Source organism: Zootoca vivipara, chromosome 5 (genome assembly GCF_963506605.1).
Source record: "Zootoca vivipara chromosome 5, rZooViv1.1, whole genome shotgun sequence".
Lineage (NCBI taxonomy): Eukaryota > Metazoa > Chordata > Lepidosauria > Squamata > Lacertidae > Zootoca > Zootoca vivipara.
In genome coordinates this window covers 5853093-5974988 of record NC_083280.1, presented here as the reverse complement: position 1 = coordinate 5974988, position 121896 = coordinate 5853093, and the positions used below count along the sequence as shown (strand labels likewise).

At 49.7% G+C, this 121896-nt stretch overlaps 1 protein-coding gene across 2 annotated transcripts; it reads left to right on the top strand.

The window, feature by feature from the left end:
- Window positions 1-9394: 9394 nt before the first annotated feature.
- Window positions 9395-97441, top strand: LOC118093583 (solute carrier family 12 member 9). 2 transcript variants are annotated; one of them, XM_035132993.2, is made up of 13 exons: window positions 9395-9687; window positions 27455-27589; window positions 28427-28564; window positions 28691-28993; window positions 29868-29975; window positions 31819-31930; window positions 41078-41235; window positions 43700-43782; window positions 56337-56461; window positions 80347-80539; window positions 89319-89493; window positions 94841-94987; window positions 96158-97441. In XM_035132993.2, the coding sequence occupies exons 1-13, from the start codon at window positions 9489-9491 to the stop codon at window positions 96961-96963; spliced, it is 2682 nt and encodes an 893-aa protein (XP_034988884.1). In that variant the 5' UTR covers window positions 9395-9488; the 3' UTR covers window positions 96964-97441. The 2 variants fall into 2 exon arrangements, with proteins under 2 accessions (XP_034988884.1, XP_034988882.1); XM_035132991.2 differs by lacking the exon at window positions 9395-9687 and having other exon boundaries at window positions 26451-27589.
- The last annotated feature ends 24455 nt before the right edge of the window (window positions 97442-121896 follow it).

The following is a 121896-nucleotide window of genomic DNA, read 5'->3' as shown; positions in this document are numbered from 1 at the left end:
ACCAGTAAGACATCCCACCAAAAATAAGCCACCCTGTGGTTTTTTGAGAAAAAAAAGTAATAAGACGGTGTCTTAAAAAGGGGGAAACACGGTAGTAAAGTGAGGCTCCATCTGGTCTCTCTCTTGGCAGCAGGCCAAGAGGGAGAACCATCCTAACTGTAGATTCTCTGGAGATGTGTTCCCATTGAAGGAGAAATGGCTAAGAGAGAGAATGGCTGCTGGCTAGGGGCTTTTGTCTGCCAGCTAATCCATCTGATCTGCATATCTGGAGGAACAGGAACTGAACTTAGTCAGGTGTCCCTCCAGGTGAGTTCCTCTTAGTGGACCCTCTAGGAACTGTTGTGACTTGTCTGCCCCAGTGTTCCATCCCACACTGGCAACCCGCTCCGTAGCTCGCAGACGCCCCTCGCCGCTCCGCCTGAGCAGGAAGAAGCACAAAGCGAGCTACGGAGCGGGTTGCTGGTGCCGCCGCTCTACCATCAGGATCCTCGGATCTGGGCGCTGGAGCACCGCTGCTGGCAACCCGCTCCGTAGCGCGCTTTGTGCTTCTTCCTACTCAGGCAGAGCGACGAGGGGAGTCGGGAAGAAGCGAGGGGCGAGGCCAGCAACATCGGGGCCTTGCGTCACCGCCACGGTAGCAGCAGCCATCGGTGGAGGTGGTGCGGGGGTGCCCCGCTGCCCCCCACAGAGTGGAGCCTGGGGTGCCCCGCCCCTATTGTGACACCCCTGCTCTGACCTACACCTGATAATAGCAATAAAAGAGAAAGAAAAAAAGAACATACATTTATAATTAAATTAAACAAAGTTTAAATGGACAAAAATGTTCAGTATTAATGGTGCCCCTGCGGCAGCTCGATCTGATCCCTTCATCTGCCTCAGCTGCAAGAAACATGTCTCTCCTTTATCTGTCTCTATAGCCCCAGCAGGCATTGCATCCTTCTAATGGCTTGACTTCACCACCACCACCACCCCTTTACATTTTTAACAACTACAACAAAACATTTGTGCAAATAAGGAACCGGGTGCTGGTAACCCACATCAGCATTGTAGGGTGGGTGAGGATTGCAGCTGACTTCAGCAGTGAGGAACACAAGAAGAAGAAGAAAAAGCAGGAAGGACAAAGGAAAGGCGAAAGGCAGAAAAGTTGGTTTCTTATGCTGCTTGATTCCAGTTATGTGTTTTCACTTCCCTTTGGGTGGGGAAAGCACTTACAATGGGCACCACATCCAAAACATAATGAGCTGGCCTGAACCCACCCTAGGAAAATAGGCCTGGCACCTTCCTCCAACCCCTAATAGCTGGATACTTTTCACTTCCAGTGAGCGAGCGCACAAATTGCTGATCTGTTATTGAGATTCCCCACAAAAGCCAGGGTGACACCCCCCAGTTTCCCAGCCCCCGTTTTCCCTCACAACAACCCTGTGAGGTGGGTTAGGGATAGAAAGAACAACTTATCTAAGAGCCCCAGTGAACATTCTGGCTGGAGAAGGGATATTTCAGTTTATATTCTCCTAAAGTTAAAGCTGAGCATTTTAGGACTTTTCTATTGTTCTTCAGTTTGGCTTGGGATTTATCCGCATTTTATTCTGTTTTAAGTCGCTTTGAGACTTTTTTGGGGGTATGAAGCAACTGGAAATGCAGTAAACAACAATTCATTTCACTTGCCTGGATGGAGAAGGGGTGTGTGTAGAAAACTAGCTTAGAGTACTAAGTACAACCTAGCAGTTTGAAAGCACGTCAAAGTGCAAGTACTGTAGATTAATAGGTACCGCTCTGGCGGGAAGGTAAACAGCGTTTCCGTGCGTTGCTCTGGCTTCGCCAGAAGCGGCTTAGTCATGCTGGCCACATGACCCGGAAAAACTGTCTGCGGACAAACGTTGGCTCCCTCGGCCAATAAAGCGAGATGAGCACCGCAACCCCAGAGTCGTTCACGACTGGGCTTCACTGTCAGGGGTCCTTTACCTGTACAAAGGTAAAACTTACATTCATTGCCCTGCCCACTTTTGCCTATGGTTCTGGAATCTGGCCCCCAGGAAGTTGTTCAGAATGTGGTCCTCAGAATGTGGTCCTCAGCTGAAAACATCTCACCCCAATCTCACAGGACACTTGGAAGGTGTTCTTCAGGTAACCTGGTCCCAAGTCGCTCAGGGCTTTACAAAACAGAAATGAGTTTCTAGAGCATTCATCATGATTAGTTTGCAGGGAGGTTAGCATTACCTGGCACATCCCAGTGCATCTTCCCTCCATTTCCCCAATTGCCAAAAGTCTGGATATTTTGAGGAAGCGGGTTTGTTGAGCAAATCATAGAATCATAGAGTTGGAAGAGACCACAAGGGCCATCCAGTCCAACCCCCTGCCAAGCAGGAAACACCATCAAAGCATTCCTGACAGATGGCTGTCAAGCCTCTGCTTAAAGACCTCCAAAGAAGGAGACTCCACCACACTCCTTGGCAGCAAATTCCACTGCCGAACAGTTCTTACTGTCAGAAAGTTCTTCCTAATGTTTAGGTGGAATCTTCTTTCTTGTAGTTTGAAACCATTGCTCCGTGGGTTCCGGTTTCCGCCGGCAGGAATGGCGGACCTGTTTTCCATCCCTCTGACCTTCGTAAGGAATTTGGCGGTTGCTAGGGGAGTAAATGGCAAGCCCCTACCCTCTCCGGGGGTTACGGAGAGGGGCCGCTGGCCCGCGATGCCCCCAGACCCACTCCGACTGTTTATGGAGTGGGGGGAGCTTGGGCTGAAAAGCACTTACGAGGGCCAGGACTCCCGGACGCTAATCTGCATGGCGGGGATTTCCATGGTTAAAGAAGATAATTAGGCTTAAATCTATGGACATACTTCAGAAGGAGGGGAAGAAGCGCTGTTTACTGCTGAGAAATCTATGCTGCTGAGGGAGAGGAGTTAAAGGCTGTATATTATCTGGAAGAAGGATTGATGGGGACGGAGCGATAAGGGAATGGAGTTTTATTTTTCTTCATATGAGTTACTTCGTACCTTCCCAGACGCGATGTCCTGGCTTGTTTGGAGTGAAAGAGAAGCAAAAGACTGTGTGAGTTGAACTTTATAAACTGTTGTTACTGAGCATATTTTTTAAAGATGTGGAGTTGCCGATGAGAAAAGCCCCCCCCCCCTAGTCGGACGGAAGGAGTCCTGGACGCGTTCGGAGGATTTATGAGCTGTGACGCACTTTGAATTGGAGCAGCGACCTGAAGCTAAGTTCAGCTATAGGGCAAGGAGATCCATTAATTTACCAAGAGTTTATGGTTTGATGTTTGGGTCTTCTGTCTGGAAAAGCTGTAAATTTTATAAAGATCGTTAATCTTCATGGCTATGAGAGAAAACGAAAGTGATTTGAGCTTTTTAAGATGGCGCTGCTTCGACGCAACAGGGAGCTACAGACTAAGAAGATTTATGGGGAGGCTGGACTGATTGGCCCACACAGGAGAAAGAACATTTGTGAAACCTCGTTTGATATTTATCTCAGCAGCTGGGAAACAATCGGTTGAAAGTGGAAAACATCTATGTGACTGTAAGGGGAAGATCTGGATTATTATGAACTTGGAGGACGATTTGAACTTTAGAAAAAAGACGGCAGTGGACGGTTGCGAGGAATCCCCAATTTCTTGAAGCATGGGAACCCAAATAAAAAATTCTTTAGACGATTTGGCATAACATTCGGTTTGATTGATATATATATGTGTATAATTTGAAATAATGAATGTGATATAATTGGTTTTAATTGGAAAATTAATAAAATATATTTTTTTTAAAAAAAGAAACCATTGCTCCGTGTCCGCTTCTCTGGAGCAGCAGAAAACAACCTTTCTCCCTCCTCCCACCCTCCTATGACATCCTTTTATATATTTGAACATGGCTATCATATCACCCCTTAACCTTCTCTTTTCCAGGCTAAACATACCCAGCTCCCTAAGCCGTTCCTCATAAGGCATCATTTCCAGGCCTTTGACCATTTTGGTTGCCCTCTTCTGGACACGTTCCAGCTTGTCAGTATCCTTCTTGAACTGTGGTGCCCAGAACTGGACACAGTATTCCAGGTGAGGTCTGACCAGAGCAGAATACAGTGGTACTATTACTTCCCTTGATCTAGATGCTATACTCCTATTGATGCAGCCCAGAATTGCATTGGCTTTTTTAGCTGCTGCATCACACTGCTGACTCATGTCAATCTTCCCTCCATTTCCCCAATTGCCAAATGTCTGGATATTTTGAGGAAGCAGGTTTGTTGAGCAAATGCTCCCAATCAACTTGTTACACAATCTGAATTGGCCGGTATGCTATTGAATCCCACCGGAAAAATAGAGCCCCTCTGGAAACAGCCTCGATTTGGAGCACTTACGCAAAGACCCTTCTCCCCCTCACTTTGGGGCTTTTGCCATAAGGCAGGCATGTCCAACAGGTAGGTCATGATGACGTGATCTACCAGTAGATCACTGGATGTCTGTGGTAGATCACCGGTAGATCACTGGCTCGCCCCAAAGATGCTCAACAACTTTGGCTCCCCTAAAAAAGCTCAACAACTTTGCCCTGCACTCCTAAAAAATGGAGCTTTCCTTCCTAAAAAAAAAGCTCATCAACTTTGACCTGAACTCTCCAAAAGGTGGTAGATCACAGCCAGTTTTTAACTCTGTGAGATCAGAGTCTCTTGGAAGTTGGCTACCCCTGCCATAAGGAAAGTGGCAAGGGTGGCTTTTGCTTGGTGTAAGGGTCCTCTGAATTTCCCACAAATGAACCAGGCTAAATGCTCAGTGCCTCAGGAGGTGAGCCCCATCTCCCAAACTACTGTTTTCTGCAGGCAGGCAGCTAGCTGATCTCCAGCCAAGGGTGGGTGGGGGAAGACTTCTCTAAGATATCTCTGCTTTCCAGAACAGCTTCAGGCCATTTGCTATCTGTGTGGGGCATCTGCTGATAAAGATTAGCTAATCTCCTTGACAAAAGATGTATCCACCCACAACACTGAGTGAATCTGTCTCTCAAAGGAGATATCCCAAACTTATTGTTGTTTAGTCCTTTAGTCCTGCCCAATTTGACTCTTCGTGACCCCATAGACCAGAGCACGGGTGTCCAACTATCTCGCCCTCTGTCATCCCCTTCTCCTTGTGCCCTCAATCTTTCCCAACTAGGCACGGCCAATCTGATTGACTTCTAACTCAGTTTTCTTTGTTACAATCACAGAACCACAGGGCTCAACCCCCCCCCCCAGTCTAATTGATTGATTGCGGTTATCTCCCACCTTTTTCTCCAAGGACCTCAAGGAATCACAGAATTGGAAGGGACCCCCAAGGGACATCTAGTCCACCCCGCTGCAAAGCAGGAATCTCAACTAAAGCATCCCTGACAGATGGCCACCAAACCCCTGCTTAAAAACTTCCAAGGATGGAGGCTCCACAACCTCCAGAGGGAATCTGTTCCACTGTCAAACAACGACATTAGGCTGAGAGGCAGTGACATGGAAGCTTTAGCTGAGATTCCTGCATTGCAGGGGGTTGGACTAGATGGCCCTTGGGGTCCCTTTCAACTCTACTATTCTATGACTGCCTCCAGGTCAGCCAGTGAGCTTCATGGCCAAATGTGGATTTGAACCCTGGTCTCTCAAGGTCCTGGTCTGATACGCTAACCACTAGGCCACCCTGGTGCATGATACTACTGTATTAGTGAAATTCCCATCCTTAAGTGGTCCGAGTGGAGACTGAACATCCTCAGTGGTCACATAATGCTGGCTGGAGAATGGGTGACAGAAATCAGAAGCTGGAGCTTTTCCATAGCAGCTGCTTGTAGACTGTGTGTAGCAGTCTACACACCAGCTGCTTTTAAAGACACAGCTGCAGCAGTTGCTTAAAAGGTTGGCAGCCATAAATATCTTGCCATCCACACTGCCTATATAGTTTGATAAACTCCAGGAAAGCAGCTCTGTGTGATTCGCCACCTAAGTGGCACCTCCATGTTTGGAAGCAGTCTACCTTGCTGCAATGAACGAGAGAGGGTCCTACATACTCTCCTTGTGATTTTTCTGGGGCTTCTGAGCCAGCTGCTGGATCGGATGAGCTTTTCATCTGATCTTCCTATGCTCTGAATATAATCCCCCTATCCAAACCCGCCCCCCCCCCATTTTATTTCCTGAACTATGCTACCTATGCAGAACTGACACAGCTGAGTTCCTCGCAGAGACTGGACTCCTTCAACCAGCACATCCAAGCCCTGTAAAAAGCCCCTTATTCCCACCGACCCTGTAACGATGGCCACCAATCCTCCAGGGAGAATTCATGGGGATACTTCTGAATAGCCAGGGAGCTGCTCCTCTTCTGCCTTTTGCAGACACAGAGTTTAATTTCCAGTTTCATTCTCTGCTTTTATTGCTGCTTTAATTGCTTTTCTATTTTATGTCTCGGGTTTCTCCAGTGGCTGGGGAGGTGCGCATGGCTGCAAGGGCTTCTTAAATCAACTGGGGTTGGGGACTTCCTGGGAAAGCAAAACAGAATGGGAGGAAAATAAAGATAGGTGAGTCAGTGCAGGAAAGAATAATAGGTAAAGGGGGTGGAGAGGGAGGGAGGGAGGGAGGGAGGGAGGGAGAGAAAGGCTCAAAATTATCTAGCTGCAATTTCTGCATTGCATGGGGTTGGACTAGATGACTCTGTTATGGTTCTGATTCCACGAGAAGAAAAATCCAGTTTTGCTAGAACCAACTGAAATGTCTCAAAAATAGTGAGCAAACTTCCGTTTTCTCCAGAATTCTTCATTACAGCCGCTAGACCTCACGCAAAGTGGGGAGGAAGACAAAATCTGGTCTGACATTCTAACCACAAGTGTTAAAATGGAAGCGTAGGTAGTGGGGGGCCGGTTTCAGACTGCAGCTGTGACTGCTGGGGGGAAAGAAGCACACCATGGCTGACCACCCCCTCCCTTTTTAAGAAAACAAAAACGTAGCCGGTCACCAACATCTGTCTCCGCTCTTAATGAAAATGGACAGGCTAGCAAGAGCTTAACAGGAGGAATGGCTGCTATTAAGAGCTGTTTGAAAAGTTTGCAACTGTGAGTTGCTGGGTCCTATCCAATTTAGTGAAGACTCACTGAAACCAATGGACTTTATTTCAGCAGGTCTACTTTGGTCCAACAATGGGGGTTGGACTAGATGACCCTCAGGGTCCCTTCCAACTCTATAATTATTTGATTCTGTGACTCACTCACTGCTTACCATTTTCCCCTTTCCCTTCTCTCTGTTGTTTTGATGCTGTAACTCAGGGATGGGGGTGTATTCAGTCTCCGAGACCAGATGTGACCCCGCCAGTTTCGTCCTTAGCTCCCTCATCAGGCCACACTGCTTTGCATTTCTTTGCCTGGCTGCAATGTGTCCTTGGAACTTTTCTGCCTCTTGCTTTTCAGGAGGGAGCAGAGAGAGGGATGTGTGGATGTACTTCACAAAGGGGACACTTGTGTTTGCTGCTACACTCACTTTTGTCTGGCATGCGGCCCTCAAAAGGTTACTCAAAAGGGAACTGCGGCCCTCAAGCTCAAAAAGGGCTTCCCGACACTCTTCTTACAGCTGCTGTTTTTAGTGTTCTGAAGGTGCTGCTATTATTTTGTTGCGTTGAAGTGAGCCAAACCCGCCAGGGTTTGTTTCGGCTGCATTGAACGTCTCTGTGACAGGTGGGAATTCAACAGGTGAGGCTTACAGGTGAGTAGCAGCACATCTGTTGAACTTTAAAGTGGCCCGGGCAAAGGCCAAAGCAAAAGAGGCCCATTTTTTAAAACCCAGACATAAACATGCATACTGTACTTTGACAGAAATCACATAGAATTGTACAGTTGCTAGGGACCCAAGGGTCATCTAGTCCAGGCATCCCCAAACTCGGCCCTCCAGATGTTTTGGGACTACAACTCCCATCATCCCTAGCTAACAGGACCAGTGGTCAGAGATGATGGGAGTTGTAGTCCCAAAACATCTGGAGGGCTGAATTTGGGGGTGCCTGATCTAGTCCAACCCCCGCAATGCAGGAATCCCCCCTGGATCTAATGCCACCACCTCCTTTCCAAAACGCAGGCTTTGCATTACTTTATTATTTCATTCCTATCCCACCTTTCCTTTTAAGAGTTGGCCTCTCCATTTTATCCTCCACAACAACCCTGTGAAGTAGGTGTGGCCAAAGGAGAGTTACTCGTCCAGGCTTAACCAGTAAACTTCTTTCCTGAGCGGAGATGGGAACCCTGGCCTTTCAGGTACAGTGGAACCTCGGTTTATGAATTTTCGGTTTATGAACACCGTGGACCCATCTGGAACGGATTAATTAATTTTCCATTACTTTCAATGGGAAAGTTCGCTTCAGTTTATGAACGCTTCAGTTTATGAACAGACTTCCGGAACCAATTACACCCATGCTTCAGTTTATGAACGCTTCAGTTTAAGTACTCCGCGGACCCGTCTGGAACGGATTAATCCACTTTCCATTACTTTCAATGGGAAAGTTCGCTTCAGTTTATGAACGCTTCAGTTTAAGTACTCCGTGGACCGTCTGGAACAGATTAATCCACTTTCCATTACTTTCAATGGGAAAGTTCGCTTCAGTTTATGAACGCTTCAGTTTATGAACAGACTTCCGGAACCAATTGTGTTCATAAACCGAGGTACCACTGTACCGTATATCATGCGGGTGCAGACATAGGGGTCATGGCACCCATCTCCATTTTCACCGTCGTGTGCTTCCGATTATTTAAAAGCGATTACTTCCGGAAAAGCCTTAATGAACACGTGTTCACTGGGAAAGGTTGAGCCCCTTTGCTGCAGTTCAACCCTACGCCTGCTTACTCGGAAGCAAGCCCCGGCACCGATTCCGATGCTACAGAGTTCTGGAGCCGGGCCGCCGGATCCTGTGCAGGTTTACTCGGAAGTAACACGCACGCGCACGTGCATAATTTGTGGGATTTGCTTCCCAGTAAACACGCACAAGGCTCGGGCTGCTGTTAGGACTTTGCCCTAAGCGCAGGCTGTGCACGGGGCAAAAGTCCCCATCGTGCGCTTGTGCACGGGAGTAAGTCGACCCATCCAAAACTGAGCGCAGGGGGTTGTTGAACTCAATCCGGTCCAGAGCAGAAACCCTCCGGCTCTAGCGGAACCACTTACTCCCGAGTAGACCTGCGTGCGTGCATGTGTGCGTGTGTGCGTGCACCTGGAGGTGGCTCGGGCGCCGGCTTCCCTCTGCCTCCTCCGCGCTACTCAAGCAGCTTCGCTTTCGGGAGAGACCTTTTACTTCCGAATAAGCCGCTCCCCGCTCCCCTCCCGTCTTCCCCGGCAGAAGGAGCCCAGCCCGAGCTCGCTCCGGCCCGTCAAGGCAGGAGGCGGGGATCGGGGCGGCGCCGGGGGCGGCGTTTCGGGGCGGGCCGGTTGCGCCCTAGAGGTGCCGGCGGCGGGCCTGGCCGTCGTACACCCGTCACGTCGGGTCCCGCGCGCCACAGCGCTGTCCGAGCGAGTCAAGACCATGCCCCGGCCCGCGGGAGGCTCCGTCGGGCCGTCGGAACGGAGCCCGCTGCTGAATTACCGGCTATGCAGCAGCGTCTCGGTGGAAGCGGAGCCGTCCGCGGCCAGGGCCGCCGGGGCGCGCAAGCTGCCCACCTTCCTGGGCGTCGTCGTGCCCACGCTGCTCTCCATGTTCAGCGTGGTGCTTTTCCTGCGCCTCGGTGAGTGGGGCTTTCCCTGCGTGGCTGTAGGAATCTGGCTTGTATTATGACTTTTATTATTTAGTTCGGAAATCGAGTTCAGCGCGCCTGGCGGAGACCGTACCGCGTCTTAAGAAGCCGCCTGACCCGAAAAGCTCAGTTTGGAGGCGGCGGGGAAGCGCTAGCACTTTGCCTATGCTCAGGAAACCTGGCTCTCAGAGCTGGAGAACCAGGGGAGGGAGCAGCCCTTTGGTTTTAGCCTCATCGTTGCCGCTGTAGGCGTTAGGTGATCTCCAGTCGCTCACTGGAAACTTGCCTTGGAGTGGCAAGGGAACAGTGCCGGCCTGACTGGGCAGGAGGGATCCTCCAGGGCCGATGGGAATCCAGTAATATACTAGGCCACAGGATTCCCTGCTGCTAGTGAGAAGATGCATTTGAGATGAAGGCTCTCTGTTTTAAAGCTCAGTCTGTTCAGAGGTTGCCATCTCTTCCCCTGAACTTGTTGTCCTTCCTGTTTAACCCAGGTTCTCCCTGAGGCAATAAGCCTTTGTCCAGGTGAGGGCTTCTATAGATGTTCCTCATAGTATGTTATCCAAAATACGCCCTCTGTTCATAAAAAGCTAGCATCTCAGGGAGCAATGTCGGCTAGAAGCCTTCTCCCTGTGATCCTAGGTTTCTATGGGCAGGGGTTATCATTTATGCTTTTGGTCATGTTACTTCCCTGCCAACAACTCTGCTGTCTGGAGTGGAACAGATCAGAGCCGACTCCTGCAGTGAGAATTAAATCCTAGTGACTGTCTGCTGACTTCCTCTTGGCTTCGGGGCACCCTCCCCAACAGCACATTATAATTAACCAAGTCTTCTAAGTCCTCATAAGGTCCTAACTCCTACACTAACCCGTAGCTTATCTAGCACATCAGTGCCCTACTTTGGGACCTTTTAACTAGCCTGGCAACTTCCCCCACCAACCCCACCAAATGCCAGCTTCCTTAACACCCTAAGTAAGTGGTTCTCAAACTTTTTTCTCTGGGCCACACTTTCTCGATAAAGACTTGCTTGTGCCACCCCGAATTTTTCATTGATAAGAAATACATTAGATGAATAATAATAATAATTTATTATTTATACCCCACCCATCTGACTGGGTTTCCCCAGCTACTCTGCGTGGCTCCCAACAGAATTAAAGTGAAAAAACTTCCCTAAACAGGACTGTCTTCAGATGTCTTCTAAAAGTCAGATAGTTGTTTATTTCCTTGACATCTGATGGGAGGGCATTTCACAGGGCAGGCACCACCACCGAGAAGGCCCTCTGCCTGGTTCCCTGTAACCTCACTTCTCACAGTGAGGGAACCGCCAGAAGGCCCTCGGAGCTGGAACTCAGTGAATGATGGGGGTGGAGACGCTCCTTCAGGTATATACTGGGCTGAAGCAACAACTTGTGGCAGTGTAAACATAGAACACAACTATTTATAATATGATCACAGGTAAAGTAAGGGACGCAAGTGGCACTGTGGTCTATACCACAGAGCCTCTTGGGCTTGCCGATCGGAAAGTCGGCGGTTCGCGACGGGGTGAGCTCCTGTTGGTCTGTCCCAGCTTCTGCCAACCTAGCAGTTTGAAAGCATACCAGTGCAAGTAGATAAATAGGTACCACTGTGGCGGGGAAGGTAAACTGCATTTCCATGAGCTCTGGCTCTTGTCACGATGTTTCTTTGCGCCAGATATGGTTTAGTTATGCTGGCCCCATGACCCGGAAAGCTGTCTGTGGACAAACGCCGGCTCCTTTGGCCTGAAAGTGAGATGAGCGCTGCACTCCACAGTCGCCTTTGACTGGACTTAACTGTCCAGGGGTCCTTTACCTTATTATCACAGGACATCCAGAAGGTATAAAACAATGCAGCTACGTAAGAGCAGAAATAATTTCCAAAATATAATTATAAACTCTTATGTACCTTAAGGATGTATGCAAGCTCGGTGAGAGGCATGAGCTTGCTTTTGCTGGGAACTCTCACCATCTCATCAACACAAAGAAGCCTTTCTCTTTTCTGGTCTTCCTCCGAATCACTTGATGTTCTTGCTCTCCTTTTGGAAAGATATCTACCCATATTTGGCGAATAAAAAAGATATTGTCATACTATACTATACTACACCACACTGAAATGTTTAAATGTTTATTTGATGGCCCTTGAATCTTCCATCACACTGAGAACCACTGTCTTACAAGACCCAGAGCCACTCTTTAAACCCTGCATTGCTTTGCGGGGACCTCGAGTTCAGCTGCACCCTCTAGCCTTACTCCCCAGAACTCCCCCCCCCCTATCTGGCGCCTGGAATACAGTGTCACTCTAGGGCAGGCTTCCTCAAACTCGGCCCCCCAGATGTTTTTGGCCTACAACTCCCATGATCCCTAGCTAGCAGGACCAGTGGTCAGGGATGATGGGAATTGTAGTCTCAAACATCTGGAGGGCCGAAGTTTGAGGAAGCCTGCTATAGGGTTCCTGATCACCACATTAAGCCCTCATACTATTTGCACTAGTGGCCTATGCCCCACAAAGACCCCTCTTCTGTTAATTTTGTTGTTGTTTAGTCGTTTAGTCGTGTCCGACTCTTCGTGACCCCATGGACCAGAGCACGCCAGGCACTCCTGTCTTCCACTGCCTCCCGCAGTTTGGTCAAACTCATGTTCGTTGCTTCAAGAACACTGTCCAGCCATCTCGTCCTCTGTCGTCCCCTTCTCCTAGTGCCCTCAATCTTTCCCAACATCAGGGTCTTTTCCAGGGAGTCTTCTCTTCTCATGAGGTGGCCAAAGTATTGGAGCCTCAGCTTCAGGATCTGTCCTTCCAGTGAGCACTCAGGGCTGGCTTCCTTCAGAATGGATGGGTTTGATCTTCTTGCAGTCCATGGGACTCTCAAGTGTCTCCTCCAGCACCATAATTCAAAAGCATCAATTCTTCAGCGATCAGCCTTCTTTATGGCCCAGCTCTCACTTCCATACATCACTATTGGGAAAACCATAGCTTTAACTATACAGACCTTTGTCAACAAGGTGATGTCTCTGCTTTTTAAGATGCTGTCTAGTAATACTCTCACACTTTTAGCAGTTAATTTCTACCTCCCTTTTATAAAACCCTGACAAACAACCGCAGCCCCTCTGCTTTTGGTCTCTCCTTTGGTCACCATACAATCCAAGGCTGCTGCCTCTTATGAACTTGCCCCACTCATGTTATTGCAGTAATGGCTACCTAACCCCTTTGCAAATGCCCACCTCTGTTCTGGGCTATAAATACTACTCCTTGGCCTACCCGCCTGCGGTGAATTTGAAGCGCCTGCAGGGAACCAGGCTGGGATTGATGGAGATGTTGTAGTCCGAAACATCTGGAGGGGGCACCAGGTTGGGGAGGGATGGGCTTTGGGCCTTTACCCAGCAGCTTGAATTGGACTTGGGGAGAGAATAGGCAGCTGGTGTCCGGGGGTGAGCCAGGGAGGACTGAGGCAGCCTGGCCTGTCATTGGCATCCGTCTGTCTTGAGAGACAATAGAGTGTGCCTCCGGGGGCAAAGTCAAACTGCTGTGTTAGCAGCACTGAAGTTACCTCTCCGTGGTGCAAACCTGAGCAATGTGTCTGGAGATCCTGGGCTGGCCAGACGACAAGACCCCCTTCCCTCTGCCTCCCTGATGGGGTCCAAAGGAAAGCAAAGCAAGACGTTTGGCACCAGCTTGGCTGCAGGAGTTGCCGGAGGGAGGCGTCCAAAGAGCCATCCGACCATCTTAGGGACTGCACTCCAGATTTGTGTACGGTTTTTACTCCAGAGTTTTCCAAACTTTTTATGTTGGTGTGACACACTTTTTAGACATGCGTCATTTCATGACACAGTAATTCAGTTTCACTAGCAAACGGGAGGTTAAACTCACTCTTTTCCAGCCCCGGGAGGAACTCGGGGAGCGTTCACACGACACAGCCACACACACTGCAGCTGACACAGTAACATGTCACGACATGCGGTTTGGAAAGCTGCCTTTTCTTCTTCCAAAGATAGCCCACAAGGCAGCAGAGCTTTAGGATCAGAGTTTTCCTTCTCCTAGATGGGCCACCTTCCCAGGTGGACAAGCCCCATCTGCCCCTCACTTCCCTCTACAGCATGTGCAGAAACCACCTTCTTGACCGCTGGGCTCATCCGTTCAATCCGCCAGAGCCTGTCTTTACTTGCAGGAGAAGTCCCTGACTCGCTGAAGTTTTGAGACCCATCAGCTCCCCTCACTTGGTTTAGCCAGCCAGTCGAAGCCATTTCCTGGGGTGTGGCTGCTGTCGCATGCTGACACCTTCTAGGAGCCACAGGTGAGAGCTGAGTGCAGGGTGGGGACCGAAGGTGGACAAACTCCCCCAGAAGGAGGATGACGTGTCCCCCACCAGAGGTACCACTCCTCCCCTAACATCCCATATGTCAGCCCAATTGGTTATTGTATTGCATTTACCGGTATATCCCACCTCCTTCTCATAGGAGCTCAACACAGGTCTATGGTGCTCCCTCTCCTTATTTAATCCCCACAACTGTCCTCTGAAGTAGGTTAGGCTGAGAGGAAGTTCACCTGGTGGGCTTCAGGACTGAGTGGGGATTTGAACCCTGGTCTCCCTGCAGGCCCGGCTCGTCGTAGACCCCCGGTGGCGCAGTGCACCATGGCGCGGGGCTGGTAAGCTGGGCGCCGGCCTGGGAAGGAGGGCGCCGCACGGCTACCAATTGCGCCCTGCGAGGGCGGGGCAGGCGGCGGAGCGATCTCCGCCCCTCAGCACCAGGGCGCGCGATCTGCTCAAGACGGCCCTGTCTCCCTGGGCCTACTCTAACCACTACACCACACTAGCTGTCTTCATATGGGCTGGCAGTGGCTTTTATTGGTTGCAGGCAAGGGATGTTCCTAGCCCTACCTGGAGATGCTGAGGATTGAACTTGGATGTTTTTAAGCAGAGGTTGGATTATTTAGCTATTTTTCCAGCATTGCAGGGGGTTGGACTAGATGTCCATCGGGATCCCTTCCAACTCGACAATTCTACAATTCTTTGATCCTCTCTTGCTGCGACCAGCTTCTTCAGTCTGCTTGAGCGCAAGCAAGCGTGCCTGCTTCCCCCCCCCCCACCCCAACACACACCTGATGTTCGATCGCAAAGTGCTTTCTCTCAGAAATGGTTGTGGCAGCTGGGAAAATGAAGGAAGCGAGCCTGTAAGTGCTGGCCGTAATAAGCCTTCGCTCTTCTTGGGCTTTGGGCCAGCCGGGGTCACTCCAGTCGTTATATCCCCTTGCGTCTTGATTAATATCTTTCTGCAGCTGTAATGGAGCACTCAGGCTGCAACTTGCTGTTAATTAAGTGTGCAGGGTGGCTGTGCGAGAGGTGATGTTGTTTCTAAGTTCTGGGCTGGAACCGCAACTGGATTAAGGCACCGTCTCATAGGCACAAAAAATCCGTTCAGTCCAGCATCTTGTGTCTCCCAGTGGCCAGCCAGATGTTTTGGGGAAGACCAGAGCAACAGCCCTTCCTTGCTGAGTTTCCCCATGCAGCAGCTATTGAGAGATACATTGCCTCTGTATGTGGAGGTTCCATTTAGCCAGCACGGCTAATTCCCGTTGGTGGATCTGGCCTCCATGGATCTCAAGCAGGTCCAGTGTTGGAGGTCAGTATGGCTAGCCTCCTGTTGACGGCCCCAGAACAGACCCTCCTCCCGCCAAGGCCTGCATCTGTCATTACCGGTGCATTCCTTGCATTGCATGGGGTTGGACTGGATGGCCCTTGGGGTCCCTTCCAACTCTACAATTCTATGATTCTATAAGTGCGGTAGCACCCCAAAAGTAATCCAGCTTCAAGAACCCAACTCTGGAAATCAAGCAGCAGGTGTGGTGCAGTTGTAGAGAGAGTGTCTGGCATAGAACCTGGAGAATGTGGAAGATTTCTCCCTCCAAACCCGAGCACTGAATTGCAGAAATGACTTCCAGAGTGTAGTCGTGTTAATCTGTTGGCGGTTGAAGCAAAAGTCTTGCGGCTTCTTCAAGAGACTTTCTGGTTCGATTTGGCTGAGGCTTTCCTGGCCTTGGGGAGTCCTCTAAATTGGGAGGCACAAAGTTGCCGAAATGGTGGCAGTGAGGACGTGTGTGTGTGTTTCAAAACACGTTTTTGATTACCGGTATATGTCGAGTTCTTTGCATGCTCAGAGGAACGGAAGCATTGCAGCAGGGCTAGGTCAAAACTGCTGTTGTCGGCTCTGTTAAAATGCGTGTTTGTTTTCAAGAGTTCAGAACGTTTGCACCAAAGCAGGAAGTTTGCACATCTGTGTCTAAATCTAGATGCAGTGACTGTCACCAACAGTTAGCACTTAAATCGGTTCGATGTTGTTTGCTTGTTTCAAAAGATTTCAGATTTATTTCTGTTAAGTGAGATAGCGTTGCAGGCCTCCCTCTCTCTTTTGAGGGGCAGGCAGTATTTCGGAGTCTCTTGCCGTGTGCCTATCTGGAATGGCTACAGATGGAGTATCTGCTTTACTCAGGTCACATTTATTTTTTTTATGACAAATGGCTGCCCATGAGAAAGCAATCAGGCAGGCCTGCAAGAAATGGAAGCATCTCTTACTTAGGGGGAGAAAGGAAGACGTTGGATCACGTTTTTCCCTCCTTCACTAAGTGATCACCCGTGTTCAGTCTTCAGCCTTTCTCTCCCCGGTGTGAGAAGCTACCTTATACTGAGTCAAGCTTGGTCCACCTACCTCAATATTGTCCACTCTGACTGGCAGCATCTCTCTGGGGTTTCAGGCAGGAGTCTCTCCCAGCCCTACCTGAGATACTGTGGATTGGGACCTTCTACATGCAGAGCAGATGCTCCAGCTATCCTCTGAAGAAGTGCTAGTGTAGGATTCAAAACAAGGCACATGGTTTTGAATACATTTGAAATATACGTCTATTCGTAAGCTGCTCTGTTGTTTGAAATGCAGGTTCTTTGTCCTGGAATCAGACTGCCATCATTTGGCTTGACTCGCTTGCCTTAGTAATCTGAACAGTAAAGGTAAAGGTAAAGGGGCCCCTGACCATCAGGTCCAGTCATGTCTGACTCTGGGGTTGCGGCGCTCATCTCGCTCTATAGGCCAGCATGACAAAGCTGCTTCTGGCGAACCAGAGCAGCGCACGGAAATGCCGTTTACCTTCCCGCCGGAGCGGTCCCTATTTATCTACTTGCACTTTTGATGTGCTTTCAAACTGCTAGGTAGGCAGGAGCTGGGACCGAGCAACGGGAGCTCACCCCGTTGCAGGGATTCGAACCGCCAACCTTCTGATCAGCAAGCCCTAGACTCTGTGGTTTAACCCACAGCGCCACCTGGGTCCCAATCTGAACAGTCTTCTTTGCAAATACCCACTTATGCGTAGTCAGTAGGGTAAAAGGTAAAGGGACCCCTGACCATTAGGTCCAGTCGTGACCGACTCTGGGGTTGCGCGCTCATCTCGCATTATTGGCCGAGGGAGCCGGCGTATAGCTTCCAGGTCATGTGGCCAGCATGACAAAGCCGCTTCTGGCAAACCAGAGCAGCACATGGAAACGCCGTTTACCTTCCCGCTGTAGCGGTTCCTATTTATCTACTTGCATTTTGACGTGCTTTCGAACTGCTAGGTTGGCAGGAGCTGGGACCAAGCAACGGGAGCTCACCCCATCACAGGGATTAGAACCGCCGACCTTCTGATCAGCAAGCCCTAGGCTCAGTGGTTTAACCACAGCGCCACCTATGAGACTCTTAATCTCAGGGTCATGGGTTCAAGCCCCGCGTTGGGCAAAAGATTCCTGAATTGCAGGGGGTTGGACTAGATGACCCTTGGGGTACCTTCCAACTCAACTGTTCTTTGCTTCTAAGATTTTGACTCGTGACCAACCTGTCTGATTTGCGTGGGGCAGACGGGGGATTTGAAGTTGGTGGGGCAAGGACTTTGGACTCAAAGCCTTTCAGTTCCCACAGATTCGGCTTGGTAGTTTTGTTCTTCGTTGCATTTGGTTTAGAAGCACTCTGGGAGTGAGATCCGGCTTCCTCATTTCCATCGCTCATTGAAACTCTTCAATTCTGCTTTTTCAGCACGCGATTTCTGCAGTCTCCAATATGCTCTACAGTTCTATTTGGGATTGGGCACAGAATCTGGAGCAATGGCTTTCCTAAGCAAATCAAGTTTTCTAGTCCATATGAAAAAGCTGTGGCAACCAATTATGATTCCAGTGCCTTCCACAGTTCGCCCCCGCGCCCGCCCCCCACCCTTTTGAAGTACTGTAGAAAGGTTCTCTCTTGCCAGCTTTTTGTAAGATCACAGTTCTCCAGCAAAGTTTTAAACCTTACAGCAACATTATGTTAATTATTATTCTAATTAAGCTTATTGTTTATTTTTTGTTGTTTTTTTGAAAAACAACAACTGCTGGTTGAGGGAGTCCTGTGCAGGATCCAGAAAGCAAAACAAACAGAATGCAGAGCAAAGAGCCTGAAGATAACAATTTGTGTGTGTGTGTGTGTGTGTGTTAATTGTGGTGAAGGTAGAATGGATTCTATACCAGGAAAAGCTCAATTTCCTGCACCACTTCCTATATCCCTTATACAAGTCTGCAAAAAGTTGTTCCCTTGCAGGCATTTTCAAATATTTTGATCTGAACCCCATGGGGGGAAACAGGACACAGGGTGCTTTGAGAACTGTCCTGATCTTCCTTATGACTCAGGATCTGCTCATTATCCTGGGATCCTCTCTGTTTGAGCAGAGGGCAGAGTCCGAGCCGCGAATTTCCTCTCCTCGGTCGGCAGGGTGTGTGTGTGTGTGTGTGTGTGTGTGTGTGTGTGTGTGTGTGTGGCACACCCTCTACAGATCAGGGCAGCTGGGGACAGTTTAAAGCTGTGTCTACAGCCCACGAGCTCCTCCGCAAGACTCAAATCCATTTTCTCTGCTCATCATCCTTTCTGGATCACTTTTAGCTTCCCCCAGAAACAGCCGGGGGTCAATCAGGGTCATCCCTCTTGCAAAATCTGCCTGCAGAAACCTTTCCCTCCTTTGAGTCTTGCAAGTAGCATTATCTCCAGTCTCCGTTGCGGGACAGAATAATACAGCTTGGGGGCGAGGGAAGCCTTATCTTGGAAGTGAATAAAAGATATGGGAAACAATGGGAGGTATTGATATCAGCTAGGGAGGGATACTCAGGTGGCGCTGTGGGTTAAACCACAGAGTCCAGGGCTTGCTGATCAGAAGGTCAGCGGTTCGAATCCCTGCAACGGGGTGAGCTCCTGTTGTTCGGTCCCAGCTCCTGCCCACCTAGCAGTTCGAAAGCACATCAAAGTGCAAGTAGATAAATAGGGACCACTCCGGCGGGAAGGTAAACAGCGTTTCCGTTCTGGTTCTCCAGAAGCAGCTTTGTCATGCTGGCCACATGACCCGGAAGCTGTCTGCGGACAAACGCCGGCTCCCTCGGCCGATAGAGCGAGTTGAGCGCCGCAACCCCAGAGTCGGACACGACTGGACCTGATGGTCAGGGGCCCCTTTACCTTTTAGGGAGGGATAGCTGAGCTCTGGCATTTGTTATGTTCAAAACTGGAGCAGGGAAATCCAAAGGGCCGCATTCCCACTTGTGGGGGCCGCATGCTGGTCAGGGGCGTGGCTAGAGGCAAAAGTGGGTGGAGCCACAGGAGTGAATCTTTGTACAGCATAGGCTACATTCTGGCCATGGAGAAGTCAAGAGTTTTCTGCCTGTCTCTACATTGGCCACCCAGGCACACACTAGAAATCATCACAGTTCAAGCACACAGTTGTACGGTAGGAATCTGCCTTATGCAGCTCCTTGGCCTATGTAGCTCAGAATTGTCTGCCCTGCCCTGTGGGATGTGGCACTTCAGAGTACATTACGGAAAAATCTTCTTGCCTATCTTGTTCCCTAGATTTCTACTTGCTGCCGTTTTCTTTCCCCTTCTTTTTTTGGAACACGGGAGCCTTTCCAAAAAAAACCCACCTCCCACCTGTGGGTTGAGGCTGACGTGGTCGAATCCTTTTGACTACCTCACTTGATTCCAGTCACATTGTTTGCATCAGGAGGCACAGAAGAAAGAGATTTGTTCCACTGATAAACTAATTACCGTCTGGAGACTTAAGGTGGACTGGTGGCTTTCATTTTGTGCTAGTGATTTTGTAGGACGTGACAGAGACTTATACGTGGCCCAGGATGGGGAAACGGTCCCAGGCATTTCGGTGCTTGCAGTGGAAATTCCAGTTGGTCCCCCCACCCTCCCCACTAATAACTGGGAAGTTCCCTTGCACAAGCTCCGTTGAAATGAGTGGGTCTTGCTCAGCAGAACTTCCCTGTCAGGTGAGACACAGCCATGGATGGTTCTAAGCCATAGTCCACTTTGCTGATGTTACAGGAGACCCAAATCTCTTCCCTCCCTTCTGGCAGCTTCGTCATGTTGCCTTATGACAGGGCTGCCTCTGTTCTCAAATAACTCTGTGGTCTTATGAAAGTCCTCTTTCTTCTTTTTTAAAGAACTAACAAACCAAAGAGAAATTGAAAGCGTGGAAATCCCAGGGTGGAGACACTTTGGACTTTCCTCACACAGCTCTGGAAGAAGTGGCTCGATTTCTTCACCCGGCACTGACTGCGTTCCTTTCGCTTTGCTGCTGAGGTTTTCTGGAAATCTTGGGCTGTCAGGGCAGGGTGGCTGAGTAATCCCCCCCCCCAACACACACACACCACACAACCTGTGGTTGCAAGGGGAAAGTCACCACTTCCTGGGCTGCGTGTTTACCCAATGCCAGCTGAGCTGGCAACATGTGGAGGTTCACAACTTGCTTCCCCTCTACAGGATTTCTGCACAGAATTGCTCCGGAAACCTCTCAAAGGTGATGTATGGTGCCAGAACAGGTTGGCTCTCCTGGTCAGCCCCGTGACCCTATCTTCTTCCATTGTTTAAAAACTCAGATATATATGCCAATCACTGTAAACCTAGGTTACGGTTGCCACAGCAGAATGTCTAGGAGCCATCTTTTTTACAAGGATATTTATTATTACAGCCGTACCTTGGTTCTCGAACTTAATCCATTCCGGGAGGCTGTTCGACTCCCGAAACCGTTTGAAAACCAAGGTGCGGCTTCCGATTGGCTGCAGGAGCTTCCTGCACTCAATCGGAAGCCGCGTCGGACGTTCAGCTTCTAAAAACCATTCAAAAACTAGAACACTTACTTCCTGGTTTTCAGTGTTCGGGAGCCAAAACGTCCAAGTACCAAGGTGTTCAAGAACCAAGGTACAACTGTGGATATAGCCTATCTTGATTTCAGCAAGGCCTTTGAAAAGGTGCCCCATGATATTCTTGTAAAGAAGCTGGTAAAATACGGGCTAGACAATGCTACCATTCAGTGGATTTGTAGCTGGCTGACTGACAGAACCCAAAGGGTGCTCATCAATGGCTCCTTCTCATCCTGGAGAGTAGTGACTAGTGGGGTGCCACAGGGTTCTGTCTTGGGCCCAGTCTTATTCAACATCTTTATCAATGACTTGGGTGATGGGCTTGAGGGCATCCTGAGCAAGTTTGCAGATGACACCAAATTGGGAGGGGTGGCTGATACCCCAGAGGACAGAATCACACTTCAGAATGACCTTAACAAATTAGACAACAGAGCCAAAGCAAACAAGATGAATTTTAACAGGGAGAAATGTAAAGTACTACACTTGGGCAAAAAAAATGAAAGGCACAAATACAGGATGGGAGACACCTGGCTTGAGAGCAGTACATGTGAAAAGGATCTAGGAGTCCTGGTAGACCACAAACTTGACATGAGTCAACAGTGTGATGCAGCAGCTAAAAAAGCCAATGCAATTCTGGGCTGCATCAATAAGAGTATAGCACAGATCAAGGGAAGTAATAGTACCACTGTATTCTGCTCTGGTCAGACCTCACCTGGAGTACTGTGTCCAGTTCTGGGCACCACAGTTCAAGAAGGATACTGACAAGCTGGAACATGTCCAGAAGAGGGCAACCAAAATGGTCAAAGGCCTGGAAACGATGCCTTATGAGGAACGGCTTAGGGAGCTGGGTATGTTTAGCCTGGAGAAGAGAAGGTTAAGGGGTGATATGATAGCCATGTTCCAATATATTAAAGGATAATAAAAAAATTCCTTCAGTAGCACCTTAAAGACCAACTAAGTTTATATTTTGGTATGAGCTTTCGTGTGCATGCACACTTCTTCAGATACCTTTCGTGCATGCACACGAAAGCTCATACCAAAATATAAACTTAGTTGGTCTTTAAGGTGCTACTGAAGGAATTTTTTTATTTTGCTTCGACTCAGACCAACACGGTTACCTACCTGTAACTATATTAAAGGATGTCATATAGAGGAGGGAGAGGGGTTGTTTTCTGCTGCTCCAGAGAAGCGGACACTGAGCAATGGTTTCAAACTACAAGAAAGAAGTTTCCACCTAAACATTAAGAAGAACTTCCTGACAGTAAGAGCTGTTCGGCAGTGGAATTTGCTGCCAATAAGTGTGGTGGAGTCTCCTTCTTTGGAGGTCTTTAAGCAGAGGCTTGACAGCCATATGTCAGGAATGCTTTGATGGTGTTTCCTGCTTGGCAGGGGGTTGGACTGGATGGCCCTTGTGGTCTCTTCCAACTCTATGATTCTATTATACTTTGTTGTTGTTGTTTAGTCGTTTAGTCGTGTCCGACTCTTCGTGACCCCATGGACCATAGCACGCCAGGCACTCCTGTCTTGCACTGCCTCCCGCAGTTTGGTCAAACTCATGTTGGTAGCTTCGAGAACACTGTCCAACCATCTTGTCCTCTGTCGTCCCCTTCTCCTTGTGCCCTCAATCTTTCCCAACATCAGGGTCTTTTCCAGGGAGTCTTCTCTTCTCATGATGTGGCCAAAGTATTGGAGCCTCAGCTTCACGATCTGTCCTTCCAGGGAGCACTCAGGGCTGATTTCCTTAAGAATGGATAGGTTTGATCTTCTTGCAGTCCATGGGACTCTCAAGAGTCTCCTCCAGCACCATAATTCAAAAGCATCAATTATTTGGCGATCGGCCTTCTTTATGGTCCAGCTCTCACTTCCATACATCACTACTGGGAAAACCATAGCTTTAACTATACGGACCTTTGTAGGCAAGGTGATGTCTCTGCTTTTTAAGATGCTGTCTAGGTTTGTCATTGCTTTTCTCCCAAGAAGCAGGCGTCTTTTAATTTCGTGACTGCTGTCACCATCTGCAGTGATCAAGGAGCCCAAGAAAGTAAAATCTCTCACTGCCTCCATTTCTTCCCCTTCTATTTGCCAGGAGGTGATGGGACCAGTGGCCATGATCTTGGTTTTTTTGATGTTGAGCTTCAGACCATATTTTGTGCTCTCCTCTTTCACCCTCATTAAAAGGTTCTTTAATTCCTCCTCACTTTCTGCCATCAAGGTTGTGTCATCTGCATATCTGAGGTTGCTGATATTTCTTCCGGCAATCTTAATTCCGGTTTGGGATCCATCTAGTCCAGCCTTTCGCATGATGAATTCTGCATATAAGTTAAATAAGCAGGGAGACAATATACAGCCTTGTCATACTCCTTTCCCAATTTTGAACCAATCAGTTATTCCATGTCCAGTTCTAACTGTAGCTTCTTGTCCCACATAGAGATTTCTCAGGAGACAGATGAGGTGATCAGGCACTCCCATTTCTTTAAGAACTTGCCATAGTTTGCTGTGGTCGACACAGTCAAAGGCTTTTGCATAGTCAATGAAGCAGAAGTAGACGTTTTTCTGGAACTCTCTAGCTTTCTCCATAATCCAGCGCATGTTTGCTATTTGGTCTCTGGTTCCTCTGCCCTTTCGAAATCCAGCTTGCACTTCTGGGAGTTCTCGGTCCACATACTGCCTAAGCCTGCCTTGTAGAATTTTAAGCATAACCTTCCTAGCGTGTGAAATGAGCGCAATTGTGCGGTAGTTGGAGCATTCTTTGGCACTGCCCTTCTTAACTATGGCAATTTGATAAACAATTTGTTGCTGGATAGCAGATGAGAATTCATGAGTGATTCCTATGGGGAAACCACCGCCGATAACACGGTTTAATTCAGGAGGAAAACACATTTCCATTCGTTTGCTTTTTCCTTTGTTTCTTTTTATGATGGGGTTTCCAAAATTGGCAAATTAAGTTGCATACTTGTAAAACCTGTGTTTAAAACCAAAACCAGCCAACTCCCTCGATTCTGCTTATTAAACATAACTTGTGGTTTCACTTCGAGTCTCTTGACCAATTCTCTCCCCCCCCCCCATTTTTTTTTACAGGGTTTCCACAAGGTTTCCTCACAGTGGTTCTTCTTTTGCGGTAGCAGGCACATTCCGCAAGGCTGAAAAGCAGCAATACCAGTATTTTGTAAATCTGGAAAACTGGATTGTCGCAGTGCCCAGATTGCGATGGTGTCATTGTCCTGGGTCCTCTTACAGATCTCTTACAGCACACCCCCCCCCCCCGCCGCCATTTGCTGCCAGATATATATGTACTCAATTTAAAAATCAATCAGCTTGTTTTCAGATCAATACCTTGTTTTTGCTTTACAGCTCTGAGGCCTTAAGGGAACTCGGTGGAGTTTATAAATCTAAATAAGTCAGGCCTCGGCGCTTTAGAGCTTAAACGTTTCCGTGGAGATGGCCGGGAGGCTCTGATACAGCGTGAACGGACAGCAGTTTGACGCTGCTAGGGCTTCGCTAGCTGGGATCCGCAAAGATCTGGGCTGGGTTCTGGAGCCAAGGGACAGTTTTGGCCTGGTTCTGCCAGCGGCATGGGTGTGGGTGGGCCAGGAGGGTTGTGCCAGGATCAGTGCACCCCCAAGTGGGCAGCATCCAGCTTGCTTTGGAGACCTTGGGCCAGTCGCATACTCTCAGACAAGCCTACCTTAAAGGGTTGTTGTTGTTGGGTTGATAGGGTACGTTTACCTGTCTTTGGTTATTGGGGCCAGGCAGGAGAATAGTGGTGCAAACCAGGGTTAGAAACTCAGATAGATAAGCTAATTGCCAAATTGCACCTTAAACCTGGGTTATGTTCACCACAATTGAATGTCTCTAGGTCAGGCATAGGGAAACTCGGCCCTCCAGATGTTTTGGGACGTCAACTCCCATCACCCCTAGCTATAACAGGACCAGTGGTCAGGGATGATGGGAATTGTAGTTTCAAAACATCTGGAGGGCCAAGTTTGCCTGTGCCTGGTCTTGTCATTTTTATTTTTATTTTGCATTATTTATGTATTTGTTTCATTTCTATACTGTTTTATATTTTAAAGAAAACATCTCAAAGCAGTTTACAACCTATTAAAACTTCAAACAAAGCAATCGAGAATAAAACAAATTCAGGCTTCAAGGACAATATATCAGATTCTTCTTAAAGTGACACTTGGCTTTCCCCATCTTTATTTATTTATTTACCTACCTACTTACCTACCTACTTCATTTATAGAGCTGCCCTATAGCAGAAAGAAGCCAGTGCAGTTTAGTGGTGAGAGTGTTGGACCAGGACCTGGGAGACGAGGGTTCAAATCCCCACTCAGTCAGGAATCTCACGGTGTGACCTTGGAGTCAGTCGCAGCCTCTTAACCTACTTTGCAGGGTTGTTGTAGGGGATTAACTGAGGAGGGGGGGGGGAAACCATGTACTCCTTGGAGAAGAAGGTGGGAGATTAATGCAATAAATAAGGTCTTTGGCTCACCCGCTTAAGAAAGCCGGAAGGGCCAGCCGGATGGAGATGTCACTTGCCAACCTGGCTTCCAGAGTTCTCCACGTGGTCACAATTGGACCCATGCCAGTCGCAAAATGCGCCTGGCGCCTGGCTAATTTCTAACACTGGCGCAAACATTGGGGTGCTGCCCCACCGTGGAGGGGATAGGTTAGTTGCCACTGTTGCAAGGAGAATTGGATGGAGGTCTCAAGTCTTCCTTTGTTCCCGGTTGCCGAGCTTTTGCCCTCTGGCACATTGCCAGTCACGGCACCTTCCCATTTGGCTCGCTGCCTCTGGCTTCTGGCAGGGAACGGTGCCTCCTGGGCTTGCTTGGACAGATCCCTTGATTCACAGAGCTGTAAGGCACTGCAAGGTGATAAAATTCTCCAGGGCTTGGTTTTCGACATATCCTTCTGTGTCTCATCCGTACACAACACAGACAGGCCCGCATGGAATTCAGCAGCCAGATTGCTGACTGAGGCAAGGCAATCTGAGCGCCTAAGGCCAATTCTGGTGCAACTCTGTTGGCTGTCTATTCTTTCCCCCCCTCCCCCCCCTCCTCCTTCCTGCCCTTCACCCTAAGATCCCAGGTGTATGGTTTTTTTTATATAAAAAAAGTTTTTATTAAAGATTTTCATGGTTAACAAGGCTACATACATCCTCTCTGTTTTTTGCACCCACTTTATTTTCACAGTTGCAAGTCGTTTTACATTGTTTTTACTACTGTCTTCCTCTTTGGCGATCCCTCGTAGCCGAGTAAGATTGTCTTCCATAACAATGAGTCCGTAAGTGACTGTGGAGGCCAATTCTGGACCCACACGTCCTTCCACAGTGGGGACATTGGTTCCCAGGCGGGAGTTGACCACAGTGTGGATTTGCCAAGCGTGCCTTCCTCTTAGCACGTTTCTCCCTTGCGTTCTGAGTTCGAGTGTCTTCAAAGTCCATGACACCTTTGGTAAACGCTGTTCTCCAATACTGTAACCCACCCAGAGACCTTAGGGTGAAGGGTGGCTAATGAATGAATGAATGAATGAATGAATGAATGAATGAATGAATGAATGACGATAATAAAAAATATTTAGCCCAGCCCTCGGTTTCCTGTCGCTGAAACCATTACCAGTCTGCAAGATAATCTGACACCCCCAGATTACTAAATTTATGCAGTTTATAAAGCTGCATTTGGTCACTTTTAACTCCCCCCCCCTTTCCCATGTCTCCCCCACTGCCTTCCCATTGCCTGTTTTCGATTGTCAGCTCCTAGGGAGCAGGGACCGGTTTGTTTCTGCGCATGGATCTCTGTAGGACAGCACCCACGCTTGGTGTGTTGACAATGAGGAGAATGCGGAAGAGGAATGTGAGGTTTGAACCTGCGGCTTCCCTTCCCGGCTACTGTGAAGATGACTCACGTTACTGTGTTGCAACAACTCATGCATAAATTGGTCTAGTTGGCTAATTGGGAGTCTGCAGGTTACAAAGGAGCCATGTATTTAGGAAGTCACCGGGTCACCCAAGGTGATCTGGAGTTTTAGGTAGGCGAGCGAGCGGGGCTGGCATAGATTCCTGTGTCTCTCCTTCGCCAAGCCCCTTGTTTTCCATGCATGCCCCTTCCTCTATGACCCGCATGGAAAGCAGAGGAGAGACAGATCATTCCTTTGTCAGTCCCCTTGATAGAACTTTAAAACCCCGGTTTGCTTAGGGACTAGAAACCTGCATTCTCATCATGGCAGACTCTGAGCCCCTAAGCAGGCCAGTAACTTATGTGGACTTATTCATGAGGCTCTGATGAAGTTTTTGCTTGTCGGGAGCCCATCGATACCCTCAAGGGGACTGGGATGGCTGTCCAAAACCAGAAAGGGCGAAGGGGCTTCTTCACTGAGAGGGTAAAGACTTGCTTGGAGGGTAAGGGAACATGGGAAGCCTTTAAGGCAAGCACTCAGGTCCTTGCTTGGGGGCTCTTGTTCCAGTGCAGGAGTGGCCTAAAGAAACTCTGGGGGAAGGCAAGGAAAGTTGGGGCAATGTCCACCCTCCATATTTCCTCCTCTGTTTCTCTCTCCGTGCTGACAGGATTTGTGGTGGGCCAGGCCGGGCTGTTCCAGTCACTGGCCATGTTCGTCGTGGCCTATTTCATCATCGGGCTGACGGTTCTGTCGGTGTGTGCCATCTCCACCAACGGGGCCTTGGATGCGGGTGGCGCCTACTGTATCCTTCGCACGCAGACCCAACGAGAGTCCGGTTGGCCTAGAGCATCTTCTAGCACCTCTACAGCCAATGCACTAGGGGCTAGGAACTGGATCCGACCAGTGGGGCGGTTTCTTCTCCCGCCTGCACCCCACAGCCAAGTGCCCCAAGCAGGCGGGGCTGCCCAGTGCTACAACAACACCAGGAATCAAGGCCTGTGGGCTGCGGATTCCAGCTTTGCAGCGGGTTGGGCTAGATGACCCTCGGGGGACCCTTCCAACTCATTGAAGGCTGGTCCATTTGAGCAAAGGGGGCACTGCCCTGCCAACCTCAGTCGGCCCTTAGCCAGCCCCCTCCTGCCTGTCTTCCTACTTCCAACCATTCCCAGGGTTGGTGACGTCACTGCCATCATTGGCCTTTTGCCCCACCAATTTCTACTTTACACACCCCTTTGCAACTATCTGTGCCAGTGTTTCTCGAACTTGGATCTCCAGTTCTTGTTGGACTGCGACTCCCACCGTCCCTGACCACTAGCTATGGATGATGGGAGTTGTAGTCCAACAACAGCTGCAGACCCAAGTTTAAGAAGCGCTGGTCTGTGTGGTGGATGCAGCAAACCTTAGTTTGTCCGCCTTCAGCCTGATGCCCTCCTGTACTACAGCTCCCAGCATGCTGGTTAGGAGCTGATGGGAGTTGTAGTCCAAAATGCCTGGAGGGCACCAGGGCGGCAAAGGCTGCCAATCTCCCTCCAAATGGGGTGTAGACGGTACTGCTGGCACCAGACCCTCCTCTTAGTTGCCTTTCAGGGTCGCTGGGTCCCCTTGACCTCTATGTTTCTCCTTGACGCTCCGGGCGCAGACATGATCAGCCGGGCGCTGGGGCCCGAATTCGGCGGCAGCATTGGCATCATGTTCTTCTTGGCCAACGTTTGTGCTAGTGCGCTCTACATCCTGGGGCTGGTAGAGGCGGTCGTGGATGATTTTGGAGCCCCGGCAGGTGAGTGCCATGCAAAGCTTGCTGGGAGAGGCTCACCCCTGCCCACACTGCAGGGTTTTTTTTTTATCCCTGCGTGCGAGGCAGCGAAGGTGCCCACCCTGACCTCCTCCTTGCCTGTCCCCGCAGAGGGCGGCCTTGGCAGCTCTACCCAGGTCCTTCCACGCGGCTACTGGTTTGACCTCCTCTACGGCACAGTCCTGCTCTTCCTCTGCCTGCTGGTCTGCCTGGTGGGCGCTGGCATCTACGCCAAGGCCACCTTCCTCATCTTCCTGATCGTCATGCTGGTGCTGGGCACCGTCTGCCTCAGTTTCTTCGTGGTGGCCCCCCGCAAGGTGAAACTGCCCCCAGGCATCGACGGCAACGGCACGGAGCCGGGCAACGCCTCCTTTACGGGCTTCAAGCACAGCACCCTCCAGGCCAACCTGTTTGGTGAGTTACACTTCTGCACTTGAAAAGTATTATTTTGTGGGGGGCGGGGAGCACAGGAGCTGTGACTCGGGAGGAGGGGGGAGAGACACAGGAAGAGAGGGCCTTCTCTGTGGTGGCCCCTAAGCTGTAGAACTTCCTCCCCACAGAGCTGTGCCTGAAACCTTCTACCCTGTTTTTAGGGTGTATTTTGACCTGTATTTTGACCCCTGAATGGTCTAGCACAGGGATGTCCAACAGGTCAATTGTGATCTACTGGTAGATCCCCGCAATGTTTTGGTAGATTGCAGTCGATCTCTGGCTCTGTTATTTCCTCTGCGTCAGTAAATCTGACTCTTGCCCCACCCCCTCGTCCCGCTCTCCATTGTTGTTTGAACTCAGGAAGGAGGGAAGACAGAGCTCACTCCGTGTGGCTGTTTTCATCCATAGCGATGTTTTTGTGATTTCCTTGCCTCCCCCCCCCCAAACGAAACTCCCCTCCCAAAAAAGCCTGCACCTTAACCCCCCCAAAAGGAGGGCTTTCTTCCTCCCAAAAAAAGCTCAACAACTTTGAGCTGAATCCCTAAAAAAAGGGGGTAGATCACTGCCAGATTTTAATTCTAAAAGTAGATCGCAGTCTCTTGGGAGTTGGCCACCCCTAGTTTAGCATGTTGTTGCCATAGAGCTGGAAGGGACCCCCAAGAGTCATCTAGTCCAACCCCGTGCAATGCAGGAATCTCAATCACACACGACAGGTGGCCATCCAAACCTCCAAGGAAGGAGAGCCCACCACTTCCCGAGGGAGTCCGTCCCACCATCGCTTTTTTGGTGGTTTTCCCAAAGGAAAAAGCAGAGCACCAACTGTTTCAATAAATGCATTCTTCACTGCCTCCCATAGCCGACTACAGTGTGGATTACACCACGGGCCGCCTGATGAGCTTCAGCACCGTCTTTGCCGTCATGTTCAACGGCTGCACAGGAATCATGGCAGGTTCCAACATGTCAGGTGGGTGCAGGCTTTTCACGGCCATTTGAGAACAAAAGGGTCCAGGTTTGATTCCATGGCATCTCCAGATACGGCTAGGGGAGACCTGGAGAGACACTGCCAGTCTGTGAAGGCAGCGCTGAGCTAGATGGACCCTCTGCCTAAAAAAGGGCAGAGCTGCAAAAGGCTCAGAAGATGGCAGCCAAAATCCAAGAGGATGGAGCGACTCCCCTCCGAGGAAAGGTTGCAGCATTTGGGGCTCATTGGTTTAGAGCAGGGGTAAAGGTAAAGGGCTTGCTGATCAGAAGGTCGGCAGTTCGAATCCCTGTGACGGGGTGAGCTCCTGTTGCTTGGTCCCAGCTCCTGCCAACCTAGCAGTTCGAAAGCACGTCAAAATGCAAGTAGATAAATAGGAACCGCTACAGCGGGAAGGTAAACGGCGTTTCCATGTGCTGCTCTGGTTTGCCAGAAGCAGCTTTGTCATGTGGCCACATGACCTGGATAATAATGTGAGATGAGCACGCAACCCCAGAGTCGGTCACGACTGGACCTAATGGTCAGGGGTCCGGTAAAGGGACCCCTGACCATTAGGTCCAGTCGTGACCGGTGCTCATCTCGCGTTATTGGCCGAGGGAGCCGGCGTACAGCTTCCAGGTCATGTGGCCAGCATGACAAAGCCGCTTCTGGCGAACCAGAGCAGCCTACGGAAACGCCGTTTACCTTCCCGCTGTAGCGGTTCCTATTTATCTACTTGCACTTTGACGTGCTTTCGAACTGCTAGGTTGGCAGGAGCTGGGACCAAGCAACGGGAGCTCACCCCGTCACAGGGATTTGAACCGCTGACCTTCTGATCAGCAAGCCCTAGGTTCTGTGGTTTAATCCACGGCGCCACCTGCATCCCCCAGAGCAGGGGTAGTCAACTAATGCATCTTTCTTGATGGTAAAATTTTCGTACCGCTCACAAGTGCTCAATGGAAGGAGGATTCAGCTTGTGCCATAGAACCCCCTACCGCCCACCGAGAATCCTGAAACGCCCACTAGTGAGCGGTAGGGACCAGGTTGACAACCCCTAGTTTAGAGGAAAGCAAGACAAAGGTGACAGATAGCAGGTCATAAAATCATGCATGTAACAGAGAAAGTGGAGGGAGGAAAAGTTTTTTCTCCTAAAACTAGAACTTACGAACGTTGGAAGATTCAGGAAGTTGTTCTTCATGCATACCTTAGTAAACTATTATTACTACTACTACTACTACTACTACTATACTTATTGAATTAAATTTGTATCCCACTCTTCATCCGTTGATCTCAGAGTGGTTCAGAAAAATACAAGATGAAAACACAAAAGGCATAATAATTTCCAGAACACAACAAACCAATAACTCCCTCTCCCCTCTTGTGGAACTCCCTCCCACAGGAAGCAGCGATGGCCACTAACTTGAACAGCTTTCAGAGAGGATTGGACAAATAATAATAATAATAATAATAATAATAATAATTTATCATTTATACCCCGCCCATCCGGCTGAGTCTCCCCAGCCGCTCTGGGCGGCTCCCAATTGAATATTAAAACAATACAGCATTAAATATTAAAAGCTTCCCTAAACAGGGCTGCCTTCAGATGTCTTTTAAAATTAGAATAGCTGCTTACTGTATTTCCTTGACATCTGATGGAAGGGCGTTCCACAGGGCGGGTGCTGCTACCGAGAAGCCCCTCTATCTGGTTCCCTGTAACCTCACTTCTCGCAATGAGGGAACTGCCAGAAGGCCCTCGGTGCTGGACCTCAGTGTCTGGGCTGAACGGTGGGGGTGGAGACGCTCCTTCAGGTATACAGGTCCCTGATCCTGTCCTCCTTCCTTTCCTCAGGGGATCTGAGGCGGCCGAGCTACTCCATCCCACGAGGCACCATCACAGCTGTGATCTTCACCTACATCGTGTACAACCTGTTGGCTTTTCTGCTGAGCTGCACCTGCGACAGGTAGGCGTTGTGACTGGCCGCCAGGGGGAGCCCCTAACCCATAGCTCTTTACTTTCCCCCCTTTAAAGCAACAGCAACAATGAGCAAAGACTTCTGAAACCTGCCCTGTACTGGGGTTTAATACAGGTGGTACCATCTCTGCATTTTATCCTTGCAGCTCTACCCCTTGTTAAGGCGATTTTGGAATTATTCCCATTTCAAAGGCAGAGAAACTGAGCTGACTTATTCCGGGTATGTCTAAGGGGTTCCTGAGCTGAGCAGACCTCATAGTTTCAGGTTGGCCTAGAGATGTAATTTCTCCTCCTCCCCTACTGGGCATTTAAGAGGCTTTCAGGTCTAAAGCTTGGGACCAGCTTATTCACAAAGGGGCATCATATGATACAGTCCTTCTTTGGACTTCAGTTTATGTACGTGTACATGTTTGAAAGTTCCTTCGCAGGTGGGAAGGAATTATTATTAATTAGAATAGAATGCCTCCCTGCAGCTAGAAAGGAAGAGTGTCAGGGACGAGGATCGGCAGCTTTGGTTTCTCCCTTGATATATGGGGAATGGCCTGCAGCTCAAACAAGATGAATTTTAACAAGGAGAAATGTAAAGTACTACACTTGGGCAAAAGAAATGAAAGGCACAAATACAGGATGGGAGACACCTGGCTTGAGAGCAGTACATGTGAAAAGGATCTAGGAGTCTTGGTAGACCACAAACTTGACATGAGTCAGCAGTGTGATGCAGCAGCTAAAAAAGCCAATGCAATTCTGGGCTGCATCAATAGGAGTATAGCATCTAGATGTAGGGAAGTAATAGTACCACTGTATTCTGCTCTGGTCAGACCTCACCTGGAGTACTGTGTCCAGTTCTGGGCACCACAGTTCAAGAAAGATACAGACAAGATGGAACATGTCCAGAAGAGGGCAACCAAAATGGTCAAAGGCCTGGAAACGATGCCTTATGAGGAACGGCTTAGGGAGCTGGGTATGTTTAGCCTGGAGAAGAGAAGGTTAAGGGGTGATATGATAGCCATGTTCAAATATATGAAAGGATGTCATATGGAGGAGGGTGAAAGGTTGTTTTCTGCTGCTCCAGAGAAGCAGACACGGAGCAATGGATTCAAACTTCAAGAAAGAAGATTCCACCTAAACATTAGGAAGAACTTCCTGACAGTAAGAGCTGTTCGGCAGTGGAATTTGCTACCAAAGAGTGTGGTGGCGTCTCCTCCTTTGGAGGTCTTTAAGCAGAGGCTTGACAGGCATATGTCAAGAATGCTTTGATGGTGTTTCCTACTTGGCAGGGAGTTGGACTGGATGGCCCTTGTGGTCTCTTCCAACTCTATGATTCTATGATTCAGTGGTAGAGCATCTGCATTGCTTGCAGAAGGCCTTGGGTCCAATCCCCAACGGCATCTCCACGTAGGACTGGGGAAGAGTCATACCTGAAACCTTGGAGCTCAGCTGCCGTTCATGGGAGAGAGATAGAGAGATAGAGAGAGAGAGAGAGAGAGACGACTAGGTGGTCTCACGGTCTGGCTCAATGCAAGGTTTCTCCATCAGGACATAAGAAGAACCTGTTGGATCAGGCCAGGGGGCCAACCTAGGAAAACTCGCAAGTGGGACCTGAGCAGAACAGAGCTCTTTCCACCTGTGATTCCTAGCAACAGGTGTTCACTACAGGGAGCTAGGCATTATGTCTAGGAGCCATTGATAGTCATGCCTTCCATATATTTGTCTTCCTGTGTTTGTTTGTGGCAGGAGTTTCATTTCTTTTCCCCTGTGCTCTGTGGCCTAGGTCTTGCTGACTGATCTTGGGTGACTGGCAGCTGGCAGGCTATGTTTATTTATTAAATTTGTATACCGCCCTACAACCGTACATCTCATAAAATCACAATATTTTAAAAAAGAAAATACGTAATAAGAACAAAGACAACCCAATTACCTCCCCCTTCCACCACATGTTTTAAAAGGGCATTGGATGCCAATCAGCCAAAGTGCTGGTTAAAGAGGAAGGCACCAGGCTCCACAAATGGGGAGCTACTGCAGAAAAGGCTCTGTTCTCATGTTGCCACCCTCCGGACCTCCTGTGGGGATACACAAAGAGGGACCTCAGAGGATGATTTCAGAATCCAAGTGGGTTCATATGGAGAGAGGCGGTCTTATATGGCTCAGTTTGTTGCAACAGAGAGAACGTCCTTTCCCTACCAGCTCATTGACTTTCTGCGCACTTGACGCTGCCCGTTTTGCTTCGTGCATGAAGGCTTATTACCTGCCATTCTCCTAACGCAAACTTGTTTTTCCCCTGCATCTCTTTGTGTGCCAGATTATACGCCCAGCCCCTCGGGAACGGATGTCCCTGGCTTGCTTGTCTTGCCACCTGGATTAGCCCCTCTCCTTTTGAGATTTGTGCAGCCCAGTTATACACAGGCAAAGAAACCCCGAGTAGGTGTGGGTGGCTGGCAGGTGGCTGATTGTGGAAATCCACCCCTCCGAGGGTGTGGGAAGGAACTCAAAACACAATTTCCTCTACCTGCCGGCGATTGCACCCACTCGCTCTCTTGTGGCTAACAGAAGCATAATGTTAAGTGTGGCTAAGATTGTGCTGACCTGCCCCTGCCACCAATTCGGAGAGATTTCAAGGCAGGTGATGCGGGTCAGGTGCTCGTAGAAGACTCCAAATCAGAACTGACATGGCAGAATGTCAGGCGCAGGAGTGAGTGAGAGAGCCAGAGTGAGGCCTTCCCGTGCCACTAGATCAATTCTGCCTCTCTTTGCCCACTTCCCCTCCCCCCACCCTCTCCCAAGTGGCTGTCTAACCACCCGGGAAATTTTCTGGATTTGGCAACCCATTGCAATATAAGGGCACCTTGCTCTCTGCCATGCCATACTCTGGTTGCAGGTTTAAGGCGTGGTTTTCTTTGTTACTACCATTCCTGCTACTGATAGGACTGATAAAAGAAAGCACTTCTTCACACAGCGTGTCGTTAAGCTGTGGAACTCACTGCCACATGAGGCAGCGACGGCCACCAGCTTGGATGGCTTTAAAGGAGGATTAGGCAAATCCATGGAGGGGGATAAGGCTATTTAGCTGGCTACTAGCCACAAGGTTGGAGGCAGTGGCATTTCTGAGTCCTACTTGCTGGAAAATTTCGGAGGGGGCAGGGCTCCTGTGCACGGGCCCTGCTTCTGGATTTCGCACATGCATCTGGGTAGCCACTGAGTCCAGGAGCCTGGGCTCTCACAGCCTTTGTGGTTTTACAGCACCAGCTTTTAAAAACGTTGCCCCGTATAGCATGTTGAGAGCAGAGCACTTGGGCAGAGAGGCTCAGTGGCTTGGCCAGAGCCGCCTATCGAATCTGTGGCCGAGATGAGATTTGAACTCTGGACTCCTTTTTGTTTGCTTATTTCATAAAACGTATGCACTGCTTGGTTTCTTTAAAGCAGCCGAAAAGCGGGTTTTTTTAAAAGAAAGATTAAACAATAAAATGATCAATAAGAAAAACTAACGACCATAATTTAAGACTTTCAAAAAGCTAAAATAACAATAGACGGAAAACAGATTAGAACTTGCATCGACTTTCTAAACATTTGGGTAGGCTTGTCTAAACAAGGAGGTTTTTAGCAGGTGCCAAAAAGCATACAGTGAAGGTATGGGGAGTTCCGAAGTTTAGGTGCTGCCACACTAAAAGAGTGAATCTACAAATGCAGAAGGGGTATCTTCCATTTACAAATGCGGAAATGGCACCTGTAACAGTGCCATTGCACTGATCATAGCAGCTGAGTGAACGTATATGGGGACAGGCAATCTCTCAGGTAAACTGTTCCAAAAGGAATCTGAAGAAGTGTGCATGCACACGAAAGCTCATACCAAAATATAAACTTAGTTGGTCTTTAAGGTGCTACTGAAGGAATTTTCTTATTTTGTTCCAAAAGGCTTTGTATACTAATAACTTGGCCCAGTAGCAAATGGGAAACCAATGCAGATCTCTGAGCTACAGGTGCCATAATATGCCGACAAGGCCTCACTCCTGTCAGCAATTGTGCTGCAGCAACCAATATTAACGGATGCTTCCGGATCAAGCACAAGAGAAGCCCCACCTTGAGCGTGTTGCAGTCACCAAGGGACAAATCTCAGCTCACAGCTTGGCCAATGGGCCACCTGCCTTGCCCCTATTTTTTCTGGCTCGCTTTCATGTGGGCCTGCAGTGCCCCCTAACACAATGACACCAGTGCCTGTGCGCAGGGGTAGCGAGGATCTGAGCCTGAGCTTTGGCTGGAGACATGCCCGGGGAGGTGGGGCACTGGCGGCCATGCCCCTTGGTGCTGGGGCAATTGCAAACGGGGTCAGGTTTCCAGGGAGGGGTGCATGTGTGCCTGCCTTGTTCTCGAAGAGAGAGCGCGGCTTGTTAATTTTCTGCTCTGGAAAGTGCTGCCATAAATCGTGGCTGTGCCGGGGCAGCCGGCAGGAATTGGCTAGAATTATAGCTGTCATGTTCTAATACCTTAATGCATGGCCATTGCTCATAATGACAGGGGACAGGGCAGCTTGTGAGGCCCCCGCGCATGACATGCACCTGCCCCCCTCCCTCCCCGCCACTCACCCCTCCTCCGCTCTGAGAGGTTTGATAGGCCTCACCGTCCCCTGTTCCTTCCCCACCCCCCACCCCCAACTGGCTGATCCTGATATCAAATCAACATGAGCTTATTGGAAAGGCAGGAAAATGAAATCTGGGGCCCGGTTCATCTCCTGTTGCTTTGTTAGGCCTGCCCTGCTCTGCCCCTGGGTGGGATTTATTTTGGGGAGAGGGTGGTAAGGGGGGGTTGGCTGCTACGTGTGATTAGAAAGATGGGGTGGTGGAGGCACAGCCCAAGAAAGGAGACAGCTCTCAACCAGGCCAGAGGCTCAGATGAAAAGAGTCTGTGCAGACCATTTTGGCTGCAGGGCGATTGTCGTGGGGCAGCCCTGATAGAGAAGGAAAAGCCAGAGGTTATGGTTGATATGTAGCTGTGCCTTTAAAGGCAGGTTATTCATTTCATAGAATTATGGAACTGTCGAGATAGAAGGGGCCAGAAGGATCATCTAATCCAACCCCCTCCAATGCAGGAATCTTTTGCCCAATGTGGGCCTTGAACCCATGACCCTGAGATTAAAAATCTCAGGCTCTGCCAATTGAGCTGTTTATTTATTTGCCCATGCAAATAACTACTTGGGTGGCTTTAAAAAAATGGTTGGACAAATTCATGGAGAGGGCTACTGATGGTTACTAGCAGTTCGGAAACATCCCAGGGCAAGTAGATAAATAGGTACAGCTGTGACGGGAAGGTATACGGTGTTTCCGTGCGCTCTGGTTTCCATTACGGTGTTCAGTTGCACCAGAAGCGGTTTAGTCCTGCTGGCCCCATGACCCGGAAAGCTGTCTGCGGACAAACGCCGCCTCCCTCGGCCTGAAAGCGAGATGAACGCAGCAACCCCATAGTCTCCTTTGACTGGATTTAACCGTCCTGGGGTCCTTTACCTTTTACCTTACTAGCTACGTTGGGGACACTCTGCCTCTATAGTTGAAGGCAGCAATGCTTCTGAATGCCAGTTGCTGGAAGCCACACGAAGGGAGAGGGCTCTTGTGCTCGGATCCTGCTTGCTTGGCCACTGTGGGAACAGGATGCTGGACTGGATGGGCCATTGGCCTGATCCAGCAGGCTCCTCCTATGTTCTTGTGACTGGTAGCATCTCTCCAGGGTCTCAGACGGGCAACATTCTCCTTTCTACCCGAATATGTCATTGAGGATTGGACTTAGGACGTGCGGCATGCCAAACAGGTGCTCTGCCCCTGAGCTATGCTCCTTCCCTTAAGACTCCAGAGCCTGCTCCGCCCTGTTAGCAGTGCTTCCATCCCCAGAGGAGCAGTAGGAGCATGAAGCATGCCAAACGCACCTGCCGAGCGATGGGTGTGCGCTCTGAACACCACACCCAGTCCTTAATTGTACGGCAGTAACAACTGACTGTGGAACAGGCCAGAATCATAGAATCTTAGAGTTGGAAGCGGACCTCCGTGGTCATCTAGTTCAGGAATCTCAGCGAAATCATCCCTGACAGATGGCTGCCCTGTTGGGGATTCATTCCCTGTGCTGCAGTCATGGGATTGTTGTCTATCACATGATTGTGTATGTTTTGACTCCACAGAATGGGAAGTGACAAAGACAGGATGTTTGTGTTACTGTGTTTCCTGAAGTGGGACTATTGCCCTTTGTTCTTTCTCTTTTCTGCCTGATGCTAGCGAGAGAGGGAGCCATGTTGCTGTGCTCCGTGTGTGTTTATATGTAAGTAAACGTAGATTAGCCAAATGCTGTGCTACTGAGTTCTGTTACGCAATTGCGCAAACTCTGCATATCTGTAAGTGTGCTGATGTCAGTTGGCATCAGTCGCTGTGATGTTCGGGCTGGAGAAAGCTTTTGAAGCTCCTGAACGATCGACGAGGAGGGAGGGAACATGCCAGTTGGCCATGTGTCTCTGCCAGGATCCTACTCAAGTGTAAGAGATCCTAACATGCCCACCCACCTCAGAAGACGGTGGAGTTTCCTTGGAATTTCTTTTGAAAGAGGTGGAAATTCTTTTGAAACAGGTGGGATGACCATCTTTCGGGGATTCTCCATCTGTGATGGTTGGATTAGATGACACAGCAGATCCCTTCCAACTCTACAGTTCTGTGAGCCGTGTTGGACATGGGTGCTGCTGCCTTGGCAGCCACGCAACTGGGGCGGGGAGGGTGTCAAACTGGGTCCCCGCTACACCAGGCCCACCTGCACCCCACCCCTCTCTGCTGCGCTTATTAGCAAAGCGATCAATTTGGGGGGTAATTAGGTATTAATTGCCCAAAGACACTGGCGTTGATAGCCCGTGCTAATTTATCTCCCACCTGCTCACTGCCTCTTGTTAAAATCCAATTAAGGCCTGGCCATTTGTATAGTTTAATGCGTCTAGGAAAGTTCTGCCTTCCCCCTCCTTTTATTTCTGTTACTGAATTTTGGGCACGTGGCTCCTTGAGCGCCGTCAGCCACGAGAATGCCCAAGCGCCTTCGATCGGATCAATGGCTCGTTCAGGATAGATCATCCTTTGCCAACCTCTGTCTCTTTTGGACTACAACTCCCATCAGCCGTGCTGGCTTATGCTGATGGGAGCTGTAGTCTAAAGCATCGGGGGGGGGGGCACCAGGTTGGCAAGAAACCTCATAGATGGTGTTCGTGATGAGCTACTTGTTCCGGCAAATGAAAGTGCAGCTCCCCGGTTTGAGGCACTGCCTAGAACTGGTGGGCATGTCATGTGGGAAGTTTGTTAATCTGCGGAACTCCCTCCCACAGGAGGCAGTGATGGCCACCAACCAAGACGACTTTAAAAGAAGAGGGCTATTAATGATTAGTAGCCATGATAGCTATGCTCTGCCTCCACAATTGGAGGCAACGATGCTTCTGAATGTCAGTCGATGGAAACCACAGGAGGGGAGAGTTGTTCTTGTGGTCAAATCCCGCTTGCTGGTTTCCCATTGGGTTATCTGGTTGGCCATTGTGAGAACAGGATGCTGTACTAGCTAGGCCATGGGCCTGATCCAGCAGGCTCTTCTTAAGCTCTTATGGGTCCAGACATGCTGCCAAGGAACTCAAGGTGGTGTACATGGTCCTATTCTTCCCCAGGACCCACAACAGCCTTGTGAGGTAGGCTAGGCTCAGAGGCAGCAACTGGCCAAAGGTCAGCTAGCGGGTTTCATGGCCCAGTGGGGTTTGAACCCTGGTCTCCCAGGTCGTAGCCCAACACTCAAACCACTATGCTGTGCTGCCTCTGTGTTCTTATGGGTGTGTGTGTGCCCATGCCTTGACCGTACAGAGCATGCTGGCTTACTGAATTGGCCATTCAGGTGCCAGGCCATCTCAGCGTGCTTCTCAAACCAGCTTGATTGGCAGGAATTGACCGGCCAAACGTCTTTCTGCAAGGAGGGGAACGTGGTTATCTGCTCGCATCTGCAGGACAAGCTGCTCTTTTAAGGACATGGCAGCAAACAAAATGGGGGCAGGGGGCTGCATGGTAGATTCCTTTGGGTCTGATTTTGATTTGGGCTACGTTCAAAACAGCCTGGCCCTCTGGGGCCTTCCCTGACCTTTTGCCGACTCTGCTCCAGGAGGGAATTCTGCACAAGAGCCTTGCCAAGGTGGGAATCAGCTTGTCTCCTTGGGATATAGAATCATAGAATTGTAGAACTGGAAGGGGCTACGCAGGTCGTTAGTCCAACCCAATATTTTGCCCAACATGGAGCTGGAACCCACAACCCTGATATTAAGAGTCTCGTGCTCTACTGACTGAGCTCTCCCAGTGGGTTTGGAAGCTTCTCTCTGCAGGGTCTGGACCGTCCCTGTAATGGACTGAGAGCAGAAGGCACTTTCCCCCAGCGAGTGGTCCTAAGGGGCTCATTTTGGAGCCTAATGGAGCAGGGAGGGGGCCAGGGTTCCTCACCCGAGGCGAAAGCAGAGGGGGCCGTTTTGGATGCTCAGATGGAGAGGGACTGGCTGGATGGCAGAGCCGTAGAGAGCAACCGGCCTGGTTCAGCCAAGCTGTCTCCCCAAGAAGCACACAGAAGCCTCTCCCGAACTCGTGCCCAGATTGAGGATGGGGTCATCACTCTGCAGCAAAATGTCCCTATGGCATCTTCTGTTTATTTATAAAATTGCTTATAGACTGTTTTTTCATTTAAAAAGCATCATAAAATACAATGCAGGAATCTTTTGCCCAGGGTGAGGCTCGAACCCACAACCCCGAATTTAAGAGTCTCACGCTCAGCCGACTGAGTCCTGCTGTATTCTGCCTTGGGCAGTTTGCAACAAAAATACATGAACAGACACCAATCGACCAATTGCCAAGGATTCTTTAGCTGTGATTCCTGAATTGCAGGGGTTGAGCTAGATGACCCCACGGGTCCCCTACAATTATGTGAATTAACTGTTGTCAAAAGATGTATCCTCAGTTGCCTGCTTGTTCCCAAATCCCGCTTGCGGGTTCCCCACGGGAATCTAGTTGGCTGCTGTGTGAACAGCGTGCTGGGCCAGATGGGCTGTGGGCCTGATCCATGAGGCAGCCGCTACATTCTCATGAGTCTCCACCTTCTCACCCCTCAGGCTCCTCCTGCAGCGGGACTACAGCTTCCTGAGGGACATCAACATCTGGCCTCCGTTCGTCATCATTGGCGTCTACTGCTCGACTCTGTCGGCCGCTATGAGCAACCTGATTGGGGCCTCCCGAATCCTCTACGCCTTGGCCAAGGACGACCTCTTTGGTGAGTTGACCTTCTGAGTCAGGGATGCCTTAGAAACCTCTCTCCTTGGCAGGCAGGCATGGACCAACGTAAGAACGTAAGTGGAGCCATCTTGGATCAGGCGAATGACCCACGTAGTCCAGCATCCTTTTCTCACAGTAGCCAATCAGATGTCTGTGGGAAACCAGCAAGCAGGTTCTGAGCGTGAGAGCCTTCTTGTGGTTCCCAGCAACCGGCTGCCCCAGTGTGGGGCAGCGTCCCCCAGCTTTCCTGGATCTCTTATGGACTACAATTCCCATCATCCACAGCCAGATGGAGGGCACCATGTTCGGGGAGGCTGATCTAGGGTACCAGTTTCTGATTGACTGAGTTTACTAAGCTTTTCCATTCATTGATTGATTATATTTCTGTGCCATGTTTCATTCACACGAATTTCTAAACGGCTCACAAACAGTAAATAACAACAACCGAACAGAACATCACAAATGCAACATAAATCGTTTAGATTAATTAACAAATAATCAGTGAAACAATTACAAATCACTAGCAGCTCACAGCAATCGTTCAAGACATCAAAAGACAAAAGCACTGAAAGCACAAATACACAAAATGAAGGGCATGTCAGTAGATTGAAAAAAACGACAAAAACCAGCAATTCAACAAACATAGAATAAATTTGATATTGCAAAAGAAAAAAAAACCAATCAATGTTTCAATACATAAATACAAAGCAGAACAGGAATTAACCCACCACCTTTGGTCTTTTAGTTGCCCTATGCACACATAGACACACTCCATGGCTTAATACTCTTTGGGGGCTGTTGCTGAACGCAGCTGTTTCTGCTGTCTGGAAGATCCTTAGCTCTGCAGGGCAGTCCTCTGCGCCCTCTCCTCTATCTCCTGCTTGGCTCTGTCTGCCCATAGCTGCCAAATCTCCCGTATTCCCCGGGAAATCCCTGTTTTTCCAGCTGTTCCTAGCTGAAAAAACGGATTTTTTTGTTTCCCCCCGGTTTATTCTGGTGCGGCGGCCATTTTGGAATTGGGCGGAGCATGCTCAGAAGCGACTTTTGATGCTGCTCTGCACAGTTCCAAAATGGCTGCAGTGCGACTTCTGGCGCGGTGGCCATTTTGGAACTGGGCAAAGCAGCATCAAAAGTCACTTCTGAGCATGCTCCGCCCAGTTCCAAAATGGCGGCAGCGCTACTTCCGGTTTGCTACTTCCAGCCGGTCCCTTATTTCTCCAACAGCAACTTGGCAGGTATGTGTCTGCCTCCCTGCCTGGCTCTCTCCAGTGCTTCCCTTGTTCCAGCACTTGGCCGTCCTTTCGGAGTCCTCTGCCTCCCTGGCGGGCTGCATGGGCAACTGCCAATCAGGTTGGTTTGCCTTTGCCCTCGCCTGGCAGGGCCTGTCGACGGGGCTCTGCTCCTGGGCAGAGACGTAGTCCACCCTCGAAGACAGCTGCTAGCAGGGCAGGGGACATGGGAAGTCGCCTTATACAGTGGTACCTCTGGATGCGAACGGGATCTGTTCCAGAGCCCTGTTCGCATCCAGAGCAGTACGCAACCTGCGTCAACGCTTCTGTGCATGCGTGGGTCGCGATTCGGTGCTTCTGCGCATGCGCACAATGTCATTCGACGCTTCTGCGCATGCACGAACCGCCAAACCCGGAAGTAACCCTGCACTTAAAAGCACATAGCTTGGCCCTGATTAATCCAGGTGGGGTGTGTTTTAGTTGATATTTCCCTAATCCATTAAGCCAGCCAATTAACTGATGGAACATTTCAGCCTCAACGTTTAATTAACATATAGTAAAACGGACGTCAACACTCTGCTGCGGACCTGTGCACCTCTCCATTAGGGGCGGGCAGACGCCAGCCTTGTGGGATCTACCTGTACTTTACCTTCTGCTGGAACCCCCAGAGGGAGCCAGGTGCAAATAGAAGTGGCTCAGGCAGGCAGGTGTAAGGAACAGGGTGCCTCTGAGCACATGCTCATCCCAGGGATCGGAGATCAGTGCCCGAATCAACTTCACAAGGACTTTCATGCATGCATTTCTTTAAAAGAAAACCCTCTCTTGTTCCCTGCTCCCAATTACTATTATTTATCTAATTGCGAGTGGTTATGCTATCGTTGCTAGCATTAGACAATTGGGAGTCAGAAACTCTTGTAGTGCAAATTACCGGAGATCTAGCAGCAGATTCTGATCTGCCTTCTGCGCATTGCTGCTCTAGATCAGGAATCCCCAAACTGCGGCCCTCCAGATGTTTTGGCCTACAACTCCCACGATCCCTAGCTAATAGGACCAGTGGTCAGGGATGATGGGAACTGTAGCCCAAAACATCTGGAGGGCCGAAGTTTGGGGATGTCACTTTCCCTGCTCTCTCTTGCTCTCTGTCTCTCTTTAATAAACACCAATTTTATAGAAACCCTTGTTCTAATGTATTGTGCCGCCTCTCTCTTATCCGTTCCCCTTCTGGCAATGAAGGCAAAGTGCTGGGGCCGGCGAAGCGGACTTCCCGTGACGGAAACCCCTGGATGGCTGTGATCTTCTCCTGGATCCTGGTACAGGTGAGTTGGCTCCCGTTGCCCTGTTGTTGCTCCTCCTCCTCCTCCTCCTCCTCCTCCTCCTCCCAATGCTGCTATTTTAACCATGATGATTTCTCTTTGGTTTGTGTTCATTCCATCGACCAGCCACCCAATAACAATGGCTCTCTGGGCGACATGCAGAATTAAAAACCACCGTCCCAATAAAACGGGGATCGATAGAGCAGCGGAACAAAAGCCAGCAGGAAGCACCTGCCAGGGATGCTTTAGCTGATCTTCTTGCCTTGCAGGGGGTTGGACTAGATGACCCTCGGGGTTCCCTTCCAACTTTACGATTCTATGGTTCTATGAAACAACTCCCAGCACTAGAACCAATGTTGCGAAACTGAGGTCTGGAGAATTAAAAGCCCCACAGCAACCATCAATTAATATAGAAAGACACTGTTCTCAAACAGGGAGGACGGGGTCTGCTTGCTGGCCCTTGAAGATGGGCAACTTCAAGCCCTGGGCGGCAGTTGCAGAAGAATGCAGACTGGATCTCAAAGGGAAATGTAGATTTCTCAATGGGGACTCCAAAGGGCCAAGAAGCCAGGGACACAGAGACCGGGATAGGGGCTCAGTCTCCTCTTTTCCAGGCTAAACATACCCACTCCCTCAAATGCTCCTTGTAAGGCTTGGTTCCCAGACCCTTGATCATCTTGGTCACCCTCCCCTGCAGATGTTCCAGTTTGACAACATCTTTCTGAAATTGTGGCGCCCAGAATTGGACACAGCACTCCAGGTGTGGTCTGACCAAGGCAGAATAGCTCAATACTAGTAGTTCCCTTGATCTGGACACTAGACTTCTGTTGATGCCGCCAAGAATAGCATTAGCTTTCCTTGTTGCTGCCTCACACTGTGGACTCATGTTAAGCTTGTGGTCCACTAAGACCCCGAGATCCTCTCCACATGCACTATTCAAAACAGAAACAATTCATAGGCACCCATCTGTATCGAGAGACAATGGAGCGCGCCTCTGGGAGTGAAGTCAAACCGCTGTGTCGCTCCCCTGGGTGCGAGCCTGGGCTGTGTGTATGGGGGTCCTGGGCTGCCCAGACAGCAAGACCCCCCCCCTCTCAGCCTCACTGATAGGGATCCAGAGCAAGACGTTTGGCACCAGCTTGGCTGCAGGAGTTGCTGGAGGGAGGTCTACAAGACGCCATTCAACTGCCCACACTCTGGATTTGTGTAGAGTTTACTCCTGAGCCTTTTCTTCTCCCAAAGATATCCTGCAAAGCAGCGGGTAACTTCTAAGTGGATAGAGAAAAGCTCCCCCCCCCAACACTAGAACTTGTGAAGCTGAATGTTGGAATATTCAGGACAGATTAAAAACTCTGAATACAGGAGGTGGGGAGGGCTGTTGTGCTCAGATCTTGCTTGTGTGCTTCCCACAGGTACCAGATCAGGATGCTGGACTAGATGGGCCATTGGCCTGATCCAGGCCGGGGGGGGGGGCTTGCCTTATGTTCTTACATTGAAGTTCATTGTTTCCTGCTGATCGTTTTTCGTTATGGTTCAGATGGTGATGGTGTCCTTTCCTGTAAAATAATGCTTAGGTTTCCTCCTTATCGGCATCTGTTTTATGTTGTCATTAGCTGCCTTTGGGGGGCACTTTCTTCAAAAGGCTGGTTAGGGTTCTTTTTCTAAATGTGCAGATGAACAAATGCATTAGACGGGCGAGACAGGAGATGCGGATCTGAGCAAATGTGTAGCTGAGGAAGGGCAAGGAGCGAGTCTGGTGTCCCTGGAGCCGCAGGCAAGTCTGGCCTAGGATTGGCTTACTGGGATGATGCCTTCATTGGGAACAGGCCTCGGCTCTAGGATGCAGGAAGAATAATGCCGCTGGAGAATGTGCAGAGTGCATTTCCTCCGTCGCTGCATAAAACCAGTGTGCACTCAAACGCAACCGAGGTTTAGGCAGCTGGGCTTGCTCTTAAGAGCAGTTTGAGCCCAGAACCTTTTCTCTTTTTGATCTGAACCCCAGCAAAGAAGCAAGTCTTGAAGGAGAGGCGAGGAAAATATGTTGATGAATAAGAGTGTGCTGAGGAGGCTATCTCGTGCCACCGGGTGTGACAGGAGGCACATGGAGGATTCAGCATGAGGACTAGAAACTTTGGAAGCTGTTGCAACAAATAGCAGTAGGGGCAGGGTGGGAGCCGCTAAGATAGCCCTGGGGGGTGGGAAGGAAATGAATCCCAGTCCCCTCTGAGATGGGAAAATTGCAGCTGTGGCTGGGTTGGAGAGAGGCAACACTGCATGAAATAGGCTTTCTGTGAAGGGAGAAGCGGATTTCAGGGTCAGATGTTACCAGATAGTGAATCCAAGTCTCAGCGATGTTGTGGTTTAGTTAGGCAGAGAGGGAAGCAACCTGGGAAAATAATGAGATGTGTACTGGCTGGTTCTGAGCCGTAGAACCATAGAACTGTAGAGTTGGAAGGGACCCCAGGTTTCTTTTGCCCAGCATGGGTCTCGAACCCACAATCCTGGGATTAAGTCATGTCAGACTAATCTGATCTCATGTTTTGACAGAATTACAAGCCTGGTAGATGAAGGGAACGCTGTGGATGTAGCCTATCTTGATTTCAGCAAGGCCTTTGACAAGGTGCCCCATGATATTCTTGTAAAGAAGCTGGTAAAATGTGGGCTAGACAATGCTACCATTCAGTGGATTTGTAGCTGGATTACTGACCGAACCCAAAGGGTGCTCATCAATGGCTCCTCCTCATCCTGGAGAGTAGTGACTAGTGGGGTGCCACAGGGTTCTGTCTTGGGCCCAGTCTTGTTCAACATCTTTATCAATGACTTGGATGATGGGCTTGAGGGCATCCTGAGCAAGTTTGCAGATGACACCAAATTGGGAGGGGTGGCTAACACCCCAGAGGACAGGATCACACTTCAGAATGACCTTAACAGATTAGACAACTGGGCCAAAGCAAACAAGATGAATTTTAATAAGGAGAAATGTAAAGTACTACACTTGGACAAAAAAAATGAAAGGCACAAATACAGGATGGGAGACACCTGGCTTGAGAGCAGTACATGTGAAAAGGATCTAGGAGTCTTGGTAGACCACAAACTTGACATGAGTCAGCAGTGTGATGCAGCAGCTAAAAAAGCCAATGCAATTCTGTGCTGCATCAATAGGAGTATAGCATCTAGATCAAGGGAAGTAATAGTACCACTGTATTCTGCTCTGGTCAGACCTCACCTGGAGTACTGTGCAACCAAAATGGTCAAAGGCCTGGAAACGATGCCTTATGAGGAACTGCTTAGGGAGCTGGGTATGTTTAGCCTGGAGAAGAGAAGGTTCCACCTAAACATTAGGAAGAACTTCCTGACAGTAAGAGCTGTTCGGCAGTGGAATTTGGTGCCAAGGAGTGTGGTGGAGTCTCCTTCTTTGGAGGTCTTTAAGCAGAGGCTTGACAGCCATCTGTCAGGAATGCTTTGATGGTGTTTCCTGCTTGGCAGGGGGTTGGAGTGGATGGGCCTTGTGGTCTCTTCCAACTCTATGATTCTATGACTCTATGATTCTAAAGAGTCTCATGCTCTACCGACTGAGCCATCCTTTCAGTCAGCTGAACCAGGGACCCTGAGAGGAACACAGGAAGCAGCCTCTTACCCTGAACCGGACCACCAATCCACTTAGCTCAGGACTGCCTGTGCCGACTGTCAGGACTGCCTGTGCCGACTCTTGGAGTCTCCAACCAGGGGCATTCTCAGACCCACCTGGCGACGCCACTGGGGGATTGAACTTGGGACCTTCGGCATGCAAGCCAGACATGTTACCGCTGAGCTACGCCTCTTCTCCAAGCCTTGCCTCGCAGCTCCAGATCCTGGCCATGACAGAGGGCGCCAGCTTGGGGGAGGCTGCTGTAGGCCCCATGCCACCTCTGCCCCGGAACGTGGCAAGCTTTGGGCAGCTGTTGGAGGCCTGGGGGAGAAACTGGGAGGGGTGGGAGGAAGGGGGCTTGGCCAGGGAGGGGGTGTGGAAGGAGGCAATGAAGCGAGTTGGCGCACGCCGGACATGAGATCCCTTTCAGGGCTCCGTCGGAACTGTCCCAGGTGCATTAAACAATTGGTCCGACGCCTCGTGCAAACCTATCAAAGCGAGATGCCCCCACTCCGCCTCCGAGAGAAGGATTGCAGCGAGCCTCCTCCCCCCCCCCCCGGAGACTCCCATCAGCTTAATCTGCCAGAGCTGCCGTCTCTCTCTTTCCCCCCCCCCTCCCCGGCTCCCTCGGCCGCACAGGCGTGCGCTGCTCCGCCAAATTGGACAAATACATGTAATGCAAAAAAAATTGCCCCATTAGCCGGAAAAGAACATTGCGGTGCACTCACAAAAGGGGAGGGAGCCATTAGGTGCTTCAAGCCCAATTGAAGTCACCATGGATCAGATTCAATGGCTGGCGACAGATGCGGCATCGTTTGCTGCGCAAAAGACTTTTTGTTTGGGGGGGGGGGAGGCAGCGCTTGCTACATGGTGGAGCTTGAATGGTGCCTGGCGTTCTTCGAGCTGGAGGATAGCGATGACTGTCAACTCAGGAATCTGCAAGCTTCTTAGGCCCAGGTGCCATTTTTTGAAACCAAAACAGACGTTTTGGGGCCCTGTTTCCTAATCTTTTCTCCATATATTTGGTGCTGTTCTTGCACCCTCCCTGGGATCAGTGGCACAGCACAGCAAAGGTTGATTCCAGATAGGGGACCTTCCCACAGAGGAGGCCGTTTTGGGCACCTGAGAACCAGGTTCTTATTTCCTGCAGGCCCATAATTGGGTAGGAGAGCGAGGACACTGTCTTGGCATGTTGTTGTCGTTTAGTCGTGTCCGACTCTTCGTGGCCCCATGAACCAGAGCACACCAGGCACTCCTGTCTTCCACTGCCTCCCGCAGTTTGGCCAAACTCATGTTGGTAGCTTCGAGAACACTGTCCAACCATCTCGTCCTGTCGTCCCCTTCTCCTAGTGCCCTCCATCTTTCCCAACATCAGGGTCTTTTCCAGGGAGTCTTCTCTTCTCATGAGGTGGCCAAAGTATTGGAGCCTCAGCTTCAGGGTCTGAGTCCTTCCAGTGAGCACTCAGGGCTGATTTCCTTCAGAATGGATAGGCTTGATCTTCTTGCAGTCCATGGGACTCTCAAGAGTCTCCTCCAGCACCATAATTCAAAAGCATCAACTGTCTGGGCATAGAATCATAGAATTGGAAGGGACCCAATGGTCATCTAGTCCAACCCCCTGCAATGCAGGAATCTCAATTTAAGCATCAATGGCAAGTGGCCATCCATCTCTGCTTAAAAACCTCCAAGGAATGGGGAGCTCACCACCTCCCGAGGGAGACCGTTCCTCTGCCAAACAGCTCTTATCACCAGAAAGTTATTCCTGTTGTTTAGTCGGAATCTCCTTTCTTGTCACTTGAATCTATTGGTTTGGGTCAGGAGTGGAAAGCAAGCGTGCTCCATCCTCCATATGACAACCCTTGAGATATTTGAAGATGGCTGTCACATCTCCTCTCAGTCTCCTCTTCTCCAGGCTAAACATAGCCAGCTCTCTCAACGGTTCCTCGTGAGGCTTGCTTTCCAGACCCTTGATCATCTTGGTTGCCCTCCTCTGCACACCTTCCAAGTTCATAGAATCATAGTTGGAAGAGACCACAAGGGCCATCCAGTCCAACCCCCTGCCAAGCAGGAAACACCATCAAAGCATTCTTGACATATGCCTGTCAAGCCTCTGCTTAAAGACCTCCAAAGAAGGAGACTCCACCACACTCCTTGGTAGCAGATTCCACTGCCGAACAGCTCTTACTGTCAGGAAGTTCTTCCTAATGTTTAGGTGGAATCTTCTTTCTTGAAGTTTGAATCCATTGCTCCGTGTCCACTTCTCTGGAGCAGCATAAAACAATCTTTCTCCCTCCTCCATATGACATCCTTTCATATATTGGAGCATGTATGTTCAAGGTTGCAGTGCCCAGAGCAGGACACAGGATTCCAGCTTGGGTCTGAGCAAGGCAGAAGCGAGTGGGACTCCATGAATTTGCCCAATACTTTTTTAAAGCCATCCACGTTGATTGCCATCACTGCTTCCTGCGTTGTAAGCAAGTTCCATAGTTCAACTGTGCATTTCCTCAATCCTCTTTCCCCGTATTCCATGCATAATTTTATAAACTCCTATCATTCTCACAAGTTGTTTGCCTTATCTCTAAACTAAGAAGTCCCAAAGTCTGGAACCTTTCCTCACTGGGGGTGGGGGGTGCCTCTCCGTCCCCTTGATCATTCCCGCTGCCCTTTACTGGACCTTTCCCAACACTTCAAGTTCCCCACCTCTACTTCGTTGTATAAAAGCATTTGTATGCCTTGTTTCAGTCCTAAGAAACAGTACACACTTGCATGAAAACACAAAAAGACCATGCAATTAAAAAGACAATAAAACTGAAAACAATTTGACAAAACCTACCACCAACAAAATCAGCTAGGAGAGAAGAAAAACAACTGGGTGATTTTATATATAAATTTTAAAAGGTATGAACAAAAGCTTTAAAAGGGAGCGAGCTGACAGCCAACCCTATCTTGGGAGGGAACACCACTATATTTTGGTTTATTCATCATTGCTGTTATGATTAGCAGTTTTTATGTCATGTTCGAATGAGCTGAGGGTGACAGTCATTGTCTCCCCTTTAATATTGTGAATATAACCCTGCCAGGTAGTTACAGGTAGATAGCCGTGTTGGTCTGCTGTAGTTGAAACAAAATAAAAAAAATCCTTCCAGCAGAGGTAGGAAATTACTTCCTGTGAGGTAGGCAGAGAGGGGAGAGAGCAACTGGCTCAAGATCATCCTGGGAGTCTCCAGGCATTTTGGACTACAACTCCCCTCATTCCCTGCTACCCAAGACCCTTTTCCCTAGAGAAGCCAGGGAGCTGATGTGTGATCTTTAGTGCCAGGACTGAAGAGGGGAGGTGTAAATTGTCATGGCCAATCAAGCCAAACCGCTAGGATGGCTCAGTTGGTAGAGCACAAAGCTCTTAATCTGAGGGCCATGGGTTCAAGCCCCGGGTTGGGCAAGAAGATTCCTGCCTTGCAGGGGGTTGGACTAGATGACCCTCAGGTCATCTGTTCAATTTTCGGAAAGAGAGAATCTGCTGTCTCTTAACTGTCAGAATATTCTCCCTAATGTTTACTCAGAATCTCCTTTCTTGTCATTTGAATCTTTTGGTTCAGGTCCTCCCCTCCAGAGCACCAGAAAACAAGCTTGCTCCACCTTCCATGTGATGGGTCTTCTGATATATATCCTATCACCTCTCAGACCAGCTAGTTCTTTGCCTGATCCAGCAACCAGTTTTTTCTTAAGCCTCCTCCCCCCCGCTTGAAAAAAAGACTATTTGGCCTTTCTTGGAGCTGTGATACCACAGCCTCTTCGAGGTCCCCCTAACAGGCAGAGATAGTGTCCCTGGCCTAGCCTTGTTCGGACCCCCCACTTCCCCTTTGGTCCCCCTCCCCCTGCTGTCACACAGTGTCCCCCCCCCCACTAAGGGCTGGGGCATGCTACCTTTCAGCAGTGGCTCTTTTACCTTGATGAGCAGCTAAATGAATTATAAATCAAAGGCAAATGCCAGGGGATGGGGGCGGGAGTGGGAGGCTCCATTATAGCGGCCAGGCACGATCTCCGCTCGGTGCACACTATTAACTCGCAACCAGCTGAAAATCCCCAATTGCTTAGATGGTCTGCATAATCTCAGCCTCTTCCCCCCCACCCCGCCCCACCCCTGCCAAGCAATGATGGCAGGTGGGCTGCACTCCTTGCCAGTGGGAGGGGGGCTGTAGGAGTCCAGGGCAGCAGGGAGGGGGCCACCTCTTAGTGGGGAGGGCACATGCGGAATCCTTGGCATTCCCTGTTTGAAAGCGTCTCGTCTAGCAAGGCTGGGGAGAGGCTTTTAGGGATGAGAACTGATTTGTGAGGACACGGGAGCTGCCTGATGCAGTCACACCTCTGTTCTAGCCAGCTCAGTGCTGCCTGCACTGACTGGCAGTAGCTTTCCAGGGTTTTAGGACCCAGACGCTGCCAGGAATTGACCCTAGGATGCTCCACCACTGATATTGCAGCTGTTTCCCATAGCACTGAGTGCAACTCAAAATATCCTGGCAGGAGCTCCCTGGGACCTTTCTGGGCGGTTGACGTCTGAGATCCTGTTGTGGGCTGGTAAACGGAGCACTTTCTAGCTCGGGTTGACAGAATTTTCAGTCGCAGGCCAGTCCACTGTCCCTCAGACATTGTGGCAGGCCGGAGAAGCGGCACTGCGGGAGCTGGAAGAAGAGGCGAGAGGGGCAAGTAGTCCTCCTCCCCACCCCCCAGCCCCAACCACTGCGTTTACCTTCCCAGGGGCTGCCGCCACCACCAACACTGCCGCTGCTACTTCTGCTTCTCGTGGGTAGGCAGAGTGAGCTCGTCCGCTCCGCTCTCTGGTCCACAGGAGTACCTGGGCAGCGGCAGCAGCAGGAGGAAGAGGCCGAGTGGTGGTGGCTCTACCAACCAAACGCCACACCTGGTTTACCTCAGCGCAGCATGAGGACGTCTCTGCCAATCAAATGCTGCTGAGGTAAACCAGGCGTGGCGTTTGAGTGGCAGAGCCGCTGCCGCTCGGCCTCTTCCTCCCGTCGCCATCGCCAGGAGTCTCAGCTTCGCGGCGGGTTCCGGCTTCGCGGCGTGGGCCGGATTTAGGACCCAGGTGGGCCTGATCTGGCCCCGGGGGCCGTAGTTTGCCGCCCCCTGTTCTAGCTGGTATCCTGTTGCAGGGGAATGTCTCCTTCCAGCAACTCGTGCAGCCAAGCTGGTGCCAAACACATTGCTCGGCTTTCCTTCGGACCACATCAGCGAGGGAAGGGGAAAAAAGCAAACTCAGGCACCGATTGTTAATATTAAAGAGTAGCTCACATAATCAGTGGCTGTAATGGAAGCAGTTCGGGGACATGAGGAGATGAGCCCCACTTTCCCCATATTTCCCACTGCTGCAGCTTGCTGGGATGGCTGATGCCAGTCTCTAGGGCAGGCATGTCCGAAGTCCATTTCGGGGGACTAACCCGGGAAAGCTCAACAACTTTGGAGTAATTTTTTTAAAAAAAACTCAGCAACTTCAATCCTAAAAAAGGTCAACAGCTTTGGTTGACCCTCACGCATGTTCACTTCATCAAATCTGGCCCTCTTTGAAAAAAGTTTGGCCACCCCTGCTCTAGGGGAATCTTTTGCCTTGTGGTCCTGCCTGCTTCCCTCCACTGAAGCCCTGCCTGTTTATTTGCAAAGCGATCAGATGCGTTACACAAAGACGCCTTCAACCTCAAGCGCTCGCTCATCCCATAAAAACCCCACCAATTGTTCTGTTCCTGGAACTTTTTCATGCTCACGGATGTAGTGAGCAATATCGTAGCCAGTTACCAAGACGTTCTCTCCCTCCCCCCCCCCTCTCTCTCTCTCTCTCTCTCTCTCTCTCTCTCTCTCTCTCTCTCTCTCTCTCCCTCCCTCCCTCTCCCCATGTCCCAGCATCCTGATGTTCCAGCAGCCTCCTTTGGTATGACTAAGGGTACATTTGCGCTGCCAGCTCACTGCCTCTTTCCTCCTTGAGCTCTGCTGGAAGGGCTTTTGTCCCCTCCACCCCCCACCCCCTCCATAGGGCACAATGCTCTTCACCAGCTGTAGCTCAGTGCTAAATTGCTGCTGGAAGATCCTGCGGTAGTTTCCCCTGATGTTCCCCCCAGGGCTGCTTAAAATAGGCTCTGTGAAGTACCTCCTGAGCTGAGCTGCTTTGGACCACAGCATTGGAGGGGGGGGGAGTCAAATCCACGTTCCCATATCCTGCTTAGGAGGCTGCCTGATTCCAAGCCAGGCACCTGGTCCATTTTGCTCAGTGTTGTCTACACGGACTTGCAGTGGCTCTCCAGAACTGCCAGACCATGGCCTCTGCCAGACATACATGTACAGTCATACCTTGGTTTAAGTATGCCTCGGTTTGAGTATTTTCCGTTTAAGTACTCCGTGGACCTGTCTGGAACGGATTAATCCACTTTCCATTACTTTCAATGGGAAAGTTCGCTTCAGGTTAAGTACGCTTCAGGTTAAGTATGGACTTCTGGAACCAATTACAGTGGCACCTCTACTTACGAATAACTCTACTTACGGATGTTTCTACTTACGAATGGAGCTCCGTCCGCCATCTTGGATGCGGTTTAGATAGGATTTTTTCTACTTACGAATTTTTAGATAGGGTTGCTTCGACTTACGAATTTTTTCTCCCAATGCATTCCTATGGGATTCGACTTACAATTTTTTTCGACTTACAAATGTGTGTTCGGAACGCATTGAATTCGTAAGTAGAGGTACCACTGTACACTCATACCTCGGGTTAAGTACACTTCAGGTTGAGTACTCCACGGACCCATCTGGAACAGATTAATCCACTTTCCATTACTTCCAATGGGAAAGTTCGCTTCAGGTTAAGTACGCTTCAGGTTAAGTACAGACTTCTGGAACCAATTGTGTTTGTAAACCGAGTTACCACTGTATATGTGTCACAGACTGGTTGGGTGCAGAGGAATGGTGGCAGGAGACAGCTGGGGAACCCCCCCCCAAAGGGCAGAAGACTCAGAGCCCGGGGATTGGTGGTGGGATGACACTGAGTGGTCATAGAGGATGGAGAAGATTGGGAGGAGAAGGAGGAGGAGGAGGAGGAGGAGGAGGAGGAGGAGGAAGCTGAAGAGGTCACAGGGTTTAGTGAGCAGGAAGAGGCTGTGGCTGAGAGAAGCTCAGAATCACAGGCAGAAGCTGAAGGCGAGGAGGGAGGGTGGCAACACAAGAGCGAGCCTTCTCTGCAGTGGCTCCCCGTCTGTTGAAAGCTCTCCCCAGGGAAGTTCACCTGGCGCCTTCATTATACACCTTTAGGCGCCAGGCAAAAGCGTTCCTCTTTAACCAGGCTTTTGGTTGATGCGATTTACATCCTATGCCCTTTTAAAATGTGTGTGTGTTTTTGTGGTGGTGGGGGGTATTGGGTTGCTGTTTTTATTTTTATTAGGTATTTTGTGGTTTTATAATCTTGATTTTATTCTGTGAACCGCCCTGAGACCCCCGGGTATAAGGAAATATATAAATACTACTAATACTAATACTAATAAGGTAAGGGTGAAGGGACCCCTGACCATTAAGTCCAGTCGCCGACGACCCTGGGGTTGTGGCGCTCATCTCGCTTTAAAGGTCGACGGAGCTGGCGTTTGTCCGCAGACAGTTTTTCCGTGTCATGTGGCCAGCAGGACTAAACCGCTTCCGGCGAAACCAGAGCAGCGCACAGAAACACTGTTTACCTTCCCACCAGAGTGGTACCTATTTATCTACTTGCACTTTGACATGCTTTCAAACTGGTAGGTTGGCAGGAGCTGGGACCCTGCAACAGGAGCTCACCTCGTCACGGGGATTTGAACCACCAACCTTCTGATCGGCAAGCCCTAGGCTCTGTGGTTTAGACCACAGCGCCACCCGCATCCCACTAAATAATAATAATCCAATAATAGTCTGCAGTGGAGCCAACACCTGCAGGGGTTATGAGGGTTCCTGGAACAAGCAGAGGAATGAAACAAAATGCATGTTTAAATGTGGATTTTCATGTAGATAATGGGTTTTTTAAAATAATTTTGTTTAAAAAAATTAATGCCAAAATAAGGGCAGAAAGGACCTGTTTAGAATTGGGATCCATGCGGTCACAGCTGTTCATTATTGGAAGAAAGGCAAGGGGTAAAATAAATGCTATGAAATATTTTGTGTAGCTGTCTGTAGGGCGACTTGATGGGAGGGAGGGGGGTCTGCATGCAGGTTTCGGCTGCTGAATTGTTTCCCAAGTTAGCTGCTTTTGTGTCCAATGTCTTAACTATGGAATCATAGAATTGTAGAGTTGGGAGGGACCCCCGACGGTCATCTATCCCAACCCCCTGCAAGGCAGGAATCTCAGCTAGATCATACATGACCAATGGCCATCCAACGTCCACTTAAAAACCACCAAGGAAGGAGAGGGAGTCTGTTCCACCGTCAAACAGTTTTTACCATCAGAACGTTCTTCCTAATAATAATTATTACAGAACGGTGGCTCCCAAACTTTTTTGAGCCAACTACCCCTTGGTTCCACAAACTCAGTTGCCCCCTTCCCTATAAAAATAGCAGAATAGCAGTCTGCGTGACCCACTAAGGAAGATAATAACCCAATAAAACAGTAGCAATTAAGAATTAATCCAATTAAAACTGTTTAGTTTAATTAATTCAACAAAATGGATGGACTTGATTCCGAGTCTAATAACCATTTGCAACTCCCTTACCCCCCCCCCCCCGGAAATCCCACCCCACCCAGGGGGAAATACCACCCAATTTGGGAGCCACTGCAGAAAACCATTCATGAACCTGGTGTATATAAAGATTTTAAGTAAGCAAAGTCCCCCGTCACCTGTATTTTACTTGTGCCGCTGGAGTCTGCAGTCTTCCATCGCCTGTCTCTCACCGCCTCTCTGTTCTCCATCCCTCGCAGCTGGTTCTCTTCTCTGGCAAGCTGAACACCATTGCCGCTGTGGTCACCATCTTCTTCCTGCTGGTCTACGCCACCGTGGATTTGGCCTGCCTTGCACTCGAATGGGCATCTGCTCCGAACTTCAGGTACGTGGGGCTCCTGCGTGTAGGACCAGGGAGGGATTCAACCGGCTGGGGGGTTTGTCGACGGGATCATATTACACTGGTCCTGAGAGGGCCTGCATTGGCTCCCAGTACATTTCCGAGCACAATTCAAAATGTTGATGGTGACCTTTAAAGCCCTAAACAGCCTCGGCCCAGTATTCCTGAAAGAGCGTCTCCATCCCCATCGCTCAGCCCAGACAATGAGGTCCACCTTCGAGGGCCTTCTGGTGGCTCCCTCCCTGAGAGAAGTGAGGTTACAGGGAACCAGGCAGAGGGCCTTTTTGGTGGTGGCACCTACTGTGTGGAACACCCTCCCATCAGATGTCAAACAGATAAACAACAATTTGGCTTTTAGAAGACCTCTGCAAGATAATATAAGATATCTTTATTGTCATTGTCCCCTTGCGGGAACAACGAAATTACTCAAGCAGCCTTGTATAGGGAAACTTTTAAATTTTTGTGTTTTATTATTATTTTTATATATGTTGGAAGCCTCCCAGAGTGGCAGGGTAGAAATAATAAATTATTGTTATATTGTTGCATTCACCTTGTGTGAAAACCAACCATGAGTGAGCCCCCTAGGCTGAGGGCGAGTGAGAATCTGGTGGACACAAGTCTGTGAAGTGTGAGGACTAGCTGCTTGAGTCGGGGTGGGGAGCTTCTTTCAGCCTGGGCGCCATGTTTCCTTCTGGACATTTTTTTGGGGGTGGGGTGGGGTGGAGATCACATGTCAGTGGTGGGTGGGGCCAGAGGCAAAAGAGGGCAGGACAGCAGATGTAAATTTTACCTAGTTTCTGCACAAGCATGCCTCACTGCCCTGTACCTGGCAAGCACTGTCAACATTCAATCACACATTTCAGCCTGGCAAAAACAGTCAAGGGGAGTGTGAAGCAGAGGTAAGTTAGGGGTGCGGCCAGGGGAGTGTCCTGAGGGCCAGGTAGAGACTCATCGAGGGCCACGTTCAGACCCTAAGCCTGAGATTCCCCATTCTTGCTTCGTAGAGCAACAATTTCGAGAAGGGTGTTTGGAGGAAGAGAGATCCAGCAACACTTGAGCATTCTTGCTTGGGGAGGGCAGGGAGGATGTATAAAAAATTCTGCTCCTCTTTTCTCAGCTCACGGGCTCTCACAACAGCCTACAAATCAATGCAGAGACGTACTATAGCAATCATGTGCAAACATTAAACACAGTCGTAAAACCAAACATATGCACTAGCCAATAAAATAACTGGGGTTCTAAACAGAACTACCATTGTTTGCTTGTGTAAAAAGCCTTCTTAAACCGGGAGGTTTGTCCTAGAGGGATCTGGGAAGGAAGTTCTGTCACACACGCAGTCAGTTCATATGGGAAGGGCAGCCCTTTTGGAAAACAGCACTATGGTGCAAAGGCTCTGTTGCTTCTTCTGACAGTTTCCAGCTTTCTGGGGTCAAAGAGAGCCTTGTCCCAGAATCCTTTGCAGCTCTTTTCCAGTTCCTTCAACCGTTCCTCATAAGGCGTGGTTTCCAGCCCCTCAATCATCTTTGTCCCCCTCCTCTGCACGCTTTCCAGCTTCTCAACACCCTCCTTAAATTGTGGTGCCCAGAACCCCTCTCAGCCTCCTCTTTGACTCTCCATACGCCTTCCTCCTCTGCTCCTGTAACTCTGCCTTCCCCTTGACCCTCCCTGCACCCTTCATATGGGTCTTCCGGGCAGGTAGAATACATGCTTTGAAGGACCCGTGGCATTTGCTTGTTGCATGTTGCAAGGTGAGTGCAAGGCGCTGCCTGCAATTCTGCTGGCGGGGATGGGGGGGCACAGGTAGATGGATGGGGAGGAGGTACTCCCCCCTCCCTCGACTTTCTCTCCCTCTCCTTGCTTGCAGAAAAGCCAGTCCACCCGCTGGTGAGCAGCTCAGGGAAATCACCTCTTCTCTCCCCCCCTCCTTCCCTCCCTCCAGTGGTCCCTCCTCTCTCTCTTTCTCTCGGTGGGGGGGGGGGAGAGCCTAGGGCCTGGTGATCAATTTCTCCCCCTAGCTAATCCCATCAAGCCGAGCACATCGCCCGTGTAATAAGCATTTATGATCCTGTTTAAAAAGCTTTTGCCCTTGAGCAAATACCGTTTTTAGCCAAGAAGGGGAAAAGGGAAGGATTGCCGGGAGGGGGGGGGACTGGGGGGCGAGAGAGAGAGAGAGAGAGAAAGCAGAGAACCTAGACTGCATTCTGCTCTTTGCAGTGAATTTATGGTACTTGTCCTGCTCGGCTTCTCGGGGCCGAGTGCCAGCCGTTTTTATGGAGCACAGTTTACATTAGTGATAATTAAACCGAGGGGAGCAGGAGACAGAGGGGAGTGGCATTCCTGGAACAGCGTCCCTCTTCCTTTCCTTTTCTTAGCTAGGGTTTACTCAGCTGCAGCCCTGCGTGCAGGCGAGAGCTTGCATTGTTTATTTGTGATTAATTTGCTGCATTGAAGCAGCTAGGTGACCCTCGGGGGTCCCTTCCAACTCTACTGTCCTGTTTATTGCATCTGTCTCTCACTTTTCCTCCACGACGATGCTGAGGGTGTTCTACATGGTCGTCCTCATTCAATCCCCACAACAACCAAGCGAGCTGGGTTAGGTTAAGAGGCAGGGAGCAGCCCAGGGTCACCCAGTGATGTTCATGGCTGAGTGGGGATTTGAACCCTGGTCTCCCACATCCTCGCCCAGCAATCTTAACCACTACACCACACTGGGAAAACCAAGATGAGCAATGTTTTGAAGGGTTCAAAGTGCCTTGAAAGGAATTTGATGCAAAGGTGCCTTGTTGGTTTCCGGTATGAACTTTGCAAAGTGGTTCCTGCAGGTTTTTTCAGAAAGTTCCAGTTTGAAGTGGGGGTAAACGCCAACTGTGGAAGGCACCTATTGGCCAGCACCAGTGCCGCCAGCAACCCAACTCCTTCCTTGGAGTATTATTATTATTATTATTATTATTATTATTATTATTATTATTATGCGGAGACCTGGAAGCATGAAAGAAAACATTGAGGACTGTACCTTTGTTGGAATGTTGGAAAGTTATTCCTGATGTTTAGTCAGAATCTCCTTTCTTCTCATTTGAACCCGTTGGTTTGGCTCCCTGCCTCAAGAGCAGGAGAAAACAAGCTTGCCTTGTCTTCCATGTGACAACCCTTGAGATATTTGAAGACTATAGGAAGCTAACAAGCTGTTGGTCCAGTGGTCCATCTAGCTCAGTATTGTCAACACTGACTGGCAGTGCCTGCGGGTTGGACTAGATGACCCTTGGGTTCCCTTTGACTTCTATGATTCTGTGATTCCAGGGTTTCGACCTGGGTCTCTCCTGGCCTTGCCCGGGGATGCCAAGAGTTGAAAATGAGTCCTTTTGTGTGAACTGTGGCCCTTTCCTCAAGCTACAGTCCCTGGGTTATTCTCATTGAGGGTGAAGCGTTCATTGTTCAGAGGGCCCTTGCACCCATGCGCAGACTCTCTGTCTCTCCCGCCCGCCCCCTTGCTTTTTTATGGTAGCCAATAACCGTCGGAGGGCAGTGAGGGTCATACACTGAAATTAACTGCTGTCAAGAGCATAAATTAGGCAAGACCTTTTCCTCTCCTCCTCCTCCTCCTTCTCCTGAGTTTTCTCTCTCCTCTGGGATATGGGAGACGGAAGTTTGTGGGGTAACAGAAAGGGAGTGCCCAATGGGTGCCTCATTTGGCTGAGGCCCGGCCTGGGCCAACCCAGGTCATTTTGCTCCCGGGGCAAAGGGCAGCATGGCACCCCCTGCCAAGTCCATCTCCACAAGGCTGCTAGACTGGCAATTGAATCTGATTGCATCATCGACAATGGGGCAGCCCCCACCGTGCACCCAAGGCCAGGGCGGGTGACACACACAGTTCTGCTGTCTAACCCCACACTCCTGCTCTCCACCTCCCATCATTTGCCGCCCGAGGCAGATGCCTCCCTCTCCCCAACGGTAGGGCCCTTAGACCTGACTTAGCAGGGAAGTTTTATTCTCAGGCGATGGAAACGGCGAAGGCGCCCGGCCAATATTAATAATTAATTTCCGCGTGCGCCCATAATTATTTAAACTCTGAAGGCGTGCTCGCATCCTAGACGGCGTTAACACCTCTCCGTTTCAGAAAGACGTGGGCTTTTAAGTTTAATGGAGAAGTTTTTATTATCTCTGTAAAGCGTGTGAATTGATTGCAATATCTGGATCAGATGCTAGTAAGCCTCCTGGACAATTTCACTAAAACTCGCCTGGTGTCCTTTCTTTCTTTCTTTCTTTCTTTCTTTCTTTCTTTCTTTCTTTCTTTCTTTCTTTCTTTCTTTTCTTTCTTTTCTTTCTTTCTTTCTTTCTTTTGTTTAGAGGTGGGGGAGGGTTTGAAATCTGGGTGGGTGGTGGGGGCCATTGTCTGTTTTATTTAGAAGATCACTTGCCTTTCCAGTTCTAAAAATGGAACCACCCGAGGCAGCTAAAAGCATAGCGAGTAAAACAAAAGGCAACCCACACACAATCTAAAACAAATTTGAAATGAAGCAACAGATAGATGAACAAAAAAAGAAGAATCTAAACAGGAAGCAAAGCAGGTGAAATCAGCCCAAAGGCGGGCGGAAAGAGCTTGCTGAACATTGATTTTGTGCGGCCGCCAGGTACTATCTAAGGAAGAGTCGGTGGAATCTCCCAGGGCAGGGAGTTCCAAAGTTCCAAACTGGGGTCACAGAGCAGGGGTGCTAACAGGTGAGGATACCAGAAAGACAAGAGTGAAGGCCGGTGGGGAGAAATGGAGGGGGGGGGTAGTCATCTGATAAATGAGGCACAGGGAACTGGGTGGAGAAATATGGGGCAGAGGGGGGGGGTAGAGAGGGCATGGAGAAGGAAGGGTACTTTTTCTGTGTGGCACAGAGGGGAATAAGAAGAGGTGGGGTTGCAGAGATGGGCATGCAAGAAGACCTCCAGTGGTTTGGAACTGTCTGGCATGGCTCCTCCTGAGCATGTGCAGAGCGCTGTTGCCTCCCTGTTGTGCGTTTCTATCCAGACTTTTTCTCCAAGTAGCACAAGGTGGCGCGTGTGGCTCTTCCGCTCCTCATTTAGCCCCCAATAACCCTGCGAGGTAGGCCAGGCTGAGGGAGCTTCTTCATGGCCAAGTGCGGATTCGATTCGAACTCTGTTCTCCCATGTCCTAGTCCCATCCCCGTCCCCCGTCCCCATATACAATTTCAAGTCTGTACGAGAATGAGGTCTCTGGGGCAGCAGCTTAAAAAACACACAACCCGCACCCTTTTTCCTTTGCCCCCCCCCTTCTCTTTCTCCTGCCATGGCTTCACTTCATCTCCTCCACCTTAAAATGCCACCCCCCTCCTCCCCTCCCCTCCCTCTCCGCACAGCCTCCGAGGTCTCCAGCACACATGAAATAAAAAGGGATTTTAATTACCTTTCAGCAAAAACAACAATTAGAGAAAATCACAGCTTGTGGGCTCCCCGCCCCCGGCTGGCTAATCGCGCTCCAGCGCTGAGCACTGAGTAGACAGGCGGGGGGGGGGAGCACGGAGGCCACCCCTCCATGCACACACACACACACATTTCATAAGCTGGTCTGTTACCCACAGACAGGCCCTTTTGCCTGCCTAATCGATTGCACCCGCTTGCACACACCCACGCGTGTTTTTCCAGGTTGTCAGCCTCTGAGACCAGGCCTGGAGCAAAATGAGGGTGGGTTTCCTGCAACAATCCTATCACATTATTATTATTATTATTATTATTATTATTATTATTATTATTATTATTCTGGAACAACAAAATGCAGTGTGTGTGTGTGGCAGGGAGTATAATTTGCTTTGCAAAGCAGCAAAGCCAAGCATGCCCAGAGACCCCCCCCAAACCCCCAAATGTGCAATGGTTCACGGAGATAGCAGGATGCCATGACCGATGGTTGCTAGCTAGAGACCTGTTGAGTTTTTCAGCTGGGAGGCAAAGTTCTTTATCTGAGAGCATGTTATTTATTTGGTTTACATGCCAACCTTTATCCAAAGATGCCGTATCTTCAGGTGCCAGGCAAAAACATTCATTTCTAACTAGCCCTTAGCGCCCCTTTTTCTGTGGTTAAGATTTTTTTAATGTGCTTGTTCTCTGCTTAAAATACTGCAAGCCATTCTGAGTTGCAGAAAAGCAACGAATAAATTTAAAAAACAACTGCAGCCAAGGCAGGTTTTGCTCATTTCCCTCCCTCCCTGGTGGTCAGGGTGGACAACAACCAGCTTGATAGATAGACCAAGCTCCGGCTCCGTTCACTCCATCAAAGTGAATGGGGGAGGCCACGCACTTCTATGGAAGGAAGTCAGTGGATGTGCACCCTTGTTGTGGGACGAATCCTGCTTCTCGGTGGGCTTGCCTCTTTGCAGCCCCCTCCTCTTCCCTCTGCATGGCTCCACCCTGCAGGGGTTTCTTCCTTGGCGTGTGACAGGATGCTGGGGACTCGCCGTTGCCTATCCATAGGGAGGAACTGGCACGGTGCCCAGCATGACGGCATCTTGCAGGGTTTCCTGGAGAGGCTGAATGCATCTTACCACACAGTCATCTCTGTGCTGCCCCTCCCTTCAGAGTCCCACCCAAGGAGTTCCCTTCCTTGGTGTGAACACAGGAAGCTGACTTACACTGAGTCAGACCATCAGGCTCCCTCTAGCTTGGTCTACATGGACTGGCAGCAGCTCTCCAGGGTCTTCAGAGAATCATAGAGTAGTAGAGTTGGAAGGGACCCCTGGGGTCATCTAGTCCAACCCCCTGCAATGCAAGAATTCTCAACTACAGCTGTCACCCAACCTCTGCTTAAAAGCCTCCATGGAAGGAGAGCCCACCACCTCACAGGGTTGAGCAGCTCTTACTATCAGAAAGTTATTCCTGATGTTTAGTCGGAATCTCCTGTATTGTCACAAATCCATTAGTTCAAGTTCTACCCTCCAGAGTAGAGGAAAACAAGCTTGTTCCCTCTTCCATGTGACAGCCCTTGAGATGTTTAAAGATGGCCATCATATCTCCGCTCAGTCCTCTCTTTTTCCAGGCTAAACATACCCAGCTCCTTCAACCGTTCCTCATCAGGCTTGGCTTCTTGGGCAAGGGACATTCACAGTCCTGCCTGGAGATGCCGCAATGTGAACGTAGGACCTTCTACATGCAGAGCAGCTGTTCTGCCGCTGAGCTACATCCCTTCCCCACTGGACTCCCTCACCCTACCCAGGTTGGGGAAGGAGGAAGGACGGCTTTGGACCAGTTGAGGCAGCACTGCGGAATGAACACACATTCCTTTCTTTGTCACTGGAGTGAATGGGAGGCATTGATTTTTCATAACTTCCATATTTATTGATTTAGTTTTCTTTGTTGCGTTCATATCCCAGCTTTTCCTCCAAGGAGCTCAAGGTAGCGTTCTTCCCCTCCCCATTTAATCCTCACGACAACAACCTTGTGAGGTTGATTATGCTGAGAGGCAGCAACAGGCCCAAGGTTTGCAGTAGAAACTAAACTGGTCTTTCATTCTGCGTCCAGCCAGCTCCTAAGAAAGCAGCAAGAGAGAGAAACTCAATCACACTGGGTTTTCAACTCTCTGGATTTGTGGGGGGCAATCCTGAGATTTGCTTCTGCTTCCATGGAGGGGTTTTTTCCTTGCATGTGCTCTTTGCTTACAGTTTGCAACAGCCGGGCTTTTGCAGGTGGACAGAGAGGAGCAAGGAGATGAATAAATAAATGCATTTAGGGGGTGCTGCACTTAGGGGAATTTCCCTGAATGCAAGTTTCTGCAGACCCCCCCCCCCATCCACCTCCCCCGGAATGGCTGTGGGGCCGGAGGGAGCCCAATTCATGTTGCCAAGGAAGCCTGGAACCATTATCCCAGCTGGATGCATTAGTGCTTAGAACCACAGTTTGGCAGATTGGGGAGGGGGGGCAGTGAGAGAGAGAGATTTGCTGCCTGAGATAGTAATTGTCGCCGTTCGGCCCAGCTAATGGCTGTTATGATTAAGTTCTATTATGGAGCCTGCGCTCAGGAGCGGGTGGGTGGTGGGGTGTGCTTTTTTTATATGGGGAGCACAGCGGGGAAGGGAGGGGATTGACAGCTTTTCAGATGGAGAGACAGGAGAGTGTGCTGCTCCTTGGCCGCACTGCCCCGCCCCCCCGCCCCCCACCCCAAAAGGATCTTAATAGCAGCCCACGTAATAACACAGGAGTGGCAACCAAGAGTGCACACTGCTTTGCAAGAGCTGGCGGGCGGGAGTTTGACGAGAGGCTTCGTCCTCCCCCCTTCCCCACTGCAAAGGACACTTTCTCATCTATTCCTGGGTTCGTTTTGCGGGCAGGCCTCAGCTTGGGAGGGGCAGATCCACTTAACTTCCAGTGGTGTCGCGGACCAGTTGGACGCAGAGGAATTGTGGGAGGAACCAGCTGGGGCAGCCCCGAGGGAAGAAGGCTAAGAGGCCAGGGATTGGTGGTGGGATGACGGTGGGTGGACAGAGGGAGAAGACTAGGAGGAAGTGGTGTTGGAAGCTGAAGAGGCAACAGGGTTTGGTGAGCTGGGAGAGTCTGTGCCAGAGAGAAGTCCAGAATCAGAGGCAGCAGCTGAAGCAGGAAAGGCCAAGAGGCGGAGACAAGTCTGGCTGGTGAAGAGTCCCAGGTATCTCCCCCTCCTGCTGGAACAAGCTTCCCTTCCCCCCCGGTATCCCAGAACCAGGAGAGACATGAAACGCGCAGAGGAGAGACTGGCACAGTCTCAGATTGCTTGGGTGAAACCCTGGAGGGGAGGGGGACTTAGGCTCATGGGGATGTGGGGACCTTCAGTCTCAGCAACTGTCCCTGTGTTTTCCTCCCTCATGGCTTGGATTTATGGACTACTTGAAATGAGGCTGCATTTTAAATTTTAATACTGTATTTTAATCTGTATTTTAATTAATTGTTTTATGTTTTATTATAATTTTGTTGGTGTGAGCCGCCCTGAGCCCTTTTTTGACTGGGGAGGGCGGGGTATAAATAAAATTATTATTATTATTATTATTAGTGGGGGAGACCGTCTCCCCACCACAACCTGTCTCTGAGCATGTTGCTCTGTCCCTGGGGAACACTCGGCTCTCGAGCCTTTAGAGGTTCTTGAACTGGCACACAGCTGACCTGATGAATGCGAGGCAAGGGTTTGGCTTGGGTGCTACCCATCCGCTCTGGCCAAAGGAGGGAGATAAACCAAGCCAGCAGCCAAGACCTCTTCATATCAGTTGGCTACAGCTGATTGTGCGTCCTGCCTGACCCCTGACAAGCTGGAAGGTGTGCAGAGGAGGGCGACCAAGATGATCAAGGGTTTGGAAACCAAGCCTTATGAGGAACGGTTGAAGGAGTTAGGTGTGTTTAGCCCATGGGTAGGCAACCTAAGGCCCGGGGGCCAGATCCGGCCCAATCGTCTTCTAAATCCGGCCCGCAGATGGTCCGGGAATCAGGATGTTTCTACATTAGTAGAATGTGTGCTTTTATTTAAAATGCATCTCTGGGTTATTTGTGGGGCATAGGAATTTGTTCATTTTCACCCCAAAAAATATAGTCCGGCCCCCACAAGGTCTGAGGGACAGTAGACCGGCCCCTGAAAAAGTTTGCTGACCCCTGATTTAGCCTGAAGAAGAGAAGACATAGAGATAATAGGATTGCTACCTTTGGATATCCGAAGGGCCTTCACATGGAAAGTGGAACTAGCTTGTTTGCTCCTGCTCTGGAGGGTAGGACCCAAGCTAATGGATTCAAATGACAAGGAAGGAGATTCCAACTTTACTGTTTTAGCTTTTGTAAACCACTTCGTGGTTGTGGTTGTTTTTTACAATCAAGCAGCGTATAAATTTTATGAAATAAACAAACAAGTTTTTTTACCTACTCCAGAGGCTAGGACCCGAACCAATGGATTCGAGTTATAAGAAAGGAAATTATGACTAAACATCAGGAAGAACTTTCTGATGGTAGGATCTGTTAGACAATGAGATGGACTCCCTCGGAAGGTGCACTGGAGTTTTTAAAGCAGAGGTTAGATGGCCACCTGTCAGGGAATCTTGGGCTGAGATTCCTTGGACCAGAAGACCTCAGGGTCCCTTCTAACTCCACAGTTCTATGATTCTAAGTTGACAGCCATCACTGCCTTCCATAGGAGCAAGTTTCATAGTTTAGCCAGTTCACTTGGCCTGCCCTGGGGTCCTGAGAAGGAACTACAGTACTTTGTGCTAGAGAGAGGGCACTCTGCACATGCTCCACACACACACTTTTTCACCTGCTCGCTCACAGGTGAAGTGAAGTCGAGTTCCAGGTAAAGTGAAATGTCTAGCTTCTGGAACAGATTCTGGGGCTCAGCCTGTTCGCTTGTGTGCTCAGTCATTCCTGCTGAAAAAAAAGAGCTGGCACAACCTTTGCTGCGAGTTTGCATTGTGTTCCCACTCATCAGGAGGTCCATTAAGGGACATTCTGGTCGGCGTGCCTGCATATGCCGTAAGAGGAAGAGCAGGGTCTTACAGAATTGCCAGCAGCAGCAGCATCTAAAAGGCAGGTCGCCTTCACCAAGATAACTACCTGAGCTGTCGGATGTCAATATCCTCCTTTGTGTGTTTCTGTTGTTCAAACCCCAGAAGCACAGAGAGGGAGTTGGTGGAAGCTGCATGGAATGCAGAGACCTGAAACAAAAGGGACTGGGAGAGGCAAAGCGGAAAGGTGTCTTCCTTTGCTTTGGGCTAGGCCTCACCGGACGCATTTGCAACAGCCCCGCACCCGCGGCTCACCCTCCTTGCTGATATCTCTTGGCACTTTCTGATTCACGATGGCCTCTGCCTGCCTGTATATTGGCAACCTGGTGGATAATGAATTGTTTACGACCAGTAGTTCTGTTTTTCAATGAGCTGAAACGTGTCGGATAATAAGTTGTTTATAAGCCGTAAATCTCGGCCACCATAAACCCAAAGCGCATCACTTAATGGTGAATTGCAAGCTCTGGTCCCCCTTCGGCAGTCAGCCTGGAGTCCAGCCGCCTCATTGGGTGGCGAGTCGATGGGAAGCGGGATGCTCTTCCCCCATTGGACAGCGCTGGGATGATAAAAGCTGCGAGGCTCAGTCCCGTTGGACGGGGGAATTGGGGATGAGTTGCGAGGTCCGTCCCCATTGGTTAGCAGATTGATGATGAGCTGTGAGCCGGTGTCCCGTTGGGTAATGAATTACTCAGAGACATATTTGCACAGGAGAAGTAAATCTGTTTGGTACATTGTTGCCGAGTTGTGATTATATTGTAGCCGTGCTCTGTAAATCACAAAGAAGGGCCTTGATATACGGCAACCAAGCTCAGCTACAGAAGGAGGCAGCGCTGTGCGTCTCTACAGCCACACCAGCAGGCTGGGTGTTGGAGGCATTGAAGTAAGCTATAGCAGCCAGCAGCTCCCATCTTATACTGGTCTTGCGTTGCCACCAACCCATGGGGTTGGTTGTGGCTTGACTGCATGCCAATATACAGTCAATCCAACTTGTGCTGGCAAAAACATGGCGGCAGGAATGCGCTTTACGTGGGGCTACCTTTGAAGGTGACCCAGAAACTACAACTAATCCAGAATGCGGCAGTTAGACTGGTGACGGGGAGCGGCCGCCGAGACCACATAACACCGGTCTTGAAAAATCTACATTGGCTCCCAGTACGTTTCCGAGCACAATTAAAAGTGTTGGTGCTGACCTTTAAAGCCCTAAATGGCCTCGGTCCAGTATACCTGAAGGAGCGTCTCCACCTCCATCATTCTGCCCGGACACTGAGGTCCAGTACCGAGGGCCTTCTGGCGGTTCCCTCGTTGTGAGAAGCCAAGTTGCAGGGAACTAGGCAGAGGGCCTTCTCGGTGGTGGCACCCGCCCTGTGGAACGCCCTCCCATCAGATGTCAAAGAGAAAAACAGCTACCAGATTTTTAGAAGACATCTGAAGGCAGCCCTGTTTAAGGAGGCTTTTAATGTTTAATAGATTATTTTATTTTATTTTTTCTGTTGGAAGCCACCCAGAGTGGCTGGGGAAACCCAGCCAGATGGGTGGGGTATAAATAATAATTATTATTATTATTATTATTATTATTATTATTATTATTATTATTATTATTGGTAACATAATGAATGGTGGTGTTTAGACCTGGCTCTGAAACCTCTGATATCTGCACCAAGATTATAATCTGGAAGCCAAGCCTTGAGGAGGAATGGTTGAGAGAGTTGGGTATGTTGAGCCTGGGGAAGAGGAGACCGAGAGATGGCGTTATAGCCACCTTCAAATATCAGGAGGGCTGTCACATGGAGGGTGGAGCGAGCTTGTTTTCCTCTGCTCCGGAGGGTAGGACCCAAACCAATGGATTCAAATGACAAGGAAGGAAATTCGACAGTGTTTGGCAGTGGAACAGACTCTCTCGGAAGGTGGTGGGCTCTCTCCCTCATTGGAGGTTTTTAAGCAAAGGTTGCACAGCCACCTGTCAGTGATTCTTCAGTTGTGATTTGTGTGTTGCAGGGGGTTGAAACAGATGACCCTCAGGGTCCCTTCCAACTCTGAAATTCTGTTATTCTAAGGCAAGCTTGATTCTGTGGTGAGAAAATTCAGATGTGATTTTTGCATCCCTTATTCTGCTTCTACCAGCTACGGGGAAGATTTAAGGTGTGGAATGCTGAAGAACGTATTGCAGCCTCCTCTGGCTTTTGCAATTGCCAACACTTACTTATAGTCAGAAAGTCTAGAAACTTGCCTATTGTCTTTTTGAAAAATATATATGAAAGTTTAAGATTTGCAGAATGGTCGCCATGACTCAGAATGGAGTGCGGAACCAGTTAGGCACTCATCCCTGGTGGTAGGCAATTGCATCTTGCCAATATAGAGAACCAACAAGGCGTCGTCTGCATGTTTGCTGGACCACAACTCCCATCACCCCTGACCATTGGCCTTGCTGGCCGAGGCTGATGGGAGTTGTAGTCCATTACATCTGGAGGGCACCATATCGGCCTCACTGAGCCAGCGGCAGCGTGGTTGTTCCTGATGACGGGAAAGGAAATGCAAAATTCTCTGCAGAAAAAGAGTTGAGATTATCTGTGAGCAACTCACAACTGAGAGCAAGGGAGAGTGAAAAACCAAGGGATTTCTGTAGGCAGTTTTTGTTTCGGGATGACAATCCTGAGTCAACAAACTTCAAGGAGGCTTCCCAGATCACCTAAACTAGCGCTTAATAGGGATGCAATGCCTCATCGCACCCAGGCTGGGGAAAGGTATACGGATTTCGTAACTCACACATTTTATCAATTTAGGGACTTGCACAGAGCTAGAAAACTTTCAGGAAAGAGCAGCTTAAATGATTGGCATCTAGAGCTTCTTAGTTTGGAAAACAAGTAGGGGGCATGACAGAGGTACATAAAAGGATGCTCAGTGTGGAGAAAGCGGGTAAAGAAAAGTTTTTCTTCCTCTCCCACAATAATAGATCCCAGGGCCATCCAGTGGAACTAAGAACAAACAAAAGGAACCACTTTTCCCCACAGCTGTGGGATTTGCTCACACCAGATTTTGTAATTGGCACCAATTTTGGATGGCTTTAAAAAAGACTCGGGTGAATTCTTGAAGGATAAGGCTTCCAGTCATGATGGCTTCATAGAATCATAGAATTGTAGAGTTGGAAGGGACCCCAAGGGTCATCTAGTCCAACCCCCTGCAATGCAGGAATCTCAGCTAAAGCCTCCATGACAGATGGCCATCCAGCCTCTGCTTAAAAACCTCCAAGGAAGGAGAGTCCACAACCTCTCATTTCTTGTAACTTGAAGCCACTGGTTCGAGCCCCACCCTCCAGAGCAGGATAAAACAAGCTTGTTCCATCTTCCATGTGACAACCCTTGAGATATTTGAAGATGGCTATCAGATCTCCTCTCAGTCTCCTCTTTTCCAGGCTAAACATACCCGGCTCCTTCAACCGTTCCTCATCAGGCGTAGTTTCTTGACCCTCTGCGACCTACAGTAGCAGAGGCAGGATACTTCTGAATACCAGGATACCTTTGAATGCCAGTTACTGCGAATCGCAAGCAGGAGAATGTTGTAATCGGGTCCTGCTACCCCGAGGCATCTAGCTGGCCACTGTGAGAAGAGGATGCTGAACTGGGTGGCCAGTCTCTAGAGTCTATAGTAGCTGATGCCAAGCTGTGTGTTGATTTGTGTTTAAGACGCCGTTGGCTGCTGCCCTGTTCAGGGTCAGGGCTGCTGGCCAGAGAAAGCATCAGAGCACCAGAACAAGGGAACTGTGCATGGAGGTTGTTCAGCACCTTGGAGAGTGGATTTCTAGCTTGGCTTATGAGACCTGTAGTGATGTATGGAAGTGAGAGCTGGACCATAAAGAAGGCTGATCGCCGAAGAATTGATGCTTTTGAATTATGGTGCTGGAGGAGACTCTTGAGAGTCCCATGGACTGCAAGAAGATCAAACCTATCCATTCTGAAGGAGATCAGCCCTGAGTGCTCACTGGAAGGACAAATCGTGAAGCTGAGGCTCCAATACTTTGGCCACCTCATGAGAAGAGAAGACTCCCTGGAAAAGACCCCGATGTTGGGAAAGATTGAGGTCACTAGGAGAAGGGGACGACAGAGGACGAGATGGTTGGACAGTGTTCTTGAAGCTACCAACACGAGTTTGACCAAACTGTGGGAGGCAGTGCAAGACAGGAGTGCCTGGCGTGCTATGGTCCATGGGGTCACGAAGAGTCGGACACGACTAAACGACTAAACACAACAATGAGACCTGGAGTCCTCTCGAGCCCTTAAGCTACTGATCCAAGCCTGGATAGCTGTCCTGGCTCAATCACCAGGTGCAAGTTGGAGAGCTCTTAAGGCCAGGGCGATGGGAGCTGGACTCTTAGAAATAGGAATGTTGAAAGATTTTAAAAATGACTTTTTAACACAGCCTGCCGTTAAACTGTGGAACTCGCTCCCGCAATGGTCACTAAGCTGAGTAGCTTTAAAAGAGGATTTGACAAATTCACGGCTATCAATGGCTATCAGCCCCCGTGGTGGCTCGGCCCTGCCTCTTCAGTTGGAGGCAGCAATGTTTCTGAATACCAGTGGCTGGGAACTTCAGGAGGGGAGAGGGCTCTTGTGCTCAGATCCTGCTTGCAGGCTTGCCCTGCACCTCTGGTTGGCCACGGTGAGAATTGCACATTGGACGAGGTGGGTCCCCTCTGGCCCGACGCAGCAGCCGGTCCCTCCTTGTGTTTTCATGCAAGCAGCGCTTCTCAGAAATCCTCTCTGGATAAGGCAAAGCAAGTATGGAGTTGGCTGCTAGGGCTTTGCCTCAAGGGGGAGGCACATTAATGGAATCAAATACCTCTGTGAAGACAGGGCAAGACAGCTAAAATTGGGAATTGAGCTTTTGATAAGGCATTTAAATAGAGTTCACTTCCAGGAGAATAGAGGGGTTTGGTCTGTAAATGATCCGAGAAGCTATTAACAGACTCTTTGCTCTCGGCGCGGCTCTCCTCTTCATGTTTGTGCTGCTAAGGTAGCATTGGGGACTCTCTTGCAGCAAGGTGTGTAATTTTAGGAGGGGAAACTAAATTTTTGCACAATTCTTCGGTGACGGGGTCTTAAAAAATAGGTTTTTGGGTGTGAGGAATTCAGGTCTGCTGTTACTTTTGTGATTAGACATTTAGCTAGGTAAGTCTACATTTAATGAAGAAGCCCCTAAAATGCTCTTGGAAAACCAAATAATTTTACTTTTGCCTTCAGAAAATGTTACAGTAGCTAATGTTAAATGCTACTACCACTACTAATTAATAAAAATAAAAATCAAATATAACTGCAAGTACCTGGCAATCGTTTTACACACATTTTACTTGCCAAGCAAAACTAAATTACAGTAATGTAACCAAAATATCCTTTGAATCCCCAAATCATGTTGACGTCATGTTTGAATTCCCAAGTCATCTAGTGAGCATTTTTGGGGTATATGGGGAGATGGTTGTCAAACCTAGACCTGGAAAGTGTGTACTTCTGCTTGGATCAGTTGCTTTTTGCTGGAGGAAGCTGGAAACGGCACCGGTTGCTCTGTGGAGCAGGCAGGTCATAGAATCAAAGAATTGTAGAGTTGGAAGGGACCCCAAGAGCCATCTAGTCTAGCCCCCTGCAGTGGAGGAATCACAGCTAAAGGTTCCCTGACGGAAGGCCATCCAACCTCTGCTTAGAAACTCCCAAGGAAGTCCCTCCCACTCTCGAACAGCTCTTAACCATCAGAATGTTCTTCCTAATGTTTAGTCCAAATCTCCTTTCTTATATTTTGAATTCATCGGTTTGGGTCCTACACTCCGGAGCAGCAGAAAACAAGCTTGCTCCATCTTCCATGTGACAGCCCTTCAGATAAGGCTCTAAGGCAGGCATCCCCAAACTTCGGCCCTCCAGATGTTTTGGACTACAATTCCCATCTTCCCCGACCACTGGTCCTGTTAGCTAGGGATCATGGGAGTTGTAGGCCAAAACATCTGGAGGGCCACAGTTTGGGGATGCCTGCTCTAAGGCCACTGTCTCCAGGGGTTGATTGCAGGCTTAGCCAACCTGGAGCCTTGTTCCTGTCTGTCCTACACTGCAGGGTCCGCTGCTGACACACCCTTTCTACCTCAGAGGTGAGCCTGAGGCTGCTCCATCCATGGCACCACAGACCCCCGAGGCTCCTATTTTGAGCTTCTGAATCTCTGTGGTGCCATTGCACCTGCGGAAACAATTCTCAATCTGGAGATGTTGCTTGGCGCAGGGCTAAGCTGTGGAACTCCCCAGTTTAGGCAGCTTCAAAGAGGGATTAGACAAATTCACGGGGGAATAAAGGCTATCGACAACTGCTAGCCGTGATGGCTGCATGTTATGGGCAGGATCAGAGGCACCATGCCTCTGAAGGCCAGTTACTGGGAATTGCAGCTGGGAAAGCTGGTTTTGAATTCGTGTCTCACTTCTGGAATCTGGCTGACTCCTGTGGGGAAACAGGACAATTGATTAAATGGGACCCCTTTAACCTGATCCAGCTACAGGCTCTGTTTAACTTCTGAGTAAGTGAAAGGCTTTTAAACAAGAATCATAAGTAGCATCTGCCCAGTATACTTTATTTTATTTTAGCGTTAAGGGGGAAGGGGCAAGATGCAGGGAGTCCTTTTAAGCATCTTGTGTGAAAACAGCCTCCAAAGTGGAGAAGTGGGAGCCTTGAGCGCCCTTGTCTTTGCATTCCTCCCTCGGCTGCCAAGACAGGGCTCTCCAAGTGCTGATTTCTAAGAGGATGCTAATTGATAATTACCCAGTTTGCAAGCCCTTGTGACTAGCAGGAGCTGAAGGGCTTGGAACTGGTGTTTTCACAGTGTTTGAAGAGGGCAAAGAGGAGGAAGGGGGGGGGAGAGGTCCGCTTCCGGACAAAAGGAATCCTGGCTACAAATCCAAGTGAACGGGATATATGGCCAGGCCTCTTAGGGTTCCCTGGCAGTGGGGATTAAATTCTGCACCCCGGCAATCTGGATTCTGTGTCAAGAAAAGCTGTGGTTTGGTTGTGTAACAGGTACGTTTGCATTTGTGTGCAAAGTTTTTTTAAAAAAATGGGAAGAGTTGGAAGGTACCGCAAGGGCCATCCAGTCCACCCCCTGCAATGCAGGAATCTTTTTGCCCAATGTGGGACTGGAACCCACTAAGCTGAGATTTAAAATCTTGTGCTCTGCCGACTGTAGTATTCTGGCTCAATATAAGACAGCTTCCTAGGTCCGCATTTAACAGGTGAAACCACCACCCTTGCAATCCATTCAATGTAGGGATGTGGAACCTTCTGCCCTCCCAGTTGGACTCCAACTCCCATCAGCCCTTTCCATGTCACGGATGATGGGAGTTGTAGTCCAGCAATATCTGGAGGGCCATGGGGTCTCTATCCCTGATTAAACTGGAATGCGGATCTCACATGAACACCCTAAAGATGGCAGGTTATGAGCTGTTAAAGGGGGCATTTGAGTTTTAGGGTGTTCCCCAAGAGTGGCTATGGGGCATCCAGGTTCTCCCCACCCAGCTGTGGCACATTTTATCCCACCTCTCCTACCACTTTGGCCAATAGCCGAGTTGCCTGCTTTGGCCTCCCTAATTCTCTGGCACCACATTAACCAGCCATCCGCTCCCCCCCCCCCCTTATCACGCCTGCGTGACATTCATCCTTGCAGACAGCTCTTTAGCTCTCGCTAAGTGGGGCCTCATCCTGCCCAGGGGCTGAGCCCTTCCGAAAAGGAGTAATTGAATCAAGACCTTTCTTCCTCTCCCTCCCCCAGCCCACTCCTCTCAGTAAGAGTGACGTGGACTCAGCACCAAGGCTGGGTGGAGCCCTTTCCAGCATTGGCTAGTTCTGAGAAGCCAGAGAATATGGAGAGGAACACATCTCCCCACAATTATCAGCATTGGTGAATGGCAGCTCCCTGCTGCTGAGAGTTGACAAGCCTTTGCATTCTCTGAGTTACAAGTCAAAGAGGGTGGAGGAGAGTCTTTCATTCTTGCAGCCTCCTCCAAACGCCTTTTAAACATGCTCATTTAGCGTCCCCTTCCTTAAAGTAAACAAAAACTTGCATTACTTTTTCAAAGCTCCTGAGCACGTACAGAGTTTTCCTCCAGCACCGACCAGCTATATGTCTGGTTACCATAAACAGGCAGATAAGGGGCAACCTCTCTCTCCATCTGCAAGCATTTTAACACCTCCCTTGACACAGTCCAAAATTTATTTTGAAATCCCTTGGGGAAAGTCCACAAGTGATGGCTCCTGCGCCAGCGTGGTATAACTTCAGAAATTGTTGAGGTCCAATAATTCTTGGAGAACAGGTGGGGTCCCAGCAGAACTGAAGCGTGGCCCATCACATAGAATAATAGAATTGTAGAGTTGGAAGGGACCACAAGGGTCATCTAGTCGAACCCCCTGCATGTAGGAATCTCAACTAAAGCATCCATTCCAGATTGGCCATCCAACCTCTGCTTAAAAACGTATGAGGAAGGGGAGTCCATAGTCTTCCGAGGGAGATTGTTCTGCTGTCAGGCAGGGCGCCAGAAAGTTTCCCCCTGATGTTTAGTTGGAATCTCCTTTCTTGTAACTTGAAGCCGTTGGTTTGGGTCCAAAAATGTGTACACCAGGCAGAATATATGCAGAAATGCATATATTTGAAAGAGGATTAAACAAATCCATGGAGAAGATGCTTCTGAATCCAAGTCGCTGTGAAAAAAACCGCAGGGGAGAGGGTTCTTGCGCTCGAATCCTGCTTGCTTGTTTCCTGTGCGCCTCTGGTTGGCCACTGAGAGCAGGATGCTCAGGCTAGAAGGGCCACTGGCCTCATCCAGCAGCCTCTTCCTATGTTCTTAAGTAGCTGGGGTGGTGGGTAAAGGTAAAGGGACCCCTGACCATTAGGTCCAGTCGTGACCGACTCTGGGGTTGCAGCGCTCATCTTGTGTTATTTGCTGATGGAGCCGGCATACAGCTCCCAGGTCATGTGGCCAGCATAACAAAGCCGCTTCTGGCGAACCAGAGCAGCACACGGAAATGCCGTTTACCTTCCCGCTGTAGCGGTACCTATTTATCTACTTGCACTTTGACGTGCTTTCGAACTGCTAGGTTGGCTGGAGCTGGGACCGAGCAACGGGAACTCACCCCGTCGCGGGGATTCGAACCGCCGATCTTCTGATCGGCAAGCCCTAGGCTCTGTGGTTTAACCCACAGGGGTGGTGGGAGGTGTAGTCAAAAACACCTTCGAGAGCACCAGGTTGGTGAAAAGCCTGCCGAACGTAGGCTGAGGACCCTTTTCCAAAGTCACAGGCATGTGTGGGTTGGGGAGCTGAGCATGGCTCCCTTCCCATCCATTTAACCTCTCGGGTCCTTGCCGGGACCAGAGGGGGTTAAACTCTGTGCGCTTCGCAGAGGCTCTAATGCATGCTGCGGCTCGCTGCCAGGGCCCAGGAGAGATTCGCGTTTTATACACATCGATTACACACTTAACCACAATTTGCGTTTTTATCCCTCACCTTTTCTTCCCCTCCGAGCAGCGGCAAAAGAGGCACATCTCCCTTTTCTGGTCGTCCCCCCCCCCCATATCTCTCTCTTATACACACAAGTAAATACACACGGCCTTTGCAATTCTCATGCATTTTTTTGCGGGTCTGGCTACGCAAGAGTGGCAGAGGGCGATTAGCATTCCGGGGCTCTTTTTAAATCTCCCTAAGCAATATAGATAAGACAGCGGGTTAGATGAGAACATTTTAATTAAGCCGTAGAAAGGAGGCCCTTCGCCGGCGCCCTCGCCAGCCGGTTCGTGCGCTCTGCCAAGCACACCAACCTTCCAGGGCGGGACTGGCTGTCCCCTCCCCTCTCTGTAGGATTGATAGGCCCCTTTGGCTTCTTCTTCCCTCTCCCTGCCCACCCCAAGCTGAAATTAAAAACCAAAACTGGGATTAAAAACAACCAAACACTTTTTCTTGCTGTATCTGGCCAGTGCCAGGAAAACCTACAACTCTCTTGAGGTGTGGCAGCCATCAGCTGTCCTCATTACTCAGTGAGATTTGAGGCTACGTCTCCCAGCGGGGAGATAAACAAGCAAATTTTAGGGACTAGGTGCTGCTTTTTTTTAAAAAAAAAAACCACGCACACACATATATTTTTTTTTGTTTAAAAATTGTGTTTACATCCTGTCCTTCTGCCACAGAGCAATGGCCCCCGTTTGACTGCATTATTATTATTCCAACAGGTCTGCATGGAACATTAGGCTGTGATGGGCAATGAAATATCCCACTCAGCTTCATGGCTGAGCAGGGATTTGAACCCAGGTCTCCCTGGCCCGGAATTTTTAACTACTCAAGAAGATGTAACTCTTTAATGCATGCGGATCAATAGGAATTGCTGGCGTTTTTAGTGCCTTTATAATGAATGATACGTGCTAAGATCCCGTGGGAAAGTGGGGAATCCTATCAGAGCAGCTGCGTGGTTAAAATATAAATTGCAATGATGTGTGCGGTATTTTTTGTTGTTTCAGTAATTCAGGTCAATTGGGTGTTGCTTGGCATTTGGTTTTAAAATTTATTGCAGCCCCTTTGAACAGGGCAGATTCAATATCTGGGTATGTTTATCCTGGAGAAGAGAAGGTTAAGGGGTGATATGTTAGCCATGTTCAAATATATAAAAGGATGTCATATAGAGGAGGGAGAAAGATTGTTTTCTGCTGCTCCAGAGAAGCGGACACGCAGCAATGGATTCAAACTACAAGAAAGAAGATTCCACTTAAACATTAGGAAGAACTTCCTGACAGTAAGAGCTGTTCGGCAGTGGAATTTGCTACCAAGGAGTGTGGTGGAGTCTCCTTCTTTGGAGGTCTTTAAGCAGAGGCTTGACAGGCATATGTCAAGAATGCTTTGGGAGTGTTTCCTGCTTGGCAGGGAGTTGGACTGGATGGCCCTTGTGGTATCTTCCAACTCTATGATTCTATGATTCAATATGTAGGTGCAGAAACAGTCAGCTTTTAAAAGTTTTTGCTTGGCAAATCTTGTCAACCCAAGAATCCTACATCTAAGAAAGACCAACTCTGAGGGAATCCTTTCTTCCAGGTAAAATGTTGTCCACACCCCATCATCCAACCACAGGGCATGCTGGCTTTCATGTATGTCAAGAGATATCACTTTCCTCCCCCCTTTCTGATACAGGCACTGGACCTTTTAAAAAAGCCCTTGATAGGCAGAAATTCAATAGGAGAATCTTGCAGTGTTGGGGGGAGGTTTCGCCTGTTGCATTTCTGCTGTCTTGTAGGTGCTGAGAGGAGTCTGCGTTTCAGCTGACAGAATCTCAGCTTGGCTCCTTTCCTGAAACTAACTGATTTCAGTAGTTTTCTCCTTGCAGGTGTCATTAGATAATTAAAAAGTATGTGTTTTATTCTGTAATAGCTTCTCGGCTGAATCAGACCTCTAGCCCAGCTTTCTGCTTCCAATAAGGTCAGCCAAATACTTCTGGCAGATAAGCGGGACAGCCTGCTTACAACCCACGTTTAAACTTAGATGCTGTCCCCCCCCCCCAAACTGTCTGCTCAAAAGCATTCTCACACTGGGGTTCCTGCTGCCACTTCTCCCCCCCCCCAAAAAAATCCTTATCTGTGCCTGCTACAGTTGTGCGACAGGCAGAAATTCACCAGGTGTAGTGTTTCCTGTCACTGCATCTTCATCCTGGAGTTAGCCACATCATCTGAATTTCTGCCCATATTTTCATGTTGAAAATACCGTGCATCGTGTGTGTGTGTGTGTATTTGTGTGTTTGCCCGCATGCATGTGATATTGCAGCAAATTGCACGCAGAAGCAGCTCTGTGCAAGGAATTTCATGCATGTACAATTTGCCATGCTTAAACCTTGGAATCCACGAAGCAGCCTAAGAAAAGTGATCTGAGAGCCCTTCTACCTACTCAAGCATTTTGTGGCTGGAGATGAGTGCGTTGGACTCTCTTTAATGGCTCCCTCGGGGTGAAAGCAATTGTGTTACGTATTCATTGTCTTTAAATGTTGCTAACCAGCCGTGAGCCTTCTGGGACAGGGCAGGTTACAACCCAAATAAGATGGATTTCCTGCAACTCTCCCTCCCCCTAACGGAGGGGAGAGAAACCTGTGGACCCTTGAGGCCCTGCTGTGCTCCAACTCCTGGATAGCTCAGCTGGTTAGAGCATGGTGCTGATAATGCCAAGGTTGCAGGTTCAATCCTAGTATGGGACAGCTGAATATTCCTGCATTGTAGGGGGTTGGACTCTACAATTCTATGCTTCTGGGATTCTAACTCCCAGCCTGAACCTCCGGCTGCAGGTTCCCAAGCTGTCAGGAGCGAGCCAGCAGAAAATCACACCATGCAAGTTGCAATTGACTCTTTATTAGGAAGAACATGATCTTGGCAGAGTGCCAGGCCTAATGAGCACAGCAGCTCATCCCTGGTAGGTCTTGCCCCCACGAAGCAGTTGCTGAGACTGAAGGTCCCCACATCTCCATAGCTGCCTAAGTCCCCCTCCCCTCCAGGGTTTCACCCAAGCAATCTGAGACTGTGCCAGTCTCTCCTCTGTGCATTTCATGTCTCTCCTGGTTCTGGGATACCGGGGGGAAGGGAAGCTTGTTCCAGCAGGAGGGGGAGATACCTGGGACTCTTCACCAGCCAGACTCATCTCTGCCTCTTGGCCTTTCCTGCTTCAGCTGCTGCCTCTGATTCTGGAATTCTCTCTGGCACAGACTCTCCCAGCTCACCTAACCCTGTTGCCTCTTCAGCTTCCAACACCACTTCCTCCCAGTCTTCTCCCTCTGTCCACCCACCGTCATCCCACGACCAATCCCTGGACTCTTAGCCTTATACCCTCGGGGCTGCCCCAGCTGGTTCCTCGCACAATTCCTCTGCGTCCACCCGGTCCGTGACACCACTGGAAACTAAGTGGATCTGCCCCTCCCAAGTAATAATAATAATAATAATAATAATAATAATAATAATAATAATAATATAATATTATTTATACCCCGCCCATCTGGCTGGGTTTCCCCAGCCACTCTGGGCGGCTTCCAACAGAAAAATAAAACACAGTAATCTATTAAACATTAAAAGCCTCCCTGAACAGGACTGCCTTCAGATGTCTTCTAAAAGTCTGGTAGTTGTTTTCCTCTTTGACATCTGTTGGGAGGGCATTCCACAGGGCAGGCGCCACCACCGAGAAGGCCCTCTGCCTAGTTCCCTGCAATTTGGCTTCTCGCAATGAGGGAACCGCCAGAAGGCCCTCGGTGCTGGACCTCAGCATCCGGGCAGAATGGTGGAGGTGGAGACGCTCCTTCAGGTATACTGGACCAAGCTGACTGCTGTGCTCCTTCCCGCAGGCCCACCTTTCGGTACTTCACCTGGCACACCTGTGTGCTGGGCATCGGCGGCTGCTTCGTCATGGTCTTCCTCATCAGCCCCATCTACGCCTCGGCCAGCGTGGCCTTCATGGTGGTTCTCCTCGTGGCCCTCCATTACCTCTCCCCCAGCAGCAGCTGGGGCTACATCAGCCAGGCTCTCATTTTCCACCAGGTAAGCACGGGGTGGACCCCCCAAAAAACCAGCTCTCTACCACAGGCATTGGCGGTCGGCAGCAAGCAACACTTTCTCCTTTTTGATGCAAAATGTTTTAATCAGTGTTTTCTGGTGCTTGCGTTTGTCGGCTGCTCCTCCTGCGGGAGAACTAGCGAGGCAGAAACACGGCGGGCAATCTCTTTTCCTTGCACACACAAACACCTGGAGATGTGTTGACTAGTTTAGAGACGAGTTCTCCCTCTGGCAGCATTCAGCCCTCTCATAAATCAGGCAGGGTGGGAGGAGGAGGAGGAGGAGGAAGAAGACCCTTTCCCAGGGATTTCAAGGCAGGGGCTGCGAGCCTCATTCTTTGGCCACCCTGGCCACCCAAGGAAATTGCAGACCGCTTGAAAAGCATACATTTTCTACAAAAGAGGCAAAAAACTTTTGATTCCTGAGTATGCTAAAGCTATTCAATATTAGAAGCGCCATGTGGAAGGCAGCAATGTATTATTATTATTATTATTATTATTATTATTATTATTATTATTATGGGTTTATGGGCATTTATTTTATTTATTAAATTGTAGACCACCCTTCATCGGACGATCACAGGGTGGTTTGTTAAAAGGAAAATACAAAAAGAACCCAGCAAGCAGAACCCAGGAGCCCTCTCCCCAACCCACTGCAGCTTCCAGCAATTGGTAGCTCGTTTGCAGAACACAGGACCAGGTGGGGATCCCCCTCCATACAGATTAATTTACCTGGTTGTCCTAATAATGTTTCGAACTCGCCTCCACCCCTTCCGCAAGGGAGCTGCACGCTCTTATCTCGTATCCTTTCAGACGGGCGGCTCGTCCTTCCAGCTGGCGCCATCCCCCCCCCCCCCCGTGCTCTGCCCTTCCCTGGGATTCGTTCCCAGACCCAGCGAGTTGGGCCTGTTGCCCAGCCCTTGCCTTTTAATTTTTGTGTCATAAAACCAACACTTAACAGGGGGAAAAACCCTGTTAGCACGTAATGGAATATTCTTATTACCCAGCTGCTGTCTTGCTGGCCTGCCTTAACGAAACTCAGGCCCTCAGCCAGGCCTGGTGAGTGGGGTTTGTTGTGTTTTAGCAGGTTCTGAGCACCTAAAACCCACAGCATTAGTATAGGAGGTTCAGACCTTCCAATTTGCAAAGTTGATTCATTTATTTATTGCGGGGTTTCCCAAACTTTGGGACTCCAGCTGTTTTTGGACTGCAGTTCCCATCAACCCTGATCACTGGTTCTGCTAGCTAGGGATGATGGGAGTTGTAGTCCAACAACAGCTAGAGCCCCAAGTTTCGGAAACCCTGTTTATTGCATTTGCATCCCACCTTCCCTCTCAGGGGCTCAAGGCGGCATACGTAGTTCTCCTCCTCATTTTACCCTCACAAGAACCTGTGAGGTAGGGTAGGCCAAAAGTGAGTGACTGGCCCATGGTCAACCAGGGAGCTTCATGGCCGAGTCAGGATTTGAACCCTGGTCTCCCCGGTCCTAGTCCAACACTCTAATTACAGTCATACCTCTAGTTATGTTTGCTGCGGGTTGCATACATCACAGTATACGAACTTGCCAAACTCGGAAGTGCCGGAACCGTTTACTTCCGGGTTCGGCGATTCGCACATGCGCAGACGTGCTGAATGACGTCACACGCATGCGCAGAAGCGCCAAATCACGCGGCGATCATGCACAGATTCGGCGCTTCAGGTTGAGTACTGCTCTGGATGCGAACGGGGCTCCGGAACGGATCCCATTCGCATCCAGAGGTCCTACTAAATACACTGTTTCTAGCTTCCCACCGACCCACCTCAAATGCTTGCATCTGAAGTGTTTGCTCGGATGCTAATAAAGCACATATGTGGGGCTGCAACATGTTGGAAGAGCTTCAGATACATTATTTCAGCACAACAGCTCTGTACGGCAGGCCAGTGGTGGTGTCCCCCGTGTTGCAGATGGTGGAGCTGTGGGTGAGAGTCGGTGAATTCATGGCCAGGGCGAGATCTGGAGACTTGAGCTAACTTCCTTGTAGCTTCACTCTCACAAATCGCTGGCTTGACCTGGAGTGTGCTTTGGTTACTTCCTCCCTTGCAAGGAGCAAAGCAGGTCGTGGCACGGCATTCCAGCGGGGCACACCCCCCTCTGTGTTTCCTGTTTCCTGTTTTCTGCTCAGCCCCTTCCTGCTCCCGGGGCTAAACAAAAGCTGAACAAGAACTTCTGCAGGCATCGGAGCTGCGCTACTGCCTCTTGACACGCACATTTGGCTGAAATGCAGCCACTTCTGGGGTGCAGCGCTACTAATCCATGCTGAGCACACAGAGTCCTTACCAGGAAACAAGGGCAATCTCCAGCAAGCGGTTTGGGGCAGTGTTCAAAATCCCCCAGGTGTCGGGCACATTTTGCTACTGGCACGGGCCCATTTGCCACTATGTGGAGATTTCTGGGCGCCAGGTTGGCGACTGATGTCTCCCTCAAGTTAGCCGAATCACACACAGTCCTCCATCATCACATCAAGGAAAGTTAGTGCAGGGCTGAGTACAGATACATTTGACACTGCCGAAGCCTTTCCCCAATTTAAAAACCTCTGCTGTAGTCCACAATTAACACCATTTCCATTCCTGCTATTTGTTTCTCCTTCTTGGATACTGGGACAAGTGAATTGTTGCAAGAGCAAGCTACCGTCAAGCAATGTTGCTGAGATCGTAGAATTGTAGAATTGCAGTGTTGGAAGGGGACCCAAGGGTCATCTAGTCCAACCCCCCAGTGAATAGACGTTTAAGGTGCCATTTGGCGCCTAGCTTATACACCTGAGTTTCTAACACCGGTTTGGGGACACCAGTGTGGAGGGCAGAGGAACCTGGCCACAGCCCCGCAACATTTGCAGGCGGGGAAATGTTGGCGTGTTAGCTAGGGCTGCCAACGCCTCTGCAGACATCCGTCTGGCTTTGAGATGTCTTGGCAGATCGATGGGAGTAAGGAAGGCCCATGCAGGGGGATAAAAGCAGGCGTCAAAAACGCCACCTTCCTCTTCTCCTTACTCCCCTCTCCCAACTCCCCAACCTTTTATTCCTGGCCCTGGCACGCAGAGACTTTGGCAGGGAGCCAACACCACAGATTGTGCGCAGAAGGGGGGGGGAGGAGGGAAGGAAGGAATGATGTCGTCCTCCTCTGCGGTGCGTCTGGGGTAATAACATTTACTCACCAGGGTGATGTTACCCCGTCGGACGCTGATCAAATGCACTTGTCCCCAGTAGTGAAGACAAATGGCGGCAGCTGAAGAGGTAAATTCATTAGCTTGCCCTGAGCTCTGACTTGTCTGGATGACATGTTTGCTCGCTTGCGTACACACACACACACACACACACACACACACACACACACACACACAGCAAGGAAGGAAGCTAGCGGCTGAAGCAGATGATGAAGGAAGCGAAAGCGAGGGCTGGTTTTTCTCGGCCAAGAAGACACCTTGATCAGGGGCAGCTCAAAGACCAGGGCTGGAGCAGACAGACATCCCATCAGACATAAGAAGAGCCTGCTGGATCTGGCCCGTGGCCCATCTAGACTGGCATCCTGACCTCACAACTTCACTCCTCCTCTGGTCTCCAGCAACTGGGATTCAGAAGCATCACGGCAGAAGAGCAGAGCCATTGTGGCCAGGAGCCATCGACAGCCTTCCTCTCCACTTTCCATTTCACGTTTAATTTGTATACCGCCTCTCTATACCGCTCTGCACAAGGCCCTTTACAAGCTGAAGAAACAACAAAATAGGCAGCAACAATCGCACACGTAATAATGAATCTGATCCAGTACCAAAAAAAAAAAAAAAGTCACAATAACCTTAGAATAAGCAACTTCTATCAAATGAAGCAAATGAAACAATCCAATATAATATAACGGTAGACGGGAAAATTAAATATCGGCAAATAACAGTTAAACAGTTGACACTTAACAATTGCAATGAAGAATTGCTAAACAAAGATCAATAAAAATAACGGCAAGTCACAACGCATAAAATACCACACTACGTCTAATCCATCCAAATTGATGGCCCTCACTGCCTCCTGGGGGAGGGGGGTCCCACAATTTAACTACACACCGTAGAAGTTTTCTGCTGAAATGCAGGTCATCGGCACTCTTCAGATTTGTGCATTAAACAAAGGGGGAAACTTGTTCTCTGAGCACCCAGGGAGCAAGACTGGCTCATGATAAAATAAGAAGACCCTTCTGGATCAGGCCAGCGGCCCATTTGGTCCAGCATCCTTTTCTCTCTGTGACCCCCGAGATCCCGCTGTGGGAAGCCCCACAAGCAGGACCTGATTGCAGCCCTGCGCTCCCTGCTTGCGATTCTCAACAACTGCCATTCGGAGAAAACATTGCCTCCAACTGTGGAGGCAGAACATAGCCATTTTGCCTGGTAGACACTGATAGCCTTAACATCCTCTATGCCAGGGGTCAGCAAACTTTTTCAGCAGGGGGCCGGTCCACTGTCCCTCAGACCTTGTGGGGGGCCGGACTATATTTTGAAAAAAAATAAAAATGAATGAATTCCTATGCCCCACAAATAACCCAGAGATGCATTTTAAATAAAAGCAGACATTCTACTCATGTAGAATATAAGGACATTCTACTCATGTAGAATGAACCTAGCAGTTCGAAAGCACGTCAAAATGCAAGTAGATAAATAGGAAGGTAAACGGCGTTTCCATGTGCTGCTCTGGTTCGCCAGAAGCGGCTTTGTCATGCTGGCCACATGACCTGGAAGCCGTACGCCGGCTCCCTCGGCCAATAATGCGAGATGAGCGCGCAACCCCAGAGTCGGTCACGACTGGACCTAATGGTCCCTTTACCTTTACCTTTACTCATGTAAAAACACCAGGCAGGCCCCGCAAATAACCCAGAGGTGCATTTTAAATAAAAGGAGACATTCTACTCATGTAAAAACATGCTGATTCCCGGACCGTCCGCGGGCTGGATTGAGAAGGCGATTGGGCCACATCCTCAGCTTGGGGACCCCTGCTCTATGCCTTTCTCTAATCTTCTTTTAAAGCCATCCAAGTCCGTAGCCATCTCTGCCTCCACCGGGAGCAAGTTCCATTGATCTAACTGTGCCCTGTGCAATGACATACTTTCGTTTGTCCTTCCTGAATCTTCCCACGTCTGGCTTCACTGGATGACTTAGCTGTCGCTTTGTTAACAGTGTCTTACAGATTGCAATTGCTTTACTGATAATTTGTTTATCTACATGATTTATGCTGCAGATGACTATCTGTTGTGGATGGTTTCGCTGAGATTTCTGCATTGCAGGGGGCTGGACTAGATGACCCTGGGTGGGGGGGCCTCCCTTCCAGCCCTGTGATTCCGCAGTTCTATGTTCTAGCATGTTATTCCTTGTTTGTAACCCCCTTTGGGATATATTTGAATGAAAAGCATTATTATTATTATTAGCGATGCTCATTTGATCAGAATTAACGCTTGGTAAGTAGGTGATCAGGATGCGGGTGGCGCTGTGGCGTAAACCACTCTTGCCGATCGGAAGGTCGGCGGTTCGAATCCGCGCGACGGAGGGAGCTCCCGTTGTCCAGTCCCAGCTCCTGCCAACCTAGCAGTTCAAAAGCACGTCAAAGTGCAAGTAGATAAATAGGTACCGCTCCAGCGGGAAGGTAAACAGCGTTTCCGTGTGCTGCTCTGCTTTCGCCAGAAGCTGCTTAGTCCTGCTGGCCACATCACCCGGAAAAACTGTCTGCGGACAAATGTCGGCTCCCTTGGCCAGTAAAGTGAGATGAGTGCCGCAACCCCAGAGTTATTTGCGACTGGACTTAACTATCAGGGGTCTTTTACCTTTAAGTAGGTATTCAGGAAGCATCCATTGATTGCTACAGGCCTCAGCCCCCAACCCTTCCCCCTTTTTCCACGAAGCTAACTCCCCGGATGCCCGGGTGGTGCCAGAGCTCGCTAAGGCTTCTCGCAGGGCCTGCCCGCTCATCCCACCAGCCTCAGAGCCAGGAAGCCTCCATTGCCTGGGAGCAGAGGGAGCCCCGAGCGCCGCCCACCCGCCAAGGCGGAACCGCCGGCATATGGCGCTGTCAGTGTCTGCCACCCCCCCCATTATCCCCTCAGTGCAGCGTGGGCAGTGGGGCGCTGAGGCGGAACCCTCCTGCTGCCAATCTCGGGCACTGACAGGCAGGTGCCGCGTTCCTCTTGCGCTCCCCATCTGGCTCTCCTGCTTCAAGCCTGGCTGGCTGTGGCAGAAGTGCGCACCTCTTTCCCCAGGGGCGGGAGGAGGTGGCGTCAGCTGGAGTCGGACGTTGCTCCGCTCGGAGGGCAAACCTTGGTTTCATTTCAAAATGAATTTCTTAAAAAGCAAATCCTGTGGCGCCTCAGGCAAAGCGCTTGTTTTCAAGGAAAGGCGGGAGAGTTTTGAGGGAAACCTCACAAGGGAGGTTTTTTTGCGTTTCCAGACATATGCACCTCATGTTCAGTAAAATCCTGTGTGGTGTTTGCTGGATATTCACTGACAAGGGTGACTCGAATAAGACCAACCGTATTTCGCCATTCACTTTGATATGATGGATGCGGGTGACCGCTTTGCCACACTTTCAGGCGCACATTTTACCACACAACCGCACCTGACGTGTGGCAAAAGCGTCCGTAATATTGACAGGATGTTACCATGAGGATAAGTTGTTTGGCCTCCTACCACCCCATCCCCTTGTGTCAGATTGTAGAACATCTTCTCCTCAGCGCAGAGACCTATCCTTTTCTATATTATGCGCAGAGCACTGTGCACATCGATGGCACTCTGCGATTATTCTTCCTCTCTACATCAGCCAGTGAGGAGCACCAAATCCACACGGGCTCAGGGAAGCTGCAGCTAAACTGCCTCCTTGCTTAGCTGTAGAAACATGGGGATTTGAGGAGTGGGCTCCCTCACAGCCACCTCAGATGCGTTGGCATCTGTCTTCCTTTATAAAAAAACCACACACAAAAAACCCACACATTTTTATTGGTCTTTAAACAAATACAAAAACCATTAAAAACTTATCCAGCTAATGATGTTTGTTTCATCCGTCGTCTCTAGACATGCACTTACACATTCAGCATTCAAACAAGTTGCTTGACGTAACCTCTCCGCTGAGAATATTGAGCGTTTGGTATAAGATCTTGATATTGGTCATTAACATAGTTAAAGAAGGGGGTCCGTGTTTCTTGGGAGGTGCCAAGGGACATTGCCGTGTCTCGGATATTATTTTCCCGTACGTTCAGGGGTATATCAGCCTGGTCCTTCCATTGCTGAGCTAATCGTCCTGCGGTCAGTGAGAAGCCTACTAAAAGGTAAAGGGGCCCCTGACCATCAGGTCCAGTCGCGTCCGACTCTGGGGTTGCGGCGCTCATCTCGCTCTATAGGCCGAGGGAGCCGGCGTTTGTCCGCAGACAGCTTCCGGGTCATGTGGCCAGCATGACAAAGCTGCTTCTGGCGAACCAGAGCAGCGCACGGAAACACTGTTTACCTTCCTGCCGGAGTGGTACCTATTTATCTACTTGAACTTTGACATGCTTTCGAACTGCTACCGGTAGGTTGGCAGGAGCTGGGACCGAGCAACAGGAGCTCACCCCGTTGCAGGGATTCGAACCGCCAACCTTCTGATCAGCAAGCCCTAGACTCTGTGGTTTAACCCACAGCGCCACCTGGGTCCTACTAGAGAAGCCTACTAGTTCACTGTAGATAGAGCCTAAGTCTATCTATGTCCAAAGATATAACCTCTTGGGATGAAGTCAACCTGCTGCATTAGCAGCGCCAAAGTGACCTCCACAGGGCACAAGCCTGGGCAGTGTGTGTGGAGGTCCTGGGCTGGCCAGACGACAAGACCCTCCTCTCGGCCTCACTGATGGGATCCAAAGGAAGGCAGAGCAAGACATTGGGCACCAGCTTGGCTGCAGGAGTTGCCAGAAGGAGGCGTACAAGGTGCCATCCAACTGTCTTGGGGACTCCGCTCTGGATTTGTGAAGGGTTTTCTCCTTAGCATTTTCTTTTCCTGAAGATGACCCACAAGGCAGCTGAGGTTCAGGATCAAATTTTCCCTTCTCCTAGATCAGGCATAGGCAAACTCGGCCCTCCAGATGTTTTGGGACTACAACTCCCATCATCCCTGACCACTGGTCCTATTAGCTAGGGATGATGGGAGTTGTAGTCCCAAAACATCTGGAGGGCCGAGTTTGCCTATGCCTGCCCTAGATGGGCTATGAGCCCCATCTGCTCCTCACCTCCCTCTACAACAGACTTCCTCAACCTCGGCCCTCCAGATATTTTGAGACTACAATTCCCATCATCCCTGACCACTGGTCCTGCTAGCTAGGGATCATGGGAGTTGTAGGCCAAAAACATCTGGAGGGCCGCAGTTTGGGGATGCCTGCTCTACAGCATGTGCAGAAACTGCCTTCTTGACCGTTGGACCCTCTCTTGGTCTCATCCGTTCAATCTGCCAGAGCCTGTCTTCGCATGCAGGAGAAGCCCCTAACTCCCCAAGGATTTGACACCCATTGGTTGCCCTCACCTGGTTTAGCCGGCCAGTAGAAGCCATTTCCTAGGTTGTGGCTGCTGTCGCATCCTGACAGCATATCGGAGCCACAGGTGAGAGCTGAGTGCTGGGGTGGGAGCAAAGGAGAGCAAACCACCCTAGAAGGAGCACAATGTGTCCCCAACCAGAGGTACTCCCATCCCCTAACACCCCATAGACCCCTCCAGCCTGACTCTTTCTCCCCCCCCCCTTCCCAGGTCCGCAAGTATCTGCTGATGTTGGACATCCGCAAGGAGCACGTCAAGTTCTGGCGGCCGCAGGTGCTGCTGATGGTACGGAACCCGCGGACGTCCCTGCAGCTCATCAGCTTCATCAACGACCTCAAAAAGAGTGGCTTGTATGTGCTTGGCCACGTGGAGCTGGATGACTTGGGTAAGGGGGCAGCGGGAGGCCAGCCGGTTGACCCTCCCCCCAAGTCGTCTGGAGAGATGCAACCGTGTGCCCCAGGGAGAAGGCACAAAGGAAGCTGCCTTGAGCAGAGTTGCACCACCCACCCACCTAGCTTGGAGACCTGCAGAGGCTCTCCTAGGCAGGGGCGAACCTCGGTAATATGGTGCCCTGTGTGTGGCCAAGATTTCACACACCCCTCCCCAGCCCTTGCTCCAGCCAAGCAAGGTGCCAGGCCTTGGGAAGGAGGCGTGGGGCTCTGGCTGGGTCCCAGAGCCCTCCCACCTCCTTCCCAAAGCTGAGCAAGCACAAACTGGGCTCGTTGGGACCCTGCCAGGGCCCTCATGCCTCCTTCCCTGCACCTGTAGGGGAGAAGCAGTCACGCTGCCCCAAATCCGCTTCTGCTCTGGGATTGAAAGGCCAGGGACTGACCCTGGTGCCTTCTGCATAGAAAGCAGATGCTCTAAGCTACGAGTCTTCTCCTTGTATCGTGCGATGGGAGTGGGGAGGAAGCCATGGACCTCTATATGTTGCTGGGCTCTGACTCCCAGCAGCCCCAGCCAGCCAGCACGCTGAAAGATGCACTCTTGCCGACAGGAAGCAAAACCACACCCTCTGATAAACTGGAACAGGGCTGGAGGTTTCAGTGGGTTTCATTTTGGGGCTGCAATATTCAGTAGCTTAATCAGATAGATTACTTGATCAAAACCTTTATCAAGTTACTAAACGAATGTGCCCAGTTGCCTGGCCTCAAAAACAGTATTGTAGAGTTGGAAAAAGTTCGGAAAAGGGCAACCAAAATGATTGAGGGGGTGGAGCGACTCTCTCATGAAGAAAGGTTGGAGCATTTGGGACTTTTCAGCTCAGAGAAGAAGGCGAGGGAGAATCAACAGGGTAGAGGTTTGTGAAATCAAGCGTGGCCTGGAGAAAGTGGACGGATAGAACTTGTGGACGTCCATTGAAGCTGAATGTTGGAAGACTCAGGGCAGATGAAATATTTATTCACACTGCACATAGTTAAACTATGGAATTCATTCCCACAGGCAGCAATGATCACGGTGCCTAGATGGCTTTAAAAGAGGGCTGGTCAAATGCAGGGAGGAGGAGAGGGCTATGGATGGCTCCTAGCCAGGATGACCATGCTCTTCCTCCATGCTCAGAGGTGCCAGTGCTTCTGAATACCACAGGAGAAGAGAGGGCGCTTGTGTTTGGATCCTGCTTGCAGATTTCCTATTGAGGCTTGCCACTGTCAGAACAGGATGCTGGATTGGAAGGGCCATTGGCCTGATCCAGCAGGCTCTTCCTATGCTCTTATGCCTCCAATGGATGGCTCAGCAGATTTTCCTGCCAAGTGCATGGCTGTCATTTCCTGGAAGGGGTGAGGAGGCAGGGAGGCCAGTGCCAGCGCCGTCTTACCCATAGGCACTAGTGGTGCAGGACGCCAGGGCGCCAAGTTCTGGAGGGCCCCAGGCGAGAGTCCGAGGAACACTGAGCAAGCGCGCTGAGTGAGCAAGAGTGCGTGCGCTGCTCCTGCTGAGTGTCGGCTCGGTTTTTTCACTTTTAGCCTGCAGGTGCCGAATTATGCGGGGCGCCAGAAGTCTAAAAGGGGAAAAACCGAGCCGACACTCAGCAGGAGCGACGCACGCACCCTTGCTTGCTCAGTGCAGGCCCACTTGCTCGGTGTGCTTGCTCGCCCAAAGGTTGAGGCGCAGGCACGCACGCCGCCCCTCCTGCTAGCCGTCTTCGAGGCAGGCATCAGGCACCACAGATCTCTACGGGCCCAGCTTCCCTGGCCCGCTAGCCCGCCTCCGCCATGCCGCATCAAAGCAGCACCACGCCCAGAGCCTCCGCCTGCCATGGCCACCCCAGCACAAAGCGGCCAGCTGAGCTGGGCTACGCTGCGTCCAGCCTCCGCCTCTTCCCCACTGGAGGAGGCCGCTGCCTACCTCCTCCAGCCCCACATATCTGGGCATGTCGTCAGCAGAGCCGTCCTGTCCCAAGAGGCTTCCTCCACTGCTGCTTGTGTTCCCTCCCTAAAAAAAAGGTCAACAACTCTGGGAAACGGGGGGCAGGCGAAGGGATCTTTGCACCACGGCTCTGGATATGCTTAGGGCGGCCCTGGCCAGTGCCCTACAAAAACATAAGCAGGAGTGCTGGTTTTGGTTCAGTCAGTTTGCACCCATTTGCACCGCTCCGGCGTCCTTTCTGGCTCACCTGTCCCCTTCCCGTTAAACTATAGAAACTCACCTGCCAGGAGGCTGGAGCAGAAGAAGCTCTGCCCCACCAGGTGAGCAGCCTCTGGTTGAGAAGTTTGAGTCTCCCAGGGTGCAAGTTTGCTGCAAGAGTTGATGTCTCAGCCTCGGCCTTTTTGTTTACTCTCAGTCGTGAGCACGTGCCCCTTCCGGTGAACACGTGTTCACCAGCACAGCACTCCTCGTGCTGCACAGATGCTCCAGCCAAAAGCATTCGCAAGCCCACATGGGTGTGTGTGCGCCGCCTGCCCAGGCTCCCGCTTCTACCTGTCTACTGTCCTTTGTACTGAAAATTGATTTCTCAGCCACTTTTGAATGGGGCCCCTCCCAGAGCTGTTCTGGTTTCCATGGTGACTAATGGATTTCCCTCCCTCCTGCTGAAAAAGGGGGAAAGTAGAAAGAGGAAGATGGTTAATTTCATTTTTCAACCACACCTAAAGAGAGAGAGAGAGATCAGACCAGAATTCTAGGGCAAATCTGAGAGATAACGTATGGGAGCTTAGTTGCGGTGGATCAATGAGAAAGATTCCTGGGTCTTTGGGTGGATAGGAGGTGAACTTGGTGCCAGGTGTGAAGACACTCTGTGAATGCGCTTGTGAGCACCAAGCACTGTCAGAAGCTGCTTCTTCCACCCATATTGGAGAACTTTGTGGCAGAGGGAGAAACGAACCGGTTTTGGGTTTGGCGAGACACAAGTCCATCATCACAACACACACGTGACACAGAATTCTCCGAAACGGTGAATTTTAAAGAGGGCCGTGCGGGGAGAGCTTTCCATTATCTTTTAGGGCATATAAATGGTGGATTGCAGAGTCGCGAACGATATCTCATCTTAAAGTGCGGAATATGTAGCTTTACACTTTAAGTACAGTGGTATTGTCACTTCGTTCCCCCGAATCAGAGGCATGCGGTAAAAGAAGCCAAGAATGCGAACTGCAGCCTTTGGGACCTTTGCAGCTTTCGACTGAGGTGTTACGGAGCGTTCCTGGACATCCCAACTGCTCATGCGCTTTGGGAAACATCAGCATGCGAGGCCTAGAGACAGATAGGGGCATAGCAGGGAAGGAAAAAGGCAGCACAGTATCAACGTGTTATCGGTCAGCAGTCAGGTTGTGTGAATGTTGCCTGAGAGAAGTGGGGTATGTCTGGCAAACACGAGTGGTAGGGTGTGTCCGCAACAGTACTGCACATGAATTATAGGAGGCGACTTCTAGGGGCCATGGGGGATTCAGCCCCCACAATAAAATATTTGAGGGGGCCAGGCCCCCCACAAAGTTGATGGGCATTCCCATTCAAATGGTGTGTATGCATTGCATCATGTGATTGATTATGCGGGGCGGAGCTTACCTGGGCCCCCACAATATTTTATTCAAGTTGGCACCCCTGGTGCTACTGGGGTGGCTCAGTCTGTAGAGCTTGAGACTCTTCATCTCAGGTTCTGGGTTCGAGCCCCAATGTAGGGCGAATGATTCGTGCATTGCATGGGGTTGGACTATATGATCCGTGTGGTCTCTTGCAACCTAATAATAATAATAATAATAATAATAATAATAATAATAATAATATACCACCTTTCATCAAAAGATCTCAAGGCAGTTCACAAGAGAAGTCTATGCTTCTATGAAATTGGAAACTCTGTGAGTGATGGGGAATAATAATAATAATAATAATAATAATAATAATAATAATAATAATTTATTATTTGAAACACCATCAAAGCATTCTACCTCTCTTTTAAATCAGAACCAGTGAAGGCGGTGAAGGTCCTGTGTGAGTGCCTGGAGGCGGTTGGAGGATGGATGGTGGCTAACGGATTGAGGTTGAATCCTGGCAAGACAGAAGTACTATTTTGGGGGGACAGGAGGCGGGCAGGTGTGGAGGACTCCCTGGTCTTGAATGGGGTAACTGTGCCCATGAAGGACCAGGTGCGCAGCCTAGGAGTCATTTTGGACTCACAGCTGTCCATGGAGGCACAGGTTAATTCTGTGTCCAGGGTGGCTGTCTATCAGCTCCATCTGGTACGCAGGCTGAGACCCTACCTGCCCGCAGACTGTCTCGCCAGAGTGGTGCATTCTCTGGTTATCTCCCGCTTGGACTACTGCAATGCACTCTACGTGGGGCTGCCTTTGAAGGTGACCCGGAAACTGCAATTAATCCAGAATGTGGCAGCTAGACTAGTGACTGGGAGTGGCCGCCGGGACCACATAACACCGGTCCTGAGAGATCTACACTGGCTCCCAGTACGTTTCCGAGCACAGTTCAAAGTGTTGGTACTGACCTTTAAAACCCTAAACGGCCTCGGTCCTGTATACCTGAAGGAGCGTCTCCACCCCCACCATTCAGCCCAGACACTGAGATACAGCACCGAGGGCCTTCTGGCGGTTCCCTCATTGTGAGACGTGAGGTTACAGGGAACCAGGCAGAGGGCCTTCTCGGTAGTGGCACCCGTCCTGTGGAACGCCCTCCCAGCAGATGTCAAGGCAATAAGTAACTATTTTACTTTTAGAAGACAACTGAAGGCGGCCCTGTTTAGGGAAGTTTTTAATGTTTAATGCTGTACTGTTTTAATATTCGGTTGGAAGCCTCCCAGAGTGGCTGGGGAAACCCAGCCAGATGGGCGGGCTATAAATAATAATAATTATTATTACTCCTGACAGATCGCTGTCACGCCTCTGCTTAAAGACCTCCAAAGAAGGAGTAACAGGAAGGTGTTGGAGAAACTATAGCCATGGGTGTATGTGTGTGTGTGTGTGTGTGTGTTAGGATAGGGAAACTGGCGACCCAGAAGATGCTGGGCTCTCTGACCACTGCCCTACTGGCTGGGGCTGATCTGGTTGAGAGAGTCCAACAGCAGCTAGAATTCTGCTGCCTTCCGCAGCTGTCTCTCAAAGTCTCTTAAAGTTGTTTGCCCCTGTTAATAGACTTATAGGGAGGTTCCCTCCACACGCAGGTCCCCTCCATATGTGTGAATGTGTCGTCCCTGCTTATCCAAGGGCTAGCCTAGGTCTCCTCCCACTGTGGGCTTTGCTAGGGAGGTCAAACGCAACGCCGGCCGGATGACCCTCTCCTTTCTCTCTCAGACTCCCTGCCTTCTGACCCCTTGCCGCACCAGTCTGACTCGTGGCTGCAGCTTGTGGACAGGCTGAACATCAAGGCCTTCGTCAACCTGACCCTTTCGGACTCCATCAGACATGGCACCCAGCAGCTGCTCTTCATCTCTGGCTTGGGTGAGTATCCTTTCCTGTTTGGGCCAGAGAACTGGGCAGCTGAGGAGGAATAAGGTGCAGGCCGCCTCTGAACTGATTTTTGTGAGCTGCAGTGGCAGGCTGTGTGTGAATAAATGCTGCAAATAAATACATTTGGGGAAGGGGGTTACTGTTTTGGTTTTTTTTGTTATGAAATTTTTGTTCTTATCTTGTATTTTTATGCTACAAACCGCTGTAAGATCTAAGGATGAAGGGCGGTATACAAATTTAATAAATAGGACACATGAGACCCAGGCATGCTTTCTCGTGGTGGGGAGGGCGTACTTTGGTGCCTGCAAGGTGCTTTGACGTCCCAACTTCCAGGACTTCAAAGCGCCTGGAGAAATCACCTGGCTGCCATGGTGACCTCAGCTGATGGACAGGCGAGCCACCCCTCTTGCAAATTTGGTCCACGAAACCAGTCCAGATCTGGTCCACAGAGTTCAAAAGGTTTCCCGCCCCCCAATACGGATCTTGTTGAACCATATGCCAAAGCTGCCTCTGTTCCTAAACCCCACAAGGCTGACCAATGAAATACAGCAATATTTCTTCATTTTTGTGGCTGCTTCAAATATAATTGTAGGACAGAACTGGCCACCAATCCATTTTCATTCCTTTGTTTTGGGGAGGTAGGGGTCGTGTGGGCAACCTTTACCACCTAGCCCCAATCCTGACCTTGTTTGTTGCTGCAGCTCAGCCACTCCTCCTTGATTTGGTTGGGCTCAGTCATTACAGCATGGGACTCTTGATCTCAGGATTGTGGATTTTGAGCCCCAGCTTGGGTGAGATATTCCTCCATTGGAGCAGGGGGTTGGACTAGATGACCCTCAGGGTCCCTTCCAACTCTACAATTCTAAGCCTCTATGATTCTACTTTTATTCTGCTTTCCAGCAACAGAAGTTTCATTCAAAGCAGCTCATGATGGACCCAATAGCATTAAGAAAGAAAGCAAAACAATGTAGATGCTGCAAACCGCAAACTTGGGTCTCTGGCTGTTTTTGGACTACAGTTCCCCTCATCCCTGACCACTAGTCCTGCTAGCTAGGGATGATGGGAGTCGTAGTTCAAGAACAGCTGGCCACCCAAGTTTGGGAAACCCTGATGCAAACAAAGCAACTAATACTCCCTTGGTTCTCTCTCTCTCCCTCCCAGGAGGCATGAGGCCCAACACCATCGCTCTGGGCTTCTACGACGACGCGACCTCGCAGGACTGCCTCTCCCAGCACCCGGCCTTCAGCAGTGGGGAGGAGGTGGCCTGGCAGAACTTCCCTCCACCATGGACACCGGGGACGCCGAAGCGCCTCTCTCCCTGGGAATACGTGGCCATCATCGCGGATGCCCTCAAGATGCAGCGCAACGTCCTGCTGGCGCGCTCCTTCGAGGAGCTAAAGCCGCCGCAGGAGCTGGGGTGGCGGGCACAGCCCCTCATCGACGTCTGGCCCATCAACCTGCTGCGCCCCGACAGCGCCCACTACGTCAACACCTGCAGCCTCTTCCTGCTGCAGATGGCCTGCGTCCTGGCCATGGCCCGGGCTTGGCGCCGCGCCCGCCTGCGCCTCTTCCTCTGCATGGAGAGCGGCGCCCGCCCCCGGGGCCAGGAGGACAAGCTGCGGCAGCTCCTGAAGGACCTGCGCATCCAGGCGGACATTCACACGGTGCTGTGGGACGGCGCAGTGGCCCTCCACTGGCACCGCCAGCAGGAGGTGGCCGGAGACACCGACGGCCTCGGCTTCCCCGGGAACGCGGCGCGAGTGACAGACGAGTACCTGGGCGCCGTCAACCAGCTCATCCTCCAGCAGAGCTCCGCCCCCACCGTCCGCTTCCTCTACTTGCCCCACCCCCCAGCGGACACCAGCCTGTACGGCAGGTACTTAGAGCAGCTGGAGGTGCTCACTCGAGGGCTGGGCCCTACGCTGCTGGTGCACGGGGTCAGCGCTGTCACCAGCACCGAGCTCTAGGTTGGGTGCTGCGCAAGGTCGACACGAGCCGTGGCTGGCTGGCTGGCTGATGCCCCGTGATGGTCAAGGGTTGGTGAGTGGCAGGGCACCAGAGCGGTGTGGTGTGTCAAGAAGTGAGGACTGGCAGCAGGCTATGCTGGGGCTGTTCTCTGGGCCCTGCCGGACTGGGCGCGGGTAGCCTCAGCTTCCTCTTTCACCAAAGACTGGGCCCACTTGGGCGCGGGGACCGCAAGACCCACTCCTGGGGCCCAGCAAAGCCGTCCAGGCCAAGAGTAGACTGTTACGTCCTGCAAGGTTCGTCCTGTCAACGCTGGTCCTTTGGAAGGCTCTGTGAGCTCACGCAGAGGGGGGACCTGAGCCAGACCAGAGCAGCAGCAAGCTAGCACTTTGCCAAGTGGCCTCAGAAAAACTCTGCAGCAGCCCCGGTGCCTTTGATACGTGTAGAAACGGGAGCAAAAATAAAGATGGTCCTGAAGGATCTGAGCAGGCTGCTGTGGTGGCGTCTGGGGTGTTGATGGCAAGGAGCTTAGGGCAGTTGTCACAGGAGTGTGCTGGTCAGTAATGGTGCAGTTCAAAGTTGGAGGTAAGTCTCTATTACAAAAACACGAGCTCCGCAGGCTTAGTTGAGTGTCAGGCATAATGAGGAGAGCAGCTCGTTCCTGGTGGTCTTACTCCATGAATGTCAGCTGCCGAGACTGAAAGTCCCCGCCTCCACATAGCCATCCAAGTCCCCTCCTCTCCCAAGCAATCAGAGGCTGCACCTGCTTGCAGCCAACCTCTCCTCTGCCTGTTTCAGCCCACTTCTGGTTCTGGGATACCAGGGGGAAGGGAAGCTTGTTCCAGCAGGAGGAGGAGACACCCGGGACTCTTTGGCAGCCAGACTCATCTCTGTCTCTTGGCCTCTCCTGCTTCAGCTTCTGCCTCTTGATTCTGGACTTCTCTCTGGCACAGACTCTCCCAGCTCACTAAACCCTGTTGCCTCTTCAGCTTCTCTTCCAGAGTCTCCTCCCTCTGACCACTCATCATCCCACCACCACTCTCTGGGCTCTGAGCCTTCTTCCCTTTGAGGTTTCCCTCAATTCCTCTGCCCATCGTTCCTCTGCCCCCAACCAGTCCATGACAGTGGTGGTGGTCTGAATGGCTGATTCATTGTGGCAGTGTCAGGCTTTCCCCCGGAAGGATGGAGAGCATTACAAGGGGGGACACCATTATGCTGATCAGGTTATACAGGTGAAACTCGGAAAATTAGAATATTGTGAAAAAGTGCATTTATTTCAGCAACACAACTTAAAAGGTGAAACCAGTATATGAGATAGATGCATGACATGCAAAGCAAGATATGTCAAGCCTTTTGTTGTTGTTGTTGTAATTGTGATTATTTGTCGTTAGGCAGGTCAATTATAAATGGAATGTAATTAATAAAATGTAATAGTGGTGTATATTTTTGTGTATTATTGTAGCTATTTGTTTTATTACTGTGGAATTTCCAAAAGAAAGCTTTTGTAAAAAATTTAAAAAAAAAGTTGCATTACTGAAATAAATGCACTTTTCGGTGATATTCTAATTTTCCTAGTTTCACCTGTAGCTCCACTTTCATGTGAATTTTTGGATGCAAAAAGTGGCAGCTGATCTGTTTGAACAGCAATGTGAAGGGAAAAGATAATCATTTCTGAATTTCCAATCCAATTGACCTTTCCTCCCTCCTTGGGCGCTAGAGGTTTTCTAGTGGGTCTACAGTGGAAGCACATTTACTTCTGTCCTCAAACTGAAGACAGAAGTAATAGTCTTAAAAGTGGTTACAGTGAGCTAGCAACACAGGAAGCTGCCTCCGGCAAGTCAGACTCTTGGCCTCTCTTGGCCAATATTATCTCTTCACAGACTGGCAGTGGCTCTTCAGGGTGCCAGAGGGGATTTCCGCCCAGTCCTGCCAGGGTTTGAACCTGGAGCCTTCATATGCTTTCTGTCCTCTTTACCTGTGGTGTGATCCTGGTTTTGCCTTCTGTGATCAGTCACTTTGATTTAAAACCTCACCCCTGCAAAAAACAAACAATCCACTACTGGAAAAGCAGTTGCAAAACTCTTCGGGGGTTTGGGAGAAGCAGCAGGATGTTGGCTACCTCACAGGTGCTAGCCAGTAGCTACCCACCATATCCATCCTTTGCCCCACCACACACACACACACCACACACAAACTTGCAGAAACCATTTGTTCCGACCGCTCCCAACAGGACAGAAGAAAATGTCTGCGTCTTCAGAGCAGTGAAGGAGCGTCCAGCCCACCTCGGCCCATGCATGAAATGTTCCTTCTGTCCCCACCTTTTACCTCTGCCTCCGCCTTGATCGGTCCTTTGTGCAGATTTCTTTCCAGGTATCCACAACGGCCGGCAAAATCTGGTTCTCTGGAAGAAACACGAAAATCCGAGCTTGACACTGGCAGTAGCTTTTCCTCCACTCGCCCTTTCACTTGGGGGACAGGGAGTGTTTTATTATTTACTGCTTTTATATCCTACCCTTTCCTCCCCAGAGCTCAAGATGTGCCACACATGTCGCCTCTTTCTCCCAGTTGTAGCCTCACAACAACCCTGCAAGGGAGGTTAGGCAGAGAATGAGAGTGACTGATGGGGTAACCCACGGCTGAGTGGGGATTCGAATCCTGGTCTCCCAAGTCCTCCGCCTGACGCTCTGACCACTGCACCACACTGTTCCCTAGTGACTGGCACCCGGGACCCTGCGTCTCAGCACAGCGCACCTATCGCACGTCCCTTTCTGTGACCTCCCCGTTGCCTTTCCGTACCCCTAACTGCACCGGTTGAACGGCTGCTTGCCAACCTACCCCTGCGAACTGCCACCTTTCGTGCGGTGCCAGGCAGCTCGAGTGGGCACAGCGCAGCCTTTCCCCAAACTTCCGCCCTGCAGATGGCATCTCTCGACACGCTGACACATGCAAATCCCAGCCATATCTGTGGCGTCTCAAGCAGCGCTGTCTTTTTCTCCTTCGCTGGCCAGGCAGGGGCGAGAGGGGAAATCTGGCAGGATTCAATTACTGGTGTCATTGCTGCCTGCTAACACCGGCTCCCCCTGGGCTTCTCCTCTCTTCATCAGGCTTGTCACTTCTTCTGACAGGCTGCCTTTTTTGCCATTGCCCCTGCGCTTCCCCCTCCGCCCTCCGCCGCTCAGTTCTCAAGGAGACACACGGTGGGAATGCCCTTGGGGCTGCAGACTCTGTAATGAGTACCAGGGAACGGAGGGGCTGACCCGAAGGGGTGGCGGATGTGAGGGCAGGAGACTGGAGTCTTTTTGGATACCCGATGTGCTAATCGAAACCCAATCCGTGGTCCCCGTGGAGCCAAACGGGAGCACCCGTGCCCAGGAGGGGTGGAATTACAGAATTGTATTGTTGGACGGGATACCCAAAGGTCCTCTAGTCTAACCCCCTGCAGCGCAGGAAGCACAGCTAAAGCTACCCAACCTCTGTTTAAAAACCTCCAAGAAATGAGAGCCCTTCCCCCTCCTGCTGTCAGAAAGTTATTCCTAATGTTTAGTCGGAATCTTGTTATCATTTGACTCCATCGGTTTGGGTCCTGCCTTCCGGAGCAGGAGAAAGCGAGCTTGCTCCATCTTCCATGTGACAGCCCTTCAGGTATTTGAAGGCAGCTGTCATATCACCTGTCAGCCTCCTCTTTCCCAGGCTAAACATACCCAGCTCCTTCAACTGCTCCTCAAAAGGCTTGGTTTCCCGACTCGATAATCTTGGTCGCCCTCCTCTGCACACCTTTTAATTCGTCAATGTCCTTCTTAAATTGTGGCTCCCAGAATTGGACACAGTTTTGTAGGTGTGGTCTGACCAAGGCAGAATAGAGTGGTACTATGACTTCCCTTGATCTGCACACTATACTTCTCTTGATGCAGCCTAGAATAGCATTCACCTTTTTTGCTGCTGCATCACACTGCTGACTCTTGGTTGCCCTCCTCTGCACACCTTCCGGCTTGTCAAGACCCTTCTTAACTTTTGGTTCCCAGAACTGGACACAGGACAGCAGGTGGGGTCTGACCAAAGCAGAATAGAGTGGTACTCGGTTGGTAGAACAATGGGCATTTAATCTCAAGGTCGTGGGTTTGAGCCCCATGTTGGGCAAAAGATTCCTGCCTTGCAGGGGGTTGGACTAGATGACCCTGGGGGTCCCTTCCATGATTCTAAGGACCCACACATTACGCTGAATCACTGTCTCCAACTGTGGAGGCATAACATAGCCTAGTAGCCATCAATAGCCCTCTCCATGAATTTGTCTACTCTTTTAAAGCCATCCAAGTTTGTGGCCATTACCACCTTCTGTGGGAGGGAGTTCCATAATTCTACTGGATGAAGAAGTACAGGTGAAACTCGGAAAATTAGAATATCGTTGGAAAGTGCGTTTATTTCAGTAACGCAACTTAAAAGGTGAAACCAATATACAAGATAGATGCATGACATGCAAAGCAAGATATGCCAAGCCTTTATTTGTTGTAATTGTAATTATTTGTCATTAGGTGGGTCAATTATAAATGGAATGTACTTAATGAAATGTAATAGTGATGTTTATTTTTGTATTATTGTAACTATTTGTTTTATTACTGTGGAATTTCCAAAAGAAAGCATTTGTAAAAATTAAAATTAAAAGGTGCATTACTGAAATAAATGCACTTTTCGACGATATTCTAATTTTCCGAGTTTCACCTGTACACCTTTTCCCAAATTCTCCCTGCTCTGGTAACACTAATTTTGTAAGTCAATGAGGAAAACCACCTTGAGGAATGCGATAGAGAAATAAAAGAACTCCTTTGCAGAAGCTGTCGTAGAAGAAGTTTGCCACTGTATAATGAGGCATTTCCAGTTTTCCTCTTCCCTGCCTACAGTATTCAGTCTCTGAATGTGCTTTGCTGTGTTAGGCTGCAGCGCAGGCCCAATGAGACACTGCAACAGCTACATCCTGCCTGGCCTGCTGCCCTTACTAAGCCTTGCACTAAGCTGATACGTGGCTTTTCACCTACCACCTTGGGAAGCAGGCCTAAATTTTTCCTACCAAGAAGAAACACTAAGTGAAGTGAAATAGCAAGAACAACTCTTGATATATTACATTGACCTTCCGTGACCTTCTCTCTCTCTCATATCCAACTGTCGGCCAGGGACAAACATCCTTCTTGCTCCATCCTGGCTCCACTTCTCCCTTCGAGGGGCTGCTCCATTCCTGTCACCTTCTCCAGGTGTCCTGACAGGCTGGCAGCCAATGAGCCCTCTTCTCCAGAGGACATGCAGCTGGCAGCGCAATCGGAATCGGGTGGAAGCGCTGAACGGCCCTGTCATTTAAGCTGGCAATTTCCTCCTCCGATAGGCATCGGAGTGACACTATTCATTTTCCTATTGAGCGCGGCTCTATTGATTACGGGGAGGGGAGGAAGCGGCTGGCAGGACGGCAGATAAATGTATTAGCTGCTGCCTGCCACGCCGGACGGGCCTTTCACACTCTGCAATGATGGATGGCTTCCTATTAGCCCCAGAGCAGGTGGGAGAGTGGCAGGGCTTTGGCTGGGGTGGCGACGCCAATGGACCAGGGGCCTGTGGCCACAGAGAGACAGAGGGGCGTGCAGGGTCTGAGCAGGAAGGGACCTGTTCTGTGTGACCAAGTAGGCTGGCACCTCCTGCTTGCCCTGTTGGCACCAGGAGGAAGAAGGTGGCTGAATTCCCTGCAGCAAATTGCAGGGTGTTTACTTGGAAATTGTGAGCAATGCCTCGGCTGAGCAATACAGCAGACACCTCCAAAAGCGGCAGACAGTGCTTCTTTTCCTCCTGGAGAAGAGCAGGGTGGTGCCAACACACACACACACACACACACACACACACACACACACACACACACGAATACGAATGGAAGGATGCCCACCAGCTTAGCTCTGTGTTGCAGCTTCTCTTCACAGCCCACAGTGGAAGAGGCAGTGGCTGAATGGGTGCGGTTCAAGGGGGGAGAAGAGAAGTGGGGCAAATGCTTAAGATGCAACCTTTCACACCTGAGAGGTGTTTCCAGGACCCACCCGCCATATTCCTGCAGGGTGTCTTTGGGAGAAGAAAAGCCGAAGGTGTGAACCCTGCACAAATTCGGATTGGAGTCCCTAAGGCGGTTGGATGGCACCTGCAACTCCTGCAGCCGAGCTGGTGCCAAATATATTGCTTTCCTTTCCTTTGGACCACATCAACATCGTCTGGGCAGCCAGACGCGCTGCCAAGGCTTGTGCCCCAGGGGAGGTCACTTCAGCGCTACTAACACAATGGTTTAGGCTTCACCCTTGGAGGCGCACTCCATTGTCTCTTGAGATGGGACAGGTGCCAGCAAATTTGCTTTAGCTGTGTTTAATACTGCATTTTGAACTGTGGTAACCCGCCCTGGGTTCTGCTGGTGAAGGGCGGGTTAATTATTATTGCATTATACAATCCCGTCGGGATCCCCTTGCACTGCAGGGGGTTGAACTAGATGACCTTTGGGTTCCCTCCAACTCTGCAACCTGTGAGAATGATACAATATCAACAGTACTGGCTCCCATCATTCTCCTGCTTTCCCCATCTTGGACAGCCATCTCTGGTGGTCTGCATCACCGTCCACCAAGAGAAATTCTTAGGCTGTCTCTCCGGTAGAAAACCCCTGTAAGGTTCCTTTTTGTGGAGGCACATCCTTCCACCCTCAGACATGCTCTTTAACATCTGGAAGAAGCCATCTTGAAAAGCTGGAAGCTCCCACCCACCTTCCCTTGAGCACTTAGAAGTTGGAAATCACTGTCGGCCGGCCACCACGGCGTTTCTCTCCCCAGCCCATCACCACCAACTAGAGTGGCTCTGTTTCCTTGTTCCTGCATGAAGAGAGATCTCCTCGACAGGAAGGGCGACCTGGTCCAAGTCCAATTAAAAGACCAAGAGCGCCGGCCAGAAGACTGAGCAGCCACACGAGTCAACTGCCTCCTGCGTTCCCTACTCTGCTGAGATGCGTTGCCTTTCTATTTAAAATACAGTGATTATTTTAAAATTTGCTCAAGCAAAACATAAATTAGCTGATGCAAATGTTATGCAAAACCGTGGCCTCTTTTTTTCGGGGGGTGGGGGTGGAACTGCATTTCCTTTTGGGGGGGTGGTGATATATAAGTGGGCACCACTTCATTCCATGCGCACACACACACACACACACACTTCCTGTCAATTTCTGGGGTGGCATCCTGTCCCCCAATGCCTCCCGCCCTGCCCTGAGCTGGCATCCGGAGCAGAACTTGCCAACTCTGCCAGCGTGGGTGGCGTTTCTGCCAGGGTGCGGGCGGTTAATTTTATTTACAAACAGGCGGGTAGGCTGGCGCAGGGCAGACGAGTAATCAGGACTGAGGGTCCATAATGTTAATTATCGCAACGTAATTAAAAGCACATAAAAAGCCTCACACTTCATTAAATTAACTTCCCAGGCTCGGCGCAACCACAGGAGGTTGGTGTTTTAACCCGTGACGCTCCACAGCGGAGCAGAAGGAGCCAAGAGCCGAACATCCCTGCCTTCAAACCTTGAGACACAGTGGAGGCTGGTCCGGGGTGCAGTCTGTCTTCAGCCAGCACCTGCCTGCCACACCATAGAATCATATAATTGTGAAGTTGGAAGGAATCCCCAAGGTCATCTAGTCCAACCCCTCTGCAATGCAGGAATCTCAGCTAAAGCATCCATGACAGATGGTCATCCAGCCTCTGCTTAAAAACCTCCAAGGAAGGAGAATGCACACCACCTTCCGAGGGAGACCGTTCCACTGCTGAACAGCTCTTACTGTCAGAAAACTCTTCCCCATGCTTAGTTGGAATCTCCTATGTTGTCACTTGAATCCATTGCTCTGGGTCCTACTCTCCAGAGCAGGAGAAAACAAGCTTCTCCATCTTCCACATGACAGCCCTTGAGATATTTGAAGATGCCTATCCTATCTCCTCTCAGCCTCCTCTTTTCCAGGCTAAACATACCCAATTCCTTCAACCGTTCCTCATAAGGCTTGGTTTCCAGACCCTTGATCACCTTGTTACAGGTAGGTAGCTGTGTCGGTCTGACGTAGTCGAAACAAAATAAAAAATAAAAAAAGTTCCTTCCAGTAGCACCTTAGAGACCAACTAAGTTTGTCATTGGTATGAGCTTTTGTGTGCATGCACACTTCTTCAGATACACTCATCTTGATCATCTCGGTCGCCCTCCTCTGCACGTGTTCCAGTTTGTCAATATCCTTCTTAAATTGCAGCTCCTACCGTAGAATTGGACACAGTTTTCCCGGTGTGGTCTGACCAAGGCAGAATAGAGTGGTACTTTTACTTCCCTTGATCTGGACAGTATACACCTCTTGATGCAGCCTAGAATAGCATTCACCTTTTTTGCTGCTGCATCACACTGTGGACTCATGTTAAGCTTGTGGTCCCCTAAGACCCCCTAGAGCCTTACTTGCAAGCAGTCCAGGGGACGGCCCTGGCTGTCAATGTCCTCCTTAGTCTACCTGTTGCCCTTGTAGAACTCAGCAGCAAAGAGCAGGATCGGGGCAAAACTAGGAAGAATCCATTCCACCTGTGACTGACTCTGGCACCCCCTACAGTTGAGCCTTTGTTCCTACCAGTTGCCTTGGGCACCAGCCATGGCTGATGGATAGTGACCTCACACACTCCTCCCAGCTACCCTGATTTTCTGTTGCCTATTTCTGGTTAATTAAATGTCCCCATTTTGTCCCTGGCTCTTCCTCCCCACCCCACCCCAGACCTCCCCACACTGGGAGATTGTGGCAGTGGGGTTACCTTTAAGGCTGAATTTGCTAAAGTTGCTATTTCCCCAATCACATCTCTTAGAAGTTAAATCTCTGCGGGGAAGCAGATTAATCTTGACTTTGGCAATCAAGCATATAAATGCATGTACCTGGACGCAAATGCCAAGTCGTTGCCGTGCCGCACGGCGCTCGGCGCTCCCCCAAGTTTCCTGCCCTCTCTCCCTGCCCCCTCCCCAATTGCCTACCCAGAGAGTGAATGTCGCTGGATACGCTCGAATTGCAGCTCTCCTGTAATAAGTGTGACCAGATCCATTGTGAGATTATAGACGTTCTATTAAGCATCCTTATGTTTCAAGAACGGAAATGGTTATGGTCAGTTATTACTAACACGCTTGCAATACAGGCGAGTGGCAAGACAGGCTGTTGCATTTGGAGAATAAATGAATACAAAGCAGCCAGGCGAGAATCTTCAGCAGTTTGCCTAATGAATCATAGAATCATAGAGTTGGAAGAGACCACAAGGGTCATCCAGTCCAACCCCCTGCCGAGCAGGAAACACCATCAAAGCATTCTTGACATATGCCTGTCAAGCCTCTGCTTAAAGACCTCCAAAGAAGGAGACTCCACCACACTCCTTGGTAGCAAATTCCACTGCCGAGCAGCTCTTACTGTCAGGAAGTTCTTCCTAATGTTTAGGTGGAATCTTCTTTCTTGTAGTTTGAATCCATTGCTCCGTGTCTGCTTCTCTGGAGCAGCAGAAAACAGTCTTTCACCCTCCTCTATATGACATCCTTTTATATATTTGAACATGGCTATCATATCACCCCTTAACCTTCTCTTCTCCAGGCTAAACATACCCAGCTCCCTAAGCCGTTCTTCTTAAGGCATCGTTTCCAGGCCTTTGACCATTTTGGTTGCCCTCTTCTGGACACATTCCAGTGTCTCAGTATCCTTCTTGAAGTGTGGTGCCGAGAACTGGACACAGTACTCCAGGTGAGGTCTGACCAGAGCAGAATACAGTGGTACTATTACTTCCCTTGATCTAGATGCTATACTCCTATTGATGCAGCCCAGAATTGCATTGGCTAATGGTAGGAAGGGGGAAGCTTCGGCTGCAGGTTTTTGAGTGGAGGCAAATGGGAGCATTAGAAGTGCATAAAGGTGTCCCTATTTTGGTGTCTTTGGCCATCTTAATCACTGTGAATGATCAGCTGATGAGCGGCCAGGAAGTTTCTCAATAGAGCCTATGATGGTCAGGGATGTTCTCTTGAGAGCTGAGAATTTCTCCCCAGTCTTTGGAATGAAATACCCTTCAGAAAAAATAAATGGGGCTACCTGAAGTTGGGGCGTACAGCCTTGTGGGGCAGGGACAGTTCTCTGGGAAGGAGAGGTGGGGTCAGGGGTTGCGCTGCCTAGGTTTTAGGAGTTTGGAAGAGGACCTCAAAGGTCGTCTAGCACAACCCCACACATCCACTGCAGGAGATCCACTACCGATGAAGGGAGTCTGTTTCAGTGTCAGAAAGCTCAGCCAGCCCTTCAGGAAGATATTTCTAAAGTTAAGTTGAAACGCCCTCCCTTGTAATATGAACCCATTATTTTGATCCCAACCCTACTGTCACCCAAAGCAACTCTCACCAACAAGAGAAAGAGAGAGAGAGGCCCAGCCATCAGTCTTACAAAGGAAAAAGGCACACAAGGAAAAGGAGAGGGGAGGGAAGAGGAGTGAGATCAGTCCTTTCAGGCCAGAACACATTGGTGCACTATAAGCATTCCCATCCAGTTTGGGCCAGGCTGGCCTTGCTGCTGTTCTTCAGTGAGCAGCAGTTGCTTGCTCTTGTTCCTTTTGCCAGTGGATCTGGCCAGTTGCCCACCATGTTTCTCCTGCTGCCCCTGGGCAACACTGTGAACTTGCCAACATAGGGCAACTCCACCCCCTTGTGGGAACAGGAACTGACATGAAGGGTCAGTTGAAGTTGTCCACTCCTAAGCCCCCTGCCATGCTCAACAGAAAGTAATAAAATAGGCACAACTGGAAAACAGGAATCTTTCAATTCAAGGCGCAAGAGTCCCAAAAGTTTCAAGTGTCAACCTTGCAGAGACTGGTGCTGCAACAGTGGGTTTCCTGGGGGCCAAGCACAGACATGCACACATACATAAAACAGGGGAGTAGGGGAGAAACAAGAGGACAACCGCAGAGAAGACTGGAACCATCTGACAATCACACAGTAAGGATTTTCCATAAAAAGTGAAAGGATAAAGGACGGGAATCCCAGAGGAGACAGAGGGGATTCTCGGGGGCCGCTTACCTTGAAGATCTCGCTTCAAGTTCCCATCCTGCATTTTCAGTCCTAGCATGATGATAATGCTACAAGTCTCCAGCCAAATATAACAGCGTCACATCCAGATTTAATTGATGCCCTGGTGGTAATAGTGATATGGCTGTTATGCCCGTGTTAATTTTCCTGCTCAGATTTATGTTCGTTTCTGTAATGTATGTTGATTGATACTTTAGCATTTTTAAAGGTCGATCATTTTATTGTTTATATTTTATGCTGTGTGCACTTTGAGGGCCCTGCGGGGGGGGGGGACCAGCCTTAAAACAGAAATGCAAATAAATTTAAAGTGGTGTGTGCTTTACCATCAAGCAGGGAGCAGAACGATCTGCTCATAAAGAGAGGCTGTGGACCTCAGCTATGACAATCTTTCCGAACCTGGTGCCCTCCAAATGTTTTAGGCTACAACTCCCATTAGCCTCCTGGTCCAAAAAAATCTGGAGGGTGCCAGGTTGGGAAAGGCCGAGCAACCGCCTTTGCTCGTGTAAAATGTCTTCAAAATGCTGCTTCTTCCTAAATGCGGCTGTTTGATGTAGACAATTGGACTCGTTTTACACATGAATTATGCGACGGTAAGAGACAGCTTTAAGAAAACCACTCACGGTTTGGCAAAGGACTGGGAGGCAATTTATTTTCCAGCTCTGGGTGGGTGGGGAGCGAGTGGCTGACACAAGAGAGGAGAGGTCTTCAGAAGAGAAGCGTAAACCTCTGTGTCTGACTCTGACCTTTCCCAATTCATGGGAGCTCACTTTGCTTTACTTATTTTAAAGGATGTTTTACCCTGTTCAGTTCCCAGAGCAGCTTACAAATCACAAGAATGAAGAACGGTCCCTGACCTCTAGTTTACAATCTAATATGGCACAACACAAAAGGAAAGCGGGTTGAGAGGGAGGATGAAACACACAAACTCAGGTTTGGGTTCTTGGTGGAAAATACTCCCCGCTTTCTCTTTCTCAGGTACACTTGCATGGCATCACCTCCAGCCAGCAAAAAATAAGTGGGGGAACTAAGCTGTGCTTCACAAAGGACTTCCTCCTTCCATGGAGAGGCATCTCCTTCACAGGAGCTGGGGAATTGACCATCCTGCGAGAGCTAGGAAGATAACAATCTCTGGCCATTCTGCTTGTTCCGTCAATCCTCTACTGTCCAAACCTCAGGCTTGCAATCCAGAATCACATGGGGACAGCCAGACTACCCAACCAAAATGCACAGCATTGTTTAGATTTAATATGATTAACAGCTGGGATGGGGGGGGCAGGAATCAATGACTGGTGGTACCCAAAGTCACTGGTCTCTCAGCTGCATGGATGGAGAAGCCCTGCATCCCTCCTCTTCCCTCCTCTATTGCAACCTGGTGTTCTTACGTGCATAAACACACACACACACACACACACACACACACACTGCACGCAGGGAGCTAGTCGAACAGGGAGATTAGGCTAGAACTCTTCTCCTTGACATTTTGAATTTCTGTGTTAAGGGATTGGGGGATGGGGCAGAGCAGCACTGGATCATGTGAATCCTAGCCCTTTCCCTGACTTGCTAGATTTCTACATGAAGGGATTTGGGAAGTGAGGGTACAAAAGCAGCATACAGTCATGTGAGTTCCACCCTGCAATCTCAGGTGCTGCAGCAAGGACTACCTCAGTGAAAGGTTGGCTGTAATTTCTAGGGACTGTTCCTTCCATTTTTTTGTTTACCGGGAGGGACTGGGTTTGGATCTTGTAGTAAAACAAGCACTGGCTTCCGCAGCTATTGCTCAGTCTCTCTTGTTAGGGCTCCTCCCTCCCGATTTCTTTACCACAAAGCAGATATAGTGTACATATGGTGCTCAGCCTTTGTTGAGCATTTGTCCTGATATGTTTGCAGGGAGGTTATATGACAGCGAGCATTCACCCTGTGTTCGTCCTGATTACCTTGCATTACTTGTTTTTTAATTTTAATTATAAGCTTTTACAGTATACAAAATAAAAAATAAATTTAAATCACAACCATTCTCTTATTTCGAGGGTAGTGCATTCCTTGTTTTAGACAACTTCCTGTTCGTCATTTGGTCAGCCCACGCTTTTCACGATACATTTCCCCGTTGCTCCCTTAACTGCAAAAACTCTGCTGTTGTCATTTTTAGGTAGCCAAGTGTTTTAAGCCACTTTATTTGCTCAAACCTAAATCTTTGGTGTGTGGTTGCATCCCTCCTACAAAATACTGGTGGTCTGTGGGCAGCCTTAGCGTCGCCAAAAGGCCTACATTCTCATAGAATTTTAGAATCTTAGAATTGGAAGGGTATCCCAGGGGTCATCTAGCCCAACCCCCTGCAATGCAGGAATCTCTATTACTTCATCCGACCTCTGTTTAAAAACCTCCAATAAAGGAAAGTCCATCACCTCCCAAAGGAGTCTGTTCCACTACCAAACAGCTCTTACTGCCAGAAAGTTATTCCTGATATTTAGTTGGAATCTCCTTCCTTGTCACTTGAATCTATTGGTTTGGGTCTGGAGTAGACAGCAAGCTTGCTCCATCTTCCACACCCAAGCCCTTGAGATATTTGAAGATGGCTCTCATATCTCCTCTCAGTCTCCTCTTTCCCATGCTAAACATGCCCAACTCCTTCAACCGTTCCTCGTAAGGCTTGGTTTCCGGATCCTGGATCATCTTCGTCGCCCTCCTCTGCACATGATCCACTTTGTCAATCTCCTCCTTAAATGTTGGCACCCAGAATTGTGGACACAGTATTCCAGTTGTGGTCTGACCAAGGCAGAATAGGGCGATACTATGACCTGCTTCCCTTGATCTGGACACTAGACTTCTATTGAGGCAGCCTAGAATTGCATGAAATGTTGAAAAATATGGGCTGAGGTGGGGGGGGGGGAGAGCCAGGAGCTGTGCCTTGCCTTTCTCTGGACACTTGCCCCACAGAGTTAACAGGGACATTTTTGGGATTAGCCCCCCCCCCTGCGGTCCCTTCATCTCCCCATCTGTTCCCTTCTTCACTGCTGCCAACGACCTCCCTGGTGACAGCTGGGAGGCAGCCCTGTTTGGTGCCACCCTGCCTGACCTTGGTGCTCATAACAGGTGGGCTGCTAGCTCTCTCAGCAGCTGTCAGTGTGAGGTGGTCCTTCTGCTGTTATTTCTGGGCATCAGGACCCCCCACCCCTGGCACCGGCAACAATCTCTACAGGGAGCGAGGGGCGGAAACGTCAGCCGCTGAGCAGTCGGGCTACTATTTTGGGGGTCAAAAGCCAGGACAGGCTCGTAGGAACCACCTCTGGGCACATCCTGGAGCAGTGAGACCTTCTGTGCTACCCTAAATCCAGTATCATGCTTGCTACCTGACCTTCAGGGAGTCTGCCTCGCGAGGTGTTTCCTAGTGAGAAGCAGGTTTATCCATTTTACCTGTGTGTTTAAAATATTTCTGCACCGCCTCCTTTCAGGACAGAAGCTGCCCCAAGGAAACACAGGTCAAAATAAAACATAAAAAACCCTAAATTCAGATTCTGGGAGGGGGAGGTCCCCCGACTACAGTCATTCGGAAACAGGAGCTTAAAACATTTCACAACCTTGCCACACACTTGTACGAAACTTGTTTGCACTGTTTAAGAGAAGATCGTTTTAAAAACAGCAGCGAGACGAACTGTTCAACCCTCGGAAACATAGCTCAGTGGCAGTTTGAGATAAACAGCTTTTTTGAGGCCATTGAAATGATGGGACTGATGAAGCCCAACACGCCCCTTTAGAAGGGAATTCTACAGAGCTGGGGCCACCAACCAAAAGAAGGGGGGAGTGGAGATCTACATTGGGGTCTGCCCTCCCTGTGGTCCTTGCTGCCTGAGGCAGTTGCGTCTCTGCCTCGTGGGAGGGCCGGCACTGCCTGGATCCCCTTTTGGATGTGCCAGTATCCAGCATGCCTGCCTTCCTTTCCCCTCCCTCCCTCCCTTCTCCTCCTCTGCCCACCGCCTCCCTATCAACATCCGAATCCTCACTGATCCCATTAAAATAACTGTCCCCATCCAGCATCTGCGGCACTTAAGGACTTGGCTCGCAGAAGGCTCTGGCTTTTTCTTCGCTCATAATTCCCGGGGTCACCTTGCAGAATGGCGCAGCACATGCCTGCTCTCCCACCCGCCAGCCAAAGGACCCGAGCCGTAGCCACTGCCAAAGAGGGCTGGGATTATTCTTAGCTGGCTGCCAAGAACATCGGGACACGGCGATCTCGGGCCGTGTGTGCTGGTGGGAATGATCAGTTCCATACCTAGAACGGATGCAGCCGCTGCCTCCGTAGGGTCTGGAGACTTGGAAGAAGGCAGAGTTGCTCAGGAGCTGAGCTCCTGCACTTTTAAACAGCCTCGCACCAGGCAGAAACTCCTGATTTGCTAGACTCAGGCAAGGGGTCTAAGTACTTATCAGGTGCTGAAAGGATGTATGATACTTTTGGGGGAAATTCAACAGCTACAGCTAAAGGCTTCTTTCTGGCCTGGAGATGCAGCCACAGGGATAGATAGAGCTGCCCATTTCAGTTCTCCCAGTTGCTAATCTTTCCAGATTTTCAGTTTGTTTCTCGGTATTTCTGCAGCAATTTGCATTGATAATAATATTTTTTTAAAAAATCATGAAGATCCACCAGCATTTTAGTGCATAAAAAGGTAAAGGGACCCCTGACCGTTAAGTCCAGTCATGGATGACTCTGGGGTTGCAGCGCTCATCTCACTTTACTGGCCAATGGAGCCGACATTTGTCTGCAGACAGCTTCCGGGTCATGTGGCCAGCATGACTAAGCCACTTCTGGCGAACCAGAGCAGCACACAGAAACGCCGTTTACCTTCCCGCCGGAGCGGTACCTATTTATCTACTTGCACTTTGATGTGCTTTCGAACTGCTAGGTTGGCAGGAGCAGGGGCCGAGTAACGGGAGCTCATTCCCGTTAGGATTTGAACGCGAGGATTTGAACCGGCGACCTTCTGATCGGCAAGCCCTACGCCAGGCATCCCCAAACTGCAGCCCTCCAGATGTTTTGGCCTACAACTCCCATGATCCCTAGCTAACAGGACCAGTGGTTGGGGAAGATGGGAATTGTAGTAAAAAACATCTGGAGGGCTGAAGTTTGGGGATGCCTGCCCTACGCTCTGTGGTTTAGATCACAGCGCCCCCCCACGGCCCGTTATTTTAGTGCATAGTTTGCCTAATAAACACATGTTTGTGTGTAATTTTGGGGAAGCAGGATGCTAGACTAGATGGGCCTGATCCAGTCTTAAGAAGCATTGCCTATGCTAGGTTCTGCCTGTAAAAGTGACATAGAGAAGACATGAAGTCTGCAGAAGCACCAGGACTGGATGGCTAAACAGTTTCAAGGGCGTAGAGAAAGGTTTTTCTCCCTCATGCAACACTAGAACTCGTAGACATGCAGTGAAGCTGAACATGGGAAGGTTGAGCTAAGAAGCCTGCTCTATCTTCCTATATACATAGAAATGTAAGGCTGTCATCACGCAGGGTCCATTGGAAGATTTGTAGTGCCATGTTAGAATTCTGGAATTTGGGGTTGAGAAGGGGGAAAGCGAGCCTGGTAATTGCATGGGGTGGGGAGGGGATGTTTTAGGGGGTCAATGGCTGTGTGACTGGTAAGCAGATGGAGAAAGTGGAGAGGGAAATGTTTCTCCCCAGCTCTCATAACACCACAACTTATGGACATCGATGAAGCTGAATGCTGGAGGATTCAGGCAGATAAAAGAAAGTACATCTTCGTGCAGCACATAAACTATGGAACTCCCTCCCACTGGAGGCAGTGATGACCACCAGCTTGGGGAAAAGACAAATTCATGGGGGAGGTGAGGGCTTTCAATGGCTACTAGCCAGGATGGCTCGGCTCTGCCTCTACAGACAGAGGCAGTAATGCATCTCAAAACCAGCTGCTAGAAACCACAAGAGGTGAGAGGGCTCTTGTGCTCAGATCCTGCTTGCTGGTTTCCCGCAGGCATCTGGTCGGACACTGTGAGAACAGGATGCTGGACCAGAAGTTCCTGCACCTCTGCCTTCTTTCCAAAAGCCTGTGGAAAGGAAATCATGCAAGCAACATTGCAGGACTGTGGCGTTGCGAAAATGAACCGGGCATTGCATCATAGAACTGTAGAGTCTTCTAGCCCAACCCCCTGCAATGCAGGAATCTTTTGCCCAACGTGGAGCTTGAACCAACAACCCTGAGATAGAGAGTCTCATGCTCTACCAAATGAGCTAGGGACTCCAAAACATGGTGCACATCAGAATCGCTGCAGATATGATCAAATAATAATGGCAATTTGTGATGATGGGGAAGTGATGGGAACGAAATGGGAGGGCTGGCCAGCTGGCCGCCAGAGTGATGGCTCGGGGCATTTTCTTGTGGCGGCAAAGAAGACCCAACCCCCCTAGTTCCAGGGAGCCAGGAGACAATAGCCGGCGCTTGGCTATTTCTTGGAAATTTCACAGCATTCATTTTGGAGCAAATAAAAGCTGTCATTGCTGGAGAAATGATACCAATCGGGCCCTGAAAAGGCAGCAAATTACACAACCGAAAATGCACTGCTAGGGAGAGGGAGAGGGAGAAGGGAAAAATGCATATTAAAAATACAAAGAGGCACTTTGCCATCAGCCGTGCTTCCCCCGATGATCTGCAATAACCACACTTTACATAATGCTGCCTCTCCACCTCAGATTAATTTTGCAGAGAGAGAGGGAGAGAGTTTAGAATATGAGATGGCTCTCAGGAGAAAGGAGGGGCCAGGGAAAGACCCCTTCCTTGCACAACCCCCCCCCCCCAGCATTGTCCCCCGAGACCCTTCTGGAACAAGCGCTACCTCCCTCCTGAGAGACTTTGCATCTCATCAACCTGTAATGTTGATGGCTCAATTTGCAGCATCCTGTTGCTTAGCAAGGATAATGCCAAGGAGGGGCCTTTGTAGCCAGGCCTGCCTCTCAATGGGAGGGCAGGGTGGTCAGGAGCCAGCCAGCAGTAAATCACACTGTGCAAGTTGGAGTTAACCTTTTATTAGCAAGAACAGGATCTGCACGGGAGTGTCAGACCCAATGAGCACAGCAACTCTGGCAGGTTTTGAATTAGCTGGGCAGAGTGAAGTTCCTTGCCTAAGTCTCCTCACAAGGACTTTCCCCAAGCAACAGGAGACTGCACCTACCTGCAACCAATCTATCCTCTGCTCTTTTTATGCCTCTTCTAGTCCTGGCAGACAAGTGGGGAAGGGAGCTTGTCGCAGCAGGAGGGGGAGACACCTGTGCCTCTTCACAAGCCTGACCCATCTCTGCCTATTGGTCTTCCTCCTCTCCTGCTTCAGCTTCTGCCTGTGATTCTGAACTTCTCTCTGCCACAGCCTCTTCCTGCTCACTAAACCCTGTTACCTCTTCAGCTTCTGACACCTCCTCCCAAACTTCTCCCTCTGTCCACTCATCGTCATCCAGTCCCCAGGCTCTGAGCCTTCTTCCCTTCAGGGTTCCCCAACTGGATCCTCCCAACATTTGTCTAGTTTCAGATCAGCCGAACACAGGAAGTCATAGTACTGCTCTATTCTGCCTTGGTCAGGCCACACCTGGAATGTGTTCCTACCTGGAAATATTGAGGATTGAATCTGGGACCTTCTGCATGCCAAGCAAGATGAGCTTTGGTCCTTCCGAAGAGTCCTGGGCTCCTAAGCAGTGACACCTGAAAAGAGATGATACCTGTATGCCACTTTAGACATTCCCTTGCATCCCACCTGCTCTACTTTGTGGTTGCCGGGCCAAAGGATGCTCAGATATTGTTGAAGGATGGTTGCCGCCTTGCTCGCATCCCAGTTGCAGCTGCCATGGCAACCCACAGCGGCTTGGCATTTAGGCTGGCTGAAGTGTGAAGTCCTCTGGTTGGAAGGGAGGCCTGGAGCCTGCCAGAAACAGTTTGGCTCTTCTGAAACAGCTTCCGCGAGGAGGGCAAAGCCCCAGCCAGGTCGGCCCTAGAGCTGTTGGTGTCCTGCCCCCCCTCCAGTTCATGTGTGCTGTTCCTATCCACTAGGAGATGTGTATTTATGCCATGGACCCTCCAAACTGAGACACCTCTTGAACATCAGGTGCTTGACAAACGGGGTTGGACTAGATGATGCTCAGGGTCCCTTCCAACTCTGCAAAACTATGATTCTATTTCAGCAGGCATTTTAAGCATGTTGTTTTATGCCTGCCTGTGTATTGAACCCATGTTTTTTTTATGTGTAGCTGTTGCTGCTTGTCTGTTTTTGATTCCGTATTATTCTGACGGACAAGAGTCTTATTGATTGTTCTGTGATCTGCTCTGTGCCCATCTATGATGTAAAGCAGGGTGATGGATGTTGGAAATTAATAAACAAAGTGATGTCAGAGGCTTCAGGAACCTCACGCCTGCCAGTCCAAGCCCTTTGGAGTAAACTTTAGCTCATCTGGCTTACATGCCAAAAGCTCTGGGTTCAATCTCAATTTGCAAAGATTGAGCTAAGAGGTATTTCTGGGGAGAACTTTTGATGGGGCTGTGTGACTGACATTGGGTGAGTTGTGTTTCCCCCAGAAGGGATAAGACAGGCATCCCCAAACTTCGGCTCTCCAGATGTTTAGGACTACAATCCCCATCATCCCTGACCACTGGTCCTGTTAGCTAGGGATTGTGGGAGTTGTAGGCCAAAACATCTGGAGGGTCGCAGTTTGGGGGTGCCTGGGATAAGATCACAGCTTGGGGGTTCTCCTGGGGCAGGTGCCTCTGGGGTGGGGTGTTATTTACTTGCTGTGCCCCAACTCAGAGAAAACGTGCCTCTGAACAGTTATTCATAATCAATAATAACAATTGGGAGGTATTAGTTTTGTTTGTTATTATGGTATGTATTTTTGTGCTTTTCTGTTATAAACCTCCCTATGGACATCGGATGAAGGGCGGCATAGGAATTTAACAAATAATAAAGTAATAATAATAAAGTAATAATAAATAAAGTAATAATAAATACCCAGGTTGCACCTGGGCTGGACAAATGTAACATTCTCTTCGTGGGCCTGCCTTTGAAGACCGTTTGGATGCTTCAGAACACCAATTTTGTCCTATTTGTATATTAACTATATTATCTGTTTCATACAATTTAATACACTGCTTGATCATGCAAAAAGCCTTAAAGTGGATAACACAAAAACGTAAAGAAATAACGTGATCAATGAGAAAAATCAACAATAATAATTTAAGACGGTCAAGAAGTAATAATAATAGTAGATTAAAAACAGATTGAAACTTGCACCAGCTTTCGAACCATTTGGGTAAGCTTGGCTAAACCAAAGACTGCTTTTAGCAGGCACTGAAAAGAGTACTGTGAAGACCACAATTCAAGAAGGATACTGACAAGCTGGAACGTGTCCAGAAGAGGGCAACCAAAATGGTCAAGGCCTGGAAACGATGCCTTATGAGGAACGGCTTAGGGAGCTGGATATGTTTAGCCTGGAGAAGAGAAGGTTAAGGGGTGATATGATAGCCATGTTCAAATATATAAAAGGATGTCATATAGAAGAGGGAGAAAGGTTGTTTTCTGCTGCTCCAGAGAAGCGGACACGGAGCAATGGATTCAAGCTAGAAGAAAGAAGATTCCACCTAAACATTAGGAAGAACTTCCTGACAGTAAGAGCTGTTCGGCCGTGGAATTTGCTGCCAAGGAGTGTGGTGGAGTCTCCTTCTTTGGAGGTCTTTAAGCGGAGGCTTGACAGCCATATGTCAAGAATGCTTTGATGGTGTTTCCTGCTTGGAAGGCGGTTGGACTGGATGGCCCTTGTGCTCTCTTCCAACTCTATGATTCTAAGACCCCTGTCTGATGTCAATAGGCGGGGAGTTCCAAGGTGTAGGTGCTGCTACACTAAAATATCAAGTTCTTACAAACATGGAGCAGGTATTACGTGGCAGCTGTAATGGCCTCAGTTCCCACAATCAAAGTGGTCAAGTGTGTGTACCTGGGTTAAGGTGATCACATAGGTCCTGCCTCCACCAATTGCCAATGTGCTTCTGGGTCCAGTTTGAAGTGCTGGTGATTATCTTTATTTTCTATACATGTAATTTTAATTACATTTTCTAATTTACATATCAAAATATTCGTTTAAACAACCTTAAATCAATGGCTTCCCTTCTTCTCGTTCCGTGATTCGTTTTGCTTTCCAAGCATCCCTGCATATTTTACATGAACTACTAAACCATTCAGTAAACCCTTGTTACATACATCAAAACTTATTTACACTGTTGAAGTTATCTTAATGCTACCACCGTTTTTAAATAAACACAAATTTCACCCATATATTCAGTAAACATTTTCCAGTCTTCTTTAAACGTACATTCTTCTTGTTCTCTTATTCTATATGTTAAATCTGCAAGTTGCGCCTATTCCATCAGTTTAAGTTGCCATTCTTCTTTGGTTGGGACCTTGCTCATTTTCCATTTTGGGGCTTACGAAACACGGGCTGCAGTAGTAGCATATATAAATAGTCTTCTTCTTCTTCTTCTTCTTCTTCTTCTTCTTCTTCTTCTTCTTCTTCTTCTTCTTCTTCTTCTTCTTCTTCTTCTTCTTCTTCTGATACCTGGGAAATTCCCTCTGAATTATCCCCAACAAAAAGGACTCCCCAACAAAAAGTACTTTTAAACATTTTCCCAATTCATTATATATCGTTTCCCAATATTCTTTTACCCGTTTACAAGTCCACCACATAGGATAAAATGTACCCTCAACCTCGTTACATCTCCAGCACTTTTATGATTCAGACTTACACGTTTTAGCAAGTCTACTCAGAGTTAAATACCACCTATAAATCATTTTCAGGCAATTCTCCTTCAAAGAATAACATGCAGTGAATTTCAATGAAGTGCTGGCAATTATCTTTAAAGCCCTAAACAGTTTGGGGGCAGGTTACGTGCAGGAGGACCACTTGCCCCATATGAACCTCGTCTGGGTCCTAAGATTACCTGCCTCACCTGGTTCCCTGCCTGGCTCCTTTTAAATGGGTCTTCCAAACATGGATATTTCAGCCCTGCAATAATTGATGTTGGCCTACATACTGTAGTTTTGTTGCTGCTGATATTTTTATCTCGATTTGTATTGAAAAGTGATTTTAGTTTGCGGCAAATGCGTGCGTACCGGAGAGAGATGCTTTTAAGAGCATCAAACAGAGATTCAGACAAGTTTGCTCCGGATCCTGGAAGGATGCATTTGAACACGGAAACCGTATGTTTATTTTAGTGACTAACAAAACAAGAACTTTTCTCAGGGCAGCGCTGTCATACCTGGGCATCTTTTAAGGTGCTGTACTAAAAGAAAATACAACCCCTCCTGCATGTTTTCTGTACCGTTCTCAATTAATGAGAAAAGAAGATGAATGTTGGGAGGTCTGGGATGCATTAAAGGAAGTACTTCTTTACACAGTGCATAGTTAATCTTTGGAACTCCATCCCACAGGAGGAGGCAATGACGACCAACAACTTGGATGGCTTTGAATTCATGGAGGAGAGGGCTCATGGGCATTCCCAGCATGGGGCAGGGGGGGCAGCTGCCCCCCCTAGAAGTAGGGCAGCTGGAGAGGACAGGCAGGGGTGCTGCCTGCTGTGCTCCGCCTCAGCCTGCTTGGCTGAAGAGAAACAGCAGCAGTGGCAGCGAAGCTGCCTCCGTTGAAAAAAACCTGGACCTGGACCTGGGCTAACTTCAGCCCACACTCCTTCAAGTCACAGCGAGCACAGCACAGAAAGTGCTGCCCCACAATGCTCCACGGCACCTCATTGCAAATGAAGTGTCGTGGAGCATTGTGGGGCAGCACTTTCTGTGCTGTGCTCGCTGTGACTTGAAGGAGTGTGGCCTGAAGTTAGCCCAGGTCCAGGTCCAGGTCTCCTTCAACGGACGCAGCTTCGCTGTTGCTGCCTCATTTTAGTCACCACTGCCATTCAAGGAGCGGGCAAGGCGGGAGTGCAAGCGTGGGTGGCTCCGTGTGCTGCCTTGCAAACGGCCCCCTTTCTTCTGGGGGGCGTGGACGTTGACCATGCCTCCTGGGGGGATCTTGGTCACATCATTGCCAGCTAACCAATTGGGTGGCTGGGGGCATGGCTGGGGGCGTGGCTGGGGGCCTGGGTACGCCCATGAGAGGGCTATTGATGGCTCTGCTCTGCTTCCACAGCTGGAAGTAGCCATGCTTCTGAATGCCAGTGGCTGAAAGCCACAGAAGCGGAGAGTTGCTCTTGTGCTCAGATCCTGCTTGCGGGTTGTCTGCTGTCAAAACTGGATAGTGACCTAGGTGGACCATTGGCCTGATCCAGCAGGCTCTTCTTAGGTACTTAAGAGGAGGGAGAACTTTTTCCGAAATTGTTGCAGGTGGGTCGCAGGGCTCTCAAAGTGGCCAAGGGCTGCTTGAGGCTAAGTGTCCTTTCTTTCATTCCACCAGTAGCCTGACATCTTCTGCCTCCCCAGGTGCCCCTGCTTCAGCTGAAGCCTGTGGCCCCCAGAAGGTTATTTGGAAAATAATGTGGCCCTCCACCCAGCACTCATGGGAAAATGTGGTGTGATCTCTTAGAGCAGGCATGGCCAAACGTGGCCCTCCAGCTGTTTTGGGACTACAACTCCCATCATCCCTAGCTAACAGGACCAAGTTTGGCCATGCCTGTCTTGTCGTAATCAAACAAAAATTTAACACATGGCCTGATAAACCTCTGTAATTGAATCAGAACAAGTTATTTGTTGTTTACTGTTGTAAGAATTGTTTTCTCAAAATTTATATTCTGTACCATGAAAATAAAGAAAAACAGTATTTACTTACTTACTTACTTATTTCTAGAAAAGATTCCCTATCCCTAGTTTAATGGAAACCAAAAAAACACACACCTTGCAAGGATAAGGTGATCTCAGAAACCCACTGAAATTTTAAAGGAATTCCAAAGTGCCAGAAAGTGACACAGAAAAATGAAAGTCTCTTCTGTTAGGGCAGCGGATAGATTTCAGCACAGTACTGATCTTCTATGATAAAATATCTAACCTCTCGGTCACACAGAGTAGTGAGTTCAACATCACGCCAAGTCATGGTTTAGGAAGCTTAACAATGGTTTGGGGCAATAAGCGAATTGACAAAGCATGGTGGCGGCGGCTGTTCCACACTGAATACAGATGGAGAAATAAAACAGGCAAGCGTCTCTAAACCGTGGCTTGCTTGTCTGCCTACACATCTGGAAACATGTGGTTTGGGCTGGGTAATCTATGGCTAAGTCAGACGATGATTTGATTGCATGGTGTCCGAATTCAGCATGTAGTTTGCCGTTTGCAGGCTTTCTGCAGAGACTGGCACGAGTGGAGAGAGGAAGAACAGCAACTGCTGGGTGTTCCACTCACAGTCTAAGTGGTTATTGCAATAATAATAATAATAATAATGCCAAATGATCTCACCACGGCATACAAAAATTAGGAAAGCAAATCAAATCTGCAAAGGTCTGCTTGGCAGAAATGAGCGTGTTTGTCTAAGAGAGCCATCTTTCCATGTGCAAGGCAGGGGTGCATAAATTGTTCCATGTGCACAAGCTGTGTGACTGTTACATGCATACATTGGGACTGGTAGGGAAGAAGCCAGAGGCAAGGGCAGGTCAGGCTGAGCCACCCCATTGCAAGTAAGAAGACAGAGGTGGGGCTGAGGGAAAACCAAGATTGGTGGCATGGGCGTAGGCAGGGGGGCAGGGGGGCCCTCTCCTGCCCGGTGCCGTCTCCCTTCTCCCTGGCTGGCTGTGGGGCGGGTGGAGGGAAAGCCCCAGAGCCGCGCAAAGCGTTTGGCTGGCTTTCCCTCCGCCTGC

Excerpts from the sequence above, each read along its gene's own strand:
- LOC118093583 (XM_035132991.2), top strand. The coding sequence starts at position 27,223 with ATGGCTGTCCAAAACCAGAAAGGGCGAAGGGGCTTCTTCACTGAGAGG. Across the intron at positions 27,590-28,426 it reads GGATGCGGGTGGCGCCTACT|ACATGATCAGCCGGGCGCTG; the intron begins GTATCCTTCGCA and ends CTCCGGGCGCAG. Across the intron at positions 28,565-28,690 it reads TGATTTTGGAGCCCCGGCAG|AGGGCGGCCTTGGCAGCTCT; the intron begins GTGAGTGCCATG and ends CTGTCCCCGCAG.